At 44.8% G+C, this 144179-nt stretch overlaps 2 protein-coding genes across 2 annotated transcripts; both read right to left on the reverse strand.

The window, feature by feature from the left end:
- Positions 1–13774: 13774 nt before the first annotated feature.
- On the reverse strand, positions 13775–35085 carry LOC142559245 (neprilysin-1-like). The gene is made up of 7 exons (XM_075670872.1): positions 34991–35085; positions 31873–31941; positions 29178–29290; positions 26525–26583; positions 24428–24479; positions 17240–17307; positions 13775–13779 (listed from the first exon to the last, which is right to left on the reverse strand). Exons 2-7 carry the CDS (start codon positions 31924–31926, stop codon positions 13775–13777), a joined length of 351 nt encoding a protein of 116 aa, XP_075526987.1. The 5' UTR covers positions 31927–31941; positions 34991–35085.
- A 4493-nt stretch (positions 35086–39578) lies between these two features.
- Positions 39579–108204, reverse strand: LOC142559246 (uncharacterized). Its single transcript, XM_075670874.1, has 11 exons — positions 108094–108204; positions 105171–105290; positions 104002–104043; positions 84342–84503; positions 83413–83493; positions 73926–74140; positions 61477–61623; positions 50733–50807; positions 44190–44314; positions 40266–40485; positions 39579–39686 (listed from the first exon to the last, which is right to left on the reverse strand). The coding sequence occupies exons 2-11, from the start codon at positions 105244–105246 to the stop codon at positions 39579–39581; spliced, it is 1251 nt and encodes a 416-aa protein (XP_075526989.1). The 5' UTR covers positions 105247–105290; positions 108094–108204.
- Between the last annotated feature and the right edge of the window lie 35975 nt (positions 108205–144179).

Consider the following 144179-nt stretch of genomic DNA (forward strand, 5'->3'; position numbering starts at 1 on the left):
GGTCACAGCAGTCCTCAATCGAAGAACGGAAAAAGTCAAATTTCCGCTCGAAAGGCGAAGCATTCATTGCGATAGCAAACTATTATATAATTATATGACGTAAGCCTAGTCCTTCTATCAGCTCCATAAACTACTGTAAACATTCCCTTAGTGACTGTATTAACAAACACGTGGTCACGCGCACACAGGCAAACACGAACAAATCTCACTCGGTGACCAGGAACACTCGCTGTCAGCCCGCTGGCGTGATGGAGAATGGCAATCACGCAAGCACGAACAAATCTCGCTTGATGAACAGGAACACTCGCTGTCAAAGCGCTGGCGTGATGAAAAGTGGCAACAGCGGCGAGCGAATTCCCCTTCGTGCTGCCTCTCACTTCAACGCGAAGCACGCGCGCGAGATGTCAGCGCCCAGGTTGGCCTTCGACCCCAGCGAAGAATACCTGCGATACGACCCGCGCGGCCTCCATAGCTGCACTGGAAGGGGAAATGCTCACAAGCCTACGCCCATCACGCCCTCCCCCTTGGCCGTGCGCACGTGAGAAGACGGCGCGCTCCCTTCCCGCCTTCCTCCCTTGCGAGCGCGAGAAGACACCGGCGCATCAAGGCACTGCACTTCGCCGCTCACCATCGCAAGCTTTTGCTCGCACGTACAGCATAAGGCACGCCGCAGCAATGTTATCGCGCTTGGTATTTATGCAGAAGATCACGTTGATGTCGACGCCGACGACGACGACAGAAATTCGCCTAGAGTGTCCACATAATTGCAATCGCTATAAGACAATAATGTTTAGACAAAGCATGCGCACACGATAATAGTATCCGAAACACGGGATATTTCATCGAACTGTTGAGGTTACAATCTATCAGCCAAATCATAGCATGTATATTATAGCGCACAATAGATAAATTGTTCCAAGCTAAGAAAATTGAGAATGGAAGCAATGAAAATATGCCTTAATATGAATTGAAATTTCTTTTTCGACTAAGGAATCTATATTGGTAACATCTGTAGCCGAGAATTGTACGGGCGACTGTAGGGGGGGGGGGGGATGGTAGGGTAGATGTTATTCCCGGCATGGTGGTTTAGTGGCTAAGAGATCTGCTGTTTAGCATTAGGCCACGGCAGCTGCGAGCACATTCCTGTCGACAGCTGTTGTTGTATTCCTGTTGTACAAACAGTTGTGTAGGTTTTTTGTATACTGAATATTCATTGCTTGCCGAAAATGAATGTTGCTAAACCTTATAATGTCCGTTATATTCCACGATTGGTTAATGCTAAACGTCAGAATTTAATATTTCTTTCTTCGCACACCTTTTCTGCGGGCATTAGGTAATTTAATACAGGATATCGCTATGCCTGCGGAATTGAAAACTGCTGTTATACGCACCTGTAATTACAATATTTCGCAATAGTTCTAGTGGCCTTCTTTCAAAGTGTTCAATAAGTGTACAGGCCATAATATCAAATGCATAAGTAATAAATACTTACGTCTGCTTCAGCACTCGTATTTTCGTTGTAATTCACGTCAAGTTCCTAAAACAAATTTTTTTTTATATTATGAATGTTCGTGATATCACACAACGGGAGCACCTTAAAATGCGTCTAAATTATTTCAGTCAAGCAAATAAACTTTTATAACGACGCAACTTGTCTGATTCGTTATGCTACGTGGTGTCTCATGAGACGGGGAGGACGAACACACTACAAGGGCTACCTTTCACGTGTCGACATCTATCATAGGTAAATGCAATAATTAAGGTAATAATTAATAAATTAATTTATTAGTGATCTAATGAAATCAAATCAATTATCAACTTTAAAGTGAATACTATAAATAACGGCGATTTTACTTTTAAATTACATCTATTATATATTAATTTCTATATTCGAATACATGAAGCTAAATATATCATTAACCAATTTTTCATGGATACCTTAAGAAACGTGTGCAATTTCATTAGCACATACCTATAATTTCTGGCGAGCAGAATCGTGAACCGCCAAAAGGCGCGTTACTTTCAATGTAAGAAGCACAGAAATCTTTATCGTTACTAAAATATTGCGAATTATTACACATCTTTGAATTCGCCGATGTTTATTCAACAAGAATACCATGAGGATCTTACCACGAGCAGTCGTTTGTTGACCAGTTTGTATTGTTTCTCGAAGCAAGAAGTTTTGTTCTTAAACAATGCCAAGGAATCTTTTATGAGCTCTTCATATCTTTTTTTAAGGATTTTCCAGGTACCTAGAGCGAAGAATAGATCCTAAGGTAATCTACACATGAATATGTTAATTTTCACGTTTATGGATGTCGAAAGCGTCTATGAAATTGTGGAATCGGCGATGGGTAAATAATAATATTTGGGGTTTTACGTGCCAAAACCACTTTCTGATTATTAGGCACGCCGTAGTGGAGGACTCCGGAAATTTTGACCACCTGGGGTTCTTTAACGTGCACCTAAATCTAAGCACACGGGTGTTTTCGCATTTCGCCCCCATCGAAATGCGGCCGCCGTGGCCGGGATTCGATCCCGCGACCTCGTGCTCAGCAGCCCAACACCACAGCCACTGAGCAACCACGGCGGGTCCGCGATGGGTAAAGGCAAAACACAATACACTATTGTCACATGGTGGTGACGTTGAAGAACACAGTAGTAATACTGTGAAAGACAAAACTAACTTTTATTGGGCGAACCTGTGCCCACAGAAACAGGCTACACTTATAACACAACGATAGCGGCGAACACGGTCGGCGATCGTCGAAAATCTGATCTGCGGGTCAAGCGCGTCGGCTTTTATAGATCAGTCGTCGAACGTTCCAGACTAATCGTCGGGACCCGCGTGCCTTTCACAAAGTTCTACACCATTCGCGTCACGCGATGAAATCAGATAACACAAGGTTCGGCGACAACAGACAGCCGGGTAGAAGCATCGATAACTTTCCAGAAACTTCGGATACATACAGGCGCGTCCCGCGCTGTGCGACTACATTTGTTAAGCGGCGAAAGGTGGTCGCCCTATAAAGATAAGTACACGTGTCAATACCCCCCTCTTAAAAAGCATCGACCCGATGCTACAAACAAACGAAAGTAATAAAAGAAAAGCATTCCTAGCAAAGAAAACAACAAAATAAGGAAGTTCGTCAGCGTCCGTAAAAGGGTTTAAGACGCACCACGTGGACCACTTCAGATCGTGCGCGGCGTCGCTGTGAATGCGAAATGCCGTCTGGCACGACCTCATAGTCCAGTGCGCCAATACGTCGGATGACCTTGTAGGGTCCGAAATATCGTCGCAGTAGTTTTTCACTGAGTCCTCGTCGGCGTATCGGGGTCCATACCCAAACACGGTCGCCGGGCTGGTACTCGACGAAGCGTCGTCGGGGGTTGTAGTGTCGGCTGTCGGTCCTCTGCTGGCTCTTGATTCGCAGGCGGGTGAGCTGTCGGGCTTCTTCGGCGCGCTGGAGATAGCTAGCGACGTCAACATTCTCTTCGTCAGTTACGTGCGGCAGCATGGCGTCAAGCGTCGTCGTCGGGTTCCTGCCGTAGACCAGCTTGAACGGCGTGATCTGTGTTGTTTCTTGCACCGCCGTGTTGTAAGCGAATGTTACGTACTTGCAGGACGGCATCCCAGGTCTTGTGTTCGACGTCGACGTACATCGCTAGCATGTCGGCGAGGGTCTTATTCAGCCGCCCCGTAAGACCATTCGTCTGCAGGTGGTAGGTCGTTGTCCTCCTGTGCCTTGTCTGACTGTATTTCAGAATGGCTTGGGTGAGCTGCGCTGTAAAGGCCGTTCCTCTGTCGGTGATGAGGACTTCTGGGGCGCCATGTCGCAGCAGGATGTTTTCGACAAATAATTTCGCCACTTCGGCTGCGCTACCTTTCGGCAGTGCACATGCTTTTGTTTCAGCGAAGCGCGTAAGGTAGTCCGTCGCCATGACGATCCACTTATTTGCGGTTATTGACGTCGGAAAGGGTCCCAGCAAGTCCATCCCGATCTGCTGGAACGGTCGGCAAGGAGGCTCGATTGGCTGTAGTAATCCGGCTGGCGTTGTCGGCGGTGTCTCGCGTCGCTGACAGTCTCGGCATGTTCTGACATAACGGGCGACGTCGGCGGTCAGGCGCGGCCAATAATACCTTTCCTGTATCCTCGACAGTGTCCGGGAAAATCCGAGGTGTCCAGTGGTCGGATCGTCATGTAGGGCATGCAATACTTCTGGACGAAGTCCTGACGGGACAACAAGAAAGCAATTGGCGCGGACTGGTGAGAAGTTCTTCTTCACGAGTAGATTGTTTTGAAGCGTAAAGGAAGATAATCCGCGCTTAAATGCCCTGGGGACAACGTCGGTGTACCCTTCCAAATATTCGACGAGGCCTTTTAGCTCCGGGTCTGCCCGTTGCTGTTCAGCGAAGTCTTTCACGCTTATAATTCCAAGGAAGGCGTCGTCATGCTCGTCATCTTGCGGCGGTGGGTCAATGGGTGCGCGTGATAGGCAATCGGTATCGGAGTGTTTTCATCCGGACTTGTAGGTTACAGTGAGGTCGTATTCTTGTAGTCTGAGGCTCCACCGCGCCAGTCGTCCTGAAGGATCCTTTATATTCGCTATCCAACACAACGCGTGATGGTCACTGACGACTTTGAAAGGCCTGCCATATAGATAAGGGCGAAATTTAGCTGTAGCCCAAACGATGGGGAGGCATTCCTTTTCGGTCGCAGAATAGTCGCCTTCCGCTTTTGACAGCGACCGGCTAGCGTAAGCTATCACCTGTTCGACTCCGTTTCTTCTCTGGACTAGAACGGCACCGAGGCCTAGGCTACTGGCGTCAGTGTGGATTTCTGTATCGGCGTACTCGTCGAAGTGCGCAAGTACCGGCGGCGACTGCATGCGTCGTTTGAGTTCTTCAAATGCGTCGGCCTGCGGCGTTTCCCACTTGAAGTCAACATCACATTTAGTTAGACGTGTCAAAGGCTCGGCGATGCGTGAAAAATTCTTGACAAAGCGCCGGTAGTAGGCACACATGCCAAGGAATCTACGCACTGCCTTCTTGTTGATGGGTTGCAGGAACTGTGCGATGGCAGCTGTCTTTTGCGGGTCTGGACGGACACCAGATTTGCTGATTACGTGGCCTAGGAACAGAAGCTCATCGTAAGCGAAGCGGCATTTTTCCGGCTTCAGAGTAAGCCCTGACGACTTGATGGCCTCTAGTACTGTCGCAAGCCGCCTGAGGTGATCGTCGAAATTTCCAGCGAGGACGACGACGTCATCCAAATAAACGAGACAGGTCTGCCACTTCAATCCTGCTAACACCGTGTCCATGACGCGCTGGAACGTTGCAGGCGCCGAGCACAGTCCGAATGGCATAACCTTGAACTCGTAGAGGCCGTCTGGGGTGATGAAGGCCGTCTTTTCGTGACCTCTTTCGTCGACTTCTATTTGCCAATAGCCAGACTTGAGGTCCATCAACGATAAGTATTTAGCGTTGCAGAGCCGATCCAGTGCGTCGTCTATTTGTGGAAGGGTGTATACGTCCTTCTTCGTGATCTTGTTCAGACGACGATAATCGACGCAAAAACGTAGGGTTCCGTCCTTTTTCTTTACCAGGACAACAGGGGATGCCCACGGGCTTTTCGACGGCTGGATGATGTCGTTGCGCAGCATTTCGTCGACTTGTTCTCTTATAGCTGCACGTTCTCGCGGCGAAACTCGGTAAGGGCTCTGGCGGAGCGGTCGAGCGCACTCCTCGGTGATTATGTGATGCTTGGCGACTGGTGTTTGTCGAATCCTCGATCACGTCAAAAAGCAGCCTTTGTATCGTCGGAGCATACTTCTGAGCTGCTGTTGCTTAATCACGGGGAGACTTGGATTAATGTCGTAGTCTGGTTCGGGAACCATCGTCGTCCGGGTAGATGCGGCGGAATCCGAGAGGAGAAACGCATTACTAGTTTCCAGAATTTCCTCGATGTACGCGATCGTCGTGCCCTTGTTGATGTACTTGAACTCTTGGCTGAAGTTTGTCAGCAACACTTCAGTTTTCCCTCCATGCAGTCGAGCGATCCCTCTTGCGACGCAAATTTCACGGTCTAGCAGTAGACCTTGGTCGCCTTCGATGACGCCTTCTACGTTAGCGGGTGTTTCGGTACCGACCGAAATAACAATGCTCGAGCGAAGCGGGATGCTCACTTGATCTTCGAGAACACTCAAGGCGTGATGACCTCGAAAGCTCTCCGGCGGTATCGCTTGATCTTCCGACAGCGTTATCGATTTTGACTTCAGGTCTATGATTGCGCCGTGATGGTTCAAGAAGTCCATGCCGAGAATGACGTCTCGTGAACACTGTTGGAGGATAACGAAGGTGGCAGGGTAAGTCCGGTCATGAACGGTTATTCTTGCCGTGCAGATTCCGGTCGGCGTAATGAGGTGTCCTCCAGCGGTCCGAATTTTGGGGCCCTCCCATGCAATCTTAACCTTCTTCAACAAGGCGGCGATGTATCCACTCATTACGGAGTATTCGGCCCCTGTGTCGACTAAGGCAGTGACTGTGTGGCCGTCGAGAAGTACGTCGAGGTCGGTGGTTCTTTGTCTGGCGTTGCAGTTGGGTCTTGGCGTCGGATCACGGCTGCGTCGTGTTGAACTGAAGCTGGAACGTCGCGTCGTCAAGCCGTCTTTCGCCGGTGTCGTCTTGGCTTCCTGACTTCGTCGGGACGGCGGCGTGTCGTCATTAGATCGACGAGATGGTTTCTTTGTCGTCTTCGTCGGCGGCGGAGGATCTTGGTCTGTTCGACGAACAGCAACCGCACCTCCATCGGTTGCTGCTTTTAGTTTTCCGGATATGGGCTCGCTGACCGGCCCCAGGCTGGGCCAGTGTATGGTCGGAGCTGCGGCAACAGGTAGCGGCCTGGTGATGGCGAACGCGACGGTCGCCGAGAGCTCCACTGAGTAGCCGCGAGGTAGTCGGCGATATCGCGAGGGCGTTCACCTTGCTGCGGGCGCGGAGCTTTGACGGCAGAACCTCGCAGTCCCATTTCCCGGTATGGACATCGTCGGTAGACGTGACCCGCTTCCCCGCAGTGGTAGCAGAGCGGGCGGTGGTCAGGAGCGCGCCAAACGTCGGTCTTCCTCGGGTAGCTGCGCTGGGCGACGGGTGGGCGTGCTGGCGGCGGCGGTGGTCGACGGAATTGCGGCGTTACAGGGCCGTGGCGCGGTCGCGGAGGAGGACCTTGACGGCGTACGACGGCGGCGTAGGTGATCGCTTCGGGCTGGGGTTGCGGTAATTGAGGTTGCACCTCCAGAACTCCAAGCGACCGCTGAACCTCATCTTTGACGATGTCAGCGATTGAAGCCACTTGAGGCTGCGACGACGGGAATATCTTCTCAAGCTCCTCTCGTACAACTGCCCTGATAGCCTCGCGCAGGTCGTCGGAGGCCAGTGAATGAAATCCGGCATAGTTTGTAGAGTTGGTGCGGTGGTCGAATGGCCGATTTCGCATCTCGAGTGTCTTCTCGATGCTAGTGGCCTCGCGAAGAAACTCGTCGATGGTCTTCGGTGGGTTTCGTACCATACCGGCGAAAAGTTCCTCCTTTGCACCACGCATTAGTAGCCGGACTTGCTTTTCCTCGGCCATTTCCGGGTCGGCGTGGCGGAAGAGGCGGCTCATTTCTTCTGTAAAAATCGCGGTGGTCTCGTTAGGCAGCTGCACTCGGGTTTCTAGTAGTGCTTGGGCTCGTTCTCGGCGTGCGACGCTTGTGAATGTCTGCAGGAAGCCGCTTCCGAAAAGGTCCCAGGTCGTTAAGGTGGCTTCTCTGTTCTCGAACCAGGTCCTGGCAGCGTCTTCCAAAGCGAAGAAGACACGTCGCAGTTTGTCGACGCTGTTCCAGCTGTTAAATGCAGCGACCCTCTCGTACGTCCCTGGGCTGCTGCAGCACGACCGGAGATGCTGGGGCTGCCATTGGGGTGGACTTGGTGGCAATCTTCCTGCTCGTCTCAGGTAGAAGTTCGTGCTCTGGGGGTAGTCCTTGCAGTAGGCGGCTAGCACGCTGGTCTTGGGCGACGTTGGTTTTGTCCTCGGGCTTCGGGCTTGGATCGCGGCTTTGCGGGGGCGTTCGGTACATGAACGCACAAGCACCTCCACCAGATGCCACGTGGTGGTGACGTTGAAGAACACAGTAGTAATAGTGTGAAAGACAAAACTAACTTTTATTGGGCGAACCTGTGCCCACAATAACAGGCTACACTTATAACACAACGATAGCGGCGAACACGGTCGGCGATCGTCGAAAATCTGATCTGCGGGTCAAGCGCGTCGGCTTTTATAGATCAGTCGTCGAACGTTCCAGACTAATCGTCGGGACCCGCGTGCCTTTCACAAAGTTCTACACCATTCGCGTCACGCGATGAAATCAGATAACACAAGGTTCGGCGACAACAGACAGCCGGGTAGAAGCATCGATAGCTTTCCAGAAACTTCGGATACATACAGGCGCGTCCCGCGCTGTGCGATTACATTTGTTAAGCGGCGAAACGTGGTCGCCCGATAAAGATAAGTACACGTGTCACTATACTGATGGGCGACTTCAATACCAGGGTAGGCAAGAAGCAGGCTGGAGACCAATCAGTGGGGGAATATGGCCTAGGTTATAGAAGTAGCAAGGGAGAGTAATTAATCGAGTTTGCAGATCGGAATAATTTGCGGATAATGAATACCTTCTTCCGCAAGCCAATAACCGAAAAAGGAAGTGGAGGAGCCCGAATTGCGAGACTAGACATGAAATAGACTTCATGCTCTGCTCTAACCCTGGCATCATACAAGATGTGGACGTGCTCGCCAAAGTGCGCTGCAGTGACCTTAGGATGGTAAGAATAAGATTTAGCCTAGACTTGAGGAGGGAACGGAAGAAGCTGCTACGTAAGAAGCCGATCAATGAGTTAGGGCTAAGAGGGAAAATAGAGGAATTCCGGATCAAGCTACAGAACAGGTATTCGACTTTAACTCAGGAAGAGGACCTTAGTATTGAAGCAATCAACGACAATATTATGGGCACCATTAAGGAGTGTGCAATAGAAGTCGGTCGTAACCTCGTTAGGTAGGGTACCCGTAAGCTATCGCAGGCGACGAAAGATCTGATCAAGAGACGACAACGTATGAAAGCTTCTAACCCTATAGCTAGAATATAACTGGCAGAACTTTCCAAGGTAATCAACAAGAGTAAGACAGCTGACATAAGGAAGTATACTATGGATAGAATTGAGCATACTCTCAGGAACGGGGGAAGCCTAGAAGCAATGAAGAAGAAACTAGGAATAGGTAAGAATCAGATGTATGCGTTAAGAGAGAAACGCGGCAATATCAGTACTAATATGGATAAGATAGTTCAAGTAGCTGAGGAGTTCTATATAGATTTATACAGTACCAGTGGCGACCACGACGGTAATGGAAGAAGGAATAGTCTAGAGGAATTTGACATCCAACAAGTAACACCGGAAGAAGTAAAGAGAGCCTTGGGAGCTATGCAAAGGAGGAGGGAAATTGGGGAAGTTCAGGTAACAGCAGAATTGTTGAAGGATGGCGGGCAGATTGTTCTAGAAAAACTGGCCACCCTGTATACGCAATGCCTCATGACCTCGAGCCTACCGGAATCTTCGAAGAACGCCCAGATATTCTTAATCCATAAGAAAAGGGACGCCTAAGACGTGAAAAATTATAGACCAATCAGATTACTGTCTGTTGCCTACAAGTATTTACTAAGGTAATCGCCACTTGAATCAGGAACACCTTAGACTTCTGTCAACCAAAGGACCAGGCAGGATTCCGTAAAGGCTACTCAACAATAGACCATATTCACACTATCAATAAGGTGATAGAGAAATGTGCGGAAATAGCAACCCTTATATACAGCTTTTATTGATTACGAGACAGCGTTTGATTAAGTGGAAACCTCAGCAGTCATGCACGTATTACAGGATGAGGGTGTAGACGAGCCATATGTAAAAATACTGAAATATATCTATAGCGGCTCCACAGCCACCGTAGTCCTTCATAAAGAAAGCAACAAAATCCTAATAAAGCAGGGCGTCAGGTCGGGAGATACGATCTCTCCAATTATTTTCACGGCGAGTTTACAGGAGGTATTCAGAGACCTGGATTGGGAAGAACTGGTGATAAGAGTTTGTAGAGGATACCTTAGTAAGTTGCGATTCGCCTATGATATTGCCTTGCTTAGTAACTCAGGGGAGCAATTGCAATTCATGCTCACTGACCTGGACAGGCAAAGCAGCAGGGCGGGTCTAAAAATTAATCTGCAGAAAATTAAAGTAATGTTTAACAGTCTCGGAAGAGAACAGCAGTTTACGATAGGTAGAGGGGCACTGGAAGTTGTAAGGGAATACATCTGCTTAGGGCATGTAGTGACCGCGGATCTGGTTGATGAGACTGAAATAAACAGAAGAATAAGAATGGGCCGTGGTGCGTTTGGCACGTATTCTCAGATCATGAATATCAGGTGACCATTATCCCTCAAGAGAAAATTCTATAGCAGCTGTGTCTTACCGGTACTCACCTACGGGGCAGAAATCTGGAGGCTTGCGAAAAGGGTTCTACTTTAATTGAGGACGACGCAACGAGCTATGGAAAGAATGATGTGTATTACATTAAGGGATAAGAAGAAAGCAGATTGGGTGAAGGAACAAACGCGAGGTAATTGCATCTGAGTTAAAATCAAGAAAAAGAAATTGGCATGGGCAGGGCATTTACTGAGGAGGGAAGATAACCGGTGGTCATTAGAGGTTACGGAGTGGATTCCAAGAGAAGGGAAGCGTAGCAGGGGACGGCAGAAAGTTACGTGGGCGGATGAGATTAAAACGTTTGCAGGGACAACATGGCCATAATCAGCACACGACTGGGATAGTTAGAAAAGTATGGGAGAGGCCTTTGCCCTGCAGTGGGCGTAGCCAGGATGATGAAGATGATGATATGGAGGGTGTTCATGATGATGATGATATTTGGGGTTTCAAGGCGCAAGGGCCATAGAGACATCCCACGTAACTTGAGCCAAACGCTAAAAATATGCAAATGTAACGTTGCTGGACAGAACCAAGTAATGATGTTTGTCGTTGCTTAGAGATACAAAGGTTATTTTCTGTGTTCCGCCTAATTACATATTTATTCTTAAATATTTATTCAATTTCTCAAATATTATAATTAGATGGAAGTGTCCATGAGAAAACTGTAAACAAACAAAAACTCCTGACACAGCTTTCTGTTGCTCAATACGTGCAACGTAAATGCGTTTTTCCTAGCCCTTTCAGCCCTGGCGTCGTCAAATGACGACAGGACTTGCAATCGGAATTTTCAGCATGAAAAAAGAACCGAAACTGCTTGTATTTTCCCCACTCGTACTATTGGAAGTACTAGTGCCATCGCCATGGTTAGTCACGTGACTCTGAGGAGCTGTGTCGAACGAGGAAGAAGAAATGACAACAATCAACATGGCAGACACGCCATCAGGTACGTGCGCTCTTTTTTAATATTTAATTGAATAGCCCCTGCGTAGTTTACGTTGCGATTTTTTATATAGTCTCTAAACAGATTGCAGAGAACGCATGTGCTTGAATGAGCATCATTGCATGGTGATATTACTTGTTAGAAGATGTTTTTTGGGTGTGCGGTTTTGACGACAGGAGGGCTTTGTGGTTGTGTATGGCGTGCCGTCGGTTTTCCATGCGTCCGATTTCAGTGCGTGTTTTTTTTTCTTTTTTCAGACACGCCTATACCGTGTATACCCACAGATACATTCTTTTCCCGCCAGGACTTGCGTTCTAGGCATCTGGAAGAATGCACGGATGCAATTTTCCGTGAGCTTCATAATGGAAACTTGTCTGATGTGGAGGGAGAAATCGACGGATCTTCCGACAGCGGTGACGAGTTTGAGCAGCCTGAGCCAGAACAGGCAGAAAGCGAGGATGAAAGCTCGAACGATGATTGCCAACCATCGACAGCTGCATTGACAAGGAAGAAGTTCATAAAACCGGACACAACTTTTCAGTGCGAAGAATTTGTTACAGTGAATGCAGATGAAGAAATGCACTCACCGTGGGGGTATTTCTGTCGCTACATTCCGAAGAGCGTATTCATTGAACTAGCCGAAAAGACGAACCAGTATTCGGTACTGCAAGAAGGCAAATCGGTAAATACAAACGAGCAAGAGATCCGACAACTCTTTGCACTTCACCTCATCATGGGCGTCATGCGATACCCAAGGCTGCGGTTATATTGGAAGCCGGAAATGAAGACTAGGCTGGTTGCATCTACCGAGCTCTCACAGAACCGCTTTGAAAAGCTGAGACACAATCTCCACATTGTTGACGTGTCTCGGCCTGACCCTGATGATCGCCTCTGGAAGGTAAGACCTCTTCTTGATAAATTCGAAGAAAGGTGTCAGGCACTGCATGTGGAGGAGCGATTGTGTATCGACGAACAAATTGTTCCCTTCAAAGGAAAGCTGGATATCAAACAGTACGTGAAAGGGAAGCCACACCCCTGGGGTATAAAAATCTTCATGCTTTGTGGAGAGTCTGGCATTGTGTATTCTTCGCTGCCGTATCAGGGGTCAACGACACGGTTAGAAGAAAGTCTCAAGCAACAATATGGTGTGACAGGTGCTATAGTGTCACAGCTGGCTTATCGAATTCCCTGCGACAAGGGACACAAACTATATTTTGACAATTATTTTACATCGCTACCTCTTCTGCGCGCGCTGCTACACAAGAAAATATTTGCGGCAGGAACTATTCGAACCAACCGGTGTGAAAAATGCCCATTGGAGTCAGAGAAAATTCTAAAGAAAAAAGGCCGCGGAACTTCTGCTTCCATGGTCAGCAAGGACGGAAAAGTAGCTGTCACGTGATGGTATGACAACAAAGCTGTGACCATGGCATCGAACTTTGTGGCCATTGATGACGAGGACAACGCCAAGCGGTGGAGCAAGACGGATAAGTGCTACATTGAAGTGAAACGCCCAGCTGTTGTAAGGATGTATACAACAGCAGCATGGGTGGAGTCGATAAAACCGACTTCCTTGTAGCGCTCTACCGTACGAAGATTCGTTCGCGAAAGTGGACGCTGAGGATGATATTTCACGTTATCAATGCCTCGGTTGTGAACGCATGGCTGGAGTATAGAAGTGATGCATCTGCACGAGGGCTGATCCCTGCCAAGCAACTGAACTTACTTGACTTCACCCTCCATATTAGTGAAGCACTTGCACGAGCCGACAGCCTGCCAAAGATGCAAAAGCGAGGAAGACCGTCACTCTCCCCTCTGGTGACTTCAAAAAAAGCAAGATATGCTGAAAATTGGCCTGTACAAGACGTAAGGTTTGATAATGTGGGACACTGGACTCTTCGTACCGACAGCAGGGAACAGCGTTGTAAGCTCGAGGGATGCACAGGACAAACCCGTATCATGTGCGAAAAATGCAACGTCCACCTGCGTCTTGCAAAGGCTCGAAACTGCTTCAGAGGCTTCCACATGAACAATTAGTGATGTTTGTGTTTGCCATGACTGTGTTTTCCATCTCTGAATAAATTAGCTTTTCACTGCCTTTCGCAACCACTGAGCCCTGATGTGCGGTTTTGATGACATGATTGTAAACCGGTAAATAATAACACAAATGACTTATTTTTTGCTCAGGCATGATTCTAGAGTCCTTATGGTGCAAAATATGCACAGCAAAAAAATATATGCAAATAATAGAAAATCCAGGGCTGAAAGGGCTAGCCTGAAAGAAGCCCACAAATGCATGAAATATTGCCACGCGACTGGCCCCTCTAGGATCTTTGCTCGTATTCGCGGACTTGTTTCTTTGTAGAAAAAACACTTTTATGTAGCACGTACTCAGCAACAGAAGGCTGTATCGTGAGTTTTTCATATTGCTCTACAATTTTCTCATTGGCACTTTTCATTTAATGATAATGTTTAAAAACTTAATTAGTTAAAACTTAATGTGTAATTATACGGAATGCCAAAAATACCGTAACACCAAAGCACGGCGAGCAACATTACCTTGCACCTGTCCAGATACGTTGCATTTGCACATATTAGAGGGCAGCTGTTAGGCGGCCGTTCCTGCGGCTAGCGTCGGCATAACCAAGGAAATGAGCGCAGCATAAGAATGAGAAAACGAAGGCGGAGCACGGGTGAAAGACAGCGAGAGGGAAGAGAGTGCGAGGAGAAAAGGGGAGGAGCAGGGTGTGACGAAAGCGTGAGAATTAAGGCGTAGGGCCGAGCATGACGGGCTTAACGGCGGCGATGGCTACGAGATGGCGCTACAGGAGCGCTCGTCGTCTGTGTGGAAACAAAGCACTGCATGAGTGGAGGTCTGTCTGCGGCGGCTGCTGTGAAACGCGCCTACGCTTGGCGATTAGCGAGATGATGGCGCCACGGAGAGCTCGGTTTGCAACGTGCTGCACGAGGTAAATTGTCTACGCCAGCCAATATACCGCGAAACGAAAACACGTACACAGCTGCCATCAAACATCGCATCAGGAACTATAGTAATCGGCTATCGTATCGTAATCATAAAAAGCATTTGGCTCTAGTTACGCTAGACACGCGGTATAGTGAAGCATAACATTAAATTGCACACTATTAACAAGCTGTATTTTCAGATAACTGAACTTCAACGTGTTTTATAAAGTGTTTTATTCAAACACCAGCAGAAATATTTCCATTCCTCATAGCGTATTACTCACTTATAGTAGGGCTGAATGGGTGCATGTATATTGGTGGCTAGGACATTTTGTATAAACATGTGGATTTTTTTATGTGAGCTAGTAAGCCATTTTAAAAACATCATGCACACTTAGGATCGTACACAGAATACATTGGACAATAAGAACAACGGGCAGGTCGAGACAGGACAAGCGCTGACTGTCAACTAAGGTTATATTGTGGATCCGGAGCGCACACACACATATATATATATATATATATATATTTATTTTTATATGTATATATATATATATATATATATATATATATGTATATATATATATATATATCTGCAAAGGAAACCGCCGATAGAGAGAATGAAGAAAGACTGCCACGGGCCGTACGCCAGGAAGTCAAGGTCTTTCTTAGATCAAGCCACAGATGGCTTACTGACTCATAGAGCCCTTGCCCATTACCTACATGCCCAAACTTATTTTGATATAGGTAACTACAATATACTGTAGTGGCCCGACCGGAAAGCCGCGCTGCCCTCTCGGCGTTCGGAAACACCACTGAGCGCCACTATAGGGTTTTCGCCAGCCCTACTGCGTCTTTTCCTATGGTGTAATGAAATAGAATATAAACGCTGATGGCACATGTGGGCGCGGCTGTCCCGAGTCTCGCGATCCGCTGCGCCGGCAGTCATTATGTGACGAGTGCATGTGCACCGGTGTGTTCTGTAAGATTACTGGAGTGCCGTGCGAATATTTAGAATTGTGAGGACATGTAGTTCACGACATGACGAAGTGGAGGACGGAATCACACTGTTCTGCTCCGGGTTGCCGGAGCGGCTGCCCGGTTGCTCCGAAGGCATTGTTGTTTCCAGCTCCTAGAGACGTAGATTTCCGCACAAAGTGTCTTAATTAATGATATCATAATTACCTGTGGCCTAATTAACTTCGCCTTAAAGAACACGAGAAGTCCTGGGTTCGACTTCGACCAAAGGTTGCGGGTTAGAATGCTTATAGAACTCTATCTTAATTAAATGTGCCTTAATTAACATCAAAGGTCGTTAGCTTCAATCCTACCGAAGGTCGAGGGTTCGACTCCCACCAAAGGTCATGGCGTCGTGCGCCCTAATTAACTCAACTTTAATTAAGTGCGGCATAATTAACTTCGCCTTAATTAACACCAAGGGTCTTACCCCCGTATTCAGAAATGCAACTTAAGTCGAAGCCCATGCTTGACTTGATTTAGATGACGCCTGGCGTTAACGTGTCCAAAGACGCTCACCGCGTTTCCTTGGACGCGTTCACGACAGGCGTCACTTATATCAAATCAAGCATGGACTTCAACTTCAGTTGCATTTCCGAATACGGGGGTTAGGCTCGACTCTCACCAAAGATCAAGAGTTTGGCTTCCACTAGCGGTCGCGGGGTCGAGAGCGTTAATTAACTTCGCCTTACTTAACACCAAGGGACGTGGATTCGACTCCCACGAAAGGTCGAGGGTTCGTAGCCTTTTCGGATCATGGAGTAGCCACGCCACCGCCAACACCAACTTATTTACTGCCTCATGAGCCACATACTGTTTTCGCATTGCTTAGCCTATACCAAAACTATATGGAATTCACGCCAAAGATGTCTGCCTAAATAAGGAATTACGGCAATCGCTGTGTAGCGAAGGTTCTGAGCGCGGGTAGAAAATATAAAAAAAATCGGTACTGGTCACCAAAATACATGCAAGCAGCTAAGCGATGCAGCGAGTAACCTGACTATTTTATGTTTGCATCAACCAGAAAGCAAATCTGCGCATTAGAACTACCGTTGAAACTAGTGAAGGAACCCTGCAACGCAGCTAAAGCTGCTAGAAAAGCTACCAGTGGCGGTATCTCGCGGCGTCCGTGTAAAAGGAGAACTCATAACCTAGGTGGTCGCCCCGCTAGCTGATGCTTAGGATGAGTACAGTAAAGGATGCGAGCTTAATCAAACATTTTATGAAGTAGCAAAGTTAAGGAAGATGGCAGTGAATGGGAAGGTTGAAGTGCGAGTGTTTGTAATCGTAGAGGTCTCGCAGATTTGGCTGAATTAGAAGAATTAAATTACTTAGCTCACGCCTAGAGCAGATGCACAACATTTTGCCCACTTGTGATGGACGCCAATGAGCCGCAATGAAGGCAGGCAGCATCGTGGAGGATGAGGGCGTCGCGTGAGGTTGCAGAAGCGTACTAGCAGACGGCCGCGGTATTGCCACCAATACCGCAGGCCATGGACAAGTTTGCTTAGCACTGTACGTTCATGGTAGATAACGGCCCCGGCTGTGGACTGGGAAATTACTGGACAATTACGGTCACTGATGTGAACAACTGAAAAATTAAAAGAGTAATTATGCATTTCATAGGTAAAAAAGCTTCATTTTGTCATGCCCATTCACTATTACCGCGTCTGCTTCTCTGGCATTGTGGAACATTGATCAAATGGGATCGTATTGGTTGCAGGATAACAAGACCAAAGATATATTGATTTTACCTGCGTAGGTCAAGCTGTGTGCCAGCTCGTGAGCAATTGTAGTACCGATGCCACCATAGTTTAACGAACTGAAAGAGAAGAGATTGTGGTTAGTGTCGCCCTTGTCGGCTAGATGACAAGGTTCTACGCTTTAATATGGTGGGGCAATATTTGGCAGCATGCGTATATATGTATGTATGTATGTATGTATATATATATATATATATATATATATATATATATATTGTCGCAGTTCAACGTGAACAAGAGACAACATGTTGAGCAAGAGCACGGCGGCGGAACAGCCTGTTACAAAACCACCAGGACGAAGACGTCTTCTTTGTCCCTGCATTTCCCCAGTCCCACTACATAGAGTCCGTTAAAGCACTATCCTCATCGTCGTCTACATGTCTACATACAGCACACGTCATTCGCCCTCTCTCTAAAAGAGCCCCGATGCTAAACAATAAACTTCCCCTGGTGAAAAGAGAAGTCCGTCGTACAGTGACTCGCATATGGCTTCATGCGTACTACGTGCACAAATTCAGAACGGTGTTGGCGACGCTATGTGCAGTAAGGGCTATTGGGGATTACCTCGTATGTGTCGTCACTTAGCCATTGCAGCTTGTTTAGGGTCCAAAATATCACCTCAGGAGCTTCTCGGATAGCGCCCGTTTTCGTATGGGCGTCTAGACCCACACTCGGGCACCGAGTTCGTAAGTTACAGATCTATGATGGGTATTATAACGACCTCTGTCATACTCTTGCTGCCGGTGCATTCGCAAGGGTGCGAGCTGCCTCGCTTCATCAGCACGTTGCGTAAACGCATCGGCATCTATATCAATGTCGTCAGGTTCATGCGGTAGCATGGCATCGAGCACCGTCGTTACTTCCCGTCCATAAACAAGGCTGAATGGAGTCATCCATGTACTTTCTTGTTAAGCCGTGTTATCAGAAAACATAATATAAAGCAGAATCTCGCCCCAATCTTTGTGCTCAATATTCACGTACATTGAAACCATGTCTTTGATTGTTTTGTTCAGGCGCTGTGGTAGTTCGTTTGTTTGTGGATGGTAGGCTGTCGCCTTTTGATGATTCCTGGCTAATAGTATTTGTGCCACACTCTGTTCAGCGTTCGCGTGTATCCTAGAAGCCCAGAAGGGATCTTGTATGACATGCTTCCAGTACCTCACAACGAACAGGAGCAGTAACAACGAGCAAATAGCTGGATCCTCAAGATCAGTTACTTGTGTATAGAATTTTGTTCCTTAAGCAAAACGATTACAATGCTCTTACGAAAGCCTTCGGTGCGGTCTGAGTTTGCCCGTCCGAAAGATTCATCAGGCCAAGCGGCTCAGGGTCGTCACATTGTTGTTGTGCAGTGGTAGACGTGTCGAGAAGACCTAGGAATGCGGTGTTCTCTTCATCGGAAAAAGGAGTCGACTCTATGAGCGACCGAGACAGGCCGTCAGCGTCGCTATGCGTTTCCCCGACCTGTAAATAACCGTCGCATTAAACTCTTGCAGTATAAGGCTCCAACATGCTTGACCCGCTGATCAGATTTTCCACGATCGCCGGCTGTGTTCGCCATTTTCGTTCAGCATTGAGTGTGGCCTGTTTTTCAGGACACACGTTTGCCCAAGAAAACGCTAGTTTCTATAATCGCAATTTTGCTGCCTTCTTCACCATCATTACTAAGTGACAATGTTAGAGCTAACGTATGAAGACAGCGCAGATTCTTGAAAACGTCCTCGCGCCATGATGCCCACGACAACATCATGCCGTTGCCACCGGGCAGCTTTGTGAAGGGTGATATGGTGGCAACAAAATTTCCCATAAACCGTCTCAGCAAAGAACCTGTCCAACGAAATTGCAGCATTAATTTCAGAACATTGGATTAGAAAATTCAGCAGCGACGTGAAGTTTCTCTATATTCGTGAGGACGCTGGCCTTCCAAACTACATGACAGAGTAATGTGAGCTGTCTGACTACACAAAGCGGCAATTTGCTGAGTGCAGTCGTAGGTCGGTGTTAAGAATGTCAGGACAAATTAGAGGAGCTAAAGGAGCGTGTACGAAATCCGTAGCGTACGGCATGACTTTATATACTTATGAACAATCGCATGCAACACATGCTGTCTTCGGGCGATCCACTTCTGCCACTGGCACTTGCCGATATCAGACCGCAAATACAATGAAGAAAAAAAATTCTTTCTAACCAGTCAATGGCGTCATCTATTTAGCGTACGACAAAGATGTCCGCGCGAATAATCTTGCTATTGCACTGGTAATCTAGACAGAAGCGAATAGAGCCATACGTTTTCGTAAGAAATACAACAGGAGGCACCCACAAATTAAATGATGGTCGAATTACTCGACGGCGAAGCCGGCCGTTGTCTTGCTTATTGATAACAAGATTGTCGGTTACACATAAGCGATACGGGCGTTGTCGAAATGGCGAGGTGGAAGCCGGTGTTGATGTGATGCCGAACGGTGGACGTGCCGAGGAAAAACGTTTGCCTAAATATTAAAAGAAGAACAAAATTCTTCCAAGACACACAAAGTCTGGCAACACTTAACCGGTGTAGAGCATACGGCAGTGGAGAAACCAAATAAATCGGTGAACAATGTGCAATGCGTAGATAAAGAACTGAATGTAGAGTAGCTGACATAAGCTATGTGAACCGACACGCCGACGACTTGTATGCCGTCCGTGTCTTCCAGACCACCAATCAATTCTCCTCGAATCCGTGTCACATGATACGGGATCGGATTTGAAACAAAGATATTAATACAGCCTTTCGTTATTTCTTCGGCAGCGTAATGTAGGACAACAGCTTTCTGAGTAGGAAACAGGCCAGATAGGAAGAATAGAGCGATTCAGTCGGTGAAATTGCTGCAGCACCGGGGATGAAGCGCTCAGGTGTTGCGCGGAATATTAGTTTCTTTCGTTCATTAGTAGTTTGGTGTAAATGAAAGAAACGTGAGCCATGATCCCATTTCAAATTGGTGGTAGTTCAAGTTCGGCTCCTGCGCAATATAAGACGGCGCTAATGTGCAAAATAGAATCCCCACAGTGGATACCATCATGAGAGAAACAAATGACAACTATTTCAAAAGAGTACACGACATATTCAATGACCGCATGGCTCTACACACCGCTAAAGGGTGAACATGCCGAACAGTTGCTGTGTGAGGGGCCAACCTATAAAATGGCGTCGTGACTTTGAAAAGCGAGCGATAACGTTGTGCGTCAATAAAATAGACGGTGACCCCAGTGTCCACGAGAGCGACTGAGCACACACCTTCATCACAAAATTGTGTTAAATTTGACAGGCGACAATGAAGACTTTTGGGGTTCGACGGCGCAGCAGCCTCTGCCGTGTGCAGGGCGACAAACAGCACTCATCTTCTCAAGACACAGAATGAGATGGCATCACTGATGATGAATGGTGACGCGCAGAATGCAAACGACTGGCTACAGACATCGGACGAATACTGGATGACAGGGCCAAAGATGGGTTGCAACAGCTGTAAATTAAACGTCGCATGTCGGTACCCCGGAATGGTATGCGTGTCAACGCGATCGAACGCCTTGACAATGGCGAGCAGTATGACCGGCACAGCCACACCCAACTCGTATTGGGTGTTGATCTGTCGCACGGCACTACTTTGGGACGGGAGGTCCAGGTGATAGACGCAGCTGGCACAACAACGCAACAGTGCCTTTTGGCAAAGCCCGGATACGATGTCGGTGTAAGTGAGAGCTGGGCTGTAGTTGCACGGAGCGGTCGGAGTCTGGAGACCACTTCAGCTTGACTGAGAGGCACCGCTACAGGGAGCTGTTGGCGTGGCACAGGCAGAACTTCGGTCATTTCTTGTTCAATCACGCGTAGCGGAGCGTGGCCACAAAATTCAAAGAAAGCTGCTGTATATGCTGCGGCTCAGCTAACGGCGCTAAGGACAGCTCACGGGCAACATTCTCACCCACTAATGCTTTCGTCTCTGCGAGCAGAATTGACTGATAGGAAAATGCATCCAATTCTGTGAGGTGTTCGTCTTGCAAAAGAGGCTGAGGTGTCAAAGTTTCCGGCATCTGGAATTCTTCACAACTTTAGCATGAAATCAAACTCCAAGGACATCTAAGCACTTTTACTGAGTTGTCAATGCGAAAGCATTGACGTCCGCTTGAACGACACTGAGCAATGTTTCGAGTTGACTCCTCTCGGAAAAGCAAGGGCGTTGAGACACCTGGCGCATTTTGATTTGGCCAAACCGGGGCGCAATTGCAAAGCAGATAAGTGCTTGTGCAGACAAGGAACGCGTGGATAACACAGGTATTATTCAGAGCGAGAGAGAGGATGACGTGGCGTGACAAAACAGCTTGCGGAGGGTGGCAAAACACCAGTACGAAAGAGCACTTAAATTACCCACAGCCGCTAGGTTGACCACACCCGCATGAGAGAAAATCAACTTCAATTAATCAGTTCGTCGTTCCATCAATCATCGTCCCATTGGTTGCGCAATACTTTCAAAGTACCCTGCAGGTACCGCCATTTGTAAAGAGGTCTATTGGCTGGTTTTTCGGAGTGTCTAACTTGACGGTGAGGTCATATCAACAAGTCCGACGAGGAGTGGTGAACCTGTGCCTTGCGTCGCTGCTGATAATTGGCCAGCGCTCTTATTTGCTACCAAATAATTAAATAAATAAATAAATAAATAAATAAATAAATAAATAAATAGGTAATTGAAATGTCTGCTACCACAGAAGGATGATAAATTTTGGTGCATCTGGAGGGCTATTATGTGAGAGCCCAGCTATTGGACTGTCCATTTCGGCCGCTGCTGATGTACTGATTGGATGGAGCTGTGCGACCGAGGAGCAGATGAGTGGCCCCAGCCAATCAGCCACGCTTGAAATAGACAGTGTTCTAGGTGGACTCTTACAGAATATCACCCGCCTGGACAAAAAACGGGCCGCGGATATCGGCGACATACGCGGCCTGTAACCCCCAGCCTTGGCGGCATAGAAACGCAATACACCGCTACCTCTGATCACACAATCTAAGCTTTCAGATGCTAGAAATGACTAACTTGACAACACGTGCGTTCGAAAGAGTTATTTGATTAGTTCTTTGCAGCACATTGAAACTGCAGGACTCCTTAGCCAATATGTCAGGTGTCCATACAGATGAGTTAATTCACACCGCGTCGGCTGCTTACCTTCTAGGCAATAGATGCTACTTAGATTGACACAGGAAATATTTTGGCCTTGTAACTATAAGTCGCGTTTGCAAGAATGCGGAAACAGGCCTTAGCTTGATCCGTACGCTTTCTCAGCAGTTCTTTCCGCATCCTTAGCCAGCCGAAAGGGCAAATACACTGACAAATGTTTATCCCAGTAAAAAATTTACTTCCTGTGAGCAGGGCAAATGGTTAAAAAGGACTGCCTGGTCAGCATTAGGCGTCATGTCACCTTGTCTGGCGATGACGTAATTTTATTGCATATGGACGCGTTCGCCATACAGCAAGAAAACCCTCTTCCGCAGTGAAAAAGTCAGTTCAGACCGATGGTCTCAATTGCATAGCGTCATGAGCATCATCTACAACGGCCACATGCACGTTAACATTTGGAGGCTCGAACTCTAACGCTAAAAGTGGCTAAAAGTGTAAATTTCTAATTTTATTGCATTTCTTTTTTCCGATAAATATAGTGTACTGGGCTAAATGTACACTACAGATAGAAGTCATTGCGTAGGTAGATTCTGAACGTCACCCACATTGTCCAAAGCTGTGCGATTGCGCCAAAGTGCAAGGTTCCCCTTAATGTACAATAAATAACAGTACTAGTAAACAATAATTCACCTTCGTCTCTTCTTAAGGTTGTCTCCTATTGCCTTTCATGAGGTCGATCTCCCTCGTTTACTGGCCGTTAGTGATTATTACAGAGGAAATATGAGTGAGTGTATGGGTTATTACAATAAACACGGCGGGAGGAACATGCGTCTCAGAGCCGAGGAAGAACGCCTAACAGAAATAAAATTAGCGAGCTTGATTGATGGGCCTCTGCATAAAAAAATATTGCAGAACTCATCATACGATGACTGTCGATATTAATGCGATTAGCATTCGACCGGTTTAGCGATAAGCTATATTTCTGGAGGGGCATTTATATCGCACCGTCAGTGGACACCCTGAGGCTTCTGTAACATCAGGAAATTCCTTTGGTTCCCTAGGTTTACGGTCAGGTATACACATTGGTGATCCTAATTTGCACAATGGCGTGTTGGTTGTAAAAGTCTAGATATGGCTTTTCCTTCTTATGTCATTTCACGGAAATACTGGTCGTCTGCAGGCACTTAGAATTGAAAGTGAGCGCTGGTCCTGTTTTCGCATGTCTTTATATAGTCCTTGTCTACTTAGGGCTGAAATTTTTGTTGTTTACCATTACGTAACTAGCCTATTCCAAAGTCCCTCTGCACCAAGATTTCTGATCTTGCTATGATGTTGGCGAAGCCACGACATACGCTTGCCTGTGTATCAAAATGCACTTCACCCATTAAAACTACTGTGAAAAGCTCAAGTACATCAGGCATCACATAAGCATTCCTGATGTAAAGACCGAACGAGTTGGTCTCAAATATGACAGGGAGGACTTTCTAAATGAAGCGATGATAAGGAAGGAATAAATCCTTAATACATTGTCACGAAATGTCAACTTCATGCCAAAACAAGTAAAATACTAAACGCTACGTGAAATGACCGGTTTTGAAGTTCGTTGCATTTAGCTGTGCTAGAGGTGCATGAAAAATTCAGTTTTTGAAGCTTGTACAATTTTTTTCAATTTTTTGGCTTTACATACATCTGTAGCGTATACTAACTTCAAGATAGGAAGATGTTTAATCCACCTGCATCTGTGCAATGCCATTCTGACTTCACAGACGTAATCGAGAAACGGCGTCTATTATTATTGTCCTTTGGTTGCCAGGGCGCGCCTAACGGCAACTGTTGATAAATTGCCTATTACCCGCCAAATCTCAATATTGCCCGCACACCTTCACCAAATGAAGTACGGCAGCACTGGTACACTGGTAAGCCTGCATTGACCATGTTCAAAAGAATTGATTCGCTTGGAAACTACTAATATGCATTTGATACACGAACAGAGATAAAAAAAACACAGGAAATGAGTAATTTTTCGAATTCTTACCGTGGAAGTGCTTGCTGAAAAAAGGGAGGTGCGAAGAGTGCGTAGGGAATTTCTGGAAGAAGTAAATACGTGAAGTGTGTGACTGAAGCTGTAAGACCATCTAAATAAATTTAGGAACAGATAGATAAGTAGTAGCAACAACTGCTTTGGGTTTTTTCATTGAATTGCTAAGTCGCAAATGGCTGGCTTAGAAACATGGCTTCCGCCTCCTTCACACCGGCGACTTGAGGAGGTCGCGCGACCATTTGCGACTCGCGATCAAAAAGCGACCGAAGGCGTCTGATGTTCACACCGGCAAGCCCTGCTGAGCGCGACCCGCAAGTCGCAATCCCGGAGATCATCGTCATGTTATCGTTCTCAGCGAGAACTCTCGGAATCTACGCGGAATTTCCCGCGACGCGGGAGGAGGCCGGATGTAGACACATGAAAGATCACTTCCAGTGCGCCGCTGATTGGTTCATAGTTTTGCGACCACGGTCGCGCGACTGAAAAATCGCGCAGACAGCGACTGGTCCAAAATGGTCGCTTTTCGAGAAAAGCGACCGTTTGCAACATTTTGCGACTGGTCGCTTTGCGACCAACTTGGTCGCACGACCACTGTCAGTCGCCGGTGGGAATGATTCTTAGGGTTTAGTTTGTCTCTGGGAATATCAATTCTCTAGAGCACGGTATAATGCCAGGAATTCAAAGCGTTTAGACTAGACGTTTAGCACAAAGTAATAGTTCGTTAGCCTGTTAAGCGTTCAGCACTCGGTACATTAAAGCCATGTTAGACGTAAAGGAAGCTTGTTTATTATCTGTATGCAGTGGACTCGACATAATGGCATCTTGTGACTAGTATCATGGTTGCTTTTCACACACGACGGCCAAATTGAATTTTGTTGCCTTTGCAGATATATTTCCGTGCAACGTTTGATTAATTTGTAGAAGTTATACAAGAACAAGTTAGTATTGGTACAAATTAGAAGAAATAATTGGTTTCCTGCTACTTCTATGCAAAAAAAAAAACAACCTGAAGCACGAAGATGTGTCGTGCAAAAGCATGTAACTTTAGCAAAATACTCGCTTTTCAAGTCAACATTATCAAGTCGAGAAAATAAATAAAGCAATAGCAATCATTTCTGGTGATGTGAATTGAATATTTTAAAGGCGATCTCAGCAAGAATGCGATGAGTATAGACTTGCCAGTCCACACTTATTTCGAGTGTCCGAACTTAGTAACGCGATTAGGCCCTGAATGACATTTCCGAGCAGATGGCGCTCTAACCTTTAGGGTAGCATGTTCCTGATACATTAACGTGATGGCGTTAAGGGCCGCGTGACACAGAAAATCCGGCATCAGAGCAGGCATCGGTGGGGTGCCGGCGCCGGCGCCCGCAAGCTAGAAAATCATCGCGAACCACGCGTCCCGAACCACGCAGGCCCTCCGCATGGTTCGTGAGTGTTACTGAACAGGCTGACTTTCTCAAAGTAAAATGACTCAGAAAATTCGTAAAGTACGACTTACACACTCAACAACCGACATCGTAGCGCCGGAGTGTAGTTTGAATATACGAAAAAACCTAATTTTGTTTCGTGGACCCTCAAACATAAACCCCTTTTCGAGCTGCCATTTGAGGTCTGTCTTAGTAGGAGTGGCGCGACCTGCTCGTTTCCTTGGAACATCACAAAAAAAAAAGAACTAGGAAGTTCGCCTGCTTGCATAGCTTTCGCCGCCAGCTTTTCCCGGTAAACGTTACGATTTCATAAGCTGTAGTTTCCGGGAAGCGTGAGAAACAGTCGGGGATCTTTTAATGCTATCGCGTTTAACTCTTAAATGCTAATCTTAAGCGTCCGCCCATATTTTTGCCAGCTGTTTCTAATTTTATTGCCACTAGTGAAGTGCTGACGGTAAGCGTCTACCGTTGATGATATGTGTGTTCACCGCTAAAGACCGTCAATTGCAAGGCAAATTCGGTCGTTATTACATAAATAAAGGACAATTCTGAAACTACCTTTTGTGTAGATTAAAATAGCATTACTTGCAAGTAATATGTCAAACGGCTACTCGCACTCTTATTCGCAGCAATTTGTTTTTTCTGTAATATAGATGCTTACCAATATTGTCCGAAAGGCTGACGTGAAACGTGCGACCATCTCTTGGACTGTGATCCCAACTACAGGCATAACCAAGGAGGAACGAGAAAACCGCAAATTCAAAGAAGCCAATAAGATTGTGCAGCATGATTTTTTCAAAAAACTGTAGAACTACGGTAGAAAAGTGTAGATTTGAAGAGCGCTGAATACAACTAATATCTACACAAATAAGCTTTTAGAATTGTAGAATAAAAATTGCGAACGTGGTTCATATATTAACATGCTATCACAAATTGTAGGCTCATGAACGTTCGGACCCGGCTGCTAATTGTCTATTGAGTAACGCTTAATGGAATGCACCAGTCGCTCTTATTAACAAAACAAAACTGAATAATCCCTCATGCTAACCATATAAACAAGTTTGCCACATAAGATTAGAGGTTTGTTGAACACAAGTTGGTTGGAAAGGTGGTGTATGTTGCTCGTATGTCGGAATTCACATGTGCGTTAACTTACATTGCCATTAAAAAATTGGAGTGGTAAATTATTTTTTTTCTAACGGGTGTCTTGTCCCCAAAATTTTTTAAAAAGTATTGTCTGTCATTTTTTAAGAAGAAATGTGTAGAATGACTACGCTAACTCCTATTTCATTGCGAAACGGTGAGAACATGTAATAAAAAAGGGTGTAGGTCCTGGCTTGTTGGTAAAACAGGCTTTAAAGTGTGACTAACAGCGTACGGACAGCAAAGGGGCAAAAGAGCGCTATGTTCTCTCTCTGTCTTTTTTTTTTTTTTTTGCTGGGCGTGCACTGTTATTCAAAGTTTAAAGCCTAAGAACCTAGACTGTGTGCCAGAAGGCGTAACCGACATTTCACTAAGTACATTTTTTTTCTCGAATTCACTGTTGCACTGAACTATAGGCAACTGCTAAAGTGGCCGACATGTGCCTGATACGATCAACAGAGGTTTTCTGATGTTACATGATTGTGACTGCGCACAGGCGTTTTCCTTAAATATAAAAAAAACACTTGGCTACTCGTTATGTTTTGAATCCTACAGGATTTGCAGGAGAAATTTTCGATTGCCAAACACAATGGGAGACCTTTATTCAATCCTGAATTAGAGCTGCCGAGATTATGCCAGGTGAATTGTTAATAAAGTAAACGCTCATACACAGAGATGCATTACAGAAAAATGTGAATGGACAAGCGCTCTCCAAACCAGTTTATGTCACCTACTATCTGTGTATAAACTGCATGAGGGGCTTCTGGAAGAAAGTGTTTTCAAGAAAAAAATGGAATCCCATTAAGCTTGGCACACTTCGTTGAATTCAGAATTCCATTTTGTAGTAGCATGTGCAAACTACTCAGTGGTTAATGCTACAAGTGGCGTGCCTAAGCAAGACAGAAATTCACACTTGTTTAATTACACGTGCGCTCTAACCATTTATCACCGTGAGTAGAACAAAAAGAAAACAGAAGAATCAGCTTTCTTCAGAAAAGCAAACGTGTACCACTAATGGTGTAGAAAGCCTCAACTGCTATAAATACCCCTCAGCACATTTGAAATCTATAAATTTCTTATGAGCGTTATCAATGTAACACAGCGACCTGCTATTTCAGCCTATTCTACAGCCACTCGGAAACACTGAACCGGATTTCTGTATTACGCCCGGCGAAGTTCCAAATTAAGGGTTGCTTGCACTGAGAATATACTCAAATGATTTGACCACAAGCCCTAGTTGTTTGCAACGCTTCGTCGCGATGGAACAACGGTAAATGTGTTCCGCAAATGTTCGCGCAACAACGCGTCACGAATTGGTGCGAATCGTGCAGTGTTTCCGGAATATATCCAACTATTTTTAGCACCTGCACTCTTGCAGCTGAATTCTAGATATTGAGCAAAATACTAAACAGAACGATTGGCATCTTGTGTCAGTAACCAGCCTTACTCAATTCCCTTTTTATATATAATTAATAGGATTTAGGTGCGATTGGTAGATACATTTATTATCCCACTGTGACCCTAAGAGAACATTTGCAGTGATTCAGTTTTACTTTTATAGTTTCATCTGTAAGCAAACGACCAGAGTTTTTTATAAGTCTCAGACGTGCTACTCCACACCATGCGAAGGTATTTCTGTAGCATTCTCCACATCTAAATTAGAATCTACAACACTCATTTAGAATCTGTATTTACTGTACCTAACAGATCACCTTGATCGATTTCAAAACTGCGGCATTAGGCTTGTTCACTCTTCTTATCCCTGTGGTCTCTGTACATAATTTGTGAAAGCAACTTGTCACTTCTCTCATAGTCGTCGTATTTATGGTGCTGATTGCCGCAAGCGCAGTGCTAAACACCATAATCTCTAAATTATATTGTGGTTTCTTGAGAATATGAAATGAAAGACATTCTAGGTCAGTTCCTCTTAACGCAGAAATAAAGGCTGGTAGTTGATTAGCACTTTCATGTTTAGTTGTAGCGCGTAAGGCTACAAAAAGACCACACACAAACAGGTCAGTGATCGCCCTGTTCGTATTCGCTTTTTGTCCAGTCTACCGCGCTGCCAGAGTGCATAAAGACCAGTTCTGGATTTACATTCATAATTTGACCAGAGATAAAAACTTGGCACTCTGGCCCTCAAATTATGTTTTAGACCACTCATTACTCACGTTAATTGTCCCTCCTCTGGAGAGCGATACCTAGTCAATTCCATTTTGTTGAAGCCTTGTCGAATGTAGTACAAGGCTTCTGTGAACGAAATATTCAAAGGAAAGGGTGGTACCTAGAAGAGCAAATTAATGTTGATAACGTTAGCACGAAAAAAGTATAGGCTCGTAATGAGGACACCGAAAAGGGTTTTCTTGGCTCACATAAATGTCCTCTAAAAACAAATTTTTACGCATTTTAGCTTGCGATATTTCATTGTATTATATGCTTCACAGGCAGGTATATACCCCTATACCCACGCAATACTCAAACACAAGCTTCTCGTCCATCATATCGGTACAAAAAGAAATATATACAGTAACTTGTAACTGAGCGCCAAAGGTATATTCATGACATACTTGAAGTGTTTCACCAAAATAAAGTTACAAACAATATTGCTAAAACGAAGTATTTTCCCTTGTCCATGTTGTGCAAGAGTGTTCGAAAAATTCGCGTTTCTTCTTTATGACCACTTTTCACGACATCATGGCACACTACTAATTACAAAGACGCATATACCCATTCCCTCACGCTAGGTTAGACAGGACGCAAGCAGTACACTTCAGACAATTACAAACAGACTCTTACAGAAACCCCAGACTCATGCACGCCATGTATCCAGACATGTACACTACAAACAGATGCACATCGTGTGTCGAGGTTGCCACACTAAATCATATGTTATGGGAGTGTCGGGACCTAACAAACAAGTCGGGCAGTGCCGACCCCTCCGTCTCTTCCACCGCCAGCCTCCAGTCACGCTGAATTGACCGCACTGCTCAGCTCTGACCTGAGAGCACAACTCTGGGCCGTCCAGCGAGCCGAGGAAGCCGCTTCGAGACAAGGTCTCGGAACCGCGTCCGCGGCGGGTGCCCAGACCCACTAAAAAGACGCCGGACTCAAATCTTGTTGATTTGAAATAAAAGTTTACGCTCCTCCTCTTTATACGTTACTGCTGCAAAGCCTGATGCACAAGTAATACAGTAATAAGGTTGACCATCATTTGTGCATTTCATTCCTGCGTCTGAGGCCAAAATCACCTGCCATGCGCTCGTGTACTCGCTTTTCCATGCATATTATTGTTCGGAAACGCAACGAACGCGCGAATTGTTTCAAATCACTTGACGTCGTTGGAAAGAGAGATATAGCTGTGGCACTGTGGCCTTATGGATTGTACATTGGGATGCGGTGCTGGCAGATCACAATGTGATCCCACCATCGACCACGTATTCTTTAAGCGAATCTTTCTTTAAGAACCTTCTTGGACATTCTATATTGCGACTGATAATAGCTTCAGCTGCGGCTGTCTTACTGAGTAGCTTGCACTCGAAAAACGTTATTCAGGTCGAAATTACATGATGAAATATAGTACATGAAGGGAGTCCTTTGCAAAGAATTATTTGGATGTTATCAAACCAAATGATATTCACACAAATTGCTTTTATATTATAGCGTTTAAGCATTTACTCCCATACAAAGTTTTCTTCATGCCCCAGACTGATAAAAACTATTATGTAACGTTATGTTTATATTTATGTTCATGATCAGACGTCCAAAGAAGTTAGGCGGATATGCAAGCAGCCATGTATGGGAGTGTACACCTTGAGACTTCGACTCAGTAATGCCGTGAGGAAAAAGATGTTGTTTGTTGTTTGACAAGGGGAAAATTCGGAGCACATGTGTATTCATAGAGAATAAGGAACTGTAACAAATATTCCTTTTTTACATGTTTGAATATATGTCTCTAATGAAAACTGGCGATGCTGCACGTTCTTTCCTCACACAGGCGATGCTTCTCCATGCATGCGCGAATTGCCCCAAACACGCTAATGATATGAGCACAGAGCTGTTGCGATGCGAGGATAATGTTTTATTTTCACCATGGAGTCCATAGAGTTCGGTTGCATGTTCTTTGTGTTTTTTATACTTGTACTGCAATGGCTTAAGCAAACATTTACCATCACATTCGTTCTTTGATACATCAATGCGTCGATCTTTAACAGTGTGCTTTTGCCTATATTGCTGTTTGCATATGGACATAGCTGTCGAACAGCCTGCACAATAAGAAGTACATTACATTTTTATTTGCAAAATAGAACGACATAAAATTCTAAAATTATTCTAAAATAAGCTGACGAAAGTTCAAAGGTGACACTATTTAGGGGCCTTCTGAGATGACTTATGAAATTCACTCACTTCGCAATTGTCCCTTCGAACATATGTACATTTGTTTTATATTAAGCAGTATGGCAGGTACCAATTGTTTTTAAACATCCTTGGCGTGAACCTACAAACAACTCAGTTTTTCACTCTGGTTACAAAGGGCTGCACTGTTTTTAGTTGATGCCATTTATATGAGCAACTAATAAACTTAAGACATTGGCATTTGTACAATTTAGGATAGTAAAAGCCTGCTTATGGCGATATATTCCGGCATTCACCTAACAAAACAACAGCGTACGTGAGTATTAGAAAATACAGAATTAACGGAGTTTCTTCATGGATACTGTAACAAGTTCCCTTAGGAACCCACGGTGTGAGCGATGATACTTGTATTGAAGTTTAAAATTTATATATGTTCTGTTGACGCGTACTGAGGTAAACGAAAATTGATATTTAGGTGTTCCAGCAATCTGATAAGCTCTGATTTGCACTTACGTATTCGTAGAGTACTGACCGCTTCAATAGCGTGTCCGGGTATCCTATTCTCATTGTCACATTTTTCAACTGAAACAAAACGAAACGTTTTTTTATGAAAGTATAGAATTAATTTACACATTAACTCTCTATACCAGCATTAGTAACGTAGTCATTGAGCTTTGCGGGAGAAACCATCTGTGGCATCTCGCTACCATTGGTATTATTAGCTAAAATATATTGATGCGTTGAGATTTATATTGAGTTTTTTTATACCATACACTACTATCACGCAATTTCAGACGTGTTAATACGATGGCGTTCCTGGTTTTCTTATTTGTAACATTAAAGATGATTGGTTAACACCATGCAATATGGCTACTGCTCATTCTTATTTAAAACTGATTTTTGAAAGTTTCGCACTCATAAATGAACAATACAAACCGCGGTGACAGCAAGAAAAGGCCCCTACTAGAGAAACGTGCGTTTTGTGAATACAATGGCTAAAATGTTTCAATTGAACTTCAACATATTATGGGATTAACAACTTACCTTCAACGTGAAAAAAGTGTTAAACTGTAGGAAACTGTACTTTACCTCTGAACTCAACCTAGACAGTAACTGCGTAAACATCAGCACTGGCAGCCATAATGAAATATTCCGGATTTAATCAGTTCAGTCAGAATGATATATCATGCCGTAAGTGTTGAAGTAAAAAAACTGCAACGCGGCTGGACGCTCGAGCCACTCTTCGTGTATTCGCGGGCTTGTTTCGTGCCTGGCAAAACACTTTTATGTAGAACGTATTAACAGAAAGCTGTATCGGGAGTTTCTGATATTGCTCTAGAATTTTCTCATTGGTATTTTCATCTGATCATAATACTTGAGAAGTTCATTAATTAGGATCAATTATGCATACGAGAGAAATACAAAAATAACCTGAGTGTCTCCTAGCGACAGCCAACAATATTACCTTGGTTCTGTCCAGCTACTTGGCATTTGTATATCTTTAATGTTTAGCTGAAATTATGTGGGACACACACTTGGGCGTGAGTACATAACGTGACACCGCTAAGCGGAGCCATCCGTGTGACGTGGAATGTTGTATTGCTTCGCCAGCCCTCTCCTGCTCAGCCCGGTGCGGCTATCGCGGCGTATTTTTTATTATTATTGTATTTCCCGTCAATGAAATCAGTAAGATACCGCTACGGCTTCATCACTGATTGTAAGATATGTTAAATAACTGTTTCGAAAAAGTTAACTTCCTCATAAAGCCTAGCTTAGACGCTACCCGATTGACGGCGTCGGCAGCTATAGCCACCGACGTGGAGACCACGGAGTCCGAGTCCGATGATTTTCTAATACGTGAGAACCCATTGCGTAGAAATAAAGCTAAGCAGAAAATGGGGTTCAGCGTGTACTTGCGTTAAAGAAACATATTCTTGCTAACAAGAAAGGCGTGCAACGTTCATTCCTGTAATTTCATTCCATTGTAGGTTTGCATCTACAAACCGGCCGTAGTTGACACGATAAAAAATTGGCAATACATAGCTTGACCGTTTAGTCCACTGTTTGCACTTTAAGAGCAGACAAGGAGACCGCTTTGTCACGTTTACTGAAATGTAAACGCGGTTTTTCGTGAGCCTCAGGGCCAGCCTCCCTGCTAGCCATTTGTCTCTTATCTCCTGTCTTGAGAACCAAACGATAATACGATAAATTTATTCTGGCGTAGATGGCAGTCGGTGTAACTCTAATCGCAATAAAAATAATGCCAAAAACAGGCTGTCTACGAGGCATTGAACTGCGTGGTGTCACCGCTGAGGCGAAGCGAAGGAAGCTGGAGGATGGGGAGATCTGTGTAATAGGCGCTGGCTCTCCTGAGTCAGTTTCCGTTCCAACGAGCCTTCGTATGTAAAATATTTAGCCGCATACCTTTCACAAATCCATGTTTACTATAAAAAAAATGTCATCGCTCAGCTACATAACGAAGAGGATAGGGTACAAACCCTAAATTTTATGAGGGAACTAAGCGCAATATTAAAAAGCCTAACATTGTGTAAAGAAGAAGAACGGCACTAGAAATGCCCTTCACCATCGCGGGTTGCCCGCCAGTTTGCCCATCCAGATGAGCGTTCGTTGCGGCCGCTGTGTTTCTGGCCGACGCTCGACGAGTTCAATAAACCTCGTCAGAGTAGTTTCATTGCTATGCATATGAATGCAAAAATTTTTGATTTAGCGGTGCATCATCTGCATACCTGTAACGTATAGACTCTATTGCCATGAATTACAGTTGTTTGATTTCTTTTATATCTCTTTAAAAATTTTGTTGCAGTCCCAAAACAGAACTTTAGAAGGTCAGAAAATTGATCGTGCAGGCTGGCAATTTCACAAGAGATGAATGTTATCCCACTTTTAAGTAATATATTTATTTTGCAAGCCGTTTTCTGATTACTGCAGAGGAAATTAATGCAGTGTTTTTCCTATTTGCTCCAGCTTTCTCAAAGTGACACCACAGATTTGCATTGTCATTTGGGCTTTTCAGAAAAAGAAGAAAACGTTAATATTGAGCGTTTTCGAAGAATCAGCGGCACTGCAGCATACTGAACTTATTCGGGTCTATAAAACATCTTACCCCCATGGGGGCTATTAGCCAGATAATATATCCGAAAACGTGTAGCGCACGTAAAGCTTGAAGGAGAAGAGAAACCCGAAGAGAAGAAGCATCTTTCCTGCTCTCTCTCTTAACTTTTACGATGTATTTCTAGCCTTATCTTTCAGAAGCCTAAGTATTTCCGAAAAGAGCAGTTTCCATTTTCACTGGTCATGATATTTACAGCAATTTTGATAAATAAGCTGTCGCAACCGTTTTGCGCCAAGTGTGTTCCTATTCCTTTTTTCATCGATTTTAGCTAGTAACATGGACACAAATTACTACTTCATACAAGAGTGTCTTTGTTTCAGACATGCTTGCATCATGCGTGGTCAGTCCGCTTTGTTGCAAGCACTGTTTCAGTTACAAACGTGTACAACGCCCAGCGCAATCGACGGTTTCAAATAATGACCACAGAACAGAACTTGGATGAAAAGAAAAATGTTCTATAATATTTTTTGCATAGCAGTTGTAAGGAGGCGCTCTTACCTTTTTCTGTAAAGCTGCTCGCGTCGTATTGCTGATCCAGCTGTTGTTTTGAAGCGTTTCATTGAATGCTTCTTTCAATCTGCCTGCAATCTCTTCTACCTGAATCGAAGGGTATTTGTAATTAATTCGAACATAACTATCGAATAGTCTTTCTTTATTTCATGCTCATGATGCACCGTATTTCATGGCCTGTCAGTGCATGTCATTATAATTTGCAGAATGAAAATAAATAGGCCGTGCAATGAAGCTGATTTCAAGCGCATTTTCTTTGTTTTTCTTGTTCACGCTGCATTTTTCAACAGTACTTTAATTTAGGCGAGTCGATTCATCCCTGCCTATTCATAGCTTGCGAGCATCGAAAGGAACAAAGTATTGAATGCATGAGCAGGAAGCAGCTGGACGCCTATTCCTGTGTTCCTTCGTATTCTATTTGGCTACGTCGCGCAGAACTGCTACAGTTCTGATCACTTTGTGGCAATCCAGTATGCTTTGTAAATCGCATGTCTTGTTGTAGGGTAGCTTTTTGTTTCGATACGTTAGTCATAAAATCTATAGATATTGTTACGGTCGGCAAAAAAAAGCTCGGGAGCACCAGGTATATGCTATTTTCAAACATTGGTGAGGTTTCAAACCAGCAAAATTTCCATTAGTCTTCTTGCGTGTCAAAGCCGCGGTGTCATTAAGAGGCACGCTGCATGGGGGGGGGGGGGGTGTTCCAAAATAGTCTTGAACACTTAAGGTTCCTTAGCGCGCGCCCAATGAATGTATGCGAGCGTTTTGTTTTCCATTTCTCCCCAATCAAAATGAAGTAGACGCGGCCCAAATAGAAACCCAGACCTTGAAATGAACAGCGTGACACCTTAAACACTGGGCTGACGCGATAGTTAGTGTGAGACACGGGACTTATCGGACTATACTATGGCCATTTGATAGTGTAATCAAGGCCTGAGATATACGACACATGAGTGATTAAGTGGCGGAGATAGAATCTAAGCAGCTACTGGACAATACGCAGCAACAGGAACTTCTGTGAATTCGTTCGACATGTCTGCACTATGCCACCACCAAAGCGGGATGTTTTTACTGCGAAGATATATGTGGCTAGGTTCTGATGAAAATGCATCCATGGGCGAAAGCCGCGTAGATCGGCAATTTCTCCCCATACGTGGACCCATAACGAAGATTGTGCAATAGTAGCCTCACCCATGGCTGAGGTGCAGTGGGCTTCAAGGACTCCGCCAACTTGCAAAAAATAAGTTTAATATCCAAGAAACAAATATAAACCGTAACAGGTATTATGGTGATAATAGCGGATACTACACGTTTACTTGCGTCGGTCATGTCTATATACGTCCGCACCGCCCTCTCTATGTCGGCGTTCCAAGCGTTTACCTATCTTTTCCTTTCTTTCCGCTCTCCCGTGGTGGTGGTTCCGTAAGCGTACTGCGCGCCAGGATCGCGCGGTGCAAAGACATGCGAACCGTCGATGTGGCCCCGATCCCGCAGACTTGGAACGTTTCACCGGAGCAACGGCCAGGTTTCATAGGGAGTTTGTGGGGAACTAATTTTTTGTTGTGTTGCGTGTGACCGGTTGTGGTTTTCAACTGACCTCAAAACCATTACTGCACTGCGAGACATTGACCAACGCACGATCGCCTTGGCTACGGTGAAGCAGTCTGTGCCCCAGGAGTGCGGTGAGGTGCATGTCTGTTCTACATGCCGGGATTCGTTAGTAAAAGATATCGGGACGCACTTAGCTACAATACATTAGTTGTATACCCCCCCCCCCCCAGTGCCTCATCTTCTTCCGAGGTTCAACATAGTGGAGGAGCGACTAGTGGCGCCTCGCCTGCTATTTATGTGCACACGCCTTTCGACGCACGGCAATGGACAATTCGCCATTCGCCATACACAGCTTCGCTAGACATCCACCTTCACAGAGTGCAATGGCACGGAATTTTTCGAGGTAGTCAAATAGACCAAAGGAGAATTTTTGAAGAATAGGGCGGTCGCGGGATCGAATCTCGGCAACGGCGGCCGCGTGTCCATGGGGGCGAAATGTGAAAACACCAGTGTACTTAGAGTTAGGTGCACGTTAAACAACCACAGGTGGTGCGAATTCCTAGAGTCCGCCACTACGGCGTTCCTCATAATCAGATCATGGTTTTCGCACATAAAACTTCATAATTAAAAAAAGAATACGACACTTCGGACGTCATACTATATGTGCGAACTATATCGTGTTCCACTCTTGAAGGCGAAGCTTAAGCGTCCTCCAATTTTTTTACTATTTGAAACAACGTGTCATTATTTCGCAATATTGGAGGCGCCTCCAGGACGCCAAAGCGGCAACGGGGACACCAAAGCTGCAATACGCACTATATGTGCGAAGATGCTGAAAAGAGAAAACGTTGTGCCGTAAAACTGGAGGAAATAGTTGGAGGGGGTGGTATCATCCCGTAAGCATGGTTACTGAAGCTTGACCTCGTCAAAAGGCTGCCAGGAATTCATATCATCATGACCACAATCTTATCGCCGTCCTTGTACAGGCCGCAGGTGAAAGAACTTGAGGTAGTCAAAATTATTCGGGAGTCCCTCAATATGGCGCGCCTCGTAATCAGCTTATGGTTCCGCCACGTAAAACTCCATTACTTTATTGAAATTATTGCACAGTCAAGTTATCGATAAGTCACGTCTAGGTATCACAGCTTTAGGTATTGTTTGACGGCGCTGTCGTCCCTCAGTTATATGTTTTTATTAGGAAAAGCTTTCTTTCTACGACTTGTTACGTCCGTCAAAGTGCTTCAGTTCCTAATATGGTTCTCATAATGCGTTCAGAGTCGATCCGGTCCTGCGCATGGCCACGTTCAGCGTCGGTCTGCTTATTGTGTAACTGATTGCATAAGCATACAAGATGTTTACGATGTTGTGAAGGAGGACATGGGGGGTTTACTTGAACTTGATCAAACGGCCGTTTTTAAAGGGCTACAGGCCATGAGGGAACAGCAGGTTGCCGTGGGGGCATTGTGGTAAGGTTTGTAAGGGCGCGACTATCGCCTCCAGAGTCAGTGAAGAAGGTGACGGCCCACGTGCCTGTAGCGCCAAAAGAGAACACGCTAGCTCGCTGGGCCTGAGGGCCGCGACATCGGCCGCTTCTGAGATGGCTGGCCGGCTTAAATAAACATCGGCCACAATGACTACCTCTTCGCGATGCCTCCTACAGGTTTCTTTAGCACAGTCATTATGCTATAGGGCGAGGTGCTTACTATAAAGCAAAATGAACGCTTCAGCACCAAGGATGGTGAAATAATTGGCACAACTTCCCGGGATATGGCTCAGATGAAGCTATCGCTCGAAGTAGCAAATAACAGATCGAGAGGACACAACCATTTGATGTTTAGTATGTCTCACTCTGCGAACTAGAGTTGGAAGAGGAAAATGACGGCGCTCGATCTTTGCGTGTGTCCCTTCTGGTGCAGTGTCCTGTTTGCCAATTTCGAGCATTTAGAAATCAGTCGCTAGAATGAACCAACTAACCCCTCAAAAAATTCTAATAAAATGAAGTTCCTTCTTGCAGTGAAATCTCAAGGTATCTTCTACTCAAGAAATTTTGCGCGCTCATGGGCTGTGCCGCCCACAAGAATAAAAGAAGTCCTTTGTTTGGGAACTTTTGCTTCATTAAGGGCAATGAGCGTCTGCTGGCATGCGGCCCTAAACGCAAAGGAACCACATTTGTCATCAAAGAAGATTTCACCCGTGACGTGGGTCACCCACGTTGTAATATGCCGTAAATGCTTACTTTCACTGGATAGCGCTCGCATTCAAATAAGCCTATATTGCAACCTTACCTCTTCATCTAGAATAATTAACGTCCTACGCTTGTGGGCGATTTGAATAAAATTAGCCCTGCATACTGCCTTTGAAAGTAGAAGCCTAACGATCACGCGCGGTAGTTTGGTACAAGCACCTGCTAGACATTTTTATGAGAATGTTTTCTGCTGCCCGCTCCGCTCACGTACACGCGCTCCGTCGAATGAGTAGGTCGGAAAAACAATCGGTTTTACCTGAGCGCTCAACCCGTGCGGAGAGCATGAAGTATCTCACTACGGCCCTTTATGGTAGAATACGGGACTACTGCAAATAATATATAGAATATTCAAGGTCATCAGTTGCATGCGGTGTATTTTTCCACATAGTAGCAATTTATGCAACGACAGTCGTCAAAGAAGGCACTTCTTTTGTTACTTGTGTACCGGCGTGCAGTGTGACATAAAGTGGTGAGGCTGCCAATTAACATTCAAGAGGCTTCTGTTGCCCCTTGTTTTCTTGTCAACAAATTATGATCATAACTAGTGTGAAATACGCTAAGCTTCTCCTCAGCTCATTAGCAAACCAACGGTGGTGGCGCAGCCATTTTGCATTTTCGTTGGTCTGGATTGCCACTCTTGGGCGTTCCGGCTGACGCGCTATCTAGTGGAAGGAAGACGCCTGACCGCTGACGCGCTCACGGCTTCGACATCGGCGCATGCGCACTTGCGCGTCCACTAGCGGGAGGGATGGGGCGGGACGCGGGAATCAGTATTTTAAATCAACCTGCTGCGGGTAAGACGAATGCGTGGTTGCCGTTCCTGAAGCGCTGGTGCAGTTGGCGCAGCTTTGCATCGAAGCGAATCTGAGCGGGCTCAAGCATGGCTGCCTGTCAAGCCCGCCAAGCCTGCATGTTCTGTTCGAGAGGTTTTTCCTAAAGTAGCATGTCACCCTAGCGGCAGGCCAGCCTAAGTTGATGTGCCGCATGTAACCGACGGTGGTTTGAGCCCTTGAATCCCAATGCACTTTTAATCGGCTATAATAAGCATTTGTATCAACGTTCCCAAACTATGCAGGCTCTCTGCGTATGCACGTGTGCAAAAATATTAAACTTTCATCGTTTATTGCCGCTTACAAACCAATGCACCATCTAGTAAACTTAGAGGTCTTGGCCAGTATATGATACCGATTCTTATAGATATATTCTATTTCTTTTTCATCATTCATCGCTGACGAGCAGCATGACACAGTGAAAACGTCCAACTTCCCGGCAATAGCGGACAAAGAGAATAACTGTATCGGAATACTTCCATTCTCCGTGCCCTTAATTGCGAAAAAGCGTAACGCATTGGATGATTTTATCTGCGCTTTCGTTTCCGTCGTGACATTATATTTTGGCGAACAAAAACCATGGTTTACAGCTTGGTGGAAGAGCTTATTCAGCGTTATACCAATGCATACTACTTACCTCACTCTTAACCTCAATATGGTAGGTGTCGTTTGTAACATATAAATAGTCGAGAATATCAGGCATATTTTTGTCCAACAAAGCTATGCATTCACTCCAGTTACGGCCCCTCGTCGTACTTTGAGTCAGGTCATTTGAGGTGGCCTCTTCAGTGCTTATTTGTGTATATGGAATGTAAGGAAGCATTGCAAGCAATCCTGCGTAGTTGTACAGAGTGTTCCTAGAAAATTTAAAAAAAAAGTCACATGCTTCTGGATTTCATGACGACAGCGCTATTCTAGTCATGACCACTGCACTCTGATCACTCTTGTTGTTATGACTCCTACGGTTGCATCACTTACAAAAACTTCGAAGACTTTAAAGTGTCTTTTGAAAAAAAGAAAAGCAGCTGCCATTAATTATACGTTCGAGTTCGTGAAGGTTGCAGTGACTAGATGCAATCCCGAGAGTGTAAATAAGCTGGAAGCTGAGGCTGACAATACGAACAATGTCAGGAATTTCATTAGCAACGAATCTGAAGCAACACAATCAGAAAAGAGCAGCCCTGCAGCTGGCCCACTCAACCTTACAGCTGAGATGATTGGTCAGTTGGAACGGTACTACCACCTGAAGAATAGATAAATAAGAGTTACAACAATGCAAGGTGAACGCTGCAGAAAGATTGTCTAGCTTCTTGGCAATAAAGTTGGTTGCCTGGAAGCTTGAGGGCATTGGCACTTCGCAAACAGAGTACAACACGTGATGCAACTAACACGAACATTACTGTTCTTTTCTGTTCGTGCCACAAGGGCACCGAGTTTCTAAAGAAAGGTCTCAAGGCACGTCCAAAGACTGTTTACCTCGTTCTCTGGAGCACAAGAAAAGTGTGCTTTCGATAACGATCCCCTGACTCATGGCAATAACTGCTCTTTTCTACGGCGCTTGCCTTTAAATAACAAATCTGTGGACCGACAACTGCGTTGTCAAGGAAAGACAAACCCTGGATGGTGATGCCCACCAAACTGCCTGTGACTTTCATCTATACGTGTTCAACGTTTAAGCTTGCGTGACTTTAATAATCATTTTTCTCAGATTAGCGGTTTTTCCTTCACATATTTTAATGCTCGTAGTCTTCCTAAGGACCATGATGCAACTCCTGCTCTAATGAGCTCCCCTAATCACGAGTTCTTTGTTATTAGTTGCACTTAAGCTTGGCTACCGCCGGTAAGAGTGACTTGTATGGTTTCCCTGGTTATTCTAGTGAATGTTGTGATCTAATCAGTGATCCTCATGGTGGTTCAATCCCTTTTGTCTTGAACAGTATTCTGTAGAAGAGACGTAATGATTTAATTTGAATGTCGCGATATGCGAACCTGCTTGGCTGGAAATTGATACGCCGGCATTTTATAAGAATCAACGAAAAATTATTTTTGCTACTGTCTGTCGCTCGCCTTCTTCTGATCCCACCATTTTTTAGAAAGCTCTTACTCGCTTACTTGGAAAATCTATATAGCCGAGCGCAAAAATGTATTAATCATGGGTGATATAAAGTTTAATGTACTTGATTCCTCTAGCTATACTAATCTTGAGTACATTACTTGTATTTATAGCTATGGGTTTTAATCGCTATTATCCGTAACAACACGCTGTACTGATCATCGACCACAGTCATTAATTGATTATTTCCTTATGAACTTCGATGGCGCCGCTGACGCGGGCGTGATCGAGAGCGATAGAACTCGTTACTTTCCCGTGTTATTATACTTTGAAGGGCCTATCATTCAGAGCAGCGTATTACTTTAGAAGAGTGTTTTTGATTCGGATGAATACTTTGCGCTCACTGAAGACCCAGATTGGTCACGTATATATGCTGTCAATGAATAAGAGGAGGCGCTGATTATTTTCTATGATGCTATTTATTGCGCAGCTGAGCTTTCAACTACATTGTAATCATCTAACAGACGCTACTCTTCCCCACGCCATCCTTGGCTGTACAGCTCCCTCATACGATACGATCCCTTCTCAAGAAAGATAACTTGTATAAATAGAACGAACGGCAAAGATTCAAAGAAAACCAAAATTGCGCTATTGAAGCTGCTCTAACACATTATCCTAGCGCCTGAGGATTGCATAAGAAAATTATTACGAACATGAACCTCAACTATGTAAAAATGATACAAAGAGAAATTGCCAGCTCCTAAATGAATTTTTCAATTTCAATTTTTTGTAAGTCACGCAGCAAAGTGACGCCTATTAGTGTGAGCAACAATATCCTCACCACGGCCAGTGATAAATCCAATGCTTTGAAGGTTCACTTCTAGTTTCACCATCTCTCCCTCTTCCTGCTAGGTACCGTCGTTTACCGATCCCTTTTTCTTTTCCTACCTGTGCCTCCGAGGTATGTTCAGTTATTTCACGATTAAAAGCTACCCCACCAGGTTTAAAGAGCGTTCGCTCAAAGATCTGTTGTTGCCCTTGTTCTAAGTCACATATTTAACTGCTCCTTTAAAACTGCTGTCCTCCCCGAAAAATTTAAGGTGGCCAAAGTAGTGCCCGTTCTTTAAGACAAATGATCAACTTAACAGCGATAATTATAGGCATATATTCGTGCTTCCTTTCCTCGATACAACCTTGGAATATCTAAGTATCGCTATCTAAATATTTTAGTAAATTTAACATAATCGTTGCATGTCAGTTCAGCTTCAGGGCTGGTCTGTCCACTTATATTGCAATTGCATGTTTCATTGACAAAGTTAGATCATTCACGGATAATGGTGACATCGCATAATCTATCATTTTTACTTTTCACAAGCATTTGACAAAATTGGCCACCTAAATGGTTTTTGTAAACTAAGGCACTATGAGATAACTTGTTCAGCATTGACAATATTTTTAAATCACCTATTTTTAGATCTCCCAGACAAGGTTTTCGTGAAACATTATTCTTTATTTTTATTGTCTAAGTGCACTATTGATTCTCACCAACACTCACGACTTTTAGTGACTCTTTGAAAGCGGCCACAAAAATTTTACTGAAAATTTCATTGTATTAACGGAAAAAATTTAATTCGTGTTAGCTTTGCTAAAGTTTCCTTTGTGGCTCCATTTCAATTTTACGAGGAATGTATTATATCGACCCACCAGACGCTATTACATACGCTACATATTTCCCAGAATGAAAGTATTTTTCTTCGTGATAAGTGGGATGTTACCGAAAGGAATAATGGGATCGGTTTGTTTAGTTATGAGTATATGCGGAAACCAGATGATGAATTAGCGTGACAAGCAAGCTTTTAGGCTGGTTGCATATGCCAGTCATGTATCACTGACTAGCGTCATTGCATAACAATAAGGCAGCTCTTGGAACACTCGCAAACGCCTGCTTCTATCTGACTTCACCTGTGATAGCTGCTCTTCATCGTGGCCGCAAAAAGTAAATGGAAAAGTAGGTCTCCTACTGTAACATCTAACGCGGAGAATGAAATATTAGAGATATTTTCTCGGTAATATTGAGATCAGTTCTTTGTTTTCAGACATTGAAAGACGGCACCAACTAAGGCAAATGTTGCACGTAGAATTGCACCACAGTGTATTGTGATGCGTGGGTGATGTGTAACGCTCTAAACTCCAAATCCTAACGGTAGTTCTTAATAATTCTACGCCCAGGACAGGCTAGCTCTTACAGTATGCTAAAATGTGTAACGCTCTCAACTTCTAATCCTAACTGTATTTCTTAATAATTCTACACCCAGCACAGGCTAGCTCTTACAGTATGCTAAAACAATTGTATCTCAGCATCTATACCACGATATGACATTGAGTTGGCAGGCGTGCAGACGGCCTAACGGATTACCTATCTGAGGGACGTATAGCATATATCGCAAAACTGAAACTGTCCACTAGAGGCGCGCACAAAAACCACACAATATGCAAATTGATGCTTACGGATTTGCAGTGGCTAAAAATTCACTAAGTTCTCCGTAGTAAGAAAACACTTCGAACGTATAATTATCAGGCAATGTGATGTTAACCTTTGTAAATTCTTTCTTGACTAAGTCAGATATAGGAATCTAGGAAGAAAAGAAATATTTGTTATTTCTCAAACGGCCCACGTGGTTCACTATATAGCCCAATAAAATATTATTCCAACTACATCGTCACTTAATCGTTAGCGACGACATCGTTAGTGATCCAAAAATAGAAGGTCATTTCATGTCAGAATGTGTAGGCATGCATGAGAAAATAATGAAAGACGTAAATACAGATTACTGGACCATTATATTCAGAGCCATGTGAAATAATAAAAAATTCACGAACACTGTCGTTCAATTGTACACTTTCATAAAATTATGAAACTTTCGTACTGAGACAAAAATCTGTCCTAAAAGAAAAACATTCATAAATACAGCTTAAGACAAGGCTGTTTTCGCATGCTTACTTGCCTTGTGAATTAATCAATTTTCACAATTTATTCCGAAGTTACATTTTTTCACAGATATGAAGGACAAATAGAGGTCCCCTAATCAAAGATTGCACTTGAACTCTCAGACAAGGTTGTACAACTAGATGAATGACTATGTTGGTATCAGAATAACGTAAACCAAGGTATAGAACCAATATCATGATAAATATAGGAGGGAAAAAGTTTAACGGAAGATGCACTAACTTAGAAATGGCGGTAGGATAACATGGCTACTCTCTATGTTATCCGCGCGTTAACCTATGCTAGTAAATTACGTCTACAGAAACAATCTAATGACGTAATAAGTGCAACAAAAAAAGTCACCAATGTTTACAATACTCCATAATACAAACTTTGAGCGCATCTCTATGCTTGCTAAAATTTCGCAATATTTCGGCTGGCGTGTACAATCGGTTTCGTTCGGCACGTTGCAAAGAACGAAGCGAAGGGCGGCGCGAGAGCCACAATGTGGGTGATGTGCGCGTGCGATTCACAGCAACCGCCGCAGACAGACCTCCGCGAATGCAGCGCTTGTTTCCATACAAAACTTCGGTGGGCGCGCTCGCCGCACGCCTTATTGATTCCGTCATCTGTGAACAGACGACGCGCGCTACTCTAGCGCCACCTCGTAGCAATTATTGTCACAGAACATGTCATGCACGTCACTACGCTTTTCTCCTCCCTCTTTCGCAATACTCTCCTCCTCCACTTTCCTCTGGGCGCTCTCGTTGCCATCGTCGTCTTTCATCTCCAGCTGCGCTCCGCGTTTGCTCTTTCATCCTTGGCTGTGCTCGTTCGCTCGGTTAGGCTGAGGGACGCCTAGCGACTCCTACATTCAACGGAGGAACCAAAGAGCAGCACTCTAAAATTACGGGTACGTCTCGAGGAGGATGCGGGTGACGCGTAAGCATATGTGTGCTATAGCACACACTAAGCTATAGGGGTTCGGTGCACCCAGACACCGAGGCTCTGTCCGCATCACAGATCGTTTTCAAGATAGGGTTTGGGCTGCCACGCAATACGCAGCAGTCATCGGAGTAAAAGAGCCTTCCCTCCCTTTTCTCGCCCCCCCCCCTCGGCGACTTGCATGCGACGAAAGACTGCGCTCTTCCCCCCCCCCCCGCCTTCCACCCTTGCATGCGCAGGACTGCGCCGGTTTCACTGGCACATAAAGCATGTGGGGCGCGTGGACGATGTTATCCCTAGATTAACCCACTTGCGTATATGCAATTACTAGTAGGCACAGCGTGGAATGGGACTTGCCGAGATGCCGGACGTTTGCGCGCATGCACGAGTAAGAGTGGGTGCGAGAGACGAAATGTGGAGACTTTTGCTCCTTGAATATGTGACTCTGCCTAGGCGCTACGGAGTAGTTTCTTAACGTGTGTTGTATGCGTTTGTCCCTAGGCGTTCCGGCAGAAGTCGCGGAAAGCGGTAGTACTGAACTTAGCGTCACAAGTTGGCTGCTGGACGTAATTATGTTTATTAAAACGTGTTTTTACTACTTGAAACAGCTTGTCATTATTTTGCAATATTGGCGGTGCCTCCAGGACGCCAAACCGACAAAGGGGACAACGAAACTACAACACGGACTGGACCGTGGATTGTGGCTCGCCGAGGCCTGCGCGTGCCAAGGGGTGTTCGCCTGAAAACATGGCTGTCCGAGACAGCGGACAGTCACTTTCTTATGCGAACACGCCCTGGCACGGATCGGCCTCCGCGGCCCCAACCCACGAGCCGCCCTGCATCCAGCTTTCATCCCCCGCTACACCTTGCGTGCCCCGGAGATCCTGCGCCGCCTGCTTTATTATAACCTGAGGTGCTTTTCTGAGGCTTCCATTTCCCGGTAACATGCGCCCTTCTGAAGCAGTGCTTGTAAAGAATGCAATGTATCGTCGCGACAAAAAAAAAAAAAAAAAAAACGACCCGCGACTTATACAACACCAGTCAGAACATTGCCCCTTCATACACTGCGATCACCAAATGGGGCGTCCGTGCGTCCACTCTTTCACCGTGTGGGCCCCCAGCGGCGGAGCGAAAACAAATTCGACCGCACTCCCCAATGTCGGCATGTCTAGAGGACAAATGTATCCAACACGGGCTAAGAAACCTCCTCCGTAGTAAACCCGTAGTACCTGGATAGAGTTACGTATTCAAGGAGCAACGGTCCTCAGATTTTCTCTCTCGCACCCGCTCTTAATCCTGCCTGCGCAGAAACGTCAAGTGCCACTAGAAACGCCCCGCCTCGCTGTACGTACCAGCAATTGTAGAGATTCAACGCGGTACGTCCATATCGCACACAGAACGCGTTGCAGCTGCTAGAGGAGGCCAACACGGAACGTCTCCGCCTAGCGTCCTCCTCCGTGACGCTGCGCCTCCTTTCTTATTCCCGCTGCGCTAAACGACAGCTACTCTTTCCCCTAGGTGCTGTTGCCTTGCCGCGCGCTCCTCCGTACCTCCCCGGTGCGTGATTCTCTTCTCTAACTCCAGTCGTCTTCTTCCTCCGGCGCTCGCTTGCCTCGAATTGACACACATAGTTTCGCCGATTTGACAGACGGGGCATGTACCAGTACGCTTGCGCTTGACACATTAGGTGCATTTGATGTGTGAACCAAACTAAGTGTTAGCGAAAGTTGAACCAGGTGATCATCACCAGAACCGTTAATGTAAGCACAAAGATATAAATTAGCATATGGTTGGCATTAGTGCTAGTACATGTAGCTAGAATATTCACATTGTTCCTCGCTCCATCCGAAGGTTCTCGGCCTGACATTAGCCCTGTTAGTGCGAGCTCACTTTCTCATCACAGGTTTCCGCCATTGACGCCGCGTTATGTGACGGGGAATCGACGCCGTGTTGCTTTGAAACGACGCTAAACCAGGTGCTCTCACACGGTTGAGAAAATGCAAGGCTAAACTGAATCTTTTGGTTTCTATAGCCCTGAGGTAATCAGTGCCACTTGCAAGCGGTATGTTTAGGTGTCAATAAAGGTAAAGTGAAACTTTACACATAATGCAAATGTGCCGATACAATAGCCTGCACAATAATATTGCCAATAGGTCTTATACTGTTTCGTCGGCTATCGGTTCAAGTAAATATTCGCAGGTAGGCGCGAGCACTAAGCTTTGGAGGATTCAGCTGCAGCAGGCGTGCTTAGTAGCGCTTTGGGAATGAATTAGTGACGACTACAGACTTTCCTTTTACTTCTCAGGTGAGATTATTTGCGGCCTATCCTTCTCGTACGCCACAACTCCGGCTTGACTTCGACGCTTGTCGCAACATGAATAGCAACACTATGATTGCTACCGAAATTTTTCATCCGTCACTCATACCTTGCAAGCAGCTGCCTCGCTTTTGTCATGCGGTAAATATTTCAGTAAAGTAGCTTTAGCCTGCCATATGGAAACCTCCAGACTAGTTGGTGGACTGAAAGTGACATCAAGCAACTCACTTCGTCAAAAATGTGAAACTTATTGAAGCCGCTGGTATCCAGCGTAAAAATTCACTTATTGGTGCTTCAAAATACAGCATAAGCTTTTTCTCGTCAGAGGAAATTATATTGACTGACAGCGGATGGTGTTTCTGGCCTCACAGACCTGCGTGCGCGACAAAAACGCAAAAATTGCCAGACGAATTTTAGGGCCAAGAAATCACGTTGTTACGCACGTACGAGCACGTTTGCACGACCTGTTTAGACTGAGAAAAGGAGCACCAAAAAGATAATTTAGGCGCTGCAATCTTCACCTCCTACTGAGCATTATTGCGATGTTGTTTAGGAAAATGAAATAATAAAAAGGTATTTGTAAAAAATCCAAACACAAAAAAGCAGGAAATAAAGTTCCAGAGTTCATTACCTTTTTGAGAAAGGCTGAAGCCACAATACGATGACAATTTCAGGTAGTGCGCGGCACCACTATGATTGCGTATAAAGTCGGGCGTTATGCAGTACTTGGCAACAATGCTTCGGATTACGTTTTATATTCGGGAATAACGTCGGAGGGCTTTTTCACTAAGCTCACGCCGGCGCATTGATGTGCAAATATAAACAACGTCAACAGGCTCGTCTTTCACATAGCTTGGTTGAAGATTTCAGGGTCGGCTGTCGATCGTTTTCTGTTGCTTGTTGAGCAGGCGAACGTGTTGTTGGGCCTCCTTGGTGCGGCGGATGTAGTCAGTGACGTCGAAGTTGTCTTAGCCCCTGACTTTCAGTAGCACGGTGTGAAGCTAGGTTGCGGCGTTCTTTCCGTGAACCAGCTGGAACAGCGTTATCGGTGTTGTTTCTTGCCCTGTGATTTTGTTGACAATGTTACGTACGAGAAGGCGGCATCCCACGTGTTGTGTTCCTCATTGACGTTCATTGCAAATATCCCTGATTGGGTTTTATTAGGGTGCTCTATGAGGCCATTCGTCTGCGGGTCATAGGCAGTTCTTCTGCAGTGACTTGTGCGGCTGTATTGCGGGATTGCTTAATTAAACCCTGCTACGGTCGGTGAGGAATTCGTATGGAGCACCACGTCGAAGCAGCATGTAGAAACACAAAGTTTTATTTCGTTAGCATTCTTTGTTTTCTTCGCGAACTTTTCATCCATGGTAGAAAAGCTAGCGCATCACGCTGCTGTGCTGACATAACAGGGTTCGAAACTAACCTCCGGATCGATTTTGGCCACAGACTATATTCCATTGTGTACATACGCGCCTCTCTTCAACAAATCCCTTCACGGTGACGTAAGTGATAGAAGACGGTGCACTGGGTATGCACCGTTGTTCAATTAAACTTTTTCACGGTGACTTGGAGCGCTGGTTATGTTCCACTCGCTCTGGCCTGGTCTTCAGTGAACCTCTTTGATGCCAACTTCGGTCACCAAAGCGTACCGAACGTCTTTGACGCCAACTAAGGTAACTACGTACGTGGCACTAGAAATGTGCCACCTGTAATATGACGAAAACAGATCCCCTAAATATTTCCGATGCTCAGCGGAATCGCACCCGTCACAAGGGTTGCTCAATGATAGAAGCCCAACCCATTAGCAGGCTGCAGCACAAATGCACGTCGTATGTGCCGCTTTTCAATGAACGCCTTTCAGGAGAACGCTTTAGCAAGCTGCGCCGTGATTGCAGTGGGAATGTACGGCTTTTGAACCGCCCGCTCACCAACTTCGGTCGCTGGGTATGTGCCACTGAGTGTGCGGCAAGCGAGGGAACAATTCTGAGCGTTCCATGGCACCGGCGACCCACGCTTCTTGTCTAAGAGGCCAGGCGCGTGCTGCTCGGCAATGCCACATGATGGCGCAGCCTGTCCCAAAAGAAGCGCCCCAGCGGAGACTACTTGCCACGTGAGGAGTTTCTCAGCGTTCACATTGACCAGTTGGCTATGCATTTTGGACGCCACGTGCAGGCTTCGTGGCGGCGGCGCTCTACGACGCAGGTTTCTTAGGAAAAGTGCGAAGAAAAATGCAGGAAATGTATGAATAAACGGAAATCAGTAGAGCAGAAGCAAACATAGTACACCTAAATATTTTAATCATTTTAAGTGCCGGAATAATAAAACTTCCTCATACTGAAATTTCAGAGTGTAGATATCGTAATGGCGTGTTTGAACGTTGAATTTTCTTATCCACGGTTGCGCTTGGGACTAATCAGTCTCGAAACTTACATTATGCACAGACGGGAATAAGTTCTCACAAGACTTTCCTAACTTGTGGCCAGCGCTAGATATTGTCAAAAGGATTCGTCATACGTAGCGGTGCTATGCTTTGCTAAGTGTGGGAAACCAGCAATCATTGCGGAAATTTTGACTTCACGATGTGTTCTTTTATGCATTGATGGTGTCAGGGTAACAAATATAATAATCAAGGACGGAACATTTATAGCATTCCTCAAATTAGTCATCCATAAACAATAATCGAACAAGGAAAGAAAACATTTAACTCCATAACACAACGTTGCAGGAACGAGTGTTGTGGTGTCGAACCATCGTTGTTTCTTTATCTAGTTGAAGTGATTATTGGCTACAGTGCATGACTCACAGTGGGATATTTTGCTTCCAGCAAAGATAGATTGTAGGCTTTAAAATGATAAGATTTGGCGAATAAATGCGACACCTGAAAAATATTGCAAACATAAAATGTGGTATAATAAAGATACTTTCAATAAAACAAAATCATAAACATTTGTAAAAAACATGCGCCACGATTTGAATGTTTAAGTCAATCAACTGAAGTAATCGTTACTGGCGAAGGGACAAATACACCTATTCAGGGCATCCGCATCTGGTTGTTTTAATATAAGCAGTTTAGAAGCCTTCATCTTTGTCCAAAAGATCGGTAACACTGTCCCCACTACTTAATTACTAATAAGTAATTGCTCGATTGCGGTTACAACTTGGCCCTCTCGCGCCATTGCACAAGTACAAACTGATCACGTCTAGAATTTGTTTCATTACCTTAGTACTTATTGTTTTTTTTTGTCATTTGATAATTCTTAAACAACACAAATCTATTTAACTTGTTTTTGGAAGGAACAATAAGGAAAATTGAGCAGAAATTGATTGCAACGGAAAAGAATAGCCAAACGCTTCAGGAAAGGCATGGTTTTCTTTAATGATACGATTGAACACCTATATTTGTTGCAGCGGCGAAGTTTAAGCATACCTTGTTGTTTCATAGCATAGGTGCGCAAACTAAAGTGCTGTTAAACAGCGCATTCTTAATGATAGTGCAGGGGTGCCTACACATATAAAGCGGTTCGTTATACGTGTGTTGCATACCGCAGCGCCAGCAGTTGGGTGGAAGGCAAACGCGATCCTCCTCTCTCACCGCCAGTGGCAGGGAGGATGAGAGAGTGGTGAGAGATCTAAAGGGCTGCCCTTTTCGAGTCTCTCACCACGAAAAGAAAGTGTGCTCTAAAAGCATTTCATGCGTATTTAAAGCTAAAACAAGAAAATTGATAAGTTTGTATTCGATGGCACTTGACCAAACAGGTCACTTGAGTGCCAAATACACAAGACCAGACAGGCAGCAATACATAGGCGGCATGATATTATCACACCTTTTCTGTGTTTTATCATATTGTTCTTATTTTAACGCTGATAAAGTGATGTTTCGTAAGTGTTTTTCAGTAGTCTGCTAGTGCGGTGAACCGAAATACCCTCATGTTAGCCTAAACTTGTATGAAAGTTTGCGTTCGAAAGCTGCAGTATCATTTATTTGCAAAATAATTGTGTAAAGCATGCATGTAAGGTTTGTTTTACTCTATTTATTCCTTATTTCCCACATTTAAGCACTTAATCACAATTATTTACGCTATCCAATCATGTAAAGCATGCAGTGACGTCTTCGGTCATACTGAAGGAGGGAGACGAAATAGTGTTGTATCTTTGTGACATCGGTTGCTGGGAGTAGCCAGCATAGAGTGCCATAGGGGCCTTCGAGCCATGCGCGAGCTAGGGCAAGCGCACGGCAGCAGTGGTGCTGTGGCTTAGTGGCATAGAAATTGCTCCGTACTCTTACCGCTTCACTTACGCTTAGCATGGCGCTCACTCCATCCTGAAGTTTACAAGCTCGTGGAGTGCAAATAATACCAGTTGTAAACGCGTATAAACATAAAATGTGTGGCGCGGTGACATTAGCTGATCAGTGATAGTTGTGGAGGTGAAAATGGCGAGAAAATGCCCAGGTGCGCACGTAACGCGGGAGCCACTGTGGCATCCCCTCTTGCTACTCTGACATGGAGCGTCCTGTCAGGTTCAGAGAGCGGTCAGCGCTAAAAGATAACAGTAACTCTCTTTCGTCTGCATAACTATTCGCCTTATTAATCGAAATATTCACTTGAACGAGCGTACCTGCTGCAGTGAGGATATTTGCGGTTAGGATATTCGACTAGCACATCTGAGCAGTGGCACAAAGAGCTCCGCAGTAGTACAGAGCTGCAGTAGTAAAGCCTACTTGTGACACGTGTGTTCTCTTCAGTGGCCTCAGTGCCTCATTGAAAGGCGACTGTGATACCTCTCTCCCACATCCCACACTGGGAGAGAGGTTGAGAGAGTGGTGGTGGGAGTGGAGTATTGCCTTGCCGAGTACTCCACCAGAGCATTTACAGCTTCATAAACACCAAAGTTATCGCGCGATAGCTCGTGCGTCTCGGCGTGCACACGGCGTAGAACGCACCCCACAACTCCGTCGCCCGAGAGCACGTGACATTTCTTACGGCACTTTGGTCAGATAAAGTCCAGACACTGCCACATTGTTGAAATAGCCAATTAAAGCTTTTGGTACTCAGCTTCCACCAACTTCAAACATGTGGCGCTTGGGATCAGGAAAGTTTAACGAACCTGCCATGTAGCAGAAGCCTACAGTACAAGCACCGCAAGCCAACTCGCCTTGCTGCTGAGTGGAATTAACAGCTAGCAATTTCATTAAAGAGCACATTTCATATTCATCTCATTGGCTCAAAATTAAACGCGTGTGGGATGTGGCGTCCTTAGTACCAGTTCAAAAGACACATAGAGTTGATAGTACCGTTTAAGTCGAGATGCTTTGACCGATGAGTCAGAGATTACATTACAGTGGCAAATGAAAAAGAAATAATCCATAAATAAGCTAACACCAAAGAAATAGGTCGTTTTGAAGTAAAGCCCAATATACTTTTTGACCTGATGTTCTTGCAATGACAAGATGTTCTTACAATGAAGATAACCTAGTGGTCATGATTCAAAGTATAGTCTCTTCTGCCTTGCAAAATAAGTGCACACATACCATACACTCAGACTACACGTGAGGCAAAAGCTTTGTCATGCGCACATTACTCTCTGAATGCGCTACAGCATCACTTGTAATGACCCTCACTTTACATGCTTAGGTGCCACTTGTGTCAAAATTTAAACTCGCAAGTTCCACATCCGTCAGACAGCACTGGAAAAAGTACATCCAGCTCTCAAGTGCCCAATCACATTGGGTATCAATTTTTAACACTGTAGGATCAGTAACCTCCTTTTAATTCGGTTATATATTGCTGCTTCCAGCAAATTTGCGTTTCACGCAATCCGATTTCTGATAATTGCACTTCTTGACTCCGACGATGTGATTTATCTTGCATTGATTCCTTGTGCAATACCTTTCTGATCACCCGCTGTGTTGCCTCCGCCATGTGCCCTAGCGTTCTTATGGCCATCATCGTCGTTGTGCTGTCGTCAGCGTGCCGACGTGTTGTCGTTACAAAGAGTGCTAATCTTAGGCACTTACATAACGCCAACACAATTTCCAAGCCTAGCTGAAGCCGCTTGGCCAGCTGCTGTTACAAAGCTTGTTATAACGTTTGTTCCCACACAATGTGGATTCAGAATAAATTTTGAGGCGTGACGAACCTACACTTGGACAAGCAGTGTTTCGCAAACCATGAATATGCAAATTTTCTTCCGTAATGTTTGCGGGCGGGCGGCTTCACCTCTGGTGCGGGGTCCAAACTCCACAAGTAGTTTACAGGATAGCTCCCTAGCCCCTGATAAGGACGCTTAGGCCATGCAGTCGCTAACACTATTCTTTGTAGTAAAGTTCATTGGAGATGTTCACAAAACGAAGCCAAAAGGGTAATGACTAAAAAAATTTTGCGAGAACAACCGGCACATTGAATATATTTGTCAAGGAAACAAACTCAATACATTTCTGGCAAATCGCATTGAGCGCAGCATTTTGAGTTCCATGCAGGCCGCATATGAAAATCGCTACGACAAAGTTGTTACTGTATTTCAGTAAAGAGAACATCTTGATCATTTCCCAATAAGTCCAACTAATATGACAGAAGACGCAATATTGCCTCTCCTGCAAGGCATATTCACAGAAGATTGGAACTAGCAAAAGACAGTTCTGTCAAAAACATAAGACATTGCTTCGCATTAACCAGGGAAAATAAATTCTACGCTTGTAGAAACCTTCCAAGAAAACACCGCTTTACATTCTTTCCACAACTCGGAAAGTATTGTTTGCCCTTCTTAGAGAGACGACAGCACAAATGTATTCGTAACAGGTGACTGAACAATTTTGCCAAATTGCACACGAAAATCGGACTTTAATATTAAAAAATCTGCGATAGACAATCGAGTTCTAGTGAAACATGTGAGCAAGATTGATACACGAAGGTTCATTTAAATGGTACAAAGGCCTCCAATCACGTTGCCACTGGCCGAACCAAAGAACTGAACACCTGCAAAAGCAACGCTGACGCTATAAAAATCAAGAAATTCCGTCTTTAAAACAAGGACAACCTCCACACACTGACGTCAAGACACAGAAACGCAACTTCGTTGGCAATGCAAGCACGCAAACTTCAAACTATCATGGGAACACTAGTGAAATTCTGTAAAGTTTGGATGCTTTGCACAATTGTGTTGAAAAGTCAAGTTGGTGTTTCCGGCAGGTTACAGTATAATTCCCCGCTATTGCACATGGTATGGCCAGCATATCAAAATAAATGTGCCACAGCATGTATGATAGTCGCAGGTCGCAATTTCTGATCTCGTGACGCCTTAGAAAACCAGTTTGCTCATTCGAAAACTAGATTATCCTATCTTGCGAATTGTCGCTGAACACGACAGATACAGTTTCCTGCCAACTTTTTGGGATAGTTGTGTATCAAAACAAGCTGGGCTGCTTTTATTATCGATGTTTAGATTGTGCGCGCGACGTAGTATCCAAGGCAATGAGTGGAGTGTCACATGAAAATTTCATTTCTTTTATATGCGTTTGCTGATCTTCTTTTTACTGCAACTAAAACTTTGACCAGTATAGCAATATCTGTCAATGTTATTTACTACTCATTGCTTAAATTAAATTTCGCGACCCACTTCGTGTTAGCGGCACTTTATGCCTGATATTGTTTATGGCTCTGAAACGGAAGTGTCTAAACATATTCTGCAGAGGGTTTAGGCGCATGGTATGTGCTTCTGTTACTTGTGTTCGAGTACATGTGCAGCCTTTACTGCCTGATTGCTCTTTGATGCCGCCCTTCTAATCCTTGCGTGTGCATACGGAGAGGAACTAAGGTCGCATGCACAGCAGTCGTGCCGACTCTTTTCGACATTTCCATTTTAGCCGCCATTAAATTTCACACACGGGTACCATCCAGATCGAGGAAATATTCGGGGCCACTCCTTCAGGCAAGAGCCATTCGCAGTGGTGTCTGCTGTGTTTTGCCAATGGAGAGGCTCACATTTTCGAGCTCATCATTTGTTTCCGTCCCGCCACTTTTCCCTACCGGGTTCAGTTTCGAGAATCTTTAACCCCGCCGCCAGCTACAGTATTGCCTCTTATTTCCACGAATGAGCCGAAGAGGGTCCACGAAGCTCACTCACATAGGTAAGAGCTTCCTTGGTAAACCTTCTATTGAGGACAAGGCGCTTATGTTGTTGAGGTGCAGTTGAGTTGCATGGTGCTCCTGCCACCGTAAAAAGGCGAAAATTACAATGTGTTAGGATTGCTGTTTCACATTAGGTGGTTCCGTGACCATCCTCCGGCGTGGCTAGTCGTTGTCGTTTGCCCTCTACATATTCTCCTACTAAATTGCACCACGAGGGACCCATGCCGGGGCATTTGGGTTGCGTCAAGACGTACGCTCGGCTTTCCAAGTGGCTCTGGCCGCAAAATACGTATCATAACGTGAAGCCTACCTTTCCGCCCGGCACGTCCTGCGAAACCCGTAAGCTATCCTCATCCAACCCATCACAAATTAGCAGCAAACTGCACACTCAGTCACATTTTCAGGTCATTGGCCAGGGTCACCGAAGCTTATTTCCTATATGTCGTGAAGGCCACAGATATTGTTACGATACTGCGAACATTACGACCACGACGACGTTAGTCATTGTGAGGAAGGAGACTGCGGCGAGCTCTTAGCATAGGCTATCCGATTTTGTGGTTTTTATTGTCTGTGTCAGTGTTGCTTTTGTTTAGTCATGCACTAGTGTAGATTGTCATTGCCAACTTTAGAAAGAATGTGGTGACGTCGGTCGGCGAGGAGCTGCCGAGGGGCACTGTGGTTAACAATAACGCCTTCTAGGAGCAAGTCGGTGAGATCGGTTGCACGGCTTATCAGAAGAGCCTACGTGATTGCGTATTGGGTTGGTTGATTAGCAATCCACTTATTTCCCCAAACCAACGTAGGAAAAGGGCATAAAAAATGAACGCCTACACGACAGAATGGTTCCCATGGTGCGTCAAATGATTGAAAGGTAGACATCGGGGAGTGTAGTGGCCTTTTTTCGTGGTTGACAAAGGTCGTATGCAGCGATATAGCGACAGACATCGCGGTGAATACCCGGCGAAGGTAAGCGCCGTCGAACGCGGTCTTAAGTCCCTGATACGCCAAGGTGACGGGCACTTGGTACACCACGAAACTTGGCGAGAACAGTCAGTCGTAGATGAGCAGCAACAATAAACAGTTGGTCAGGGCTCTAAGGGCGCATGTTTTAGCTGTACGATATGCCAGAGTACATTCCAAATATTCGAAGGGAAGGGTCTGGCGATGTGGAAGTAAGCCACTTAAAGATCTCGTTAAAAGGCATCCAGGCGTTGTTTTGCTCCAATGTCGCGAAAGGAGTCAGGGAGAGAACGCTTACAGGGATAACGACTGCAGAAACGCCAGGTAGGCTGACAGTAAGGCGCGACAAGCAGTCTGCATCTTGATGTAACTAGCTAGCCTTGCGTACAACTGAGCGATTGCATTCTTGAAGGCGGAGAGACTACCGCTTAAGGCTCCCAGTAGGGTAGTTTAGAAATGAAAGGCACCACAGAACGTTGTGTGCAGTGATAACTGCAAATGGTCGGACGTAGAAATAGGTCCGAAATTTTCCGAGCTGCCCGAACTAGAGCCAGACGTTCGCATTCATACTTGCGCTAAGCAGTAGAAAGAAAGGGACTCAGATAGCTAATAATTCGTTCTTGTTTTTGTTGTTTCTGGGCCAAAATAGATCCTATACCGTGGTTACTGGCATCGGTACGGACTTTTGTTGGAGCTGACACATCAAACTGGGAGAGCAGCTTGATCAGCCCGGGTAATGCACGAGCTTTCCGAGGGCCTCAAATGAAGGCAGCGTCTATCCCGATGAGCTGACAGAGTGGACACGCAACGTTGGCAAATTTTTCTTCTAACTTCTCTGGCGCACGTTAGCACGGCAAAGTCCTTCACTCCCCATATATTACCTGGATCAATGTGTACACCAGGAGAACCGACGAGATGTCCGAGCACAGAATTTTTGCGATGACTGCAGTGGCGTTTGGCAGGACCGAAACTACGGTAGTTTCAGGCACTTGAAAGGACACCCCCCATTAAGGAGTTCGCGGCGTGGGACCGCATGGATCGCTATTTTTTTTAGCGCAGCGGTGGTGGCATTGTAGAACATGTGCGTCGCATGTGGGTAGTGCTAGAAACAAATCGGGGTGGTGCCGGAAACCCACGGTTTTTATCTGCCGGGTAGATATATCTGGCATAATATGGAACACGGTCGTTTATGTGGGCCCCTATCTCGAAAAGGGGACCTGTAGAGGTTGTTAAAAGTTCCTGGGCGAGCCTTTTCCCACTGCAGGTTCCGTGAAACAGTCGAGCATTCACCGCTGCTATGGGTGGCAGATGAGGCTGGGTTCAAGCGTGCCACTGGTCTGGTGCTGGTTAACAAAGGGAGTTCCAGACTCTTGCAAAGAACACCAACATATTGGGAAAGTGTCGTCACAAGACCGCCTTAGATCTTTGCTTACATGATCAGATTTATGACAATTTTCCAAGCATTCAGCCATATGAGTAATACCAGCACAGTGCGAGGCCTTTTCACACGAGTGCCTATTAGTGAAGAGGGCACATCAAAAATACTGCGATCGCCCAAACTTCCTTTCTCTTAGGCTGCCAGTGTAGCGGAGGCTCTGATCCAGCAGAACCAGAATATTCCGGATAGCATCGTGCGGACCTTCTTGCAGCGCTGCAATGGGGCCTGAGGGTACATACCGTGCATCAGGTGACAGTAGCCAGACAATCCAGAGCTACTGTAGCGTGGGCTTTCGCCGATAGGCTTTGCGGAAGCGGAGCCGAGGCTTTTCGCGTTTTAAAACACCGGTCTTCGTATAAATATGGCTTCCACAGTTGAGGAATTTTTAAAATTGGACAGGTGAAAGGCATCATTTGCAACGAAATAATGACATGCACTAACTCATCAGCTTCCGACATCCTCGGATACACCATTCGGCACAGAGTGAGCACGTCCTGAACGTAATGTGGGACTTGGACTTAGTGCATGTCCGGACACGCGATGCGAGGTCTTTTTGGGTGGGACGCTGATATCCAACATGCCTGTCAAGCGAATTCTTCAGCTTTTGTTTACACACCTTCCAGCTAGTCAGTTCCTCCTCGTGGGCCTCAAACCAGACGATCGGAGTTCCCGCGAGGTAAAATATGAGTTTACCTAGCATGATTATCTGGTGCCGGTGATTGCTTGCGCTTGTCCGTTCGTATCGTTGAAGCCAATCTTCAAGATCGGTGTTGTGAAGGCCGGAGAAGGTTCTTTGGTCACGCGGTTTTGCCAGAATTACGGTGGTTGAGGGTGGCGACGTGCCTGAAGCACTCTAACCTGGAGCTGATAATAAAGACGCAGACAAGGAAAGGTGGCTGCACAATTGCGTCTTGCTCATGAGCCCGCATCATTCAACAATATGTTATCGGGAAAAACAAGCATAAAACATATTTAGAGAATATTCACAAAAACTCTACCGGCTGACACGATGGAACTTAGGTGGCGAAGCCACGAGCAATGTCTTCTTTTGATGAATTTGAATGTCTCCTTCATCAATCTGTTGGAATATGTAGGTTCGTCAGTTTGGATGCCATCTTATATTACTGAAACATCGTCCTCAAGGGGAGGGAATTAATTATCGTAATTTCTATCATATCTGGGGGACTATACTACAGCAATCGCATGATGCACCCACAAATGTCTGCCTTGGTGTTTTCCAGGTCCCGGGACACTTTTTTTGGCCCGGTTTCTACCACAGTGAACGTAGCTGCAGCATAGGGGGTTCCAGCAAGTACACACGTGACCACAAATAAAAGGAACGGACATCACAACGCTTTTACGATTCCTCTTACTGGTGCTCGCGTCTGTACTTGCTGGAGCCCCCTATACTGTCACCATGCATGTACTAGCCCAACATACTACCCTACTGAACGTGGTTAGTTGCTGTCTTCAAGTTTTTTTTCTACACTAGAAAAGCGAGCGGTTCATTATACTGGGCGCTACCAGCGTACTAATATGACAAGCAAGCAATCGTTCCTCGTTGGCCAGGAGCTTCCCGGTCTCTTCAATCTCTCCACCGCTGGCAATGAATTGACCTAACCATTATCCAGCCCGTTACGCCATAGCAATGCCTTATCTTTCCAGTTATGCTTCGAACGTCGCTAAATTCTTCATGCAAGACGTCGTATACATCACTGTGCTCCTCATCAGCGTCTTCCCGGACGTTGTCGCTGCTTCTTGCCTTTGGTCACCTAAGAATTACTTTCCTCTTGTGCCACTACACAAAACGTTACGACTGCGCACCACGCTCAAACGATCACCCTTATGAAACGACTAATTGCACCAGTACTAATATAACCTCCTTATACTTTTCATCAAATCATTGCGACTGGGACACTGTGCGACCTTTATTCACACTTGAGTATACGCCGCAACACGACACTGCTGGCTTCTCTGTATTCAGCGTTCTGCATGGAGGAGAACTAGCCTTGCCTATCGATACGCCGCTTCTAACCACAGCCAAGCGATTTAGTGACTACGAGCTTATAACGAGACCCCCACAGGGACTCGCCCTTCCTTCTAAGTTGTCTTTCCCGTCCTTCTCTAGAGATTTCCTTACTTTCATAGTTAATAAATAAATAAATAAATAAAGTGAAAGAATTAAGTAAATCAATCAATCAAATAGCTTTATTTTGACCAGTACTAAAAAATTGACTCTTTAAAAATATCGCCGGGAAAAAAAATGCCTAATGACAGCTTGACAATGTCTCAGCCACCCATCGTATAGGACTTAGCTTGAGCTTTGCTGAATCATTTTATCATGCAAGATCAAATCTTACAAGAAATTTCAAACAGTATCTGCAAAATATGTTTACACTGCGCACAATATTCATACTCTAAAATATGTCAGGCTCGGCGTTTTGCATAACATTGGTTAAGTAAGTTGCAAGAAAGTGTGGATATTCATGAAGTAACCGATATAAATACTGATTGTTTTATCACCCTCTCCAACCACCCAGTGGTTGTGGCAATGCGATGTTGAGCTCAAGGTTGCGGCTTTTATTCGGACAATTGTGGTCGTATTTGATTGGAGGCGAAATGCCAAACACTCATGTAACTTAAATGTAGATGTGGGCTCAATAAACGCACGTGGTCAAAGTTATTCTGGAGTCTCCCACTGCGACGTGCTGCGTACTCATGTCGTGGTTTTGTTTGTTTCACTGAATAAGTGATTTTTTCTCGCGTGACGTCCTAACGGTACTCGCAACTGGTGAAAGGTGACGTAACAGAAACGCCGGATGAGTCTACACAGAGGGCAGTTTTTTAGGACAGGCACAAACTGGTAGGCACTAGCATTCTTGCATTTTGCCGCGTAACAAAACCACTATCTTAGCCTAATGCTCAGCAGTAACGACTCAACAGTACCCACATCAACAGTACTCAAGAGTAACCACCATAGTGGTTAGTATGGCTATTGAATCAGTAAAAATGTACATACTCACATTCTGTGCGAAAGACGCCAATTCATTAGTTAGGTTTGCAAGACTTGAACTTTCAATTTCGGGTAATAAGAATTTTACAGTGTTGTTTACTAATACTGTGATATTCGGCACATTTCTTATATTGTACATATAAGGTATACGGTCAATCTGAAAAATTTAACAGTAAGAATAAGAAGGGTATACGTAAAGATATCATGTCTCTTAAAAACTTACTAAAACTTTAAAAAAGCAAGAAGCAGCGGATGCTCTTCTTATATTACAATTTCGCTGTTGTGTGCTTATAATTTAGGTATTTTTTTCTATATTCAGTTTGTTAGCCCAACAGATTCTACGTTTTTTTCTCCGGTAAGTCTAAGGCAACAGGAACGCGAAATTGACTATAGATCACCGGAAAATAATTCGCCGAGGTCAATATGTTTCTGAAGGTTAAATTATTAGAGCTATGACGCTGGTATATTGATTAGCTCTATTTGTTAATCATGTGCGGCATGTAGCTACTGTGGCATGTGGGCATGCTGAATTGTCCTCAAAATGTTGCGTTCGGCGTCAATTTACGAAGAAACAAGATTAAACGCCAAATGACTCATTTTCCTGCAACTATCTTAATAGCATCGAATATGCAGTGGGCTTTGTCTTGCCAAGCTTTGACCTGTGATGCGAAGTGCTCGATTAAAGCGATCGACATTCTTTACGTACTTTGACCAATCCCACTTGTTGGGGCACAATCACATTCTTTCCCTGGTTGGGGCACAGTTATCATTCCAAGGAACCCAAATTGTCTAGTATCTTGGGCCACTAGTTATGTGCGGGCTTTTGTGTTGCTGAGCAGACAACATGGGGGACTGGCATGTGCCTCAACAGACAGCCTACCATGACGTGTTCGACAGACAAATGCTGCATCAGCAGTGCTGCTGATTTCAGCACTTGTTCTGCGCTACACTGGTGCCGTAAGCGAGGTTCGCGTTGTATATATAAGGAGATCGAAGCCTTCTAAAACACGACCACGGGATAAACGATCGCATTGTCTTTCCTGTTTTCAGTTTTTGTTCTTTCTCGGTTTCTGTGGCGCATACGTATTCTAAATTCCTGTTTACGTCTTCTGCAAGAACTACTCAGTTGAGAGTCACGACTACCCGTGTGTGCTTATCGGTCATCTGTGTTGCTTCTTGTGCTGAACAAGTCAGTTCAAAGATCAATCGAGACGAACTACTCAAGCTGTCTCTTAGGTTAATTCTGCCACTTGCTCATCTCCACGCAATCCAGACTCATTATTAATATGTTATGAAAGTTCATTCGACTAGTAAAACCCTTATAACCCCTTGTCAGTCCTATCAAACTTATCGGAATAATGTAACCTTTATCAACCTTGTCGGACCCAATCCGAGCATTATCCGGCCTTATTGGTCGGTATCAACCTTATCGCGATGATTCCGATTCTTAACTATATATGTCCTTATCAACGTTATCAATCTTAATCCGATCCTAACTGGTGCTTACCAGAATTTATCCCCCATTATAAGCTTTTTTCGCTATTTAACATCTTATCCATCCGCGTCGAATCCTTACCAATCGTGATGAGACCCAGATAAACCCTCATCGCTCTTTATCAACTCATTGACAGCATGTCTGTCCGTGTTGCGTGAGGTCAAGCGCATGATGCCCCAGAGATCAGTGGCATTTCAGTCGGTGAAAGAACGGCCCTACGGAAGGCGCATACCGCGACCAGAGAAACGCATGGGGGCGCGCCGTGTTTGGCAATACATTTTCAGAAAACGGAATTTCCCTGATGTCTACAATGGTGCAAGTCGGCTTACGTGTTGTTAGAGGTACGGCTTTTATTCAACCATCACCAAATCTTTCAACTAAGCCTTCCTATACACTGTTCTCCTTTCACATTTGTTATGTACTACACGTCCAACACATTCATATAGTTAGGTATAAGCGCTTTCTTCAAGCATGGGTGTTTAGCCCAGTGGGTGAAACACTCGGCGTCTAGGCTTTAGGGCGGAGGTTGGAAACGCACCGCCACCGTCATTTTATTGCGATAGCAAGTATATTATGGACACTCCATGCCCATTTCTCCTGTCGTCGTCGCCGTGAGGCTCCGTATAAAGGTCAAGGGCGGTAAAATCGTTGCCGCGCGTTGTATGCTGTCAACCTTGATACCTACATATACCTCTGCTTGAATACGCCGCATCCATCCGGTCTCCCTATCAGAAATACTTGATCGAAAAACTCGAATATATTTTGAATAGAGCTGCGCGTTTTATTTCACGTCGTTATGACTATAACAAAAGCATAACACAAATTAAATTTACAGCCTTTGCATGATCGTTCTGATATAGCCCTGCTATCATTATTTCATAAATATGTCCTTATTACAGCCCCATCAGTCCTGCCTCTTGAACCTTCTCAATACAGGTCACACCGGCTGTACAATAAGTTAAATTTCATGCGTGTCTACGGAAAGACTAACTAATTTAACTACTCTGCTCTTCCAAGATCCATTTGCCTTTGGAACAATCTTCCTAACGCCATCGCGTATGAGAGTGACCAGGAAAAGTTAATAAGCTAGTGTCATCTACGTGAAGTTACCCGGTTTGCCCAACAACCTAACGCATATACGTGTCTAGCAGGAGAAGTATATGATTTGTCAAGAATTAGGCCAGTTTTCAGTGATGAGTATGTAAAGGATGTAAAAGACTACCTAAATGAAAATCAACGTGATTTGCTTCCAGAAGAGAATGAGGGCGGCTCTTTGTATGGCACTTTCCATTTCCACTTTAGACCCAAGGCAGTTCAGGCTTTGATCTGCATTTTCACTCGGCGGCACGTTGTGTTGCTAGTAAGGATCACATCAGAAGCCAAGTAATTGCGTACCCAGGTAATGATGAAGCTTAAAAAAATGGGGCAGGCAATGAAGGATACTACTTGGAGCTGAGGGATACTTTTTTTCTAACACTTCACAACCGTGAGAGCCACTGTTTCTCAAATGGGTGCTCGGCAGATAGTAACATCATGTCTTAAGGCAACTTGTATTTTTAGGATACCTCACGCACTTTCATGTATCTGTGTCCGTGCTTGTCTCTGAGTCTTTTCCCACTAAGCGACTCAACTTGTATAATAGCTTCGGTTACTGAATATGTGCTGGCACTCGTTACGCCGTCGTAGTCGTTTCAATGTCGTCACACCAGCTACATCATGCGGCTCTCATACTTTGTGGTCAGGCCATCCTCATCACAATGTCGCCGTCATCCCAGTGTAGTTGCGCAATTGTCATCATACCACCTTCATCGCTCTATGACGTCAGCCTTTTTTCTGTACTGCAATTATGTTGTGATTGAAAATTGATTATGCCGCCGCTGTCATGCCGTCGTCACCATCGCTTAGTCATTATGAAATTCAAGGCATGCGTTTATTGTCATACCATGGTCATGAAGCTATCATTGTGATTTCATTAGCATCATTGTAGCTGCGACATCAAAGTCAATTCATACTGTCGTCACCACGTCGTTATTCCTTTGTTCTCAAGCCATAGTGGTCACGCTGTCGTTATTATACCCACACCATCATTTCAGAATACTGATCCTACTTCCTTCGTGACATCGTCGTCCTACTGCCTGCGCTGTAGCATCGACGTCATACAGCGGTCGTCGTTGCGTCGTACTCATGGCAGAACGTCGCGAGGGTTTGTAGAAAAATGAGCTGATCCCGCATAGTTTTATGGGACAAACAGTGAAGGAATTGAAATTGCATGATGACCACTACAGCTTTTAAATGAACCTTTCGTAAGCAATGCGGTGTGCCGCTTCTTTACTTGGAAGGTAATTGAGTTAACGCCGACAGTAATCGTGAGATGCGTTGCGCTTTTTTTTTATTTGCTTAAGAAGCTCAATGGGATCAATATGTACATACCTTTTTCGAAAAAGATCTCAGGAAGTGAATCCTTATTTCTGCAGTTGGCTCAATGATACATTTCGAGTATATCCATAGGCGTAAATGGTCCGTCCCGAGCTTTGTGTAATGATTAACACTAGTTGTGCATGCAGCAATGTATCGATTCGTTTAGAGTAGGGAGAGAGAGAAAGAGTAAATGATAAATTAAAGGCAGGGAGGTTAACTTGAACTGAGCCCGCTTGGCTACACTACACTTGGTAATGCGAAAAGGCGAGGGAAAGAAGAGACTAGAAATGAAGAAGAGAAAATCCACGGGGGATATCAATTGGTCACTCAGTCCGGATCACAGGGGGTGACTCAATCCAGTAGCTTTCGAGTATCGCAGCAGCACCTTCATGGGCTTTTGTAGCTGCCATACGCAAGACCATGGTCCCAAGATTATGTTCAATCTGAACCGTTTTCTATTTAACTGTTTTAGAGCTGTTTAGAGCCCAGGTAACAGTCGCAGTGGGATAGATCGGTCGAGGGACGGCAATCAATGTTGGGAGAATTCAGGTGTGTGCCACTTCCCCAATGTCATACGGTGCGCTAGCTTGCTTAAGTATTGGGCTGCGTCAGTCCGCGATAAAGGTACAGAAACAAGGGTTGCGCCTTCATGTGCTTTCCTAGCAGATTCGTCAGTGAGTTCGTTGCCGGATATTCCGCAATGGCTCCGAAGCCATTGAAACACGACGTCGTGTCCTTTCGTGATCATATGATGGTGCATTTCTCGTAGCTCTGACACGACTTGCTCAGAGGACCCGCGACGAAGAGCAAACAAAAGACATTGTAAGACCGCCTTCGAGTCGCAGAGTACTGCTCACCTGTTAGCCAGTTGGATGTTACTGTAATCAACGGCACATCGGGGGGCAGGAAGCTCCGAGCCGTTGATGTTGTCAGGTGAGCGATCCTGTATCGCATGCTTTTGATCGTGATGGTATAACCACGGCGCCGGCAGAGCTGGTCTGAGTGGAAGAGCATCCGTCCGTATATATGTGGACTCGGTCAAGGTAGAAAGTGTCCAAAGAATTAGGAGCTGCTTGCTTCAAGGTCAAGGTGGGCAGGTCAGTTTTCTTTCTTATCCATGGAACCGTAAGATGCACTTGAGGTTGTTGTACACACCAGAAAGCTGAGGCTGAAGGTGTTGAGGGTGTGAAGCCCGATGTTAGGGATGCGCGATGGATGCTGACCAGGTTTGAGAATGACGCCAATGGTTGTCGTTCTGGCAGGCAAGCAGACAAAAGAGCTTGAATGCATCGGTGAAACAAGAGGAATATGGGCTCTAAGCGTGTCGGTGCTAATGTAATTAGCGATCAGGTGGCCTTCAGCCATTATAACGATCCCTGGTGTTGAGGGGCTCCGAAGAAGGCCTAGGCAAACACATAGTGCCTATGCTTACACGCTATAAAGTTCTTGAAGATTTGACTTGCATGTTTTAACAAGTACGGGAGAGCTATAGCGTAGAAATCCAATAAAACGTGAACGGTAAAACTGTAGCATGGAGCCCACTGACGATCCCGATGTTTTGCCGGCAATTAACTTGAAGACGTGAACAACAGATGTGAGATTCTTCTTCAAGTAGTCAACCTGAAGGCTCCAAGAGAGGTCCCGTTCGACAATGACACCCAAGAACCGATGATTTAGTTTGTAGGAGATAGGCGGGCCATTGATGCATACTGGATAACGAGACATCGTTTTTCGCGTAAAAGCGACTAACGTACATTTTCAGTCGAGATGATAAGGCCTTGTGTGCGCAGATAGTCAGATGCTTGTGTTGCTGCTTTCGGTAGCCTTGCGCGAGCCCTTTTAACGCCCTTCCTCTCTATCGAAACCGCCGTGAGATACACGTTGCAGAGGAATATTGTGCGAATGTAGCCGGTGGCACAGTTTTAATCCTTGAGATGCTTTACGCAACATTCCTGGTCCACGAGATACAAGTATGGACGCTCCATTCTTTATGGAAGAGTTTGAAGCTGCTATGGCACACTGTAGGTGTTCGTCTTCACCAGGGCCCGATGGAATAGCACATACTTATTTTCGCCATATAGGTGGAGAAGTGCGATGAGAACTCCTCAGCATTCTGAATAGTTCATGGCAGGATGGTGTGGTTCCACAGGAATGGACACGCTGTCGCCTGGTACCACTGCTAAAAACAGCAATGTCACCGCTGGAACTGGAAAAGTATCAGCCTATAGCACTTGCCAGCTGCGTCGGGAAGTTCATGGAACGTATGATCCTCATGTGTCTGAAATCATACTTTGAACATCATAAAATTTACTCTTACTCTATGACGGGATTTCCACGACACTGCTTATCGATGAACAGTGTCATCGATCTACTGTCATCTGTAGAACAGCAAAAATCTTGGAAGCGATTATCAGTACCACCCTTTCTTGACTTAAAAGGCGATTACAATAAAGTTTCTCATCAAACCATCATACACGCACTTTTGACAATTGAACTAGGAGTGCAAGTATATCGAAGGATCAGAAACTACTTGAAACAAAGTTCCTTCTTCGTACGTACAGAAGATGGTCCGATTAGTGACCACTACACATAACGAGGCGTTCCCCAAGACTGTTTTCTAAGACCTATTCTTTTCAATATCGCGCTTCTTGTGCTGGCCGAATCCCTACCGGAAACAGTGAGTGCCTCAATCTACGCCGATGATATCTGCATTTGGACATCAGCGGTCACTCGCCTGCAGGTTTGGCGTAGTGGGTTTTGGACACGAAAAGGACTTCTTGTCGCAAATTTCTTGGGACCTAATTTTTTTTAACGGTACATTTGGCGCAATTAAGGTATGTGAAATTATTAATTCTTACGGATGCTGTTCGCAGATTACCTCATGCATCCCGGCTATTCTGAGTTTTTTGTTCCTGGACACTTCAGACAGAATACTGACTGTGTGCTACAGCGCGCAGCCGTGACAAGAAACGCAAGAAAACCAGCTAGCCCAAGCGATCACCCTTCTGAGAGCACTGACGCGTGTTCTCGAAAAAAAATGTAATAGGTGCACCTTCTTGCATATTTATGGTGTTCTAGTAATCACCACTTTAAAACTCGAAAGGTTTTTTTGCGACTTATCTCTTACAGAAGTTTTTTTGTAGGGGGGGAGGGGGATCGAATTAAGGCTACTTAGCGATCACCGAAATAACTCCCTGATGGCCGCTTGATAAGATTCACAGACATCAGGGTGCTCTTTCTGATGAATCAGATGCGTTAGTAGAAAAAGCCCCAAGTCAAAATACCACCCTAGCCATTTTTTTTTTGTGCGCTCACATAAAGCTATTGAAAAGAGCTATGTGAAAACTTGTCCTTTTGATCACACTCAACAATTTGTACCACCATCTCTTGTACCATAGTTTCAATCCATTAATGGTCCAACAGAATAGTGGTTTGGCTGGGTTGGAACATTTGAATCATGACGGCGATCAGCGCACTACACAAATTAGGCGCTAAAAAAGGACCCACCTTTTTCCCCCTAAAGAAAACGGGAGTAACACGAACACAACACCGCATCCTCGTTAACTTCCTTAACTTTGTTTATGTCTCTTGTTTCTTGTAGTGCCCAGGGGCCCTATAACATAAAACCATTCCCATATGTTTTTATTCCAATCTCCTGACGTCAAGTTTGCGTAATCGCCGAAGGAAGCATCGGGCGTTGACCCGCAGGGTTGTTTAAACAGACCAATCAAACGCTCTCCTCGTTTATAGGAGGTCACTTTTGTTCGCTTTAAAAACGAAGAACATTGCCTACACTGAGCGGCTTATCTTACCTAATTGGCTGATAACAAGCAAGGAGCAGGCTCAAGTGGAGAGGGATTATATGGGGCCGAGCCCGTGCACTGAAAACCGATAACCGGATAAAGAGGGCGGTGCCACCGTCTGCTATTGGACCGCTTTCCCTTACTGATGTTGCGGTGGCTGGTCGAAAATCGCGGCGGCATGCAACGGAAGGTTAAGAATGCTGCTAAAACGAATCCTCACCAAAGAAGAGTTGGCAGAGCGAGGTCGTAAACGTGCTCGAAAACGTTACACGGCCTCGCAAAAAGTTTTATCGTATACAAATAAACCCATGCTCTCCGGAAGGTGCGAGCAGCCACTGCCTGAGCAATCGGCGGCACCCATTTTTTATTCCTTTCGGAACGGGGCAGCCTGCCGCTATCCAGAAAGAAAGTTGAATTTTGTTCGGCATACTAATGCATCTTGAACACGTACACGTCATTTTGACGTGTGTGTTCTCGTGGTTTCATGACGTCCCCTGACAGGCAGTTCAAATGGGTGTAGCCCGAAAACATTTGAGCACTAGCCGAAACACTAATGGCAGAAAGGCGTCGAATCAGAAATATTTTTTTCTTTCGTTCAGTCCCGTCATGCATAATCAGTGTGTACACGTCATATCATGTGGGGAGCTATCGCGGATTTCGTGGCGCCGCGTGACAGGCGAAGTGGTGGTGGTCCAAAAAAGCGTTTGAACAATCGCGAAGGGGTCATTGCAGAATTGGAATAAAAAAGTTTGGAATAGCTTTACGTTATAGCGCCCCAAATAACCGTCATGACTACTGGGAAACCGTGGCGGTGCACTTGGAACTGTAATTGTGCGCGCTGATTTCATTCTGTAGAGCGGCGCACCCGGAATGCAAGTTATTTTTGTTCCCTTCTGCCGGAGAAACAAACCTTGCGCAGGCTATGTCCATGCAATGAATTTTGGCGAATCTGTACGGCGACCATTTTCTGCTGTCGATTAGGTAAATCATTGTTGCTTCACATGTCATTGCATAGATAATAATGGGAGATCTCAACGGCACCCCACCAGTGACATACTCTTCAAGAAGGTCGTTATGCCCTTCACTATTGATCAGAAGGCTAAAGGGATCCTGGCTCTTGAAGCGGCACACGGCGACAAGAGGAAGGCAGCCAAGCAATTCCGTATGTGGCATTGTGTAGGACGCTTTAATCCGTCAATGCATAGAACGTACTAAGTCCTTTGCGAAACGGGTAGCTTAACAAGAAAGCGACACAGGACTGCGACGGTAGTTCAAAAGCGGAAGCGGATGTTTCGGCATTCTTTACTGCTAACCCTCACGGTAGCGCACTCGACCCCAGTACGGAGGCCGGAACCTCGAGGTCATCAGTGTGGATGATTTAAAGAAAAAAAAGATCATGTGCACCCGTACCATGCACGTATTTAGCAAAAACATAAAGACCGAGATTTTGAAAATACACATAACTTTCCCAATTGGATTTTCAGGAAATTTGAAGAAGAACCGCACTTCCTCACTCGCGTGCTTTGGACGGATGAGGCTTATTTCTCCAGAAACGCACAAGCTAATCTTCACAACGCGCACTACGGGAGCTATACTAAATCCCACTGGCTGGCACAAACACGACATCAATTCCACTGGCCGGTTATTGTGTGGTGCGCTATGTTTTATGGCAACATCATCAGACCCATCTTTTATGACAACACCCTAACCACGGAACGCTGCGTCAACGACATCCTGGAGGGCCCCGTCAACAACGTCTGTTGCAATTCCACTTGCGCACCTTCGCACCATCTTGTTTCAAAACGATGGTGCTCCTGCGCATAGTAGTAGTCAGTCTCGAGCTTGGCTCAAGAAGCTTTTTCCTAGATAGTGAATTGGCCGGCACGGGTCTGTACCCTGGCCTGCAAGGAATCCGAACATGACACCACTGGACTTCTTTTTGTAAGTCTTGGTTTAAAATCGCGTGTATAGCAGTGAAACTGCGACACTGGACGCCCTAAAACCAAAAATAAGCAATCTGCCGTGAGATTTCAACGTCGTTCGTCAAAGCTGCAACAGCCCAAGCGTTGGAAAGAAGGGCTGTATTGCTTCAGATTTTTACCTGTCTGAACACGTGCTATAAGTGGTAATGGAAAATAACCCCTCAAAACTGGCGTAAAATATGACTATTTAAGCTTGTTCATGATGTCACCCTATCCTTACATAAAGAAAGCTTGCGACAAAAATAGAAATAGGTAAAACTGCTTTGTTTTGCCTCTTTTCTGGAGTTCGATAGATAGAAAAGGTAAATGGCTAAACCAGTTGCACCTTTGGATATTTCCTTGTGGGCGCTCAAATGCCTTACGTGTTTCTGGTTGATTTTTTATTGAAATAAACTCCTGCGTAGCTGCTTTCTGTTCTTCCGAGAGCTGCCTTTTTTCTTGTTTCGTGCACTTTTGCGCACTGTTTTTTTTTAACATTGGCTGACTTTCTTTTGTAATTTGTTTCACGATACGCGAAGGTTAAAGCTATCCTAAGTGCCTCATGATCGAGCATAGCATTCTTGCGCCGGCAGATGCTGATGCTTATCGCACCCCACTAGTTAGGTCGCGAAACCTCTCGAGCCACTCTACATGACGAAGCCTTATACGATGCGGCGATAAACGAATGCAGCCGTGAATCTTTCAAAGGTTGTTTGGAGGAGCTTGAGTAGCGGCGCTACATCTATTTCATATTTCGCGTATTTCGCGGGCTGTGCTTTTTCTCTTTGAGAAAAAGAACAACCAAGCGCACTTCAGTACGAAACAAATGCACGATTCGGAGGTTATTTGAAGTGCCTCACAAATTTGTAATTGTCATGTCTGTGAATCAAGCAATAATTAAACAGTTCACTTATTAAAACCAAATAATTAATACTTTGTGGTCAAAAAAATACTGGCTGTAAGTAAACAGGGCTGTTGCTCCTATGCAGTCGGTATGATTTCTCTAGAGCACTTGGGCTTTTTTTTACAATCTTGGTTCACTTTAATTGGGGCACCCGGTATATGTACGACACATCAGGCACATACGCTCGCTTCTAGTACAAACGTTGGTGCCCGCGAACTTGCCGTACTATTCGGATGCGAGATTAGCAATGAGCATTTTTCAAGTAGGACGCTCATTTACAGTGGCATAAAAAATACAGCTACGTTCTGGGACTGCAACCCACACAAGGAAAAATCGGGAGAACTCAAAACCTCACGGTGAATGTCGACGCATAGTGCGACTAGCATTGAGGCAATACTGTGGCACACCGCATAGACACCTTTTTTACTTCTGTGCTCTCCACTTCAACTTTCTGTTACCGACATTTTCCCTCCCTTCAAGCCCATTGCTACTCTGTCAATGCACGTTGTGGACCTACTTCGTTCGCGCCACTTCTTTCTCCTCAATGGGATGCATTCCATGGCGCCTTTCACACTCCTATGTAGCTCAATTCTGTTCGGCGACGACAAAGCGCGCTGAGAAAAGGCACTGGCGTCGTTTTTGAGTTGCCTGATTTTTGTGTAGTCTTCGCCTTGCCATGGAACGTAGCGCCACATACAATCGAAAGATGCTCACCGGAAAATTTCTTTATAGAAAACTGAAATACTGCAGACGAGACAAGTCCCCTTGCTCTCCCTAATATGAAACAGTTTTAACAGCTGCCCCCCCCCAAGCACCATTATCCTGCTGAAGAATTAGCCGAGTTGTTTACGAAGCGCCGGGTTTAATAAATCAACTTTTTGGTTGGAGACCTGCAGGCGCGACTGCAACCAAAACGTGGATTTATTAAATCCGGCCCCGACCAGAAGAAAATGCTGTCGAAATATCTAACTTCAAGTCGTTTAGTTGCTCTACTCTCTTTTGAGGGATCTGGATGACGTCCTCTGCGGATTGCAAGTTGGCGTTCAATACATATTTGTCGTTCTTACACGATTAAATACTAAAAGAGATCTGTGAACGACGGGTGGACGTGGAATGCAGCCAGGTAGTGTACGGTTCCGGAGGCTGGTACTAACAATGATTACCTTCAGTCTATTGTTATATGGTTGCCTGCTGGATTCTACGGGTTGATCCAAAAGTGTGACAGCCTTGACTGGCCCGCCCGAGGTGTTTTCGCAGCGAAGGACTCTGCTTGAACGTCGAGTGCAGCGGCCAAGAAACGGGCTACCGCCAGTTCAGCACCGCGAAGAACACAGCTATATTTGAGCCTTCTCTTTGGAAGACTGCTGGTAGTGCCTATTTCTGTGTATTTCACACATTTCTGTATTCCTCTGCATTCGCAAATCTATATGTATATTCCATATGTTTCATATACGTGAGTATATCATACACGTGTATGATAGCGAAACAACTAACTTATTATTATACCAGCCTACACAATAAACAAAAAAACATACTAAAGGGAACAGGGTATGCCCTACTTTAGATGAGTGCATATTGGCAGTTGTCAGCCAAGGGTTCTTTATCTTGTATATAATGCGACATGTCTTTAAAGAGGAACCCCTTTGATTTTATCGGCTGGGTCGTTCGCCACGCATGAGACACCACGTGAACACTACCAGAACGTTCCATCAACCAGCCCAGCATGTATTACACACCCCTAATGAACATTCTTTTGAATTTTCCTTTTCTCAAATCGAGCTTTTGGATACTTGAGAACACATTTGAAATTACATGTTTCGTAGTCACGCTAAATTATTGTTACATTTATGAATTTGGTAAAAATGCTGAAAGCCTTACCGCCATTCCGTAATAATTCCTAGGATTATCATAGAATAGGTCGTCGTCTTTGATATTCTTAATGTGCAAATAGAGAATTGCAGAAATGTCCATATGGCGAAGTAAATCCGTACAATTACTGGAGTTGAAGATGTTTCCTTCGGTGAGAATCGGCCACGCATTTATGCCGGATTCATTCAGCACTCCAATCAAAGCATCACGAGTATCTGGAAGTGCTTCAAAGAAAATTATTCAGGGAATCGTAAGAAACAGAAGGAAATTCAAATAAGCCTAATATACCCTACACAGCAAGAGCGTACAGCACTTAGGTTCGTTCGCAATATGTATAAACAAACTGACTCTCCAAATGAACTTGCTGCAATCTCCGGGCTTGAAACAATATCAACAAGGGCAGAGCACGCGTGACTGAAATTCCTCTGTGAGCTACTTCATAACGCGTTAAATATCGGCTCATCAAAGTTTGTTGATGGACCCAAAAGGGGACACAAAAGGGGCATTAAGGAACGAGCACGCGTACACACAAAGTATTCATATCACAGTGACACCTCTAAACACTTTTTCTTACCGCTAGTAGCAAGACAATCGAACTGCCTGGACGCATTCATTACTAACGCTGTCTCATTTCCAATTTTTCGCTTTCAACTAGACGACGCGTTTTAAGCACTAGTGATTTTTTCATTCTTTCGGTTCTAAATAGTAGACAATGTATTGTGATCATGTTTTCCATTTGTTATTGCATGTGATTTATCAAACTTGTTTTACTAATTTGTTGTTTTCCACCTTTTATTACCATAAAATTGTTTTGGTAATTATTGTCTTCGTAGAGCTGCTGTCTTGTTGTGAAACTTAATAAGAGCTACAAAATGAAGGTTGTACAGATCTACGCCCCTACATCCAGTCATGATGACCAGGAAGTCGAAAGCTTCTATGAAGACGTGGAATCGGCGATGGGTAGAGTGAAAACAAAATACTACACTATACTAATGGGCGACTTTAATGCCAAGGTAGGCAAGAAGCAGGCTGGAGACAAGGCAGTGGGGGAATATGGCATAGGCACTAGGAATAGCAGGGGAGAGTTATTAGTAGAGTTTGCGGAGCAGAATAATATGCGAATAATAAATACCTTCTTCCGCAAGCGGGATAGACGAAAGTGGACGTGGATGAGCCCGAACGGCGAGACTAGAAATGAAATAGACTTCATATTCTGCGCTAACCCTGGCATCATACAAGATGTGGACGTGCTCGGCAAGGTGCGCTGCAGTGACCACAGGATGGTAAGAACTCGAATTAGCTTAGATCTCAGGAGGGAACGGAAGAAAGTGGTACATAAGAAGCCGATCAATGTGTTAGCGGTAAGAGGGAAAATAGAGGAATTCCAGATCAAGCTACAGAACAGGCATTCGGCTTTAACTAAGGAAGAGTACCTTAGTGTTGAAGCAATGAACGATAATCTTGTGGGCATCATTAAGGAGTGTGCAATGGAAGTCGGTGGTAACTCCGTTAGGCAGGATACCGGTAAACTATCGCAGGAGACGAAAGATCTGATCAAGAAACGCCAATGTATGAAAGCGTCTAACCCTACAGCTAGAATAGTACTGGCAGAACTTTTGAAGTTAATAAACAAGCGTATAACAGCTGACCAAAGGAAGTATAATATGGATAGAATTGAACATGCTCTCAGGAACGGAGGAAGCCTAAAAGCAGTGAAAAATAAAATAGGAATTGGCAAGAATCAGATGTATGCGTTAAGAGACACAGCCGGCAATATCATTACTAATATGGATGAGATAGTTGAAGTGGCTGAGGAGCTCTATAGAGATTTATACAGTACCAGTGGCACGCACGACGATAATGGAATAGAAAATAGTCTAGAGGAATTCGAATACCCACAGGTAACTTCGCAAGAAGTAAAGAAAGTCTTGGGAGATATGCAAAGGGGGAAGGCAGCTGGGGAGGATCAGGTAACAGCAGATTTGTTGAAGGATGGTGGACAGATTGTTCTAGAGAAACTGGCCCTCCTGTATACGCAGTACCTCATGACCTCGAGCGTACCGGAAACTTGGAAGAACGCTAGCATAATCCTAATCCATAAGAAAGGGGACGCCAAAGACTTGAAAAATTATAGACCGATCAGCTTACTGTCCGTGCCTACAAAGTATTTACTAAGGGAATTGCAAATAGAAACAGCAACACCTTAGACTTCTGTCAAGCAAAGGACCAGGCAGGATTCCGTAAAGGCTACTCAACTATAGACCATATTCACACTATCAATCAGGTGATAGAGAAATGTGCGGAATATACGCACCCCCTATATATGGTTTTCATTGATTAAGAGAAAGCGTTTGATTCTGTCGAAACCTCAGCAGTCATGGAGGCATTACGGAACCAGGGTGTAGACGAGCCGTATGTAAAAATACTGAAAGATATCTATAGCGCCTCTAGAGCCACAGTAGTCCTCCATAAAGAAAGCAACAAAATCCCAATAAAGAAAGGCGTCAGGCAGGGAGATACGATCTCTCCAATGCTATTGACAGCGTGTTTACAGGAGGTATTGAAAGACCTGGATTGAGAAGAATTGGGGATAAAAGTTAATGGAGAATACCTTAGTAACTTGCGATTCGCTGGTGATATTGCCTTGCTTAGTAACTCAGGGGACCAATTGCAATGCATGCTGACTGACCTGGAGAGGCAAAGCAGAAGAGTGGGTCTAAAAATTATTCTGCAGAAAACTAAAGTAATGTTTAACAGTCTCGGAAGAGAACAGCAATTTACAATAGGTAGCGAGGCACTGTAAGTGGTAAGGGTATCTACTTAGGGCAGGTAGTGACGGCGGATCCGGATCATGAGACGGAAATAATCAGAAGAATAAGAATTGGGTGTGGCGCATTTGGCAGGCATTCTCAGATCATGTACAGCAGGTTGCCATTATCTCTCAGGAGAAAAGTGTATAATAGCTGTGTCTTACCAGTACTTACCTACGGGGCAGAAACCTGGAGGCTTACGAAAAGGGTTCTACTCAAATTGAGGACGACGTAACGAGCTATGGAAAGAAGAATGATAGGTGTAACGTTGAGGGATAAGAAAAGAGAAGATTGGGTGATGGAGCAAACGCGAGGTAATGACATCTTAGTTTAAATCAAGAAAAAGAAATGGGCATGGGCGGGACATGTAATGAGGAGGGAAGATACCCGATGGTCATTAAGGGCTACAGACTGGATTCCAAGGGAAGGGAAGCGTAGCAGGGGGCGGCAGAAAGTTAGGTGGGCGGATGAGATTAAGAAGTTTGCAGGGACGACATGGCCACAATTAGTACATGACCGAGGATATTGGAGAAGTATAGGAGAGGCCTTTGCCCTGCAGTGGGCGTAACCAGGCTGATGATGATGATGAGAGCTGCTTTAAACAACGATACTATAGCTGTCAAAAGCTGACGAATGTATTGTCGACCTGCTCAGATCTCAACCAGAGACTGACAGTATCCCATATAAAATATAGCTATGCTGTCTTCATAATTTCGTCTCCAACACAATTACTTAAAAGCTGTAGGTATTCAATTTTCCCACTACGCATTTTGTTTCCAACCTTAGACGAAGACGACTTAAGCCCAGTGAGGGATCGGCTGCGTTCTAATTGGTACAGCGCATTTAACCAGTAGCAGATGCAGGTACTTTTCATAACATCGAGTGAAACGCTGAATAATTGTACAAGATAGTACATAATTTAGAAATTTCAAGAACTTCGCCCGTGTATTGTGTTCTACTATAGAAAACACAGAACATAACAGTTCAACAAATTTTACAACACCAACGCATGGTGCCTTTGAAACAAAAGATGTGATATTTTGTTGTGGTGCATTTGATATAAAAGAACACTTCGTACGGTCACAATGTTTTTAATCCCGGCTGGCATGCATCTTTAAGAAATTAGCAGTCGTATACTGCTGACATCCAAATAGAACTAAAATTTGGTTTGTGTGTATTGAATCTATGCCAAATATTAGTAGTCGACTGATAAAATTTGTACATCGAAATCCATATCTAAAGCAGATTTTTTGGTAATCAGTGGATGAGTTTGTTCGAACATTCTTGCTTGTGAAACCAAATATGTAAAGTGCTCCGCTAGTATATTTTCTATCAAATTTTCCGGTGCCGTATGGCTGATCCTCATGTACACGTAAGCCGAGCACAGGTCTGGCTCGATCAACAGTGACGTAAATTTGCTGGAGTAAGATAAACAGAACATTGAGATTTTTGAAATTGCCATCCTCTCATTAGAAATGCATAATTACCGCAGATGTCCTTATTTAGTTGCGCTATAGGTGCTTGATTAACAAAGCATGTTCATACAGAGTGAACATAACATCGAGACTCCTACAGAAAAAGGCACGTTGAAGATTGACATTTCACATTCCTGCTGACACGGCAGTCTTCTGATTAGAAGGCGCCCCAGGCTGCGCTCTCAATAGTCCGCGTATCTCGCAAACAGTTTGCGACGATACAAAACCGGTCGATCCTTAATGGCATCGCTGGTTCTAGTTTCGTTCCTTACTATTTAGATGCCCTGTTATGGTCACCCAAACCAACCGCCAAGTTCCGCGCCTTGCTATATCGCAGTGCATGTAAGACTTTCTCGCCCACTAAGGTCGAATTGTTGTAAGAGGTGTTAAAAGGACATTAACTTAGCTGAAAAGTTATCTTTTGCTCAGAACCTATTCAGCCGTATTGTTGCCCGTTTTACTGAGCGAAATCCAGTAAAACCATTCTTGGCTTTTAAATCGAAGCTTTCTTTGCCTCTTTCTTCGATTACACTACTGCTGCTTTCCTGCATGTCACAGCGGAGGGGGGGGGGGGCGGAGTGACAGCGTGCATATACATAGAGTTATATGGTAAGGTATCCAAGCCTGGCTGTAGCGTCGCCTGACAGAGGTGACACTACAGCCATTCGGCAAATCTGCTTTTTCTTTTGAATAACGGCAGTCGACTCTCCGTTCTCAACCTATCAAAACGTGTATTACGTACCTCCGCTTAACTGAGCTCCCAACAAAGTTTTCACAAAATATGGATGAAGATGTTTCTCGCCAACTAGTGGGAAATCAGCCGTGAATATTTCGCATTCACATCACAAGAAAACCGTTCATAATTTAACACAGGAAAGAAGTGCTATTGGCAAAATGGCCGCAAAGTTGCTTTTCTCGATGCCAGAGACAAAAACTAGACGCAGAAGTTTTTTTTTTTTTACAGCAACGCACTATAGTGAACTGATATACACTTTAAAGACGTTTTTTCTCAAGTTTTTGTCGCGCAACACCAAATGCCATAGAATAATGTGCGTATTCACGGCCGCGTATGCCTCTATCAGTTGAGCTGCCTAGGCTTCACTCACACTCACAGGTGGCTGCAGAGCCTGCCACTCAGGCAGTTTCATATATAACCTGCTTGCTCTCGACTGTTGTAAATATCTGTAACACCCACCCCCTAACACACACACACAAAACCATTGCGGAAGCTGCAGCGCTTACAAATGTTATAAGACGCCAGAGCCTAGAGGGGAGGCGTTAAAATGAAATATAGAGAGGGAGTAAAGAGTGAAGGTTGGTAGAGCTGAAGGAGTCAGAAAAGCAGTGAATAAATGTCGTGCCATTCTTCCCTTGTGGCCGCTCTTAATGCTTGCGGGGAGCGTGGAAGAGAGAAAAGGCAGCGTAACAAAGCAAGGAAACGATGTTACTAGACACGGCAGCAGTTGTGGAAAAACTGGATAAAACTTCAAAGTAATAGTGCGGTATGTTTCTCTGATTTCTAAACAATAAGAACCATGTAAGTTTGTCAAGTCAGCAAATTCCATCGGGCGTGCTGAGACAGAACCGCATAAAACAGTGCACTATCTAGACGACCCTATGGAAACGGACGCCCATAAAAACAACACATCTCTGGCCACTGCATCAGCTTTGTGGCTATGGTGTTGCTAAATATCGCGAAGTCAATCGTGGCCGCAGCAGACGCATTTCAACACGAGCGAAGCCTTAATCCTTTCATGTACTAATTTTAGGTGGTCAGGCCTAATCCGGAGCTCCCCACTACCGTGTGTCTCCTAATCAGATTGGGGCTTGGCTAGTAAATCCCCATAATTTAGGCAGTTTTACACTTTCGGTGCTATGTGATGCGCCACGTTAGGCAATGGCAGTGCTAACCCTATCGCAGGCTACGAACAATGGTGCACAACAACCCCTGAAGCAAACACGTCGCGCTATGTGTTCTGTGTACTGCATAGACAAACCCAAGTTAACGCATAAGTTAACGTCTACCACCAATTTGAAACTCTCCTATTGCACTAAACACGGATGAACTTAAACATTCGTCGTGAGCATCTCCATAAATTACCGCCAATTAACGGAAACACCACCGAAAGCTTCCCACATGGCATGGGACCCACATCGTTCTTCTTTAAATCCTTTTCATCGGGACGCAAACGTTTACCATGTATTTTCACCCATGACACCTCAGTCATAGCTGAAGCACGCGTAGAGACGACAGACGTCTTCCGCACGTGTCCCCCATTCAGTTGTTTGTTAGCCTTCCTGTAATATGCACACCGTTTGTATCTCCTAAAAATGTCTTCGTTCTGACACAAGCTTTAAAAAGCTGTGGAAGCAGTAGCTCGTGACGACATGAAACCTTCACCACAATACGCTTTATTCCACTTGATCCGAAAGAAATCATAAAATAATTGGTTAATCCGTCATGAACGCGAACCGAACCTGATGCCACTTTCGATACTTTTAGCAAATTCTTCGAACGGAGAATTGCAATGTTCCACAATAGAGCCGTGCACGTTTCGACCTTGCATAGAACGATGGCTGTGTTTGGTGCGAGCCCTGCTGAACATAGCCCAGAATTGAGGATCAGCATAGTGTAGCTACACACTAATTTATAACTTGGAAAAAAAAAACATGATGGGGATCATTCCGCTCCAGCATCCCTTAGGCACTACGTTGGGCTAAGCATAAGAGAAGTTATTTTAGTAAAGTCACGCATCGCTTCCGCTAGAATAATGGGTAGCCAACTAAATTAGACGAAGCGAAAGGAAAAAGTCTCGTATCGAAGTCTGCCCCACTTCATTTCCTTCGAAGCTGCGCGATGTGCGTTTCGTCAACACCGTTGTTCACTTTCAAACATTGCCTCTGTTCTTCGTTGTTCACACAGTTATTGCATCACAGCAGCCATCCGGCCTGTCGACTGTTTCACAGTGGGCGTAATCTTGCAGTTTTGGGTCACCGCCTGGCAGTTATGAAAACAGCCCCACTTGTTTCTCTGCTATCAATGCTACTACCTTTTCGTTCTCTAATATAGTTCGTCATTAGTATTCACTCTGTCGTTGTTTTCAGTGATGAAAGACAGTTGTATTTTGTCGAAGATATTGGCATAGATTATTGCTGCTTGAAGGATTGAATGTAATTAGCTTCACTCGAAGACAGAGGGTATAGCGGGATGACCTTTTAATACATGCACTCTGGCGCAGATCCGATTTGCAGTGTGCACTACACTTACAGTGCCGGCTACGCATTTAAAATATCAGGAAATTTTGAGGGACGTGACCAAAGCTGGTTCCTTTGATGATTTTTTTTCAGAAAAATACGGAAACTTGAAAAGAAGACGACGGCGCATAGAGCTCTGAAGAGTTCAACACATTTACTTCTCTAACGCTGAAAATAATATTATTGTTACATTATTGCATAACGAAAGTCTCACCAGACCTTCCGGATTCAATGTCTAGGCACCATTCCACGCCAAGGCATTGATTTCACATGAAAGCATCAAGACCGACATTTGTACCAATGTGTTTTAAATTCATTTCCGCTTGACGGGTCAACGCTTCGCTGTGCAGTGGACAAAGCCTTCTGGACATTGAAGTTCGGATGCACGTACAGAAGTTTTTGCACTCGAGCCTCTGCGGGCCTGTTGCGTAGGTTGGTGTGCCCAAGTTAAAACTCTGAGCAGTTAAGGTCACATGCCGCAGAAGGGCGAATCTGCTGTACGCGATAGGCGAGGGGGCTCAAGGGTTGGTTGAAGCAAAGTTGTTGCCACCACGAGGATGGATCCAGGTGCTTCGCAGACTCCCAAAGTCCTTCTCTTGAGCAACGTTTGAGCTAACAGGTACTAATAAGTGCCATATATTTTATTTTATCCAAATATTTTCAATAAAACATTCAAGCCTTCATACCTAAGTCGAAGAGAGTAGCATCGAAACAGCAGAATTATGTGGGCAAGCTCTGTTTAAATTTTCAAATTTATCCTGGTTGAAAAAAATAAACAAGACTTTTTCCCGATATTTTCAATGTTTTTTTTCTCTACCGCTTATATCTCTATTGAAGGACATACAGGGAACGCTGTCATTAGTTAACCACTGTCTCTAACTGAAGCTTGAAGTGCACTTGGCACAGCACCAATTCTAATTTTTCATACAGTATTGTTTCTGCACATGTGTAACTGCTTGTACAGGGGAAACGAGACATATTGCTGTTGAGCTGGCTCTAGAGCTTCAAAAACACGTATGTTCTGTTTTGAAAAGATCCTCATACAGTATTGAAACCTGTGAAGTCATACCCTGACCACAGAAATGACGGCTAACATTCGTGTTTTAATGCTTCAATACAGAAAAACATGAATGAAACAAGCCTGTTTATGCGCAATAATGGTTTTAAACATCAGACAATTTGATGTAACGAAACCCACCTCCAAGAAAAAGGTATTTAGCGATGCGTTTGTTACATGCGCATTCATTTCTCAAGTCGAAAATAGAAGAGATTTGTTTATTAGTTTCCTAAACAGCTATGAGTATAGGCCTTTTTTTGGCTTGTGCCTTCGACTGCTTCCCAGCGTCCTTAAAAACTGTGCTCTCGATGGCTCGATAATGTGCAGGCATGCTTCAGGGAACTTTCCTCAACGTTCGCACGCTGTCATGCCAAATAATAAACTTTCCCACCATTATTGACTTGCTTATCCTTCTTGATAAATCTCTTCCAGCTCACCAATCCTACGAGCAAGCCACATGATCGAGAAAAAAACTTCGCGTCTACAGTGAACCTGCCGTAGCCACTGGTCTGTACGAAAAATATTCCTCAACGTCGCCTACGCTACAAGCAAGTGGCTACAGTGGAAGCGAACGCGTCGAGTTTGGTATATACGTTGTGCAGTTTGTTATGAGAGGTATTTTACATGTGTATCGGTCAATAAGATTTACAGGGTGCTTTTGAACGCTACTACCATGTTATGAAATTTAGATAAATATTACTGCACAATTATGAAGCTGTTCATAACATTATTGCACATAAACACCTTTGACTTCGGTGTAGTGTGATGTGATGCAGCCTGTCCTGCATAGTGGGCCTGTGCGCTGCATTCTTTGGGCAAAATATTATGTGAATTCATTGAGGAAAATGAACACATTTATGTAGTCATGATCTCAGCCCTCACGTGATAATCCCACTTACCTAAACACGCATTATACGTGATTGCCATCTTGTCTAATAAGGTTTGTTTAGATTCAGCCAGAGTTGTGTTTCCAAGAATATCTGTAAGAAGAGGTGTATTAGCATTTCCAGTATACATCACCTGCTCATCAACATGGCATCGTCTAACAATGCTTGTTACAGCTGAAGCAAATACTTGCAAGGATAATGAATGCGGAACTATCGCCAACGGAAACCTTAAGATATGCTACTAATTAAACATAGGTTCTGAAACCTGTTTGAAAATTTCAACTTATATGACATAAATATTTCCGCACACGCCGAAACAAGTGCAGCTTATACATATTTACCTCAAGAGATTCAAGACGGCATCCTAATGAGCTCATTTTTTTTTTCTTCAGTAAAGCTTGCTCATCTAAATAATGCATACATGCGCGTTAGGGAAAACACACAGTTTAAAACAGGTGAAGCATTACACTAGTGCAAGGTCCAGTGTGCTACCAAAGATACTGAAAAGCGACAGAAAGTACAGACAACACGCCACTTTCCGCAGCTCAACATTATCATGTTTACCACAAAGGGCCTATCGGTACTTACGATTGTAAGGTAGAAATTGTACTACTTATATTTCTAAGTTATTAAATCCAATATATTCATTTCTCGAACTACACCAAAACAAAAAAGCATAATGTGTATTGCAGGAGTTCACATCTATATTTTATATTCGCAAAGTTAGAAGACGCTGCCGTCTTTGTTGATCAACATTGAGCCTTGATTCAATGGTTTTCTGATGACTGACTGTTTGACAAAAACACACACGAAATTGATTTTTTTTGAAGAATCCATACCAAGTGAATGCACAAATTGCTCATTGAACTACGGCGAGTTTCATACTAGATTCAGGTATTCAACGACGATTAGCACGAGTTCAAAATGCAACAACGACTTACAGCGTAGCTTTTCCAAAACATGTTTATCAATCTCCTGAAAAACATCATAGCTGCCGTTAGGACTTGTCCTTTGATGTTTGCTTTCCCACCCGCTGCAAACGTATGAATAGAAGTCCTGGCAAGGATCAATGGTGGTGTTAAGTGATTCATTTATTAGTTTGGCTGTAAAGTAAGAACATTCATTTAAATATTTACTCAGACGCGTCCTTCGAAATTCTTCTACATCATCATCATCATCATCATCATCATCATCATCCTAGTTACGCCCACTGCAGGGCAAAGGCCTCTCCCATACTTCTCCAACTACCCCGGTCATGTACTAATTGTGGCCATGTTGTCCCTGCAAACATCTTAATGTCATCTGCCCACCTAACTTTCTGCCGCCCCCTGTTACGCTTCCCTTCCCTTGGAAAACAGTCCGTAACCCTTAATGACCATCGGTTATCTTCCCTCCTCCTTACATGTCCGGCCCATGCCCATTTATTTTTCTTGATTTCAACTAAGATGTGATTTAGCCGCGTTTGTTGTCTCACCCAATCTACTCTTTTCTTATCCCTTAACGTTACACCCATCATTCTTCTTTCCATAGCTCGTTGCGTCGTCCTCAATTTCAGCAGAACCCTTTTCGTAAGCCTCCAGGTTTCTGCCCCATATTTGAGTACTGGTAACACACAGCTCTCGTACACTTTCCTTTTGAGGGATAGTGGCAACCTACTGTTCATGATTTGAGAATGCCTGCCAAACGCACCCCAGCCCATTCTTATTCTTCTGGTTATTTCAGTCTCATGATCCGCATCCGTGGTCACTACCTGCCCTAAGTAGATGTATTCCCTTACCACTTCCAGTGCCTCGCTACCTATCGTAAACCGCTGTTCTCTTCCGAGACTGTTAAACATTACTTTAGTTTTCTTCAGATTAATTTTCAGACCCACCCTTCTGCTTTGCCTCTCCAGATCAGTGAGCATGCATTGCAATTCGTCTCCTGAGTTACTAAGCAAGGCAATATCATCAGCGAATCGCAAGTTGCTAAGGTATTCTCCATCAACTTTTATCCGCAATTCTTCCCACTCCAGGTCTCTGAATACCTCCTGTAAACATGCTGTGAATATCATTGGAGAGATCGTATCTCCCTGTCTGACGCCTTTCTTTATTGGTATTTTGTTGCTTTCTTTGTGGTGGACTACGGTGGCTGTGGAGCCGCTACAGATATCTTCCAGTATTTTTACATATCGCTCTTCTACACCCTGATTCCGTAATGCCTCCATGACTGCTGAGGTTTCAACTGAATCAAACGCTTTCTCGTAATCAATGAAAGCTATATATAAGGGTTGGTTATATTCTGCACATTTCTCTATCACTTGATTGATAGTGTGAATATGGTCTATTGTTGAGTAGCCTTTACGGAATCCTGCCTAGTCCTTTGGTTGACAGAAGTCTAAGGTGTTCCTGATTCTATTTGCGATTACCTTAGTAAATACTTTGTAGGCAACGGACAGTAAGCTGATCGGTCTATAATTTTTCAAGTCTTTGGCGTCCCCTTTCTTAAGGATTAGGATTATGTTAGCGTTCTTCCAAGATTCCGGTACGCTCGAGGTTATGAGGCATAACGTATACAGGGTGGCCAGTTTCTCTAGAACAATCTGACCACCGTCCTTCAACAAATCTGCTGTTACCTGATCCTCGCCAGCTGCCTTCCCCCTTTGCATAGCTCCTAAGGCTTTCTTTACTTCTTCTGGCTACCTGTGGGATTTCGAATTCCTCCAGGCTGTTCTCTCTTCCACTATCGTCGTGGGTGCCACTGGTACTGTATAAATCTCTATAGAACTCCTCAGCCACTTGAACTATCTCATATATTAGTAACGATATTGCGGGCTTTGTCTCTTAACGCACACATCTCATTCTTGCCTATTCCTAGTTTCTTCTTCACTGTTTTTAGGCTTCCTCCGTTCCTGAGAGCCTGTTCAATTCTATCCATATTATAGTTCCTGATGTCCGCAGTCTTACGCTTGTTGATTAGCTTAGAAAGTTCCGCCAGTTCTATTCTAGCTGTAGGGTTAGAGGCTTTCATAGATTGGCGTTTCTTGATCAGATCTTTCGTCTCCTGCGATAGCTTACTGGTTTCCTGTCTAACGGCGTTACCACCGACTTCTATTGCGCACTCCTTAATGATGCCCATGAGATTGTCGTTCATTGCTTCGACACTAAGGTCCTCTTCCTGAGTTAAAGCCGAATACCTGTTCTGTAGCTTGATCCGGAATTCCTCTAGTTTCCCTCTTACCGCTAACTCATTGATTGGCTTCTTGTGTACCAGTTTCTTCCGTTCCCTCCTCAAGTCTAGGCTAATTCGACTTCTTACCATCCTATTGTCACTGCAGCGTACCTTGCCGAGCACGTCTACATCTTGTACGATGCCAGGGTTCGCGCAGAGTATGAAGTCGATTTCATTTCTAGTCTCACCGTTCGGGCTCCTCCACGTCCACTTTCGGCTAACCCGCTTGCGGAAAAAGGTATTCATTATCCCCATATTATTCTGTTCTGCAAACTCTACTAATAACTCTCCTCTGCTATTCCTAGAGCCTATGCCATATTCCCCCACTGACTTGTCTCCAGCCTGCTTCTTGCCTACCCTGGCATTGAAGTCGCCTATCAGTATAGTGTATTTTGTTTTGACTTTACCCATCGCCGATTCCACGTCTTCATAAAAGCTTTCGACTTCCTGGTCATCATGACTGCATGTAGGGGCATAGACTTGTACCACCTTCAATTTGTACCTCTTATTATGTTTCACAACAAGACCTGCCACCCTCTCGTTAATGCTATAGAATTCCTGTATGTTACCAGCTATTTCCTGATTAATCAGGAATCCGACTCCTAGTTCTCGTCTCTCCGCTAAGCCCCGGTAGCACAGTACGTGCCCGCTTTTTAGCACTGTATATGCTTCTTTTGTCCTCCTAACCTCACTGAGCCCTATTATATCCCATTTACTACCCTCTAATTCCTCCAATAACACTGCTAGACTCGCCTCACTAGATAACTTTCTAACGTTAAACGTTGCCAGGTTCAGATTCCAATGGCGGCCTGTCCGTCATATGGCGGCCTGTCATGGCGGCCTGTCATATACTTAGTTACAAATGTTGCTGACCCACTGAGTACAAAATGCTTTACACGCGTCTGTGACAAGCCAAGTAAGCTACACCTACAACGATTCAAAACGTCCAGAAAATGCCTTCTTGGCCCGGTCAAGAAGTGTTGTGAAAGACGGGTAAAAGACGCATTTTTGAAGCATTGTATCCCTACATCGACTTAAGCCTAGTGAAGTTTTTGGGCCCATATGTGTGTATATAAAGTATCTGCGAAACGTTGTCTGTACGTGCTTGGGAAACGGTTTGCATGACCCAAACGTATAGAAAGTGCTCGTGCTGATTCCCTTTTGAAGGAATGTATAAATACATTTTGAGGATGTTCTCTGCTTGATACAGTTATCACACATCTATCGCCCAATATGACCACACTTCCTGCAGTCAAATAGAACATGAGTTCAGTTCCGCTATTTTTATTTATTTGTCCAAAGAGGTGAACATCTCCGTATGGGTGGAGGAGGCGCACACATATATGTTGGCCATGGGCTACCGGTTGCAGGGTTTCTCTATATGTGAAGCAATCACAAAGATTGCGGTAAACATGACAGACAGCACACGTACGCGCGACCCAAGGTTTTAAAAATTTAGACATTTAAGCAGTTCTCAGAAGAGAATTATTGCACACCTAAAATCTAAAAAAATCTCTGCAGATCTAACGCAAATACCAAAAGCTATGTGAAGCGAAGCTTTCACGAAGCGGTTAAGAAAACTTTATAATCTTGTTCATTTCGATCCTTCGTCTTTCGCACCATAGACACTGGCGCGCGCATGTATTCCCGCTCATCCACGCAATAAGATATGGCAAACTTTGTATTGCTATAAATATCGTCACAGCTTTTTTATTTTAAATTCACCGGTCGTTACTTGATCGATTGCCCTTCGTGAGTTTGTGCCAGAGCATAGATATCCTGACCATTATCGTCAACATGCGGATACACTTCACGGCCTATTGAAGCGTTTTCCATAACATATACATCGCAACCACAATGAACACGTAGCGATCCTCTCAGAATTATTTGTTGTCGCGATACGTGCCGCCCCGTTTTAGTCGACTCCCTCGTTGTGAGTCTTTGTCATTATGTGCAAATAATTATTCTAATGAACACGCGGACACGCTCTGAGTGATTTTTTTATGTAGGTGTGTGCCACAGCATGTAATTCAGCACATGGACACGCTTCTTGGATGTGTCAGCGTGGATAGATGACCTTGTATGGAAAACGCTGTTGCGCCTATCCCTACTTTTGTCGTTTTAACAGAAAATATGACATTCAGGTAAGGGGAATAAAAGATAATAGAAAAGAGATGTTAGTAAAAACTCAGTCCCCTTCCAACCTGTGAAAAAGGATGACCAGCGAAGCTGTGTATGAGGGCCCCTTAATGGCAAAATGCACTACCATGGCGGGTAGGTCCGGCACTGCAGTATCTTCAGGATGGGCCCATGTATGGGACGAATTCTTAACGCCTGCTTCACCTCCACCCTGAGTCGGCCCCGTATTTCACTATATTCGGCATCGGACCACATATGGGGACGGCTTAACGCCTCCATCAGCTCCGCCGGGGCTCGACCCGGCATTGCACTATCTTCAAAATTTTTTTTCTACATGTGGACACGTAATTTTCGGTAGACCTTAATAGCTTCGCTATAAAAAAGGAAACAAGAGCAAAAACGAAAACGGAAAACGGGAAATATGGCACCGTTTAAAGTTGGTTACCAAGACTACTTCTTTTCAAGAATTGAAACAATCTTTTTACAGCCTTCAGTGCTGAGGATGGCCTCGCCAGTGTCCCAGCCCTTTCCTCCGACAAAGGGCGTTTGTCAAGACTAACACTTTTGAAAATTATTTTCTTGGCGCACTGAAGCGGGGACAATCACAAAGTGGGCGATTGTTTTCTAGGACGTACGGTCATCGCATGTAAGGCTGTTGGAGAATCCGATCCAAAATTAGTAAGCAATCGTGAACGCCACGCCTACCCACAAGTCGCACAGAAGCGTCTGCTCGGCTGTAGATATAGTCCTGATGGAACACGTAGCCGTAGATTCAGATCCAAGTTGTCAAGACAACCGTTAATAAATTCCGTGAAGTTCGACTGTGCAAGCGTAAGTTCACGTGCGAGCCAACGAATGCCTGTAGCAGCATCTGTTCTGGAAATGGCATACGAGGTCTGTTGGAAAAGTAACCGCCCTTTCGCCGAAGAAAAAAAGACTGGCATAACTGGAGCGTTGGAAACCTAGTTGCCCTCAAAGTAGTCTCCTTTAGAGTCTACACACTTCTTCCAGCGGTGCTGCCATTGTTGGAAGCATTCCGAGAAGGCCTCTTTCGGAATATAGTTAAGCTCAGCTGTCGTTGCAGCCATATTGTCCTCTCTTGTCTGAAATCGCGCTCCTTTCAATGGCCTGTTTATTTTGGGAAACACCCAGAAGTGGCGGGGGCCATATCAGGAGAGTAAGGAGCCTGTTTAACTACAGAAGTCTGTTTTTTCGCCAAAAAAGTCTGAATCAAGTGCGAGTAATGCAGAGGAGCATTGTCGTGGTGGATGCGCCAATTTCCTGTTCACCACAACTCCGGTCTCTTGTGCCGCACAGCATCACGTAGGCGATGGAGGACATACCTGTAGGACTCCTTGGTAATTGTTTGACCCAGTGTTGCGTACTCGTGGTGTACCACACTGCGAGAGTCAAAGAAAGCAGTCAGCATCACTTTTAGGTTGCTGCGCACTTGGCGAGCCTTCCTTGGTCATGGTGATGTGGAATGCTTCCGCTGTGACGACTGGGATTTGGTTTCCGGGTGGTACTCGTACAGCCAAGACTCGTCACCAGTGATTATGGTGTTCATGAAGTCGAAGTCACTGTTTGTGGAATACAGCATGTCCTTTGAGACTTCAACACGAAGTTGCTTTTGCTCCACCGTGAGCAGCTTCGGCACGAATTTCACGGCAACCCTCTTCATGGCCAAATCTTCGGTCATAATGGAACGTGCAGAGAAAGTGCTGATGCCAACCTCTTCCGCAATTTCTCAGATAGTCACACGACGGTCCCCACATCACCACAGCGTTCACTTCGGCCACGACTTGGTCATTTCTGGATGTTGATGGCCGACCGGAGCGTGGCTCACTCTCCACCGATGTGCGGCCGTCTTTAAACAGGTTGTACCACCCCTTAATCTGTTTGCTGCTCATAGCATCGTCACCTAAAGCCGTCTGAATCTTCCGAATGGTTTCCACTTTGCTGTCGCCCAGCTTCTGGGAAAATTTACTGCAGCAGTTTTCCTCCAGTCGCTCCGCTATTTTGCTTGCAATAAAAAACCAACGTGAGCACTGCGCGCTACCTCACTCAAACGCTGCGTCTCAGCGACTGACGCTGTCGGCAAGCGGGAGAAAATTCCCGCATGCGCGCGAAGGTTCAAGGTCAGCTGATGCAAGCACGCTTGTTTCATATCCATCACGTGTTTGCAAAAAAAATGAAGTCGGGTACTTTTCTAACAGACCTCGTAGCCACACAGTGGCGGCCATCATGAGCAGATCGGGCGACCTTACGTGCATATTCGTGTTCGCAGATACCGCAATGCCCCGGTATCCACGGAAAAACTATGTTGTGTCTTGTTGTCTATTCCTTGGTGATGAAGTCTTATGTCAGCGACTGATTGCTCATTCGGTCTAAGGCGAAATGGTGAGATAATGCACCAGATAGCGGCCTTGGAGTCGGACAATATTGACCACGTCTGTGAAGGTTCTTCAATTGCGAATTCTAGAACAGCACGGAGCGAGGCAAGCACTGCAGCTATCGATGATGTAAAATGCGATGTCTTGAATAATATGGTGACGCACTTCGCGAGAGTAGCTACAGCTCCTGCTGACCTTGCAGAAGAAACTGAACCGTCTCCGTAAATGTGAAGGCGTCCGCTGTGTTTTTCTTATGCAGGAGCAGTAGTAAGGCTTGTTATTGAGCTAAGATTCACGATTTGGTTTTCTTTTGGATTCCAGGAATGATTAGGAGAGCTTCGAGGTGATTGAGGCACCACAACGGCAACGGTGGTCTTGCTGGAGGCGTGAAGTTCGAGGGAAGCTCTGAACTATGCGAAGCAATAATATCAGTGTATGCACAGTGTGGCCGAGGAGCAGAAAATTAAGTGAGGTGGTGTGACGGAATCTTGTCGAAATGCCTGATGTGCATTCTTAAGGCATTGAAGTGAATTTATCTTGTGATTCGGTGGTCACGCGCGTTGACGGCAGTCGCTGCTGAAGATGCACATCTTGGAGGGCCATGGCGTACTCTTAGTACGTGAGGTTGAATCGACTGGAGGACGTGCATGCTTGTTCTTCGGGTCCTGGCCAGCACAGGTAAGCCATAGTGCATGAATCCGAGCAAAGTACTGTATAAAGTTGAAGCATCGTTCGCACATATGCCCCCGTGATTACGTGATTTTCCCGCAAGAAATCTTAGCATATGGGTGATCATGGCCAGTTTCTTTTTCATGTAGGCACCGTGAGGACTCAAAGACTGGTCGCGATCTATAATTATTCCCAGGTAGCAGTGGGCCTTCTGACAACTAAGAACCTGCCCATTGATTTTAATCGCGTATGAGGCCATCACCTTGCGCGTGAGGGCAACCAGCGAGCTCTTCTCAGATGACAGCTCCAGAACTCGACCTTGAAGATAATTTGACGTCAGCGCAGCCGCTCTTTGAAGCCTGGCACGTACGTGTATATGCCTCACCACTGATGCTCAGATGCAGATGTCATCTTTGTATATTGACAGATGCACGGACTGGAAAGTACATCAGCAAGATCGGTGAGCGCAAGGTTAAAGACAGTGGGGCTCAGCACTCCACCTTGAGGCACACCGCGACAAGTACAATGGTGGGTTGTTGTATCAGCTTCTGTTTGTATAAAGTTCAGCCCTTGAAACAACATTAAATTCATTGGTACACACGGCCCCCCAATCAAATGTTCCCCAATGTATCCTGAATACCTCCATGCGGTAGGTTGTCGTATGCGGCTGTCACGTGCAAGATCATCGCCGCAGGTAATCTCTTTAGGCTTTTTTGTTGCTGTACAGAGGAGACAAAGTCAATTACGTTGCCTATGGATGACAGTCCACGCCGAAAGCCGGTCATAGCGTCACAGTATATCTGGTTATGATACAGGTACCACTCTAGGCGAGTCAGTACCATTCTCTCCATAACATTTCGAAAACAGCTGGCAAGGGCGATATGGTCATCAGAGGCTAGGTCCAGGGGATATTCACCTGATTTGAGCAGAGGAACGAGGCGGCTGTACTTCCACGAGGGAGAAACCAATCCGTTACAACACGAGTTATTGTATATGGTTAGAAGGACACGCCAAACTATTTGACTGAGCTTAACCAGGGCCATGTAAGTGACACCACCATGTCCACGTGATGAGGAATGCTTGTATGCCACCAAGCTCATTTGCACAGAACAGATTGTCCATCCAGGAATTTCTTGACATCGGCGTGTTTTCTAGATTACTTGACGTAAACGCGGACCCCTTACAGGCAGCCCTCACGCAGAAGCCTTCTGCTACTTCAATTTCGCAAAGAAGTTGGTGGATAGTAAGGCACTTGAAGGGGAGATGCTGATGTGCCAATGTTCGTTGTATGCGGACAATTCTCCATATTTGAGTTATAGGCTTGTGTGGATTGAACGACTTACATAAAGATTTCCATCTTATAGAATGGAGTGCATTGATTCGACGCTGAATCTTCTGCGGACGTCTAGCCTCCCTCAAGTCATAGACGGGTTTTGTGCGCCTATACCGTCGTTCAGCACGACGACGGATTCCTCGAAACCGCTGCAATTCGGCTTCATATTCGCAAAACTGTGATGAAGGTGCAAAATTACCAGAAGCGCTATCAGTAGAAAGCTTTATTATGCCGTCTAAGTTTTCAAGAGAACAATCTTCATTTTCCTGACACCGCTTGCCTGTGACTCTACTTTGACCATTTGTTGCATGAAGAAATGGTGATGTCTGACTTTCCCAGACCCTTGATCTTTATATAGGTGGGAATATGGTCACTTCTTTGGGTGTCATTGTCTGCAAACCCCTGTACTTTGTTACTTAGGCTGCGTGATACAAACGTTAGGTCGAGGCAGCTGCCATATGTCAGTCTGCGCAAGAGTGTAGGACTGCTCTAGTTTACACAACAGTTCATGATCTCACGCAAAGGAGGAAACTCGACTTGCCCGACGATCCACCTCCTGGCTTCCCCGTTGGTGGGGATGAGCGTTGAATGTCGCCGGTACTGACCCACGGTACAGGTGTCGCTGATAATATAGCGCTTAATCTCGCAGTGGTCAAAACGGCTTGTAGGTGAAATATACACACCTACTAGCATGCAAATGAGGCTACTTCATTTTACTGTCATGGACACATATTGGTTGTTATCATCAGGTGTTACTGGATGCTCAATATAGGCAAGCTTGCACCTTAAATAAACTATGACTTTACTATGGTCATTCAAGGTAGCAGACTTGAAAGCTTCATATCTAGATAATCACATCGCATTTTGAAGGCGTGGTTCGCAAATGACGATAATGGGGAACTTATTCTTAAATACAAGAGGCCGAATATCCAAAATGCAAGATTTAAGGCCTCGGGAATTCCATTGCAAAATCGAAGCTTGTCTTACTTCTTTGCGGAAGAGCTGCAGAGGAGGAGCAATGGTGCTTCTGCAGACTTGGTAGCACTGGGTTTAGAGCATCCAATATTTGAAGTCCACTATGAGCAGCCGGAGTGCGAACGTGAGTTAGGAGTACTCGAAAGGTATTCATGAGGTTTTTTTTATGTCATTCAAAGCTTCAATGATGCACATTAGCTCTTATCGCCAAACCAATAAGGATTTGCCTCCGGGCCAGGCCGGGAGGCAAGTCCGGGTGAAGCCCGTAGCAATAAATACTGCTTCAGTTCAAGGTTAGCGTTTCATAAGCAGATTTTCTGTATAATGCTCTTGGAAACAGCGAATTAGCATGCGCATTATATTTAAACGTATCGAAAGATCTTAATTCAGCGAACCGTGATGTTTTACTTTGCAAGCTTCATAGGTATGGCTTCCCCGTACCTTTCCTGTCTTTCTTTGAAAATTATTTGCACAGTCGAACTCATGTTGTAGTAATCGGAAATATTAAACGTAAGCCCACAGAGTTGTCTAGTGGAGTTACTCAGGGATTGATTTTAGCACCCTTTTTATTTAACTTATATGTCAACGATCTTACAGAAACCATTCTTCATTTCCGGGGTTTCAGTACACTTATGATACGCTTCTTGTATTTCGCCATTTTAACTATGATCAAGCCGTGGGTGAGCTATAAATGAATGCATTCCTGAAACGCATTCCTGCCGTAATTCCTTTGTTTCTTCATGCGCTTCGGCGTAACAATTGTCCCTGCTCTCCTATTCCATACATTTCAAGTGTCAAATATCTGTGTGTTCATTTCGATTCCAGCATGTCTTGGGACAGTCATTTCGCTAACGTAGCGTGTCTGCTATAATCTGTCAAATCGTTATGCCCAATTTATATATGGAAAATGATAGCTCATGCATTAGAATACAGTGTACTGTGTTACGAAGGTCGTTTCTTTTTTACTTGTGTGCTGGGTTTTGGCGCAAAAACGTTGGTTGCTTACTAACACCTACAATTTATACCGTGATGTATGGTGTTCCAATTCCCAATCGTTCTAGTCTTTGTTTTTGTGCTCACGTATGCTTCCTTTCACATTGTTATTTAAAGAAAGCTTTATTCTTACTTATCTGCGGAATAATAAATTATCCCTCCCAAATGTACAGGCTAGAACATTGCGTCCACGAGATCATTTCATTTCGCCGAGAGTGCGGACTGGATATAGTGGCCGTATTCGCGCTTTCTGTGTCAATTGTTTTGAATCACCTGCCAATTAGTGTTTTCACTTTAAGCCGTCGGAATGAAGTAAAATCTGTCATGTTTTTTGTGCTTGATTCATTTTTTTCCTGCCGGTTCCCCATTCCAGTTGTCGCGATTTGAACGGGCAGTGGTGTATGCTCTGACCTTCCCCTTGCTGTCGGGCAGTGCCCCACAAGCCATTTGTTAACTTGGACAGGCCCTTATTGGCATCCTGCAAATCAACACTTAAATAATTTATTTAACAAAAATCGCAGAGGTTTATAACACACCCGGCAGCAAAACTCGAAAACATTATTCGCAGCGCAAACTTCGAAGAACTGCTCAGCGGCGTTCAAGTGGGCCTGGTTGCTTTCGCATTGACAACTCATACCGAAGCTTACGTGCCCTCAGATATTTCAGCGCAGCTATTTGGCGACAGTACCTGCAGCTGAGCGTGGGCGTGTCTCCCTCCCTCGGCGTAACCGAGGGGGCGCGGAGCTCAGTGGTGAATAAAAGAAAGCGATAGCCACGAGATCGCGAGGAGAAAAGCAGAGGAGGAGGCTACAGTGAAAGTATGAGGCGGAAAGCGCAGGAGGAGAGCATGGCTAAAGGGTGAGGAGAAAAGCAGAAGACTGCGATAGCGAAGAGAGTGCGAGAAGGAAAGTGGAGGAAGCCACCTTGAAGCACCACCAGATGACACTCCTGTCTGAGCATCCGCGGCAGCGGCGGGGCGGCCGTCCAGTGGAAAGAAAAGAAATCATCAGTCCTTTCAGTCTGTTAAGAAGGACGAGCAGCGAAGCTGTGATGTGTTTTACTTGAACCGACGCATCTATGTATGTATAGGTATTATTATTATTATTATTATTATTATTATTATTATTATTATTATTATTATTATTATTATTATTATTATTATTATTACACATATATGAAACAGTGAGTGCAAGTACCGCCGCATGACACACGGGAATTACGTAACTATGAAAAGTACGTAATTATGAAAAGTACATGAAACTCGGCATCATGTTAGAGTCGTTTTAGCTGCTAATTGTCACACAATTTCTTTCGGGATACTTTTGACAGAACTAGTGCTGCAGGCGCTTTTTGTAACCGTACTCCCTCCGTAGACGGCCATGTATTGACAGCAGACGGGAATTCTGTAAAGTTTACAACTTCACTGTGAACTAACAAAATGTTACAAGTACATGGGGGGGGGGGGACTCGGTGTAATGATAGAGTCGTCTTAGCGCCCAATTTCAGTATGTCTACTTTTCCAAGATATCTACATTAGAGTGAGAACTATACTGCATTCGGGAGAAACTAGAGACGAAAACCCAGATGGCGTCTGACGCGGACGCCGGCGGAGAAGACTCGGGTTTCGTATCAGCAGGCGGACACAGTCCAGCGGGAACTACGCCTTAATTAACAGCTATACCACATACCTTCAGTTCATTGTTTGCAAAATATAAATTATTCTTTGTTGTGTTTAATGTTTGCGCAGTTTGGGGTGCACAATGACATTAAAGCATGCGGAAAAGAGCGTGTACTGTGTTCTATTGCAGGAAACATTTTGTGGAAGCTTAAATAATTATTAAGCAAAATCCAACACATTAGCCTAATTTGGCGTGCACATGCCCGTCCGATTAACTTTTCTGTTGACCACGCGGTACTCCAAAACGGTCTTGAACATATCAGTGATTGGTGTGCTACGTGGCTCATGTCCCAAAGCGTGTCGAAGTGCAAAGTAGTTTCTTTTTCTCGGAAAACAACTATCACTTTTCTTATCATTTGGATTCTAACATAGTTGACCAAACCACAGAATATAAGTACTTAGGACTGGTCCTTACGTACAATTTTTCGCGGACTAATCACATCACCTCCATTTAACCTAACGACTACTGACATTTGGATTTCTTCACCGCAACCTAAGAACTACCCCTTCACCACTAAGAAAACTAGCTTACATGACTATTGTGCGGCCACAAATTGAGTAAGCCTGTTGTATATGGCCTCCCCATCAGAAATACTTCATCGAACTGCTCGAGAGCATCCAAAATAGCGCGAGCCCGTTTCGTTTCAAGAAAATACAGTTGCCAGTCAAGTGTAACACCCAAATAAAAGTGGATCTTTCGTTGCAACTACTAACTATTCGCTGTGATATTTCCGTTATATTATTATTTCACAGATTCATTCACACAGTTGGCCTAACCTTATCAAACCTGCAAAAAATCATCCTAGATGTCACAAAGACTGAACGATCAGTTCAGCCACACCCGAATTTATGGCAATATACACGCTTTTAATTTTTCAGCTTACCCCCGTGGGGTCCGTGCATGCAACGTTCTCCACGATAACATCACTTTCCATTAAAAACACAGCGCAGTTCGCAATCTTCTAATCGATCAATATATGGTCTCAACCATTTAACACGTCTAGCCTTCTGTTATTTTCTTTCCTGCACTTCTCTACAAGCTAATAAAAGAATGTCAAAAGGGTGTTTAACTGAGCCAGTTGGTTCATTCTTCGAGGATTGTAGCAGCAGAACTTAGGGATACGGACACAGAAAGAGCGAATAGACGTGGACGCAACTGCAGTTGCGTCCACGTCTATTCGTTCGTTCTGTGTCCGTGTTCCATGGGTTATTCTGTTACAATCCCCCAAAACTAATAAAAAAAATTCCGTGCTCCTAATTTTTTTAGTATATTTATTACTGTATAGATGCAAAGGCGTTTATAATGTTATGTTAATATTGTTACGGTTAATGTTAAACCGGCTTTATTTAAGGGACGAGATTGATGGTGAAGTCAAGATGGCGTCCCGAGGCTGCACACGCTAACGTCTTCTTCCTCTTCTGCTCGCCCGGCTCATGCCGTAGCAATCCCCGGTTGCCAGACGAAGCCCGCTGGGCAAGTCCAAATCACTCGGAAAGCGCAGGGTGGAACCGCTTAAGACGGGCAACATGTACTAACTGGGTCCGGCTAGACCGACGACCAGCGGACGTCAAGCGTGCCACCACGTACGTCAAGTCACTCAAGCGATCTACAATGACGAATGGGCCCGTGTACTGGGGTAAAAACTTTTCGCATAAGCCACGTTTACGTTCCGGAGTCCACAACCACACAAAGTCTCCTTTAGCGTACGAGACAGACTGGTGTCGGCTGTCATAGCGCTCTTTCGATCGGTGTTGCGATGCCACAGTACGAAGGCGAGCGATACGCCGGGCTTCTTCGGCAAGACAAAGCGTCTTGGCAACAGAGTACTCGCTGTGAAAGTCAAACGGTAGTATAGTGTCAATGCAGCTTAGCGGTGAACGTGCGTAAAGGAGATAAAAAGGACTGTAATCGGTCGTCTCACGCTTTGCAGTATTATAAGCATAGGTGATGAAGGGGAGTACGTCATCCCAGTCCTTGTGATCGGAAGATACGTACATGGCCAGCATGTTAGTTAGAGTTCTGTTCGTACGTTCTACAAGCCCATTTGTCTGAGGGTGATAAGGCGTTGAATGACGGAACTGTGAACTGCAGAGACGAAGCAGTTCTTCTACGGCGTCCGCAACAAACTGACGACCGCGATCGCTAATGATGACACGGGGGGGACCATGTCGAAGAATAATGAATCGAAGCAAAAACGTTGCAACGGACACAGCTGTTGAAGATGGTACGGCCGCCGTTTCCGCGTAACGGGTCAGATGGTCGACACATACGATCACCCATCGGTTGTCGTTAGATGATCGGGGAAATGGGCCCAGAAGATCGATACCCACTTGTTCAAATGGCAGGCGAGGCGGCGGCAGAGGTTGGAGAAGACCGGGCGGAGCGGTCGTAGGGCGTTTGTAGCGTTGACATTGTTCACAACTGGCGACGTAGTGCTTGACTGTGTCCCGCATTTTGGGCCAGTAAAAACGCTCCTGAGTCCGGTTCAAAGTTCTGATGAATCCTAGATGGCCAGAGGTCACATCGTCGTGCATGGCTCTCAGTATGTCCGTTCGCAGACTCTGCGGCACCACCAGAAGGAAGCGTGCGCCTTTAGCTGAATAATTGGTCTTGTAAAGCAGGCCGTCGCGGACACAAAATCGGCCAGTGGCTCCAGGACGCGATGCGGCTACAAATAGAGGTTCCAAACTAATATCCTTTTCCTGCTCTGCTTTGAAAGTCGTCGAGTCTGGGAATGTAGAAGAAATGGGAGCAAAACAGTTATCAAAATTGTCGGCGTCACACTCCGTCGTCGTCAGAGGAAGGCGGGAGAGACAGTCCGCATCTGCGTGGCGACGCCCGGACTTGTAGAATATAACGAAGTCGTACTCCTTCAGTCGAAGAGCCCAACGTGCCAGTCGTCCACTCGGGTCACGGAGATTCACCAACCAGCATAACGCGTGGTGGTCAGTAACGATAGTGAACGGGCGTCCATAGATATAGGGCCGAAATTTGTGGACAGCGAAAACAGCTGCCAAGCATTCTTGCTCGGTCACAGTGTAATTGCGTTCCGCCTTAGTCAGAGAGCGACTAGCATAAGCCACAACGTGTTCAGCTCCGTCTTGACGTTGCACTAGTACGGCACCGATGCCGATGCCACTGGCATCAGCGTGCACTTCCGTAGGTGCGGATGCATCGAAGTGACGCAATACGGGCCCTGACGTTAGTAGAAATTTTAGCTGGCGGAACGCGTCGTCGCAAGCCGATGTCCAGTTGAAGGGGACGGCTTTTTGGAGAAGACATGTTAGGGGGTACACCACGTCGGCGAACCTTGGGATGAAGCGCCGAAAATACGAGCACAGGCCCAAGAAACTCCTCAACTCCCGCACTGACTTCGGTGCTTCGAAGGAGCTGACTGCCTCAATCTTCCGTGGATCTGGCCTCACACCGTTTTTGTCGACCAGATGCCCAAGTACTAACGTCTCCGTTTCCCCGAAACGACATTTCTTGGAATTTAGGATCAAGCCGGCTTGTTTGACACAATCCAGAACAAGACTGAGACGGCTGTTATGTTCACTCAATGTGCTGCCAAAAATCACCACATCATCGAGGTAGCACAAACAAATTTCCCATTTAAGTCCTCGGAGGATAGTATCCATGAATCGTTCGAATGTTGCTGGCGCGTTACAAAGGCCGAACGGCATAACGTTAAATTCATAAAGACCATCTGGTGTCACGAAGGCCGTTTTCTCCTTATCGTCTGGGTGCATGGGTATCTGCCAATACCCTGATCGCAAATCCAGTGATGAAAAGTAGGCAGCGGAATGTAAACAATCGATGACATCATCAATTCTAGGAAGTGGATACACATCCTTTTTGGTGACTGCATTCAGTTTCCTGTAATCAACGCAAAACCGCCACGATCCATCCTTCTTCTTTACTAAGATTACTGGTGCTGCCCACGGACTAGAGGACTCTTGAACAACACTTTTCCGCAGCATGTCTTTCACCTGTTCAGCAATAACTGTCCTCTCTGTTGCAGAAACGCGGTAAGGCTTTTGCCGAATGGGATGCGCAGATCCGGTGTCAATTCTGTGGCGAGCACGAGAACGAGGGAGTGAAGCCTGCTTGTCGCCTTGTGCGAAATCGAATACAGAAAGATGTGCCCACAAAACTTCCGCGAGAACGCGGCGCTCATGTGAGGGCAGCGCCTTGTTGATCATCCATAGGATCTGCTCTTCAGAAGTGCTTTGGTGAGGATCGCTAGTACGAGACTGCTCCTCCTCGCTTAGAACTGTAATGGAGCTGTAAGTAATCTCGTCAAATTCAGCGAGCTTCATATCACGCGGAAGAACAGCAGGGACGCAAGAACACTTGAAAGCCCACAAATTTGAGACGCCATTCACTACTCTCACGACAGAGCGTGGTACGAGTACATCTTTCTTTGCGCAGCAAGACGTAAGTGGCTGGACTTGCGCGTCAAACGATGAAAGGTCGGCAGCAGCGAAGTTGACAGGGATACGTGACAGCGACCAAGGTGGTACCAGCAAATCTTTCGAAACAACACAATAGTTTTTCACTGGTAAGGATGTGTCGGCAAGGGTGGCGAGAAGCGCGCTATTCAAAGTAATTTCGCCTGTGCCACAGTTAACGGATGCACCACAATCCTGAAGAAAGTCAATCCCGAGAATCACGTCGTGAGTGCACCGCGGTAGTACGAGAAATTCTGTTATAAGATCTTCTGCTCCGAACAAAACACTTGCAACACAAATACCAAGGGGAACTAGGCACTCTCCACTGACACCACGAAACGTCACACCACCATTCCACGGGAACATAACTTTCCGACCCAGCCTCTCTTTGAATGTCACACTCATGACGGAAACGGTAGCACCAGTATCAACTAATGCTGTTGCAGGTATACTATCAATTAACACACGCACTTTGTTCTTCACCATCATAATAGGCAGAGGAGTATTTCGCAGAGACGCAGACTGTCCGGCGACCTTACCTCCATCGGTCGCGCCGGCTAGTTTCCCGACGGCGGTGGTGACGCAGCACGTCGCCGTGGTGACGGTGAACGGCGTTGGCGACTGGTTGGGGGCGTCAGGCTACGGTCTGAAGCTGGTGAGCCACTCCTTCTAGTATATTGACGGAAGGTATTCCGGTGTGGCGCGCCTGTGGTGGTTGCACTATCAGGGTCTGTCGGCCAACGGTCGTCATAACTGTCACGTTCAAAAGTAGGCCAAGTTGGTGGTGGGCCATATCTTGTCTGTCGGCGCCGGCGACAAAAACGAGCAATGTGTCCTGAGGCGCCACAGCTGTAACACACAGGCGATGCGCGACCGACGTTGTAAACCTCGGGGTCAATCCTGGGACGCTGCGAATAATAAATGCGACCTTCCGAATTCCGATTCGTGGTGGTAGCTGCACGAGTTCGTTGATCGTGCGTCACGTCGTCGGGAAAGGTACGTCGGTGCTGTCGCAGCTGATCTACTCGACACTCTGCAACGCCTGGCATGGCGGACAATGCGGACACAGCAGATGCATGTTCTTGAGGTTGGTTGGGAACCCACCCAAGCTGGTCGACATCCGCCCCTTTGGTGTGTCTTTCAAGTTCTTCGCGAACAATTTGCCTTATAGTTGCCGCAAGGTCTAGTTGAAAACTGTAGTTGTCATTGTCTTCAACGCTTGCCACCGTTGTCACATTTGCTAACCTGCCGAACTTAGGCGTGATACGGCGCAGCTTCAAGGCCTCAAATGTGCGGCAATGCTTGATGAGGTCGGCGACCGAGGCGAGACTCTCCTTTCCGATTAAATAATTGTACGCATCCTCGGCTATGCCTTTAAGAAGGTGTCCAACCTTGTCCTCTTCGGACATTCGAGGATTGACCGTTCTGCAAAGCTTCAGGATTGCCTCAATGTACGTAGTACAGGTCTCACCTGGGACTTGAGCGCGCTGAAGCAATGTCTGCTCCGCCCGCTTCCTTTTCGTGGTGGAATCGCCGAAGCACTCAGTAAGGTGAGTAACGAAGCTGTCCCACGTTGTGCAGATATCTTCATGGTTCTCGAACCACACTATCGCAGTGTCTGTGAGGAACAGAACCACATTGTCGAGCTGAGCCGTGGAGTTCCAGCCGTTGTACTTGCTCACACGCTTGTAGTGGGTGAGCCATTCCTCCACGTCCTCGCCGAATTTGCCTGAGAAAGGGCGGGGCTCCATCTGATGCATCCAGGCGCCGGTTGTTCGAACTGGAGCTGCCAGAGAAGGCTGTTGGTCACCGCTGTGGGACATCGGGATCTCAAGTGGTATTGGGGGCAGTTGAGCGAGGCGTCGGCTCCGGCGTGGTGCTTGCTGCAGCAGCTGCGTCGTCTTGGTCGAAGTACCCCGCACCTCCACCACAAAACTGTTACGGTTAATGTTAAACCGGCTTTATTTAAGGGACGAGATTGATGGTGAAGTCAAGATGGCGTCCCGAGGCTGCACACGCTAACGTCTTCTTCCTCTTCTGCTCGCCCGGCTCATGCCGTAGCAATATGTTATTCTGCTTACTGTTTTTTCGTTATTCATCTTCATATTGTATTTTCTAATATCGCATGAATTTTACATACTGCTGCGTTGCGTGAATATTCCTTTCATTGTACTGATGTTTTTTTTTATTTTCCCAATTCCATAAAAATATGTTACCGTACTCCTCCCCCCCCCCCTGACATAATGCCTTCTCGAAAGCCTGTGAGGCACTTGTAAAACTTGTAAATAAATAAATAAATAAATAAATAAATAAATAAATAAATAAATAATTAAATAAGTTTGGAATGATATTGACATCCCCACCAGACTCGCAAAAGACAAACGTGAAAGTGCCTGCGAGCTCTGAGCAGGAGTTGGGGGCATTTTTAATGGATAGAACGCTTGTGCAAGGATCGCTTGAGATTGCCCAGTCAAATTCAATGCGATTCCGACGAGTGCTTTAGCGGTCGTGAATGCGGAGTGTTGAATTTATCATAAGAGAATCACTACTTTCAAGAAAATAAGCTGTATTGTTGCATGTTTCAGCGACAGAGAAATCTATTCGTGGCATTCAGCAGCAGTATCTGTAATATAGAAAGAACTCGCTTGTGTCTCTGTGTTGCGTAGAAGACTGAGACATTTCTGTGTTTCCAAATTTACCAATAAATGAGCCGAGTTGTAACAGAATAAATTATGATACAATATGCAAAGGTACGTTACCTCTTTCAATACACGCTGGCGTGTTGCAGACTGGCCAGGTTCCTGGAAATACAACAAATAGGTGTTGTCTAGATGCACCAGACTATATTAGCTGACTGCTGTGCCTTTTGTGAACGTCGTACACCCGTACCAAAATATCCTTGCCGACTTTGTTATAAATCTCAGAGCCTATATTATTATAAAGCCCGAAATCGAAGAACCGCTGCGCATAAATACTATTAAAAAAATTATGGGCGTTTACGTGTCAAAAGCACTTTCTGATTATGAGGCGCGCCGTAGTGGAGGACTCAAGAAATTTCGACCACCTGGGGTTCTTTAACGTGCACCTAATTCTAAGTACCCGGGTGTTTTCGCCTTTCGTCCCCATCGAAATGCGGCCGGTGAGGCCGGGATTCGATCCCGCGACCTTGTGCTCAGCAGCTTAACACCATAGCCACTGAGAAATGTATCATAAGAGAATCACTACTTTCAGGAAAATAAGCTGTATTGTTGCATGTTTCAGCGACAGAGAAATCTATTCGTGGCATAAATACTATCACCTACGCCAGTTTATTTCTATGTAGAGATTCGTATTGTGCCAAAAGCTTTCGCGACAAATAAACAACATCATAAATCAGGTTAATTTCTTTCTTTGCGCATGGTAGTTGCTGCAAATATACAGAAGACGCGTTTGACTCTACTGCTTGCAAACAGAATTCAGTAAAAGGCTGCTAATGCTTCGAAATAAAGAGAGGCTTCGCAATTAAGCTAGATGTTCTTAATCCCATGCGCAGCCAATTCTTCAAGGACAAATTTGGTGCATGAGTTTTATGTGGTGCCAGAAAACGGAAGAATACATTAACGCGCTTTTAGTGACATGTACATATTCACACGTGTGTACAAGTCTTCCAACATAACAACGATAACCGTCACCCTCATAGCGCAAGTTTATTTTCGGTATAATTGCATTCAGAAGACGATTTGAAATACGTTGCATCCTTGCAGCTACAGCAAAGGTGCATTTCACTGCTAATAAATTTATGTGGCTGAGGTTGATCACAGGACAATACATAGTTCCTTATCGTCAATAACAATGCGTTACTGCGGAACACATTGCTTCCCGGTATTGCTTGAAACTAAAAGAATGCTTTATTGAAACGAAAGTGTAATGCATAGCGTTGGAAACTTACCACTGGTTTTATTCTGTGCAGTTAATAAAGCAAGAAACCAAATCCACGCAGTTATTTGGATTGCATTGAAATTCATCGCATAGATGGTCAAGTACCCGCTGGTATGAAGGCTGCAAAAAACTAACAATCATAACGTATTAATTAAGAAAAATAATGTGACTACTTTCAAACATTATGTAAACTTATAGGGAAGATCGAGACTATTGTCGTTAACGCCTCGCGCAATCAAATTAGCCACCCGTAAATGACACGTATAAATGCGTGAGTAGACGCGAATGAAGGCAAGATCGCCGTACATGGTACATTTAAACCTGCCAAGCAGGGTATCACGAAATTATGGAGATTCAATGAGGAGAAAGGAGGGGAGTGAAATGATAGACAACAGCAAAAAACAAAGAATTTTTTCCCCGGACCAGAGCAACGTCAGGAACAACTTTTAATGACTGTTAGTACAATTAATAGCGCCCCTTCTTTGACCGAACACGATATGCACCCGTATACAATTAACGACCACGTAATACGAACCGTGACAGTGGCCCCTTTCTACTGCTAATGTGTTTCAATGTCTAATTGGGCTGTAGAGCTGTAAAGGTGGCATAAGAAAACCGGCTGTTACGCACCGCATATTAGACGTTTAACTCACGCGCACTCGTCCACGTATCTCTTGATCTAAAGCGAAGTGAAGGTGTCTAACATTTGCCTTCTGTCTCATTTGTTAAGCGCGTTGTAGTTTCATAATGCAAAGTGAAGCGAATCAGGCCAACACGGCAGCCACACTATGGCTTCGAACTAAATGTAGCTTGAATTCACGTGGACAAATCGGGAGAGTTGGCAGTTGGCATATGTGTTTACATATGCGGAAAGCACTAAACTGAAGTAATGTTGCGAAATTGCACTATATTTATGCGTTACTCGGACTATTTTCTTCCTTCCATTCTCGGGCATCATAGTTTCCCCGAACCATCTATTTCTTTTATTCATGTGTTCCTTCTTCATTTGCATTTCTTTAGCCACACGTTCGTCGACGATGTCATCTGGCGCGTTGAATTTGATTGAGGTGCCTTTTCTCTTGTATATATGATAAGGAAGCCCGGTGCGCCGATGGCGGTGATATTGTACTCTTTGATGCAATATAGTTAATTTAGGACTATATTGGCGTAATAGGGCCCGTACCCTATATTTAACCTGTTCTGGAAAATATTATCATGTCTTGTTTCTTTCACACTTGCATTTTGATACTTAGTTTATGACGGGGTCCGATATTTCCAAGCAACAAAAAAGCCCGTTTTGTTAACAGGTTACAAACAGACATAGCCAGATCCCAGCTAAGCGAAACTAGCGTAATGTCAGCAAATAACACCTCATCTTCAATATGTATGTAATATTAGATGTAGCAATTTCTAGGCTCATTTGTAAATGGGACATATTCTGCTCGGGTTTGTTGGCATCCGCTATTAAAATTTTTAATCAGTCACTTTTATTACGGAGCGGTATGCACCTGCGCAGCCGACCTGTTTTCACAAGTGCTGCGTTAATCGAGATTACCAAAGAAATGTCTGCATATGCGTCGAGAAAGTGACCACCGGCATCAAAACACGTCTTATTTCCATATCGTGTGGCGCATTGTCATGCGGGCGCTGTATATTTAATGGCGGTGTTTCCCCTAATAGCACCACTGCCTCTGCTCAGTTTCAACACTTTTATTTTTCACGCACAGTCGCATCCGCTCCATCTCCTTATTAGAGAAGTGTTAATCTTCTGCTCTTTCTTTTCATGAAAGGCAATTTCTAAACGTTATTATAGATCCGTCCACTGCCGTGATTGTTCCAGCGAGAACGTCCATCCATTCATTCTCGGCAAGAGCCAACACGCAAGCGTCACTATTCATGTTTCGCGCTTTTTAATCAACTTTCTGTGACGCCTAACGCCATCTTTTCTTGGCGTTTGGTTTTTCTCACTGGCAGTAAGCATGAAGGTGAGATTATCAGACAGTTTGAAATATTTCAAAAAAAGAAAGATTGTGTGCAATCTTGTCGACGGGAGCCTTGTATCAGTATAAAACAGTCTCGCCTTTTTTTTTTCTGGTACGTGAATTGTTGAAATTGAGTCCTTGTCTTGTAGTTCTTTAATTTTTGCTAGTTATATTGATTTACCTAACGCGCGCAGATATCCAAAATAATAAGAGAAAGGGCACGTATTTTAGTCAACGTTACGCTATCATTTCCATGTTGTGTCCCCCATGCCATTAGTGTTCATTTACGTAGACCAAATTCCAATTGTTTCCTATTGCATTTCATACAAGCTTTATATGTCGCCTGAAAGAACACGTGACGGAAAAAAAGAAAATAAAGAGTTTTATATAGGTAATAAAAAGTATTTTATTTTCAATTCTACCATAGTCCGAGAACTCCGACTGAGATGCGGCCAGGTGCGTAGTAGAAAGTGCCTCTCATCCAATGAAGGCGGCAATTTTTCATGCCTGAAGTAGTATTTTTATCCAAACAGAAATTTGCTATGCCACCTAAAGAAGCATAGAACGTGTTTAATATGCTTGCACCTTGAGGTAACATTGTGTCGTTCGCCGTAATGTGAGCAACAGCAGACTGGGTCCCACTATTTCCTCTATAATTCATTGGTCTCATATTATTGGTGAAGAGAACAAATGGCAAGTAAATGTTCGACAGAGCTCGAAGAATTGCCATTCAACTACAACCTGCCGGGCCACGAGGCCTTTACCTGCCAGGAGGCGTGAACTTGGGCCATAGTTCCTCTGACAATACTAAATGTTATTTCTCTCTCTCTAAAAAAATACATGAATTAGGAAAATTCTTCTTATCTAGGGCGTTACTCTAAAAAAAAAGAACGTAATTCAGGGCACCCGAGATATACTGCAAAATAAATGAAGAAGCGGATACGTACTTACACGCGCCGTGCTTCAATTCCTTGTTGTACCGTCTAACTCTTCTTGCCTTTTGACAATAAGCATGAGTCACCTCTGTTCTGGCACAGTGCGCATTTGTCGTTTTAAGGTCGTTCTGGAAGTTCTCTCTGCGTTAACACTGAACTGTTCTGAGCCGATTTCTTGACTTTAAGTTGCCTTATGAGCAAGTGCGGCCCACACGTTTCAGATTCGACATTTTAGAGCGACATTAAGCACAAGCTCTACTACACTATCGCTTTCCGCGAATTCTGAACACAGAAGAAAGGTTTATATTTTTACGATGTAGCCATGGTCTAGCGCGCATTAGAGAAGCTCTGAAATGACGAAACTAGCTCCCATATCAAGATCTAGCGCGCACTACAGAAGCTCTGAAATGACGAAACTAGCTCCTTATTGGGCAGATCCTTCACTACAAAAAGAAATTGAGGAGACATTGAGACATTCTACCCGGTGAACGTGGTTGACCAGCGAAGCTGCTATGGTGGTGTAGTTTATATTGGTATAGAGTTTTGTCAGTACGTAACAAAAAATATAATCCTGTATATTATATTTATGCGAAATACAAAGAATTATAAATGCGCACTACGTCACGCACGACGTCATACATACACAGAGCTTCCGCCGAAGTGCTTTTACGATGCCGCTCTAAAGACACAGGTGCTGTCCACGCAGCTCCGACGGAGCGCAATTTACACGAAGGTAGCCGTTAAATCGAGCCTCGAGGTGAGCCACGATATGCGTTGACCGGGGCGCAGTCCAAAGGCGTGCACAACGCAAAACACGTTTGCCGGTTCTCTGCGATTTAGCATATTTCCTAGTTAACTAGCTCAATGAAACTTGAAAGAACTAGAGTTTTATTCTCGGGGACAAACATGGGGCTGTTCGTTCCCCCGTAGAATGACATGTATTGACAGCAGACGGGAGTTCCACAATATTTACAACTTCACTGTGAACTACGTAATTACGGAAAGTAAGTGAAATATGGCGAAATATGATAGTCATCTTAGAGGCTAATTGTCATGTGATTTGTTTCAGCCGTTTTTTGTAACCATACTCCTTCCGTAGATGCCGATGTATTAGCAGCAGACGGGAATTCTGTGACCTTATGACAAATAAATGAAACGCCGTGTAGTGATAGAGTCGTCTTAGCGGCCAATTTCAGTATGATTTATTTCCGAAATACCTACATTAGATTGAGAGCTACAGAACGTTCGCCAGAATGTAGGATATGCTTCAGGGAAGTTTCTGTTCACCGCCACGATTCTTCCTGTGTGTAGCCATTGACAGTTTCCCTATAAGACAGGCTGCACTCAAAGCACAACGACCGAGCCGAACACAGTTTGCGATCAACGAAAATCATCTGCGGATCATGCGCGTTGGTGGTCATACGTGACTCCTCGAAGGCTCCAGTGTAATCGCTGGTGGTCGCCTGCCTTCCGGAAAGTGCTACACAATTCACGTCGTGCATATACTCGAATTAGAAATAGCTCTGGTTACAGAGAACCAATTACGATTGTAACGCGCATACAAAGTTGACCGCACCTTTTTACGCAAAAAGGGAGCGCATTATAATCGCGCAAATACGCTATTCTGGATATTGCCCCAATAATTCTATGCATTCGCGGCATCGGTCCTGCATCTTCGTAACTCTATGCAAAGAAATGTTTTGCGTATGCTGATCTAACCTCTCATTTCAAACAATTGCTCTTTTCAGAACACTTGTGATTTGTGGTCCCTTCAGTTTCTTTCTTCTTTTTTTTTAGATTGGGGAAAATGGTGTATGACTGAGCCATGTTGGACGAATAGGGAGAATGCCTTATCACTTGTAAGCTTACAGAGAGGAGTTTTGTCATTATTTCACCTGCATTTGGGTATAAGACATTTTCATGCAGCATAGTGACAGTTTTAGAAAGGTTTCTTCGACGTTTTTCTCTGTTGTTTTGCCTCATCGTCGCCACCAAAGCACAGCGATATTATAAAATAATAATTGAATCCTGTTGGAGCTAGCTTTTATCGCATTTCATCGTGAGTTGCATTGTGCAGAATTTTTTGTGTATGGGACGACCACAAATTATGCCGCTTTAATCGTAATGAAGGACATTGGGCCGTATATGCATTCCAATACCGGTATTCTGGGATGGTCTAGTCACTCTATCGGACAACTCAGTACAGGCTCCCGAATGTATGGATGTAAACCGGCTTGTTATTTGCATTGTCACCCGCTGTGGTTGCTCAGTGGCTCAGGTGTTGGGCTGCAGAACACGAGGTCGCGGGATTGAATCCCGGCCACGGAGGTCTCATTTCGATGGGGGCGAAATGCGAAAACACCCGTGTACCTAAATTTAGGTGCACGTTAAGGAACCCCAGGTGGTCCAAATTTACGGAGTCCTTCACTACGGCGTGCCTCATAGTCAGAAAGTGGTTTTGGGCACGTAAAACCCCACAATTAATTAATTTGCATTGTCTCAGTACAAACTCTCGAACGACGTTGTTTGCAGAAAGGCTATTCAATAATGGTAACCATGACTGACGCTTTCTGAGAATGCACGGCTCTGTAAGTAAATACTTGCATCTACTAAAAAGTAAGGCCAGTGCGCTAAACAAACGATCAAATCAAGGGATACTAGCGACGGATGTGGTCAAATAAATTGCGCGCGTTGCGCCATTGAGGTGACCTGAACTTTGAGACGTTGTCAAGCATATTTTGTTGCCTTGTTCTCGTATTCTTTTGCAAAAGCATTTCGCACGCTTCTTGTTACTTCGTGTCTGCAGTAAAGTTTTATGAAAGCATCGCAAAACAGGTACCATTATATAACATATACTTTTTATCTTGCAATGGTATGATTTCTAGTTATTCATCACATCTTTTTATCTGATAGATATAGAATAGGGCACATTGGTCACACATTTAGAACTTCTATAGTATGCAGCGGTCAAACGTAAAAATTATACCATTTACCCTTTCTTTATGGCTGCGCTTCTCTTTTTATTATATAATTTGACAACAACGCTTAACAGCAGCACTGATTATTTACTTCTTGCTGATTCATAGCATTCTTATTTATTTTACGGTTACTCATGTCACTACAACGGTCTCTAACTATTCATGCCGTATTCCTTATTTGCAAGTACTAGAAATTTAGTTTTCTTGAGAGATGTGGGCTTTTCAAACATTGCTGAGGATACGCCGGTTAATTTTTATACCGCAAGAACTTTGCATTATCTATTTATAATCCTCGCTGCTCTATATGGCAACGTTGTATATGAGAAATTTGTATTCAAGAAGATTTCGTATTTTCGTATTTCGATTTCAAGAACATTCGTATTGGTATTCAAGAAATTCGTATTCAAATTCGTTTTCAAGAAGCCTACCATTTTAATAGCTTGTTTTGACACTGGCTAGTACTGAAAGAAGATGTTGAGAAAGTGTAGCGAATACAATACGCGGAAAACATACAAAACAACCACATGCTGCTTTAAAGTTTTCTATATTGTACAAGGACTTCTGCTCATTACTTTACAGGGAACGTTGAGGAGATAGGATGTGAGCAGTGAGGATACGTAATGCCCTCATTGATTAAACTAAGTTATATGAGGATAGCGGGACATAAATGACCACATTGCCTTCCAAACAAAAAATGGTTTTACTTATATTTAAATTGAGATTTCATTACAATTTTTTAATTCTTTAATTTTTGATGATGATACTTGAAGAAGACGTCCCTAAAGCTTTAAAGATAACGCGATCCCTGGTTTTTTTGTGTCTATCAAAGTGTCGAGACTAGGAATGTGCAGCGGGGTTTAGGGCGCTTTACTGGCTCGGTATTATCTGAGGCAGCACAACACATGACAGGTCTACACACATAATAAGTTCTTCGCCTGAAATTACGCGTATCGTGGCTGCTATCCACTGGTAATGACTTCATGTTCTTCATGGTTAGAATGGTGTCGCTCTCATAAAGTACACACGTAGAGTACGCAAACAATTTTCCACATTATGATGGTTGCACAGGTGAGATGGGTCCGCCCTACTGAGATTTTACCAATACATCAAATATAGTACTTTTTTTATTATATCATATTGACGACGAGTAAGCACAGCATCATTTTCATAACCACCTACTGGAAGACGAAAAACGAGAGCGGTGAATTCTACTTACCGCGAATTTTCGTGAGCTGACTTTGTCTCGCGCCTTTGAAATTAATAACTTGTATGCATACACAGCCTAATCACCAAATCAAACGCCTCATTTTCAGCCGCGTTAAACTACATTTTTTTTTGCTCGTATCTATTCAACTCTTATACCGTAGTGACTCATGTGAGGGCCACACATCGAATTTGGGCCCCCAAAATTGTGAAGAAAAAAAAGTGCGAATGTTACATGAGCCTGTACGGTACGCTTTCCAATGTACCGCTACCTTTTTGTCATTAATGTTGTACCAATCATTGTTTAGAGCCAAACTGTATATGGCTAGGGTTCCGTGTATTTGTGCTCTCCGTGAACAAGAGCTATCACCATCAATTGATGACACCCCCGTAAGCATGCAAACACTGTAATCACTCATATCCCCGTAAGGCAAAGGCTACAAGCACTCAGCAAAGTGCAGCGAACAGTGCATGCATTCCTTGCTTTGTTTTTGAAACATATACACACTTGAGAGGAAAGGAGAAGTGAAGAGCAGGGTAGCAAGTGCCACCGGAAGGGGCACAAAGCCTGCCTACTCTTCAGGCAGGAGCGGACACAAACAGAAAATCACGCGTACAACATACAAAACACCGTACGTTTCAAAAAAGAACAAGGTAAAAAAAGGCATCCGAACCCCACAATTGATGACAAGACGCTTGTGATAGCAATGCGAATCAGGTAGCGTCCCCCGCAAACGTTTCCCGGTGAAGTTTGCTCTTGCGCAGGCTGCCGCGGCGACGCCGGCTTTCGACATGGGGTGTGACGTTCCTACCCTTTCGAGCATAAAATAACCAATCTAGCAACTGGTTTCAATGTCGTCGATGCAGCGCTATGGATGGCGCGGTGCTGTCAAAATTACGATTACTCCCATTCCTCCCATTACTCTAACATAGCACTACTACCACTACTCAGCAATAAAACATTGTATACCACCCTCAACAATTGTAGTGGTTATTTTCAATAGCTTCGCGGGTCATCGACCTTCACGGAGTGGAATGGCCCCTGTGTCTTTTTAAGAGTCATTGTAATGTCTTTAAATTCTACTAATGTCTTCCCATTGGTCTGCGTTCTCATTTTTACTGAGGTCGATCTAAACGTTATTACTTGGAAGTGCCTGTTATAACCAATATGAGAGCACATCTCTTCTACGTTAGGCATGCAAGTGAAAATGTCCAGGAAAGTTAGAATGTATGAGAGGAGCACTTATGATAATTGCTCCTTCGAGTTCATTAGGTTAATGAGCACAGTGAAGCTTCACAATTGTCAGGTCCCTGAAAATTAATATACAACTTTGAAAAAAGGTATCCCAAAGAAATATGCCAGGGAAACGTCGCAATTATATTCATTGCCGATATTGTTTGGAGTCGCCATAATTTTGTAATTGGAGGTTGTCGTCGCAGCCTAATCCGGTGTTAAAACATACTCGTTTGTGAAATATGTGGCGTGTAAAATTGGACCCTCGAGGAACTCAAACATGCACGAACGTGAACAAGTTTGCAAAATTTGAAAAGTGCCGACGTAACAGGGTTACAAGGAACGCTCTAGGATACGCCACAACGCTATTAGGGTCGTGTTTCGAGAAATAATTTAAATAGAATTTTTCCTATAAGCAAGTGCATCACCCTATCTCTTATAAACTTAATACACTACTACGTAAGCTCTATTAAGTGGACAAGCGCTTGCATTAGCTTCTGGTAAAACATTTATATCTACTGGCAGATGAAACTAAATGTTGGATCTAAATAAAGCAACCTAGAAGGCCCTTACGCAAATAACAACTGCCGCATACTGATATGCGTTTACAATGCTAGTCTCGATTATCAAAGTGGTCACGTCATATTCTTTATTGTGCAAAATATTGAACACCTTTGCTCACCCAAGAGATTCCGTATAAAGCTTTCTGAATCATGTCTGTAAATGATCGCAGTTCTTTTCATCGGTCAAAAAACAAAGAAAGAGAGCCAGTCAAAGAATAATAATAATAATAAAGTACTGGCTGAAAACGAGTCTGCTTGCCTGCGACGGCAGTGGTGTTAAACGCAAACCTCCTCATCAAACACGCCATGCACCTTATGGAGGTTTCAAGTCCAAGCTTGTGGACATTTGGGGATTTCGAGGCGCCATTGCGCAGGCGCATTTCACCTGTTTATATATCCCTTGCCACCTCACGGCCTCCTCGCTCCGAACCAGTTGTCAGCGGTGGCGCTCCACTCGCGATGGGTCGCGGTGAGGGTGGAGCTACAACATCACGAAGTAACACCTCGTGACTTGTGTCGTGAAAGTAGCTTGTCTCTTTCTCCATTAGGACTGCGCCGGGTACGTATATACTTCCTCTCGTCCGCCGTCACCTTCGTGACTAGGGCTGAGCTCACGCACGGTGCCCCTGCCCGTGTGGGGACCGCGCACTTCGTGTTGATCTTGTCCGGACGCAATGCCGAAGAACGGGTGCCTAGTGCTCGCGCGAGGTCGTGCCACGCCGAGCCGCACTTATCGGAGGCCCAAGCCGACGTAAATTGACCAAGCTCTCGCGAGTTGGCCCTTTGGTTATCGCGAGAGCAAGTAGCACAGTCGCCGGAACTTTTCCTAGCGGCGTGTCCCAGCTTGAGCCTGTGCTCTCGCAGCGACGTGCTAGAGGCGCCCCTGAGTGTATTTTTCGCCTTTGGTGTGGGAACCCTTTGGTAGCCCGCCACCCCGGCACCGGGCGTTTGTGCAGTGTCGTGTGCCGCCGCATACAATAAACGGTATCGGTTAACTCGGGGTAATACTGTGTTCGTGCGTGCGTCGCTCGGTAGCCCCTCGCGGCCTGAGCTCGCGCGCAGCGGCGTAAGTGGCTGACAGCTGACGCGGCCCTGTGGCTCGCTGAGCTCGAACCCGCGGTGGTCGGTACTCCTGTGAGACCTAAGACCCCACAAACTTCACGTTTGATAAAGACTACAGATGCGTGACAAAGGCTGCTGACGCGCCGAGAGGGAGCATGATCACTCGTTCCCAGGGCGAAAAGCTACACACTTATTTCGGGAGGCTTACTTTCGTGCTTTTGAGGATTGTTTTGAGGATTTAGGCAGATTGTTCATGAAAAACTGGCCTACCTGTATACGCAATGCCGCATGACCTCGAGCGTACCGGCATCTTGCAAGAACGCTAACATAATCCTAATTCATAAGAAAGGGGACGCAGAGACTTGAAAAATTATAGACCGATCAGCTTACTGTCCGTTGCCTACAAAGTATTTATTAAGTAATCGCAAATAGAATCAGGAACACTATAGACTTCTATCAACCATAGGACCAGGCAGGATTCCGTAAAGGCTACTCAACAATAGACCATATTCACACTATCAAACAGGTGATAGAGAAATCTGTGGAATATAACTAACCCTTATATATAGCTTTGATTGATTAGGAGAAAGCGTTTGATTCCGAAACCTCAGAAGTCATGGAGGCATTACGGAATCAGGGTGTAAGCGAGCCGTATGTAGATATACTGAAAGATATCTATAGCGGCTCCACAGCCACCATAGTCCTCCATAAAGAAAGCAACAAAATCCCAATAAAGAAAGGCGTCAGGCAGGGAGATACGATCTCTCCAATGCTATTCACAGCGTGTTTACAGGTGGTATTCAGAGACCTGGATTGGGAAGAATTGGGGATAAGAGTTAATGGAGAATACCTTGGTAACTTGTGAATCGCTGATGATATTGCCTTGCTTAGTTACTCAGGAGACCAGTTGGAATGCATGCTCACTGACCTGGCGAGGCAAAGCAGAAGGGTGGGTCTTAAAATTAATATGCAGAATACTATTGTAGTGTTTAACAGTCTCGGAAGAGAACAGCAGTTTACAATAAGTAGCGAGAGACTGGAAGTGGTATGGAAATACATGTACTTAGGACAGGTAGTGACCGCGCATCCGGATCATGAGTCTGATATAATCAGAAGAATAAGAATGGGCTGGAGTGCGTTTGGAAGGCATTCTCAGATCATGAACAGCAGGTTGCCATTAGCCCTCAAGAGAAAAGTGTATAACAGCTGTGTCTTACCAGTACTCACGTGAGGGGCAGAAACCTGGAGGTTTACGAGAAGGGTTCTACTTAAATTGAGGACGACGCAACGAGCTATGGAAAGAAGATTGATAGGTGTAACGTTAAGGGATAAGAAAAGAGCAGATTGGGTGAGGGAACAAAGGCGAGTTAATGACATCTTAGTTGAAATAAAAAAAAAGAAATGGGGGGGGGGCATGGGCAGGACATGTAAGGAGAATGGAAGATAACCGATGGTCATTAAGGGTTACGGACTGGATTTCAAGGGAAGGGAAGCGTAGCAGGGGGCGGCAGAAAGTTAGGTGGGCGGATGAGATTAAGAAATTTGCAGGGACAACATGGCCACAAGTAGTACATGACTGGGGTAGTTGGAGAAGTATGAGAAAGGCCTTTGCCCGGCAGTGGGCGTAACCAGGCTGATGATGATGATGATGACTTTTGAGTTCACTGTAATCCGAGAATTACCGCATATTTAATTTGATATTTAAGAGATACCTGTTGTTGTTTTTAGTTTACCTGAAAGAGAAAACCCCTGAAAACAACGCCGATCGTGTGCAGTATTTAGGTGTACGTCCGCAAACGTTTGAAAAGTTGGCAGTGAAAGACAAAAATGAGCAGTAGATGTACGAAAAATGTCTTCGTTCTATTGTTTGACCGCTAAAGCAACGGAGCCATGAATTCCTCCCTTTCGGGGACGATATCATTTAAGAAATTTGCTGGCGTCATTTGTGACCTATCACACTAGCAATCCGTGATACTCTGTTTTGCAGAAGCATAATTTTTTGCTTCAAGTTTTCATTTATTTTAAACGTTTTCATCCCCACAGCTCTAAGTCTTTGCAAATATATTCTCCTTAGCCTTCGCGCACGGCAGACTCAAAGGCCAACACGCAGGTCTAACTTATGCAGGGGAGAAAGAATGCGAAATACACGTAGTCCCATCGCCCACGCTTCAAGCATGCGGCGAATAACTTCCTTTGAATGAATATTTTTAGATGAAACAACTTCAAAATTATCGGGAGGGGGTTTCTTGCCTTAGCCGCAAGTAATAAATAGATGGTATAGATTATCGTCTAAACATTTTCAGCCGTACCATCCATTCACCTTGTTTTGATATCGTTGTTTAGAGTCCAGGAACGATTGCTTGAATATTCGTGAGTTGCATGCACGGATGGCGTCGTTGTCGTTCCAGGAATAACGAAGTAGAAGCTAAATTGAGCGCCTCACTCAGCGTTCAGATAGGTACAGCTTCGCAGTGCCTTTGCCAATCCAAGCGACAGTGGCCGTGTTTGCGAGCGCTCAATCAGCCACAGTAGATGCAGAATATAAAAGCCGAAGCAGTTGTTATCAGCAATGCTGAAGCCTACAAATTTGCAAGTTTTTGGAGAAATTCCACTTTAGCTTGGCTACGGAGACCAGCGTTCAATATGCAGAATCCAGAAATGGCGCGAAGAGACTCATGCAATACTGAGGGAGGCCAATTCGCGACGAAAACAATTTACCATAGCTGGTCCACTACGTATACGAGCGCGAGCGGAATTAAAAATTACACTGTAGGTCCTTCCTTAGATTTCTAGTTGGCTTTCCAATGCGTGAATAGGTGCCATACTCTCTACGCTGGTGTTGTTGCGTAAAGAAGAGAAACAAATAATTGATCATGTACGTGGCACCATTGTCAGATTAATCAATTGGAGCAAAATTTAGCCTCATGCACGGCCTCCAGATAGGCGTAGCTGTGCAGTTATTTTGTTCATGCGAGCAGGAATGGTAGCGTTTGAGGTAGTTTATTATGTCATGCTAGGTGTATTTTTTTCCAACAGATACGGTATCGATGTATCTGACAGAAATGTGGTTGTCACTACGCTCCGCAGTCCTGCGTCATCGATGTCCAGTGTCGAACTTGCTAATGCCTCGAAAACGACGTCGATTGGTGCTCGATCCACTCTGGCAGATCGGCAATCATGCCGGCTGGAGCTCCTGTCAAGCACACGACCAGCTTTGGCCTCCCGGGCAGGAATGGGACTGGCTGGGGCCGACAGCAGCACATCCATCCCCATCGTTGCAAGCGCCGGCGGGTCCGAAGTCGCAAGGATGCTTGGGACCAGCAGCAGCGCTGAAAAAGACCAACAGCTCGCCAAGCCTGGTTTTGGGATGGCACGACCCTCTTTCAACATGGTACGGGGCCCAATCCAGCCTCGCTACTCGGCCATCGTCTTTGCCAGAAACGCTGTGTCACTGCCATTTCGTTCTTCGATACACGCGCCCTTCTACCCATCTGCCAAGATGGCTTATCATTCGCGCTCCCTCTTCCGGGCTCTTCATGGTGGTCATTCTCGTCCTTCCTTCCCTGCCTTCTTTTCTCTGTTTCCTGCTATCGGCTCTTGCTGTTATTAAGGCGAAAGTCTTAGACGGCTCATGGGACAAAAAGTTGGACGTCCGGCGTTATGGCGCCAAAATTCAATGGCACCAAAATTTATCGTCGCAGCCTCGACCTTTGGTGGGAATTTAGACCATGACCTTGGGTACTTATTGTGGCAAAGTGAATGAAGGCACAGCTCATTGAGATTTAGTTAATTTTGGGCACACGTACCCACGACTTTTGGTGGGATTCGAGTCCACTTGGAGATATGAGGAACCGGCCATCTCACGAAGTTGAATTCCAATTGACATCGTGAACGTCGGGAGTCGAACCCACTACCTTTGGTAGGAGTCGAACGCACGACCTTTAGTGAAAGGCAAAGCCACGATATTTCGGGTTAATTAAGGCGAAGTTGATTAAGACACTTGAACCTACAAGTGACGAACAAGTGACGTAGGGCAGTCACGTGAGCCACTAGCTACATGACGTAGCACGGACAGAAAGAAGCGCGAGATAGAAGTCTGACTGCATACAAGTTTCTGAATTGGCAATATGTCATGTCTCTACAAGTACTCAATGCGAATCGGAGTCAAGCGAGCATTAGCCATGAAATCTGTTCTGTCGAATTTTATGTCTCTCTTTCTGTGTGCCAGTCTGCCCACGTCACTGGTAAGTGGTAGTCTACCACCAAATGCGTAACGCATTGGGCTGCTGTGCTCAGTGAACAGGGTTTGAAACCAAATGTTGGACGCAAATTGGTGACTGGGTTTGTGTTTTGTTCAATAAACCTTTTGAATGAATTAGGGTTGAAATGAATTTAAAATGAAATAGTATAGGGTTGGTGCAACATGGCCTGTGTGGTCCTTACACGAGCTTGACGGCAGCTTAGGTCCCTAATTAAGGGCGAGAAGGCTTGTCCAAGTCTTGAAAAAACCTAATGACGCCTACTCTGGTAACTAGGCATATGACGCTCTTCAATAAGTTTATTGACACCAACTAGGGCAACTGGCAAGCGCCACTGCGTATGCGTGACTCTTGAAATATTGCTAAGATTTTGCGCTGCAGAGCTGAATAGAACCCGCGCATTCCATGCACTTCACGACTTCGAAACTAGATGTCACAACGTGTTTTCTAGAAAACGCAAGAGACGATTCCGGTTGCCTACACGTTTCGCTTTTGGCAGTACGGTGTAGCGCTACATTACTTCAATGCTAATTGTATTAACGTCGACATTCATCATGAGAAGGGTTGTGTCAAAATTCTTTCTCTACTCAGCCATCTTTAATGACCTTTCGCTGGGTGCCAAACCCAATTCGGGTGGCTTAATTTGGATTGGGGTGCATGTTTTTAATGCGATTATCATTCTTAGAATTCTTCACGCACTTTCTGGTATCTATCTATTTATCTAGGCCTTTCATTATCTGTTTCGCTGCCAACTCAGGTCACCGGGAAGCCCATGGCCTAATGAGGCAACCATCAACTTTCTGCTGATGAAACCGAATTCTCAGCCCACTATGGAATCAACTTAGGTCTTTGGGTATCCGTCACTGTATGTGGTACGCTCTTCAAAGGAGCTCTTGCACACCAACTTGGGTCACTGGATACGTTCACTCTGTTGTACCACCCTTCAATTAATTCTGTTGATGACAACTTGTGTCATGGTGGTGCGCCACTGGGTATGAGATCCCCCCCCCCCCCCGATGAATATCTTGGACGTCAATTTGTGTTAACTAGGCAAAGACTACGGCTCACAACCAATAGTCTAAAAGTTCTCTAGTGCAGGTTGCAATGCAGCCAGCGACATACATATTCAGGCAATCCTGCCTGAATTTTGTCACGCAGGAGTGACAGTGAAGAAAGCAGCGAATTTCGGAATGACGAAACAAGTTTTATTGGGCGGACTCGTGCCCTGAAGAACAGGCTACACTCAAAGAATGGCGACAGCGGCGAACACAGTCGGCGATCGTCGAAAAAATGATCTGTGCGTCAAGCGCGTCGGCTTTTATACATCAGTCATCAAAAGTTTCAGAGTAATCGCTGGTGCCTGTGTGTCTTCAAGAAGGTTCTACACCATTTGCGTCGCGCGTACATTAAATCAGATTTCACAAGGTTCGGTGGCATCAGACAGCAAAAAGAGTCATTGATAACATTCGAGACACTTCCGATACAGGTGGGCTCGTCCCGCGCTGACTGACTGACCGAATAAACTTTATTGAAACCTGCAAGAGGTGGAAGCTTGGCCTAGGCCGACCCCGTGGGGGGTCAAGGTGTTGCCTCTTCGCCGCTTCGAAGATTTGCTGGGTCGCCCAGAGTTGGTCGTCAAGGTTGGAGCTACGCAGGGCAGCGTGCCATCTCGACGAGAAGGTAGTGAGGTTAGTGTAGGGGTATTGTGTACAATTCCAAAGCATGTGTGTAAGTAAGGCTGGCTGTGTCTCGCAGATATGGTACGTGGGACTGGGATAAATGTCTAGGTAGATGTTGTTGTAATGGTGTAACCCGGGGTAAGTATTGCTTTATAGCACGCGGAAAGTAGTAGGCTGCACACGGAATAGTTTTTTGTGAGGGCTGGGGAAGGTTCTACGCTCTAAGTAGAAGGATTTCACAAGTTAATTGTAGCGGGTAATGTGATCCCAACCGGTAGAGGTAGCCTCTCCATCTCCCGCGCGCTTAACTATTCCTCATGTTAGGGAGTGAGCCACCACGTTGAGGTTGGGGAGGTGCGGGTGGACGGCGCCTACATGATCTCGGAACCAGACGAGTGTAACCTGATGGCCGGTTGCGAGGGGTGCTTGTTGCAAGATGCGCAAGGCCTGGTGTGAGATACGGCCGTTGATATAGCTGATATAGTTATAGCGGAACGGGAGTCAGAGACGATGGTATGACTTGTTAGGTCTAGTGTGCCTAGCGCGACGGCCACTTCAGCTTCCTCAGCGTGTGTGGCTACTAGGAGAGAGCCTTCAAGCGTAGTGACCGCTGCAAAGCGGGTACCGTGGGGTTATTTGGCAGCGTCGACGAAGCTCACACCGTCGTGGCTAGCAAGGGCATTGGTGAGAGCCGTGGAACGTGCTGTGCGACGTGCGTGGTTGTATTCGGGGTGCATGTTTCTGGAAATACGGCCGGCGTGAATCCAGGCTCGTATGATGCAGCGTATCAGGTGTTCATGGCCGCGTTGATGGTGGTACGTGATACCTAACGAGGTGAGGATGTGGCGGCCCGTCGCTGTGAGAGTGAGTCTCTCCAGCTAATAGGAGCGTTGTTCCTCGAGGAGCCCGTCCAGGGTGTTACAGGCGCCCAGTGAAAGCAAGAGGGCTGTGCTGGTGTAACTGGGGAGGCCGAGGGCTTGTTAGGCTTAAAACAGTTTAAGCCTAACATAAAACCATTGACATTTTAAGCTAACCAAGCTGCATAACCAGGTTTGTCCCGGAAGAAGAACGCTCGCGCTGTATGTCAGAGTTCATTACAAGCATTAAAGAATCAAGTATTCATATTAGAGCGTCTGACCCTGTCCGACTGTTGGTTAATTAATGAGTGGAGCATAAAGTTATGCCACTAATATCAGACAAAGAAGGTTATTTCGTAATTATGCCAGATGACATGTTTTGATTATCAGCGATATCAGCTGTAGAAAAGAATTTCCAACCTGTAACGTGCGGTTGACTTCCTGTCAATACATAATCTAGATAGGAGTGTCTCTAAAGTCAAGAAAGTAAATTTTCTCAACTTAGAACTGTTTTTATGGGCGAAAACCAATAAGCAAGAGATTCCTCTTCGTGCTAAAGTGCCAGAGGAAAAAATCTGGCAGGTTTGCGTGGCTAGTTACCTACAGAACTCTTTGGTTTCACTAGTTTCTTCAGACCTCTATTGCTTGCGTAATTCTCAGGCACTAGTTCAGTTTCTTACAGAGAAAAATCTTGGCGACTGTACAGAATTTAGTATGGATATCGAAGACTTGTATTACTCCTTGCCGCATGACGGGTTGTTAAATTTTGTAAATGAGTGCATTAATGAAGAATTGCAAGAGTCGGTTTTTATAAACAAATGCGGTGTTTCCACGGGTGCTATTCTAGAAATTCCGTCAATGTAATACTTAGAGTCGACGTTGGTTGGTTGGAGAGATGGCGTGTTTCTGCAGAAATCCTTAATTTAGATTGGGTCAAAGGTTGTCCCTATGCTTAGTGATAATTACCTCAGCAAGATTGAGAACTGCTTAGAGAGGGCCTTGAGCGAGTGTGTTCTTAAGGTATTTCGTTACGCTGATGATTAGCTGATTTTCTGCAATAGGGACGAATTTGATTGGGCTGCTATCTCAGTAAGTGAGCTATTTAAAGTTCATGGAGGAGGATTAATGTTTATCGAGGATTTTTCTCAGAGACGAGTACTACAGGTTCTAGACATTTTCTTGGTCTTCAAACAAAATCAGGCGTGTTGACAGTACTCCCCTAGATCTTGGAAGCCATTGTTAAACTTTCAATCCAAGCATTGCAAAGCAGTAAAAAACGGAACTGCCACGTCGCGCCTTATGTCTTCTCTCACCAGATCATGCATGTACAGGTCCGGCACCTATTAGAAGCAGGGTAGCCTAGCTTAGCAGAGGCGACTGTGGCATAACTGCTAAAGAAGTCGATTTTGAGGGCGAGGGACGTGATTAAAGAGGCAGTAATAGCAAAAAAATTGTAGTGGCTATTCATTAAAATCATTCAGTATCACAAAGGCCTATAAAGGGTGCAAGTAGATATGGTGTTAATGCTCTTTTCAGTGCGCCCAATAAGCTAGGTAAGATATGCGCTGCCGTGCTGAGAAAAAAGGACCAGGGAACACGCACAAAAAAGAACAGGTATTTGTGCAGTGGGAATATATAATCTATGTGATCAAAGGATATGGTTATTCCGCATTGACCTTCTGCAGTGGATTGTGCATAATGTCGTTACAAACTTATCAGTTCTTTCCGGATTAATCTACAAGCCTGCAAGAAGTACCACACAGAAAGGTACCGGTGAAACGTGGCAACACACGCACACACACACACACACACACACACGCACACACAGATATATATATATATATATATATATATATATATATATATATATATATATATATATATATATATATATATATGTGTGTGTGTGTGTGTGCGTGTGTGCGTGTATCTTGAAACACAGTCGTTTTTGAACTGTCCGGCTTTAAAATTGCACCCTCGAACAAATCAAGCATGCATTAACTACATAAGCGGTATTCCCATACCACGTTCTTGATATATAAGGTTAAGCCAAGCATCCTCCTCTACATGATTTTGAACATGTTTAATCTAAAAGTACATCAAGCGAATTTGTTCACCACACGTGTGATGCTTGTGCGAATTGACCGTGTGTATTTCGCCTCCTATTTTTCTTCCGTGCATGAGCTCAACCTACGCGCTGACCTTTTAGCCTGCCATGCGCAAAGGGCAAGGAGAATACATTTTCAAAGACGTACAGCTACGTGGAGGACAACATTTAAAATAAATGAAACGTAGAAGACAAAATTTATACGCAGCTAACGCAGATTATTACGAAATGCTGCTTTGATACGTCATAAGTGACGCTAGCAAATTCTTTGATTTCGTCTCCGAAGCTCAGGAATTTATTCTTTCGCTGCCTTAACCGACAATAAGCACAAACACTAGAACGAAAATGTTTTACGTGCATCCACTGCGATTTTTCGTCCTTCAGTGCCAACTTCCGAAAAGTCTGTGGACGTATAACAGCGGTCGAAAATAAATATCTGCAAGAAATTAAAAGTAGGAGTTTCTTCACATTGCTGGTTGGCTGATTCGAAAGATCCATCCGAATGCCTCGCGCGCTGGTCTCTTTGGCTCCGGTGGTGATTTGATCATTCAGTAAATCTGAAACGCGGCATACCAACGCCAAGCTCATTTCCTCGTGTCTCGTTGAGAACACTGCAAAATACGACAGGAACGTGGCCATTTTAGGGGTTTTGAATACTATGACAATTTCACGCAAGCAGAAAGGCGAGGCAGAGTTGCTGCCGTTTAATAATTACATAGGAGGAGGAAGAATCACAGTTCCGAGATTGTTCGCGAAAGGACCGCCTTAGTCTTGCTTTTTTCAGCGATATTCTCCATAAAAAGTGTATTTCACCTGGTGGAAGCAGCTACCGATTCGTCGCTTTCGCATTTAGTTGGGACGAAGTCTTAGACACCTATCACAACAAGGCAGCCGCTGGTCACTTCGGCTACTGCCGCACAAACGCTCAAAAAAATATGATATTCATATTCACTAAGCAAATAGTAACACAATACTTGTCCGAAAAGCACTAACTTAGTACTGACTAAGGACTGCCTCGGTAATGCAGTTATTACTGCAACTGAAATATAATAACCAATACAATAGCACACATTAGATCTATAAGTGTCGCTTGCATCTACGTATGAAGTCGATGGTACCGTACAACCATGAGAAAGTAAAATAATGTATATATGTATATATATATATATATATATATATATATATATATATATATATATATATATATATATATATATATATATATATATATATATATATATATATATAAAATAGGTCTACGTCTTTTCGATATATATTAAGGTATCACTTAAGGGTATACAGGGTGTCGCAGCTAACTTAAGCGCAGAGTTTAAAAATTATGCGAATGCTGTGTAGCTCTACAGAACAAAGGTAATATTGTTTGCCGCCGCTTGTATAATATTCAACTTTTTTTCATTCCGCCTAATTAGACTATAATTCCTAATTATTCACCAACTTCTGAAATATTATGATTACAGGACGCGTGTAAATCAGCAAATTGTGGATCGACATGAAAAACTTCCAATACAGCTTTCTGTTCCTCAACGCATGCTATATAAAATTATTTTTTTTCCGAGAGGGGGAGAGAGAGAAAGAGCGAGAGAATAACTTTATTGAATTAGGCGAAGGGTGATAGGGGTTTAGGAACTTGATGGGTGGCACCCCATGTCCAGGGAAGCACTGGGTTCTGCCGCTAGCCGAACGTGACCCAGAAGGCCCTTCTGCACTTTCGGATCTGGGCTTGCGAGTTTTGCCTCCGACCGGTCCAGTGTGTTAGTTAGATTATACCTAACTGAGTAGGCATTTAAACTTGGCGGTCTTTTTTTGGCATCCCCATGAGATGTGCGACAAAAAAAAGCCCGCAAATGCGTGCCAACAGCCCCGAGGGGCCAGTCGCGCGGTAATTTTGCGTCTCTTATTTTTTCCCGAATGAGAGGTTGCAAATCTATGCCGCAGGCAGCTATGGAAGAGTTGAATTGTTTTGTTGCTGTGGATGCTGCCATTTCTTCGGCGAGCGCATCACCCTCCCTCGATGATTCTGTGCTCGAGCACCCAACATATTATGACACGTTGACTACACACACGAACAGCACACATGCGTGTATACAGATCAATAATTAAATGGCTTTTTAATATGTTTGCCTTTTTCAGTTTTATTTGTTTGATGTATTTCACAGCCAATAATAGTGCAGAGGCTTCAGCTGTAAATATACTTATTGTGCAAGCAGAATGCCGGACTCAGAAAAGGACGGACCAACTGCCGCATAAGGCAAGCCGACTTGTGACTTTGATGCATCGACATAAAACACAGGGCAGCACTTCGACCGAAGTTCAAGGAAGTGTATTCGAATGTGCATCTCAGTAGCACGCTTACAGACTTCAACAAATGATACGTCCCTTTCCACGAGCTGCCACTGCCACGGCGGTGACAGCTTCTCTGGAAGCATTAGATGGTGTTCTAGAAGTTAGACACACATTTCTTCACTAAGATTCCTAAGACGTAGTGAAAAAGGCTCCCTGGCTGTCGGCCGATTATTAAATATTATGCCACAGGACACAAACAATGTTCAGGATTCGAGTTTACATTCAGATACTATGTCAAGCTGGAATATGACTTCCGTAGACGGAGTGACCACTCGTTTGATTCTACATAGAAGCTTTTTACAAACTTTATCCTGCATGCACCGGTCGCTAGGTGTATACCTTTGGTGCACGGAGTCTAGGATTTTTAGTTCGCTTGGCGTTGCAGACTAGGATATTGTACAAGTTCAGGAGGCATTCTTGATCCCTACCCCATTGTGTGCACGAAAGAATTTTTAAGGGGTTCATCCGTCTTCAGATTATTTGCCTTCCAATAATTAAGTTGGGAGGTGAAGTTAAGCTTAGAGTCTAGAATTATTCCTACGAATTTGTGTTCACTGCTCCCAGATAGTTCCTCAAGATTGATTGTGAGATTTGGCCCTGGTGTCAGGCCTGTTTTGTTTGAAAAGAGTATACACGTACTTTTCTGGGCGTTTATTTTCAGCCCATTCACATCCACCCATTTGGACCATTTGCTATACAAGCTGCACCTGTTGTTCGCAGCATTGCCGATTCTTACAGGAAACGCACGGTTAGACAAATAGCTTTCGACTGTGTTTAACAATTTTCTATGGATCACCATCGCAGAAATATCTTGCCGAATACCGAAGCGCCATGTCTTCTCATACGCTTTCCCTAAATCTAGAAATACCGAAAGTAAAAACTGGTTACGCATAAACGCACCTCTGCTCTTTGCCTCGATGCGAGCAAGGTGGCCTTTTATCGATCTGCCTTCTCGAAAGGCACTTAGAAAGGGGTGCAGTAGTTTGCTATTTTCTAACAAACAGATTAAGCGCCAGTTTATTGTTCTTATACAGCTTGCACATACAGCTTGTTAGTGCTATTGGCCTGTAGGCGCTGGCTGAGGACGGGTTTTTGTCTTGTTTAAGTATCAGGATGACAATATGGGATTGAAAACAGACAGGAATGTTTTCAGTGCTTCAGGATGGAGGTATCTAATCATGTTAGTCATAATCGCATCGTCACCTGGCGCCGAGTTTATGCTACAAGTGAGAGATGCCTCACGTTCGGCTAAGCTAAATTGGCGATCGTAAACCTCACTTGATGAACCTTTGTGATTAAGGGGCTGCCGCTCATCGCCTTCTTTGAACCTCAGGAAAATTTCTGCACAGTGCGATGCATTTGAGACATATTGAAAGTGTTCGCCTAAACAACCCGCGTGGTTTTCCAGGCTATCACCTTGGCTACTTACAAAGGGTAGGGAATGTGTCCGCCCGGTCTAGTAATTTATTTGCCCTATTCCAGACTTACATCCCGTCCATGTAACAATTTATACCAGAGACGTACTCCTCGCGACCCTCGCTTTTAGCACGTCGACGTGTTCTTCTACCCTGTGAAAGTTATTTGTTTAAAACTAATTTAGTTTTCGACGATTGGAGAGACGCGAAGGCGTCGCCAAACTTTGTTTTGTCTTTTCCGCGTTTTTTCTCATTCTTCATTCCACCGCGAGATCCGATGTTTATGGGCCAGTCGGTTATTTTGACGCGTGCATTATGTGGCGGCTTCAATTATAAAGACTGTTATATGCGCCACAGCATCGTCTATATTAAACGAGGCAATATCATCCCGGCATAACAAAACAAGATTTGTTTTGTTATGCTTAACATAATTTTTAAGTGGTCGCTCCCAAACGGATGCTTGAGAAGGGACCAAGCCAAGTACAGCCTTAGCCTACTCGACACTATGCTTAATATCTCCAGTCACGAATTACGATCGACTGTCGATAAATGTATGAAATTTAAATAATATTATACCAAAGTGCTGGAGACTCCATATAGAAAGCAAGTCAAGGTGGAAGAATGAGTCTGCGCATTTTGTAGTGACCCATCATAATTACATAGTAATTACATATTCATTGATTGTACCCTCAGTGTTGCTGCGTTTCTTCATTAAAAATATTGAATCACCCGCTCGAATTACATGGCCAGGCTAATTATTGGGTGCAAGCATTACAACAAAGAAGGAAATAATCTTTCGCGATTACTACCGAAACACCCCTCTTCAAACGTCCCGTCAAAGACGGTAGTGCCCTCACCAAAGCGGTTGTCTGAAGCGACACATTTCCTTCACAAGCGGAATTTCTGTACTTTAAAAGAAAGCAGAATGATCAATTTACGCAAAGCTTAATATTCATCGTCTATTCGTTGCAACCACTCCACAGAATGGTATAAATAAGTCGCATCCACAAACCTGTCCACTGTGACTGAATGGATTGAATATATGAAGGGGTATGTGTTATGTGCTACGCGGTAGTTCATTGGCTTTCTATTATGAAGTATGAATTCTCTTGAGGAAAAGAGAAAGTTTTCAATTAGGCGACCTCTCGCATCGCAGCGAGAGTCTGCCCACAAAGTGTAAAGTGCGTTTAGATCCCTGACAACTATGTATGACGCCGGAAGTTCACCTATATAGTTTTGACATTAGGTGTTATTAGGTTGATAATTAAGAGGGATGTATACAGAGCCGATAGTGACTAGCTTGTGAAACAACACCCCTCGGACAGCAACTGCCTCTACGAGCGTAAAAGGTTTTAATACTTGGAGACAAACACACCTCTGTCGACTATGATAGCCACACCACCAAATGAGATGACATGGTCATCGCGGGCTTCACGAAATGTAGCATACTGTCGAAGAAAATTTGTTTGTGCATGTTTGAGGCGTGTTTCTTGAACACGAAGCACCCTGGGACTAAATTTATGAAGGAGCTCTTTAACGTCATCAAGATTGCGAGGACACTTCTAGCGTTCCGATGGAGTAGTTTAGCGCCCATATTAAAAAATAGCTTTGTGCAGTCGGTTTTGAAAAGTAAGTTAGCTTACAGAACACTTTACGGGCCCTATGATACGGGGCTTCTCTTTTTTGATGCGGTCTAGAGATGCTCGCCGCTCTTTAGGGGCTGGCAGCGCGGTCTGGCTGGTCGCTGTGGCCATCGCCTCTTGTGAAGCGCTGGACACGCGCTCTTGCGGGCGCTGTGTTTGAAATGAAGGATTTCACACGTCGGACGAGACCTTTGAGACCACCAGCTCTGAGGTCGGTGACCCCTTCTGCTCGGGCAGCGGAGCAGCGCTAACTGGGGCCGCCAAGGGGAAGGATAGCGTCGCTGGCGCATCACTGCGAGCGGGCCGCAGAGCCGCTGGAACCCGTTTTGTAGCTGCCCGTGACGTGCCACATCGTTATATCGGTTATTTGGCACGTAGGGTACCCGCCTGCGCGCTTCCATGAATGAAATGTTTTCTTTTACTTTCATTGTCAAGACTTCTTTTTCTTTCTTCCACGACGGGTGGGGCAGCGAATATGCGGCATAGTCCCCAACACAGTTAGCACAGCGGAGAGAGTTTTCGCAGTTTTTCAGAGGAGTGTTCATGAGCACTGCATCTTGCACAACTTTGGCGCCCTCGGCAGTTCTGTGAATTGTGGTCAAATCGCTTGAAGTGAAAGCGTCGTAGAGGGTTCGGGACATATGGTCTGACCCGGATCGTTACACAGCCTTTACTTCGATTGTCTTGGGCAGCATACTTGAACCACAGGTGATAATAGGGTACTTTGTCTGAATTTCTTTCCCGTTGAGCCTTATCTTAATTCACTTAACATTTATCACACCTTGCTTTTTACAGGCTTCCGAAATACGGCCTCTATCAGTTGCGCCATGTCGCCATCACAAATAAAGCCGTGGATGGTGTTCATAGTTTTGTGTGGAGTCGAAGTAACTGGGATTTCCTCAAAAGAGACAATGTTCTGTAGATTTTCACATTGTTTTTCTTTTTTTTCAGTTCCAAAAGAAGGTCACCACTAGCTAGCTGCGTAGCTTTGTAACCTGGGCTTATGGGATCACTTAGACATTTCGCGACAAGGAAAGGTGAGATGGTTCTCACGCTCTTTTCAGGTTTTTCAGTGTGTACCACATGGTATTTGGGAAGCTTTTCTCCCTCCTGGCCAAAAAATATATATCAGTGCGCCCTCATTTGCGAGGGTGGTCAGTGTACCTCGGAAAGGAATTACCTATAAAGAGACTTCAGCGATCACCGGCAACGCCAACACTCGCCATGGAGCACAACAAGGGCCCGCCACAGAAAGTGTAAAACACGTCCTGCAAGTCCCAGCTGTACGTAACTATTATAGGCAAATACGGTATATACCCAAGTTAGGGGACGCACACAGGGTTAACCTTTGCCGCCCAGAAAATTGTACGCGAAGGGAAGTGAGTAGAAGACAGGAAAAATAGAAAGTGAGAGAGAAATTAACGATTGCGTTAATCTTGTTACTCCCGTGGTTACATCACAGATTTTGTTGATTAATTCTGATCATGGATTAGTGTGTGACAGCGAATGCGCAAGTGCACTCCACCATGTGTTTTCTAGTGGCTTCTCAAGTGTGTTACCGGCGCATGCGCCTGAAATTCGTAGTCTTAGCTATTTGCCTGTGTATTCCTGCTGATGGACTTAGATGTCGTTGCTAAGGGCATCGAGAACCTTAAGTCATTCTACAGATGGTGCTGATTGCATGAACTTCAAGTATCTTAAACGAACCAAGGTATATTCCGCTTTAATATTAACTAAACGATTTCAACAAGCGTTAGACAAGGATTACTAGCCAAATTCTGGAAAACAGCGAATGTCATTCCTATACATAGGTCTCATTAAAAACACTCACCACTAAACTGCCGACCCAAATCTAGGACCCGTATCCAATGTAAGATCAAATGGCACATAGTCTTCATGGACATCATGAATTAGCCCACATCAAACTTTGTTTGATCCCTCAAAGCACTGTTTTAGGAAGTCGTGTTCATTTGAAACGCCAGCTGCTTTTCTTCCCTCACAAACTTCACGTCATTCTTGATCGATGTTTTATAGCTGACTGCATATTTTCATTATTTTGCCAAACACGCGTTACTAGCCGCTCGGCGCAACTTTTCAGAATCATCAGCTTCTTTGACGCTCAGAAAAGCGATCGCGCATTCACGTAGCATGATCACGTAGCACGTATTGAGCACCAGAAAGCTGTATCGGGAATTTGTCATGTTGCTCTACAAGTTTTTAATTGACACATTTTTTCTAACTATTACATTTGAGAAGTTGCATAATTATTAGGACTCATTATCTAATTAGGCGGAATACAAAATAATGTATCTCCAAGCGACGGCAAAAAACATTACCTTCATTCTGCCCAGCTACGTGGAATTCACAGGTTTTTAACGTTTGGCTCAAATTACGCTACAGTGCCACGCTTCACGGCTCTGCTCCTCGATGCGGTGATCGGTGAGATGCCTTAATAGGAAGCTTTAGCTCAGGTGCTCCTATCTAAAGACATGTAAATGAAGTATTCGTTATTCTCGGCAACCCCTGCACCACATTAGACGAGGTTTGTTGCATTCAAAAGATAAGCTTAAGATCTAGTGACTGTTGGTTCCGAATTTTTTATTTAGGTCGTCAATCCTTTGTTTAAAAATTAGCAAAAAATCCAAAATTTTAAGAAGACGATACTATGTACTTTACGATTACGTAACTCAGCAATGAAAAACGATATAACAATGCAGAGAAGTGCATATAAGGGTTCATCTAAAGCCGACAAAATTGATATGTTACACATGAATCTAAAAAAAAATATTAGTAATATGGAAATACAGCTTTGGTTGAACCCTTGCACATAACGTACCACATTCACGTAAGATATAAATTCACATGTCAAATTCATTCGCTTTGAATGATCTAATGGATGCCGTTGACAGAACCGCGATATCTGTTCTTGATTCAGAGCTATTAATTTGTAAATTTCGTGCTTCTATTTCTTTCTAACTTTCGAATTTTTGAAGAATAGTTTACAAAATTCAAGCCAGAAATCAGAATTCCGATTCCAACATTCACTACAATTTAACTTTCTCTCTCAAATGAAACAAATTTCATTAAGATCGGTCAAGGGATTATCTCAGAAAAACTTTTTGCGCTTTACGTGTATTTGAATAGGCCACGTCGGAGTTGGGCTCGAGCTAAAGCTTCCTCTTAATATATCGCGAAATGAGAACAAGTATGACCTACCCTCAAATATTGCATTACAGGGCATCGTAACTGTCAGCGAAATTTTAAAGCGCAAGCTTTACTGGCCGCGAACTTGTGATTTCGGCGTGGCGGTGCTCCGAGGAGGCACATGACGTCACAACGCGCGTCTCGCCGCGCATATTTGTCTATCTCACTCTCGCTCCCTTGTCACTACTGCGCATGCGCCACTAGAAGCACCGAGCCACAGGTGTTCTGCCGCTGCGCGGCGCTGCGCCCTTCCCGCCGCCGCTGCCGCCGCTGTTGACGTCAATGACGTCACACTTCGTTTCTCGTCGTTGCGCTAGCCTCCGCTCGCTTCACCAGCTGCGTCGCATGCCTGATAACATGTCAGAGGATGGAAAAGGAGAGCTCGAGTGTGCGGCAACCACAGCTGAGGCAGCAGTATGGACGGCGACAATTCTGATAACAGGAGGAGGCCTGGAATCGACATCGGGACGAGCTGAAGAGGAAACGAATCGCCCAGGAAACAGACCAACAGCGCGCCGAACGACTGGCTAAACACCGCAACATAGCTGGACAACCAGACTAACCTGGACTTGCAATCAAGATTAACCAAGGCTAACCATGCTGTGCCTTAGTTTTCGTTACGTATATCCTGGCATAGCCGTGCTAAACCGCTGTCAATTTTTTATCTGTGCATGATCAGATTTAGAGGCCGATATTGCTTGCACAAGAAATGAAAATGAATATCTAGATGTTTATTTAAATTTTGCTAATTAACTCTGAAACTAATTATTTTACGCCGCATATTCCAATTCACGAATTTCAACCGGTGACCTAAAGTAATATCTACCGGGAACGAATTCTGAGGATGACACCAGTTTCGAGATGTAGGTCCCCAAGATTTGCGACGAAATACATTCGCGTTCCATTAACCTTTCAGCTTATATAGAAAAAAAAGCCGATTGTTAAAATCGAAGTAACGCTACTCTGTATATTTCTCGCACGTTCGGGTGCTCTTATCTCAACACTGCGGCTAGTCTAAAAACTCCTTTCATGTGTACGGCCTTTGTGAAACCACGTGTATACGAGTGCTAATAAGTTGAAAAGTTAATTGTCATTTTTTGTTGATTAAGTAATGATGGGTATTTATTTTCCCTAGAAGTAAGCTATAGTATTTGCGTCTAATAAGCTGGTTTCTGCAAAATGCCATGGCAATATTCAAATAAAGCACCCGGTATATGTGCTGTCCGCTGCTGAGAAATGAAAGCCGATTACGTAATTTCAGGGAAGCGAAAGTTCGTGGGGCTTCTCGAAAAAGACGGCATCTGCGGTACCAAATGTAGAGGCGAGGACAAGACAAAACTGAATCTGCGAGCGTGTGCCAAGCTGCATTCTTGCGCCCTTTCTTGAAGCAAGCGCCTTCTGTCGAGACATGGCAATGCGCATGCGCGGCCTTTCAGGCTTGGGCGCCATCCCGTAGGCTCATTTCCTGCAAGCCGCGCTGCAGGAGATTACGCTAGGACAGAGCTGTCCTCTCGGCGGCGAATTCCGCAGTGCATTGCCACACGTCACAAGGGCGGAAACAGACAACACTCTCTTAGGGCTATCCTTTGCAATTATCGCTATTCCGATAGGCACGCGAGAGCAAAAGGACGCGCTTGCAGTGTCATGTCTCCACATACGACACCTGCTTCTGGAAAGGGCGCAAGAATACAAGTTCGAAGGTACTCACACATGACATATAATTTTATCCTTGAGTACGTTTTGTCAGCTGGCAAGTACAATGTTAAGTCGGTTTGTCGCAGCGTGAATACGCACCGTAATAGATGCAATTTTGGTAGCTTTTGGGCTGCTTTTGATTAAACCGTTATAGAAACCCAGTTTCACAGCAACTTCCTTCACTTCGAAGTAGTTGAAATGTCGCCGGTTGATTTTCAGTAATACACGGCACCGGTTGCTGAATAGAAATATTTGTTGCTAAACACATAAAAAAATTGCTAAACCTAGCGACGAAAAATTTATAAAATCGCGACACTGGTCCCACAGTGACACTGCAGTGAAAGTGACGCAATGGTATTTGGCTCCGGATGAAATTTCGCGAAGTCTGTTTCTTTAACAAACTTTGATTCTTTTACCTATAAATCTCAGTACATAAAATTTAGTGCATTCCGCCTCTGCAACAATGCAGTCGCCGCAATCGAACCAGCTACCTCGTGTGCAGCAGCACAAATGCACAGCATGTGAGCCCCCGCATTGCGTATGAAGAACATCGCTTTGCTTATAAAAAATATTTGTCCGTTTGATAACATGTTCATTACATTCGCGATGAAGGTTAGCATGCCGTTGTACTCACCCAACTCGCAGAGGTACTTCAGTCAAAGCAAGACATGGTGGTGGCAGAACAATGCAAGGGCAAATTCCGAAGCTACAGACAGCCGCACCGTAAGCAGATGCCGGGAACCACGCGTATGAGTGGCAACATTGCATTACACGAGACTTACACACGAACAGCCGTGACAAGCCCACCCGCAGGAACGAGCATGCCAATTAATTTACTATGTCGTGACAGAGCGATACAAACAGCAGAGCCGCGGCAGAGCAGCATATATGACTCCATTCGGCGGAGACAAAAGACACTTGCAGACCCCGTCAGCATTCACTAAACGGCATGCTTGAGCAACATGGCGCCCAGAAATTCTGATTTCGTTCAGGAGCGTACGCGACGGCTTTATTTCCCGCCCAAAGGGAGTGGTTGTCCAAGTCTTCTCCCAACAGGCATGGCTTTAAGATCGCCAAAAAAGAAATAATAGCATTGCGAGAGCTGAAAAGGAGACTTATGAGAAGATTGGTGTGTGTCGCAGAAGCACGCAGGCTGATGTCGCAGAAACACGCAGGCTACGGCTGACAGTGACAATTAGAAACAGTAGCACACCACGGCTGCTGCTACGTCCCGGCGGCCACTCCTCCGGGCGCGAAATAGATGCGCCCAAACGTGTCTGAGAATCGGAGTCTGTGGTTGTCGGAACCGATAACGCTGTCTATGAACTTTTATCGTCGTTGACACACGATACCGCAGAAGTTTTAAGAGCAAGGCATTAGCGAAAACTTATCCTTGCAAGATAGCGCACGCCAAAAGCTGACGATTGCGTCAGAACACCCCCTGCAACTCAACGCCGAAGACTACGCGTATGTTAACATCGCAAATTTTACGTAAAGCTTTAATGGCTGCATCTCCTCGATTCATACACCTTCCGTGACTGCACTCGTGCGCTATCGTATTGCAGCGCGCTCAACCGTGAGTCGAGCCTATCACTTATCAAGGACGAAAGTGCTAGCTTCCTTTCCGTGTGCCACCGTCAAAGATGCTGACTCACTGCGAAGCCGATTACTATAGCCGTGGCCGCTCGCTTTGCCACGGTCCGCGAGCACGGTTATTTCGCACGGAGCCCGGTTAAGACCGCCGCATTAAGGTAGCGCTTGAGCACTACTGTATTCGCGTGGTTTTATTTCATATTTAATGGGCTTCCTTTAAATGCCAGAAAAGATCGCCATGCAGCATGCACGTTGTCACACAAATTGGATCGGTTGTTTTCGAATGCATTCTGTAACGTAATCAAACGCACTAGGCCCTAACGTGAATATTTCAAAAATTGCATAATTGATCTTAGGTAACTAATTAAGCCTAATATAAAGAATGCCCTAAAGAGCGCCGAATGACGGCAAACGACAGGTCGTTGGGTTGATTCAGTTGCGGCTAAACACTTTTTACAAAAATATTTGGTTCAATTTACGTGAAACACCCTGTCATCATCATCATCATCATCAGCATCATCATCATCATCATCATCATCATCATCATCATCATCATCATCCTGTTTTATGTCCACTGCAGGACGAAGGCCTATCCCTACGATCAACAATTACCACTGTCCTGCGCCAACCGATTCGAACTAGCACCCGCGAATTTCCTAATTTCAACGCTTCACCTAGTCTTCGGTCATCCTCGATTGCGTTTCCCTTCTCTTGGTACCCATTCTTTAACCCTAATGGTCCAACGGTTATCTAACCGGCACATTATTGACCTGTGCAGCTCAATTTTTTTTCTTGATGTCAATTAGAATATCGTCTATACCTGCTTGCTCTCTGATCCAAACCGCTCTCTTTCTGTCTCTCGACGTTATGTCAAGCAATATTCGTTCCATCGCTACTTCCACGGTCCTTAACTTGTTCTGGTGCTTCTTTGCCAAACTCCAAGTCTCTGCCCCATATGTCAGCACTGGAAAATACGCTGATTGTACACCTTAATTTTCAATAATAATGCTAAGCTTTCATTCAGGAGCTGGCATTGTCTGCCGTATGCGATGCAGCCCATTTTTATTCATATGTAAATTTCCTTCTCATGATCACGCTTCCCTGTGAATAATTGACCTAGGTAAACGTGCTCCTTCACAGACTATAGAGGCCGACTGGCAATCCTGAACTCTTGTTCCTTTGCTCGACTATTTATCATTATCATTGTCTTCTGCATATTAATCTCCAACCCCACTCTTACACTCTCTCTGCTAAGGTCCTCAATCATTTGTTGTAACTCGTCTGCATTGTTGCTGAATAGAATAATTTCATCAGCAAACCGAAGGTTGCTGAGATATCGACCGTCGATCTTCACTCCTAAGCCTAACCATTTTAATAGCTGGACTACTTCCAAGCACACAATGAATAGCAATGATGAGATTGTGTCTCCCTGTCTGACCCCTTTCTTTAGAGGTATCTTCCTGCTTTTCTTCTGAAAAATTAAGCTAGCTGTAGAACCTCTGTAGACATTTTTCAAGGTATTTACGTAAGCGTTCTGTATTCCTTGATTACGTATTGCCGCTATGACTCTTGGCATCTCTACTGAACCAAATACCTTTTCGTGATCTATGAAAGCCATACAGAGAGGCCTATTATACTCTGCAGATTTCTCGATAACCAGAATAATGACCACGGATATGATCCATTGTAATGTGTCCCTTCCTGAAGCCAGACTGTTCCCTTGGTTCACTAAAGTCCAGTGTTGCACTTATCCTATTGCAGATTATTTTTGGTAAATATTTTATATAATACTGGGAGTAAGCTAATGGGCGTATAATTTTTCAATTATTTAACGTCACCCTTTTTGTGAATTAATATAAAGTTTGCATTCTTCCAGTTTTCTGGGACCCTTGCAGTCGATAGACACTTCGTATATAGAGAGGCGCTAGTTTTCCAAGCATTATGTCTCCTACATCTGCAATTAAATCGACTGTTATTCCATCTTCTCCTGCCACACTACCTCGTTTCATGTCTTGTAAGGCCCTTCCCACCTCATCGCTACTTATAAGAGGAGTTTCTGTATCCAGTTCAATAATGTTTCTAATTGAGGTATTCTGACGCCTCTGCTACTGTACAGGTCAGTATAGACTTCTTCCGCTGCTTTTACTATATCTTCGAGATTGCTGATGATATCTTCCTTCTTATCTTTCACTGCATAGATCTTGGTTTGTTCTATGCCAAGTTGCTTTCTCACTGATTTCAGACTGCGCCCATTTTTTACGTTTTCTTCAGTCTGGTTAACCTCCCTGTCTTTCCTTTGCCTTTCTCTCTCTCTCTCTCTCTTCAGTCTTTCTCATGTTATAGTTTCGAGTATCACTTTTGACAATTCTGCAAATTCTATCTTATGTCTTAAGTTCGACACTTTCATTTTTTGTCGTTTCTTTGTTACGTCTTTTGTTACTTGGGAGAGCTAGCCTACTGGTTGCCTTGGTGCCTTACCTCCCTCTTCAATTGCTGCCTCTGAAGCCAACCTAGTGACGGTTTCATTCATTAGCTCTATGTCAACATCATATCTCAGTTCTAAGGCTGCATATTTGTTTGCAAGCAGCAGGCTGAATTTGTCTGCTTTTACCCTTACTGCCTCTAGGTTGACCTGTGTCTTCTTGAACAATTCTACTGTTTCTCTCTTCAAACTGAGGTGAGTCCTTGCCCTTACTAACCTATGATCACTGCTCTTTACCCTACCTATCACTTCTACATCCTGCACTATGCTGGGATCAGCAGAAAGTATGAAGTCAATTTCATTACTTGTTTCACCATTAGGGCTTTTCCAGGTCCACTTTCTGTTGCTGCGTTTCCTGAAAGAGTTGTTTATTATACGAAGCTTATTCCTTTCTGCGAATTCTACCAGCATCTCTACTCTAACGCTGTAGTTGCCGATGCTTGTTCCCCAGCCTGCGTTTTCTCCACTTTCGCATAGAAGTCGCCCATTACTACCGTGTACGCAGTTTGTACTTTTCTCATCGCTAATTTAACATCTTCATAAAACTGGTCTACTTCCTCATCATCGTGACTGGATGTTAGAGCGTAGGCTTGTACTACCTTTCATCGATACCTCTTATTAAGCTTGATTACGACTACAGCTACCCTGTCATTAATGCTGTAGAATTCGTCAATGTTGCCAGCTATGTCCTTATGGATTAGGAATCCTACCCCGTATCGCTTCTTATCTAGAAAACTTCTATAGCAGAGGACAAGTCCTTTATTCAGCAATGTATAAGCCTCACCAGTTCTAATCTCACTAAGGCCCATAATATCCCAAACAATGTCTGATAATTTCTCAAGGAGTCCTGCTAAGCTGGCCTCACTCGAGAGGGGTTTTTTTTTATTGATATGATATAAGGAGATGTTGGCGCGCAATTTAAGGCGCCGGCTACTCCTTATCTCTTGGGTGGTTCCGTCATACATCATTGAGGGTTCACGGTTACATATCAAATAATCTTTTCACACAAGCACACCTATGTCTCCACACCTATGTAGTCGAAAGTCTCAAAAGTACAAACGATACTGTCGCCTAATAACACTGTCACCTAATAACACTTAGCACACTATGTCTCCGCACCTATGTAGTCGAAAGTCTCAAAAGTACAAACGATACAGTCGCCTAATAGCACATTTTCTAGTCAGCGGGTCAGCGGGTACATACAATATACATGGCAAATGTCTCCACACTTATGTAGTCGAAAGTCTCAAAAGTACAAACGTTGCAAGGGTCAGTTTCTATTGGCGGCCTGTTCGGGTCCAGAGATTCTTAGCACCCTTTGCTGCGTTACAGGTCTGACCGCCGCCTTGATCAGGTGCTACGCCGCTGCTGGGGATTAAAGGCCATTGGGCGATTGAGTAAGCCATTTGGGAGGGGGTGGCCGAATGCTGCACCAGGGAGGCCAATTCCTGTTCTGGTGAGGGAGTGTCTTGTCGAAGCTTAGTGCGCCTTCCTAGTTTGATTGTACCTGTAGTAATAACGCCCCAGTCTCCTTCGGCATCTTTTGCCGGTCCCAGCCGTCATTACAAGCCTGCAGATGTTGTGCACGGGAGGAGGTGGATTTCAAGCTCAGCACCGTACAAACAATAGAAAGAAAAAAAAACATTTATAGCGGGGTTCGACCTTCCGACTATGGCAACCGAGCATTCGACAATGCTCAGTCGGATAATTCCACAGGCGGCGAGGCTACCTTATCGCCGACAAGTACAGCCCCAAGGGCCCTATATGCCTAAAAACTTCTTTGATGCTTTTATGCTTCTTTGAACAATGGTGAAGAACCGCGCGTAAGAAAGGCGTCCTTGGTAGGCGGCCTTGCTCTATTGTTGGAAAGCGCCTATGCGACGCCTCTTTTAAGATACAGTGCATGCATCTGCGATCGATTATGCATTGTTTGTACAGTTCGCGCCGGGAATCTATTGAAGTAAATTTTACCGCCGCACTTACAGTACTTGTCATTTAGCAGTTGCGAATGCGCGTTCGTAATCTTCAGTAGTACAAACGAAAACCCGCTAAAACTAATATAAGTGTGAATGTAAAGGAAATAGATGAGTGCGAACTACGGCCTTTTTTATTTTATGAAAATCTGTATTGTGAACTTTGCTATTGTTGTCGCTACGGTTACTTTTTCTTATGATGTGCGTGATACTGTAAACTTTGTCATCATATTCTTTCTTCCGTTTGCCCGACAATTATTTTTTTTTCTGCGCGGTACAGAGCTCATGGTACTATTCTTGTTTAGAATAATAATAACGTGCACAATGCGCTCGCTTTGATAACAAGAGGGGGCATCTCGGTAGGCACAATCGGCAGAGCGCTTCGGAAGTTATTGCAGCTCATTCAGTAAATGTTACATGTCTAAAAACTTTGATTTATCCGCGATAGAAGTGTTTTCCTTATCGCGATGGGTAACACAATACATAATGCCTTCTAAATGGTTCTGGCCTCGTAGTTCCGGAACCGCACGTGCGCAGTTGGCCGTGAACTCGGCTAGGTAAACCCTACACGCGTACCGGCGACCACACATACCCAGGAGGTCGTGAAATAGGCTAGGCAATAACTATAAAGCCGACTCCGAGTCCCGTTAAAAAGAATAACATCGTGCAGGATGCGCTCACTTCGAGTAAGTCAAAGTCAATTTCGTATATCTCAAATGCTTGAAAACATCCTTGAAATTTTCCGCGCAATAGGGGCGTTGCTGATCGCAGCAGGTGACACGGCATACTATTCCTCAGTGGTTCTAACATCCTGGTTTCGGAGTCATTCGTATGCATGCGGCCGGGAACGTGGCTAGATATACGATACAATATCGCTAAGTTGAACGATACTTAAATGTAGTGTGAAAAAAAAAGAGAAAACTAAACACTTTCAGCGCTTACCGGGAATTTACTAGTCGCGTGTTGACGGCGGTACACCAAACAACTCACGGTCTCGACTGCCTTTCTCACGCATCGGAGAAGCCATTCCTAATGACGTGGAACTGATCCTGAATCGCCATCGAAGACTGAGGCACCAAATGAGAGAAGGATGTCTAGGCAGAGACCTTCGCTCAGATGGCGTATTCTCGGAGTGGGGAGTGAGGCCATTTACAATGGTGCTGAGCCGCGCTTAAGGAAGTCGTTCTTGGAAGGCGGCCTCGCTCTATTGTTGGAAAGCGCCTATACGTCGCTTCGTTTTAGCTACAGCGCATGCATCTGATATCGGTTATGCAGTTTGTACAGTTCGCACAGGGAACCTATTGAAGTATTTTTTACCGCCGCTCTTGCAATACTTCTAATTTAGCAGTTGCGAATGCGCGCTAGTAATCTTCAGGAGTACAAACGAAAACCCGCGAAAACTAACATAAGTGCGAATATAGAGGAAATATATGGTTGCGAACTATGGCCTTTTTTACTCTGATGAAAATCTGTATGGTGAACTTTGCTATTGTGGTCGCTACGTTATTTTTTCTTATGATGTGCTTGATACAGTAAACATTCTCATCATAGTTTCTCTTCCTTTCGCAAGAAAAATTATTTTTTTTATCTGCGGTACAGAGCCCGTAGCGCTATTCGTGTTTAGAATAATAATAACGTTCATGATGCGCTCGCTTTGATAGCAAGAGGTGGCATCTCAGTAGGTACAATCAGCAGCCCGCTCCGGAAGTTATTGCAGCTCATTCCGAAAATGTTACATGCCTAAACACTCCTTTGATTTATCCGCGATATAAGTGTCCTCATCGCGATGGGTAACTCAATCAAGAACGATCTCTAAATGGTTCTGGCCTCCTAATTCCGGAACCGGTCGTGCGCAGTCGGCCGGGAACTCGGCTAGGTAAACACTACCTGCGTACCGACGACCACACATACGCACGCGGTCGTGAATTTGGCTAGGCAAAACCTACGCAGCCGACTCCGTCTCCCGTTAAAAAGAATAATATCGTGCACGATGCACACGCTTCGATTAAGTCAAAGTAAATTTCGTATATCTCAAATGCTTGAAAACATCCTTGAAATTTTCCGCGCAATACGGGCGTTGCTGAGCGCAGCAGGTGACGCGGCATACTATTCCTCAGTGGTTCTAACATCGTGGTTTCGGAGTCACCCCTATGCACGCGGCCATGAACGCGACTAGATATACGATACATTTTCGGCGAACTTGAACAATAGATAAATGTAGTGCGGAACAAGACAGAGAATGAGAAAAATAAAAACTTTGCGCGCTTACGTGGAATTTATTAGTCGCGTGTGGACGGCGGTACACCAAATAACTCACGGTCTCGGGTGCCTGTCTCACGCATCGGAGAAGTCATTCCTGTCGAGGTGGAACTGATAATGATTCGCCGCCTAGGACTGAGGCGCCAAATGAGAGAAGGATGCCTAGGCAGAGACCTTCGCTCTAAGGGCAAATCCTCAGAGTGGGGAGAGGGACCGCTAACAATGGTGCTGAGTAGTGCCTAAGAAAGGCCCCCTTAGCAGGTGGCAAAACTGATTGATATCTCTATGGAGACAAAATGACGGAAGTCAGGTCGCTTAAAAATTCTCCTGCTGAAGGAAAGATGTGAGTGTTGCGCAAGGACGCCCGTTCTTGCACGAATGCATGGGGTAAGTAACTTCTTGTCACAATTATTTTCTGATACTGAGAAGAGTGGCGCACGTATCGGTAGCCCATGTGCAACATGTTATCACTATAGTATTCACCAGGGAGAACCGACTTGAAAGCCTCCGCATCTCCGTGGATCCGCCACACAAATACAAAGTAGAACGTCAAGATCATCATCGCTTAACTTAATGTCTCTGGCCGAAGGTCATTCCGAGTGAACTTTAGGTGCCCTTGATTTCTATTGCGGATTTCTTCATATGGCTGCTAATATAGGCAAGACAAATCGCTATTGTCTGCTGTCGCGTTTACAGAGGTACATGTTGCTCGGCTAGTCGCTTGATATCGCTGAAACCATAAATATGATCGCTGTGGAACAAACAAGGAAGGACGGACTTCCGTGCACCCTTGTTTGCGCTAAAGGGATCATATTTATGGTCTCCTCACCGATATGAACCGACTACCCCAGCAACATGCCCTTCTGGATTAGATTTCTTCTACAGCACGCCCTGTTATTTGGTGCTCCCCTTGTTCCCTTCCGTCCTTCGTTGTTTGCGCCAAAGCGATTATATTTATGGTCTACTCACCGATATGAACCGACTAGTCCAGCAACAAGTTCTTCTGGATTACGTTTCTTCTACAGTGAGTCCTTTTCTTATAGTGCTCCTCTTGTTCCCTTACGCCATTCCTTGGTTGCGCCAAAGCGATCATATTTATGGTTTACTTTGCGATATGAACCGACCAGCCCAGCAACATGTACTTCTGGATTACATTTCTTCTACAGTGGGCCCTTTTATTTCGCGCTCTCCTTGTTCCCTTCCGGCCTTCCTTGTTTGCGCCAAAGCGATCATATTTATGGTCTACTCAGCGATATCGCGTTTACCTTCCTTTGGCGCACACTTCTTTCTTATTACAAGGAATGGGCTATCTTTAAAAATACACTATTACCATTAAGGGCACATGACGAACTGTGGGAGCACCTACGGACGACGACGAAGTCTGTGCTTGGCAGAACGTTTTTTAGGTAGCTTTTGCCTTTTTGTGAAATTATACATGTACCTCTGAGGCATCGCTTCTTTGTTCATCGGCGATGGATGTGGGCCACGTCGGACGTCAGCGAAAGTAGGCCACTTCAGTGGTGGTGGCGTCA

This window comes from Dermacentor variabilis, chromosome 10 (genome assembly GCF_050947875.1).
Source record: "Dermacentor variabilis isolate Ectoservices chromosome 10, ASM5094787v1, whole genome shotgun sequence".
NCBI classification, from domain to species: Eukaryota; Metazoa; Arthropoda; class Arachnida; order Ixodida; family Ixodidae; genus Dermacentor; species Dermacentor variabilis.

What these genes read in the sequence shown, in the direction of transcription:
- LOC142559245 (XM_075670872.1), bottom strand. Translation starts at nt 31,926, where the DNA reads ATGAGAATAGGATACCCGGACACGCTATTGAAGCGGTCAGTACTCTAC. An exon ending in CAGCCTTTCGGACAATATTG is followed by an intron (nt 24,480 to 26,524) that starts GTAAGCATCTAT and finishes TACTTCTTCCAG; the next exon opens with AAATTCCCTACGCACTCTTC. An exon ending in TTTCAGCAAGCACTTCCACG is followed by an intron (nt 17,308 to 24,427) that starts GTAAGAATTCGA and finishes CTTCTCTTTCAG; the next exon opens with TTCGTTAAACTATGGTGGCA.
- LOC142559246 (XM_075670874.1), bottom strand. Translation starts at nt 105,246, where the DNA reads ATGAATTTCAATGCAATCCAAATAACTGCGTGGATTTGGTTTCTTGCT. An exon ending in GGAATTATTACGGAATGGCG is followed by an intron (nt 61,624 to 73,925) that starts GTAAGGCTTTCA and finishes TAAATTTTTCAG; the next exon opens with ATTGACCGTATACCTTATAT. An exon ending in TTTTTAGCCACTGCAAATCC is followed by an intron (nt 40,486 to 44,189) that starts GTAAGCATCAAT and finishes TAAATTTTCTAG; the next exon opens with GAACACTCTGTACAACTACG.